Source organism: Sminthopsis crassicaudata, chromosome 4 (assembly GCF_048593235.1).
Source record: "Sminthopsis crassicaudata isolate SCR6 chromosome 4, ASM4859323v1, whole genome shotgun sequence".
NCBI classification, from domain to species: domain Eukaryota; kingdom Metazoa; phylum Chordata; class Mammalia; order Dasyuromorphia; family Dasyuridae; genus Sminthopsis; species Sminthopsis crassicaudata.
Window position 1 is genome coordinate 396,865,421 of NC_133620.1, and position 110,631 is coordinate 396,976,051.

A 110,631-nucleotide genomic window follows, 5' to 3' on the forward strand; every position below is an offset into this window, starting at 1 on the left:
GATGCTTTAAATTGAATAATCTGGTCAGAGCTGTCTATTTCATGTCAGTCCATTTCACTATTAACCTACACACTTTTTCCTATTCCTGTTAATCTACACACCTTTCCATACTCCCCCGTATCCTATTCCCTCCCCTCTTATTTTTTTTATAAATTTAGAAAACTTTATACCTTTCTAAATATATTTGTATTGTACTCTTCAATCTATTCCCAATTTGAATATGGTTCCAGAACTACTACTAGCCCTTCTTCCCCACCTAATTTCTCTTGCACCTTGATTATTCTTTTTTTTATCTTTTGAAACATGATTTTGCTTTTTAGAATCACATCATTCTAAGCTCTACCCCAATCTTTCTTGCAAACTATGAAAATTTTAAACATATGGCTTACATTTCCATGTATAAAACATAAACAGTTTGTCCTTATTGAGTCCCTTGTTATTAGTCTTTGATGTTAATTTTTTTATTTCTCTTGAATTTTTTTATGTCAAATTTTGTACTAAATTCAGATCTTTTTGCAACAGAATTCTGAAATTCTGACAATTCATTGAATATGCATTCTTTTTTATTCAGAATTATGCTTAACTTTACTGGGTATGCTATTTTTAGCCACAACCTCTGTTCTTTTGCTCTTCAATATATAGTGTTTCAAAACCTGTGGTCTTTTACTATAGACCTTGTGCTCTATCATATTTGAGTTGTTTTTTTTTTTTCCTTGTTTGTAATATTTTCTCTTTGATTTGAGGATTTCAGAATTTGGTGATAATGTTTCTTTACATTTTCCTCTTAGAATATCTTTTTTTCTAATTCTGCTTTCCTGTTAGTAATCGTCTCAAGTCCTGGGATATAAGGGGTGGTCCTCTGGTTGCAGGTCTTTCTTCAGTTCTCCCCTCTGCCCTAGAACCCCAAAGCGAGAACTCTATCCTCCTATAAGTGCCCACAGCCAGCACTGTCCCTGTTCTACTGTTTCTGCACTTAGGGTATGTGCTGGTTCCTTCTCAGCCAGGGCCACATTTCAGCAGCACAGATGGGCCGTGTCCTTTGTCAGCAAAGGTACCCTCAATCTTCACCTTCCATACTCCAGATTTCCCACACTATCCAGGAGGTGAAAATTCCTGTGGGTAGGACAAAAACTACCTCCCAACCAAGAAAGCCCCCAGGACTCACAGCTTGCTGTTTCAGGGGAACTAGCCTAGAGGTATTTATAACTTACATCCTCCTTTTTTCTTTGGATCTTCTCTGATTGCCCCAGGAAGACCACTGTTCTGCCCCAACCCTTTTTTGTTTTCACCTTTTTACATTTACTCTGAGGAACAATTTTGTCTCTTTTGTGGGGAAAACCAGAAGAACTTGGAATTTTTTAACTACTCTGCCATCTTTCCAGAATCCTCTCTCTGTCTTTCATTTTTTTGAAGAAGACAAATGACATTAAGTGTGTAAGAAAGCAGCATCCACAAAAACAATTGGAGACTCTCAGAGTAAGAAAAAGAAAAAAAGGGTTTATTACAATCTCATGAGAAAGGGACTCTCGTATCAGACAAGATGTTTCTCAGCAAAGAAGTGCAAAGCATAAACTGCAAAACATAAAATTAAATAGGTCCCAGAATGCAGAAACCCTCATCCCTGCCTCATCTTTTCTCTCCTTATTTGGGGGAGTCCAGGTTTACATTCTAATCTCAAAATCTAACCCAGAAAAAAATACAAATCAATAATAATAATAAGCTCTTAATTTAAATTTTGCTAGAGAACTGCTATGCAAGTAGATATTCCCAGATAAGAGAATTCAAAACCATCATCACCTTTAAAAGAATACTTAAATGTTAATTAAGAGGTAGTGGGAGACTGGAGAGGACAAACACCTACAACTTTTAGCTATAGTTCTATTTGTTATTATAAATTCTCAAGTCACAATTAAAGTATAGTTTAAGGCTATATTCCCATGAGAATGTTTTGACTCAATTAATTCCTCACATTAGGGAATGATATCTTCACTCATCCATGAATTCAATTTAAGTGAAGTAGCATTTCATCAGACTTTCTCCCTCCTTCCTTTCCTTCCTTCTTCCCTCCCTCCTTTTTCTCTCCTTACTTTTATTTGGGGATCCATCAATCACTGTTCAAAGAATCATTCTAAGAGAATAAACATATCTCCATTCTCAAACATATTCCAAATGTGCTTATAAGGAAGAATTATTATCATTTTCTCTCCCTGTCCTTTTCCTCTTAATTAAAAGAAGCAAAGTTCATTGCCTTTAGCTAACCCATGCTTTGCAGACACTCCCTTAAAAATTCTATACTTAACAATAGAAACTAAAGTGACAATTTCTTAACTTTCCCAATTTTGAGTAAAGTTTCTTTCCACCTTCTACAAATATATGACTAGAGGCAAGGATCATCTGACTCCCCAAATTTTCAAGGCCTATAGATTCCATTAATTCAGCTATAGCTGAAATGTAACCCAGGTAAACACTTTGAACCCTGCCTATTCCACCAGCAATCTACATAATTGAGCCCAAGACTGATTAAACTAGAAAATTATTGCTTATTTCTAGATATTCCTATGACCACAAACAATACTGCCTGGATGAATTAAGATTATAAAGCAATTAGCAAAAAACTAAAGACATTAGAGTCCCCAAAACTGACTTCATTGCTATTGCCAATCAGCAAAAGACTTTAGAAAAGTAGATTTGGTAAAAGAATAGCTGATTAAGAAGATGGTAACCAAAAAAATAATTTGGGTTCCTGAACCCCAACTAAAAATAAAGAAATCAAAGACTTCTGGTCAGGATGGAGTGATCTAACAAAAATCTTGCAAATTTAGCTGAAAAGATTTTAAATTGGAAAGGAAGATGGGAGAAAACTATCCATATGTAATCATCAAGTTATACATCACCAATGTTGGCTGCAGTGTAACAACTAGAAGAACAATTGAAATAGCAGCTAATTCACAAGGGAAAAATCCAAGAAGGAAACCATAAACAACACTGAGTGAAATGGGAAACTGAGGACTTCTCAGAATAAGACTCAGCACCAACGATTTAATCATTAATCTCTGAAATGAAGAACAAAGACTTTCCAAGAGAAAACATTTAAGAAATAACTGCTTAGAGAAGAATTTGATTAACTATTTAATGGTCTGGATATATTTGAGAAGTCTACAAACTGGCTAATCTCTATTTGTTGTTTGAGAAAATTCTGAGGTAAAACCAAGTCTCCTTAGAAACCTCTAAATTGATTATTAACCTTAGAAGCAAAACAGACTCTTTCTTTCTTTTGAAACAGGTATTGCTTAACCAAGACTCTAGTGCCATAAAAGCCTACTATATTCCAGAGACAAATAAAGGAATAAAGGTTGAGTTTGCCAATGATTTTAGAAGAATTAATAGAAGATGGTTGGGTGAATAGTTTCTGTAATTTTTTTTTCCCTGATCATTTAAATTATCTCTCAGCCCTTGTAAAACTGACCTCCTCTCTCTGAGATTGCAGTGAATGGACTGTCTGCTTCTCCCGAGATTCTAATAAAGCTTCTATTCTTCACTTTGAGATATCTCTGAGTAGTCATTTTGAATTAGGGTTTGCCATCCCACAAAACACTTATGATCTCAGATATCCAGTCAAGTCCTATTCAACAAATATTTTAAGTGTCTACTTAAAGGTACTATGCTAAATGCTAGGAATAGAAACAAAATAAAAAGCAGTCCCTTATGTTTTATTATTTACACAAAATCTGTAAGCAGGGGAAACAACTCAAGTTGTGGTAGAAAACTAATGCCCCCCAGAGACAAATTTTACTTTATTGCCATTACTAAGACACAGAAGGAAAATCTATGTCTGTAATATGGAATGGAAGGTTATGCTTATTTTAGAAGAAACAGGATAAGTAAAGGGAACATGGAGGAGGTGGAGTGTAGGGAATGATATTATATATTAAGAAGATAGAGTTGGTGTGATATAGCTTCTAGGGGAGACAGCAATAATTTTAAGGTCCCCTGACCTTAGGGTGATTCTGCTCTAACAATCTTTCAATGATTCTAAATCTTCTGGCTTTAGAATCTATGTTTCTGAGGCTCTCTGATGTAAGAATGTTCTGTCAATGATTATAAAAATCCTTTGGTCTAGAATTATAAAAGTCCTTTAGACTTTAGGGAAGAAATATTAGTAATCCTGAGAATATTGTTCTAACAATCTGTCAATGATTTCAAGTCTTCTGGCCTTCGAATAGTCCTACAAACATTACAATCTATTGGTCAATGATAACCAAATTCTTGAAACCACTCCTTGGTTCTACCCCTAGGCTATAAAATTAGCATATTGATAACATGAAGAACTAGATAAATGTGTCTCTTTGCTCCTGTTTCTTTGCTAAATTCCCTTGGAATTTAGACTACTCCAATTGGTATTACAATTACAATAAACTTTGCCCCCTTGACTTTGAAATGGGTTCAAGCCTGCAAATTCTTTTGAGACACCTCATGACACCGGTCTGTGACCCCAACCTTTGGTTGGGTCCCTTCCCAATCTCAACAGTCATATAAAATATTAACAAATATTAATACAAAAGTGCCCTCATGACATACAGGGTTCTCTTTCCAAGAGACAAGAGAACCAGTTCAAACATGGATATTTTGGGTTGGCCTACCATATGTTTGGGGAAAATTATGTTCATGAAGGAAGACAAGAAATCTTTGTATGTTCTTATTATCCCTTTGAAGTAAATATTTCTTTACAAAAGCAAATCGGATGTAAAAATGAAATTGTTAAATGGAAGTGAAGATACTACTCAATGGTTCCTAAAATTAGGATAAATAAAACATTAGGGGTTCTAGATATAACAAAAATAAAAGACATGTCAACTCCAATTCTCTAAGGTCACCAGAGAACATTGGAAAGTTGTACAAATGGAACAGACTTCCTAACCTCCAGAGAGTGGAGCCAAAGCAAACTCACTTTACATTCATATAAGGAAACCCAGGAACAAGAAAGGAAATAAATGAGAATATTTAGGTTCTTTCAAGATAGAATACAAGACAGAAACAGAAACAATATTACCATTAGAACATAGTACAAGGAAAATGATGAAACAAATTGTGTTACATGAGTGTGATAGAATATCATTGTGTATAACAAGATGACTATTGAAAAGCATGGAAAAATTTAAATGAACTAAAGCAAAATGAAGTAAGCTGAACCAAGAAAACAAAATACATAGTGACTATAGCAATGTAAATGGAAAGAACAACCACCACAAAATAATTTTTAAATGAATGTCTTGAAATTATAAAGAACAGACTTTTTAAAAAGAAGAAATGAAAGGACAAGAAATGTCCTTCTATTCCCTTGAAGAACTTGAAGACGATGGATGGAACATGTCTATGAGCATAGAACTTTACATATAATAGATTTTTTTCAGAGTATTAATGTTTTCCTGAATTTCTTTTATTCCTTTTTTCTTTTATTTTTAAATATATTCTTTGTCATGAGGGATGGTTCTATGGAAACTAGAGATGGATATAGAGGGAAATCTAGAAGAAATAAAAACAAAAGATAATAAAAATTAATGTTTTTATTAAAGGAACATACTATAGATTACATGAACAGAAAGAGCAAAGGAACTCAGGAAATAGCTTACAAGCCTGTTACAGAGGCATAATATAGTAATGATGGGAGATCAATTATCCAGACATCTGCTGAAGCTCTCTCTATCTGCCAAAAGCATGGCAACTAAATAATTCCTTGATTTCCTTAAATTATTATTTCATTTTTTTCAAAGGGTAAAGGAACCAAAGGGGGAAATTAGTTTATATTTGACTTTCAACAAGGAGCACCTGGTTGCTATGACCGAAAGACCTGAAACTATGGGAGAAGGTTCAACCAATCCAGCTTAGAATTTATGGAAAAGAGAGGAAAGCCAAGAATAGATTGGCATGTACCCTACATTTTTGGTCAGCAGATTTCAAAGTGTTCATAATAAAAATGGGTAGCATGCAATAAAAATTCAAAGTGAAAATCATCCAGGAAGGAATGAGAAATTCTCAAGAATGAAATTCTGGGGACTCAGAGAGAAAGTATTCTGATCAGAAGAAAAATAAAGAGATACACAGGGTGCTCATTAAGTGATTTTAAAAGCACACATATAGAGAATGGAAATAAGGCTAAGCAACAGCAATGTTTGCAAAAGTCTAGCCTATTTAAAAAAAAAAGGACTCGGAATGCTGAAACTTTTAATGAGCAGATTGTAAGGAAGGATTAATAATTATAAAAAGGGACTGTTTATGAGTCAGTTGGTATGATTTTTCTTTGTTTGTTTTGTTAAAGCATATTGCAGAATAGAGATGAATTAAAAAAGAAGACAGGATTAGTACTTAGGATGGATAGAACCCTAATGATAACAGACAATGGAAAAAAGACACAATATTCTTACCTCATTTTTACTTGTTTTCTCTGTCAATGAGAATAATTCTTGTTCAGGAAAGCAAGATAAGGAAGGAAGGAAGGAAGGAAGGAAGGAAGGAAGGAAGGAAGGAAGGAAGGAAGGAAGGAAGGAAGGAAGGAAGGAAGGAAGGAAGGAAGGAAGGAAGGAAGGAAGGAAGGGAGAGAGGGAGGGAAGGAAGGAAGGAAGGAAGGAAGGAAGGAAGGAAGGAAGGAAGGAAGGAAGGAAGGAAGGAAGGAAGGAAGGAAGGAAGGAAGGAAGGAAGGAAGGAAGGAAGGAAGGGAAGGGAGAGAGGGAGGGAGGGAGAGAGGGAGGGAGGGAGGGAGGGAGGGAGGGAAGGAGGGAGGAGGGAAGGAAGGAAGGAAGGAAGGAAGGAAGGAAGGAAGGAAGGAAGGAAGGAAGGAAGGAAGGAAGGAAGGGAGAGAGGGAGGGAGGGAGGGAGGGAGGAGGGAAGGAAGGAAGGAAGGAAGGAAGGAAGGAAGGAAGGAAGGAAGGAAGGAAGGAAGGAAGGAAGGAAGGAAGGAAGGAAGGAAGGAAGGAAGGAAGGAAGGAAGGAAGGAAGGGAGAGAGGGAGGGAAGGAAGGAAGGAAGGAAGGAAGGAAGGAAGGAAGGAAGGAAGGAAGGAAGGAAGGAGGGAGAGAGGGAGGGAGGGAGGGAAGGAAGGAAGGAAGAAGTGAGGAAAAAGGAAGGAAGGAGGGAGAGAGGAAGGAAGGAAAGAGACAGAAAAAGGGAATAGTTTGTGAAGGACATTCCCTAATAGTTTCATCATTCAGTAGAAGCAGAATATAAATAAAGTTGTGTTAAAGATTTGGGAAAGGATTCTAACTTGAAAGGCAATTATAATCAAAAAAATCAATTCATCTTGAAGTTTCATTCCAACTCTAAATCTGTAATATGCTCTATTTTTCTTTGAATTCCATCACGCAAAAAAATTATTATTTTTTTTTTTTACTAAATCTTGTCATTGCTTATTCTTTTCTGGAAAGATCCTGTTTGATTTTTACTGAGGAATCATTTTTAGAGTTGGATTATTTTCAGAAAAATACTCTAAAATTGCTGAACTTTCTCTGAGCCAACCTCCACTAATTAAGTGGATTCTGTTCTTCCTGGGCTACAATTTAGTTGCTGGCTAGTAACACTGTTTCAGTTTCCTTATCTATAAAAGTAGAATAACAATATATGACATATATTATGGTATAAAGGTATAAAGGCTATAACTGTAGAAATGTGTTGCCATAAAAACATGGACCAACAGATAGAAAGAAGAACCAACAGATAGCCTACTGCCACACTGATATTCACTCAATACTAAGAAAACCCAAGGAGGTGTCCTCCCTACAACTGGGTGTCCCTCCTGTCCCCTGACAGATTTATGAGAACAGTGAATAGGAGAAGCACTGATTAGGAGAGAATATGTCTACTGCTATATGTTTTGCTAAAGACAATGTCCACATCACAGATCCACTCAGTATCGGATTTTTGGAAATCTTCACAGGATGGTTGTGTAATAATTAGTCAGTTGTAATAATTAGTCAGTCAGTCAGTCATCAAGAATTTATTAAGTATTTACTAAGTGCCAGCCAATGTGTTAATCCTGGGAATACAAAGAGGAGCAAAATGAAAGACAACCCCTGCCCTCAAGGAGCTTACATTCTAATGGTGGAAGACTACACACACACACACACACACACACACACACACACATATGCACGCATGCATGCACACATGCACAAAAAGAGCAGAAAGGGGTGAGAGAGAAAATTTACTCTGGACAGAGGGAGGACAGAAAAAGTTTGGAGTGCAACCTGGAAAGGAAAAAGACATAGCTGAGCACCCTTCTTAAATAGAGGTTCTAAGACAAGCCATCCAATAAAGGGAAAGGTCAAGGGGTTGAAGGATATTTCTAATGTATGAATTCCAGAGTTGGAGTGAGCTTCAGGATGAAGAGATAAAAATCATTCCTCAATGATTAACAATTTTTTGCCAGTGATACCTGCCTATCCCAGTGATTCTGAACCCTTGGCTATCATCATTTATATCCTTTTCTCCATTTCCCACTGCTAACTCTCTTATTCCTATCCCACTTAATCCAACTCCCCAGGCCAATATCCTACTCCAAAACTACCTGGTCTTTCCATTGTGCTCTCTGGAATGCCTGTCCCATTACTAACAAACTTGCTTTCACCTTAAATTTTTTTCCCCTAGGAACTCCTTCTATCTTCTCTTCTCACTGAAACCTGAATCCTTCCTTGTGACACAGTCTCCCCAGTTATTCATTCTACATTAACTACACTTTTACTCATTTCTCCCCTCCATCTCATCTTCAGATTACTAGTCAAGGTGGGGAAGTTAAACATTCCCTATTCCCCATTGCTACTTTCAGATTGTCTTTTTACCACCACTACACTATAACCTCGTCTCCTTGGAACTTCACACAATCCATATCTACTACTAAATTTAAATTCTAATAACCAGTATCTACTGTTTCTCTTCTTTTCTCAAAGAATTAAGTTCCTGGTTCACAATCTTTCCTCTCCAATTCCTGCCTTCAAATTAGGGAACTTCAACATATAAATATACATGTGTGTATATATATGTATGTATAGATAGATAGATAAATAGATATTGATATTGATATTCCCTCAGAAAGCCTAAATTCCCAGTTTATCAATTTGTTCATTACTCATGTACCATCCCACCTCAGCTGCATACAGAGATGGTCTTAATCTTGCCATCAACCACAAATGTACCATATCTTCATTCATAAACTCTGAAATTTATTTTTCTAATGACAATCTGTTGATTCTATTCTCTCCCTTTACTTTGCAACCCCAAATTCTTTTATCCTCACTGTGATCTCTATTTTTCCCCTAGTCACCATCTTGCACTGGCTACACTCACATCCCTCTACTATCTTGACCCTTTGGTGAGCCATTTCCATTTTATACTGTTCTCTTCTCTTATGTGACCTAATATCAACTGAGTTCTCACTGCAGCAAGGCAAGCCTTTTATCGTGGCTCATTATCCTACTCACCATAGTGGTTTTTCCAAACCTTTTCAGTTGTTCTCAACCTTCCTAATTCCTCCCTTCCTATTCTCTTATATTTTAGTGAAGAAATTGAAACCATTCTCTCATAGTTCCCTCTTCTCCTCTTCTCCGATCTCACATCATTCATTCATTTTCCCTTACTACCTTCTCCTCTGCCCTGTCCTTGCTGAAGTACAAATGTACCTGTATAAGTGCTTCCATTCCATCCTGTCTTCTCCACATTGCTTCTCTATCATCTCCACACTCTCATTTATCTTCAATCTTTCCCTGTCTTTTAGCTTCTTCCCTACTGCCTATAAACATGGCTATGTCTCTTCCATCCTCAAAAAGCCTCCACTTGAATCCATCTATCCCATATCTCTCCTTCTCTTACTAAATAAACTTGAAAAGGATGCCTACAGACAATGCTTCTACATTTCATTCTTATATCCACTCTTTTCTTAACTCTGTACAAATCTGGCTTCTGACTTCATCATTCAACTAAAGTTGCTCTTTTCAAAATTATTGATGATTTCCCAGTTGTCAAAAATAATAGCATTTTCTCAATTTCCATCCTTCCTGACTTCTCTGTATCCTTGATATTCTCAATTATCTTTTTTTCCTTGTTACTTTCTTTCCTCTAGGTTTTTGATATACTACTCCATCCTGGCTCCTCTACTTGTCTAGTCACTTTTCAGTCTCCTTTGCTGGGTCTTTAACCAGATTATACATGCTTAAAATGGATGTCCCGGAAAAACTCTGTCATGGACCCTCTCCTATCTTGCTTGGTAACCTCATTAGTTCCTATAGATTCAATTATCATTTCTATACTGATGATTCTCAAATCTACTTATCTACCTTTAATCTTCAGACCCTCATTTACAACTGTCTATGAAATTTTTCAAACTGGATGTTCAATTGATATTTTAAATTCAGCATGTCCAATATTAAAATGATCTTTTCCCACAAATATCCCCCTTTTCTAAACTTTCCTATTACTGGGAAGTTTACCAAAATCCATCTTCCCTATCAACTAGGCACATAATAATATTATCTACATTTCTTCTTCCCCCACCCCATTCTATCTTTTCCTGCTCCCCTTCTTTTTTTTTTTTTTTTTTTTTTTTTTTAAATTTATTTTTATTTTATTTTATAATTATAACATTTTTTGACAGTTCCTGCTCCCCTTCTTTTCCCCTCCCTCCACAATTCCCTAGGGCCATTTTTTAAATTGATTTTGCCCTGGAAACATCTCTCGTATATAGCTTCTTCTCTCCACTGACACTGCCAAGGCCCTCATTACCTCACATCTCAGCTATTTCATTAGCTTATTAATTAGTCTCCCTGCCTCACTACTACAGTCTATCCCTCACTCTGTTCTCTCTCTCTCTCTCTCTCTCTCACACACACACACACACACACACACACACACACACACACACACACACACAATGTTTCTCTATTATCTCCAGGATAAATAGAAAAATCCTCTGGACATCATTCAAAAGTCTTTATAACCTGACTCCTTCCTATGTTTCCAGTCTTCTTACACTTTAGTCCCCTCTGCATATTCTGCAATTCTGTGACATTGGCCTTGTTATTATTCAAATAAAAAATTTGATCTCTCAAATACAGCATGCATTTTCACTGGCTATTCTCCTCTTGGAATTCTCTTTCTCCTCATTTCCACATCCTAGCTTCCCTCAAGTCTTGAATAAAATCTCATCTTTTCTAGAAAATCTTTCCTAGTCTTCCTTGATGAGACTACTTTGTTATTTTCATTTTATCCTGTATATATCTTGATCATATGTAGTTGTTTTCATGTTAGGGATATTCAGGAAGGACTAGTACTTCTGTTGTGGGGCTACTGAGCTCTTTTCAGGGCTGCTTTCCCCCTTTGTTGTCCTCCCAATCCACCCAACTCTCATTTATGGCTTCAAAAAGTTGTAATATGCAATCACAGAAGCCCAACCCTGTAAACCCTTTCAGGAGAAGGGCTAAAACAGGCTGAGGGTAACTGAAAGGTCTCACACCTCTCAGTGGGTTGAGAGGGGTGTCTACCCTAAATATAAGAAGTTTTTCCCCCCACCCCCGCAGAATGAGTGGATGAGAACATTCTGTTCCAAAGGCATGAAGGCAGCCGAAGCAGGTGCTGTGAAGTACTTAGAGCTCGGTTACACAACAAAGACACCGAGTCATTCACTGCATTCTTAGCCATCATCATGAACTTTGACGACTCTAAAAGAAAAAAGGAGGCCCATAACTTTGCCCAACTCTGCCTCACTTAAATGCAATTTATGCACTAATAAAAAGATATCACATACCATTTTACCATTTTTATATAGCTCTAAGTTCTATGATGACAAGAAAGTAACAAAGCAATAATAAAAAAAGATACACTGGAATTGGTAATCACAAACCTACATGTGGGCAACTATGGTCATAGGGTCATCTTCCTAAGGGAAACAGCAGTGGAATTTGGCAGCCCCCTGAGGATAGGAGCAGTCTTTGTTAAGGTATTGCTCACTTCCCAGTGTGAGAAAGGGTATAGAAAAAGTGTCCTAAAAATTGTCTGCTTCATCCAACCTGACCTGCATACCTCAGCAGACAGGAAACCCAACTTGCCGTTAATACACACACACACACACACACACACACACACACACACACACACACACACACACACACCACTATATGTATATATATGGAATTGTGTGTAGTGTGTGTGTATATATATACATATATATATAAATATGCTTATATATTTACACAAAACTTTTGCAAAGATGATTCCATTCATCATTGGTATATGAAATGTGTGCACACTTTATGGGCAACATGAAATCCAACAGATGTGAAAGATGAACAGTTCTTCTTGCAAAAGAACTCAGCAGGTATCATATCCAAATATCAGCCCTGAGAGAAACAAAGCAAGCAAATGAAAGCCTGTTCACTGAATGCCCTGGATACATATTTTTCCTGAAGTAGCCACAGTGAAGAGGAGCATCATGACACTGGCTTAGGTTTTGCAATGAAAAGAAACCTAGTCAACAAGCTTGTATGCCTACCAAAAAGAGTAAACAAAAAGTTCCTGTCAATGTGATTACCATTTGTGGGAAAGTATCTGGCAGCCATCATCAATGCATAGGCTCTCATCATGATGAATCCTAACGAAGTCAAAGAAAAATTTTATGAAGGTCTGGAGACTCATCATCATATATCATCAATATACTGAAAGAGAACAAGCTAAGAATTCTGGGTTACTTTCATGCAAAAATTAGCCCAGATTACCAAGAGGTCCTTAAGAGGAATAGAGTTGGAAACAGCAACAATCATTTACTACTGAAAACTTGTATATCTCATGATCTCATCACCAATGCTGCTTTATGTTTACATAAACACAATAAAATTTCATGGGTATCTTCTCACTGAAACATTGGCATTTAATAGATTACATCATTTTCCCCCTTTTTAAAAAAATTATTATAGCTTTTTATCTACAAGACATATGCATGGATAATTTTACAGCACTGACAATTGCCAAGTCTTTTGTTCCAATTTTTCCCCTCCTTCCCCCCCTCTCCCTCCCCCAGATGGCAGGTTGACCAATACATGTTACATATGTTAAAGTATAAATTAAATACTATATATATATATATATATATACATATATATATATATACATATATATATATATATACATGACCAAACATCGGACCAAAGAATCGGACTTTGAAGTAGTGTACACTTAGCCTGTGAAGGAAATAAAAAATTCAGGTGGACAAAAATAGGGGTATTGGGAATTCTATATAGTAGTTCATAGTCATCTCCCAGAGTTCTTTCACTGGGCATAACTGGTTCAGTTCATTACTGCTCTATTGTAATTGATTTGGTTCATCTCACTGTTGAAAATGGCCACATCCATCAGAATTGATCATCATATAGTATTGTTGTTGAAGTATATAATGATCTCTTGGTCCTGCCCATTTCACTCAGCATCAGTTCATGTAAGTCTCTCCAGGCCTTTCTGAAATCATCCTGTTGGTCATTTCTTACCAGAACAATAATATTCCATAATATTCATCTACCACAATTTATTTAACCATTCTCCAATTGATGGGCATTCACTCAGTTTCCAGTTTCTGGCCACTACAAAGAGGGCCACAAACATTCTTGCACATACAGGTCCATATCCCTCCTTTAAGATCTCTTTGGGATATAAGCCCAATAGAAACACTGCTGGATCAAAGGGTATGCACAGTTTGATAACTTTTTGAGTATAGTTCCAAATCGCTTTCCAGAATGGCTGTATGTAGTCACAATTCCACCAACAATGTATCAGTGTCCCAGTTTTCCCACATCCCCTCCAACATTCTGCATTATCTTTCCATCATTCTAGCCATAGATTACATCATTTTAAGGAGAAAATAATGACATGAGAGCGATGAAGGTTATGTGTGGGACCCAGTGCTGGACTGATCATAAACTTATCCTCTCCAAACGAAATATTCACATTCAACAAAAATGGTAGCCCTAAGATAAGATAACTATCAGGAGGCTTAATATCAATAGATAAGAGCAGGAACAGTTCATCGTTAACTTAAAGGAAAAGTTCAACAAACAGTTGGCAACAATAGACAAGAAAAGGAGAGGTCAGTTTTAGCACTATATTTACTCATCTGGGTCAGAACACTTGTGAACATCAAGGTTGATGAAAATGATGGAGAAATTCAGAAGCTGCAAAATGAAAAATGAAAATTCCACAGAGTATACCAGCAGGATATTTCAACCATCTCTAAGAAGGCAGCATTTAACTCCATCAAAATTCAAGTATAAGGGAAGCTTAAAGAGATGCAGGATTCTTGTCTCAGTAAGAAAGCAGATGAAATTCAATTTTATGCTGAAAATAACAATCCAAAGTGCTTTTATGATGCTCTTAAGGCTATTTATAGGCCAAAAACCTATGGTGAATGTCAATTGCTCAGTATTGATGGAACCACATCAGTGAGAACATGATCTTAGATACTTCCATAGTGTCCTCAACAAGCTATAATTACTCAATATTAAAGCCATTGACCATATGCCTCAGGTTGAAATCAATCCCTCTGTAGCTGAATTTCTAACTGAAGAAGCGATTTTATATACCATTAAGGTCCTCTCATGTGTCAAATTACCTGGTGCTGATTCTATTCCAACTGAGATTTACAAGGCAGGGGATCTCATACAACAGTGAGCTGAAATTTTCCAGGTAATATGGCAAAAGGAGATTATCTCCCAATAGTTCAAAAATGTTTTCACTGTCCATCTCTCTAAAGTTAAAGAAAATGCGTGATTGTCCTATAACACTTATGGGATTAAGGAGGATGTCCTCTCTTCTAATTACTACAGGGAAGATTTTTAATAAAATCCTCCTTAATAGGCTATCCTTCACCTGGAAGATGGCATCTACCTGAGAACCAGTGTGCCTTCCAAATGATGAATAGTTGATAGGGTATTTATTGCACAACACCTCTAGGAGAAAGTCTAGAAATAAAGCAGAGGTCTATACACTATGTTTATTGATGTGACCAAAGTCTTTGATAGTATCAGTCATGAATTCTTGTGGAAAATTATGGCAAAGTTTAGAGAACTTTCAGAGAAGTTCATCAGTATTATACACAAATTCCATCATGGCATGCTCACACAAGTTCTGGATAAAGGACAACACACTCACACTTTCTCAGTCACCAGTGGAGCAAGTCTGTGTGCTTCCTCCTATGCTTTTGACCATGTTTTCAGCAAAATTATCAGATGTCTTCAATGAGAATGAAAACATTATGAAAGCCAGCTACTGCACTGATGGTAAATTATTTAACTTGAAAAGGCTACAAGCCAAAACTAAAGTGGAGAGACAATTAGTTGGTAAATGCAGTTTCTGTTGTTGTTCATAAATTATGTGCACTCAATACTGCCTCTGAGGCTAAGATATAACAAAGAATAAATTGAGTTTCTGCTACTTTTGCTAATTTTGGCCTAACAATTAACAGCAAGAAAATAGAGGTTCTTTGCCAGTCAGCACCACACCATCCATCCATACAACCACAAGTTACAATAAAAAGAGAAATTCTGAATGCTGTTGATAAATTCATTGACCTTGACAGTATACTTTCCAGAAATATACACATAATGTATGATGGAGTTGATTTATGTATTGCCAGAGCTAGCTCAGTGCTTGGGAGGCTTTGAAGGAAAGTGTGGGAAAGGAGAGGTATCTGACTACTAAACTGAAGGTCTACAGAGCTGTTGTACTGACTCCATTGTTGTATGCCTGTGAAATCTGGACACTGTAACAGCACAATGTCAGGAAACTGAATTGTTTCCATTTGAGTTGTCTTAAGAAGATTTTGAAGACCATCTGGAAAGATAAATTACCAGACACTGAGATGCTTTTTCAAACTAAACTGCTAAGCATTTAAACTCTAAGCAGAGAACATAATTCTGATAGGCTGGCCATGTTGTTTGAATATGTTTGCCTAAAAGACTATTTTACAAAGAACTCATGCAAAGCAGATGCTCACATGGTAGTCAGAAGTGATATAAGGATACTCTCAAGGTCTCTTTGAAGAACTTTGTAATCATTTGCAGACAACCTAGCATGACATGTTTGTATTAAAGAAAGGACTGTGTTCTATGAATGAAGCAGAATTGCAGTAGCTAAAAAGTGGGGAAAAAAATTTTGATGCACAAATTTAGAGACATCAAAACTCCAGATGTACATATGGACTACTTGTACCCAATCTGTGGTAAGTCTTCTGAGTTTACATTGATCTGATCAGCCACATTTGGACAAACTGTACCTCAATTCCAACATAGTAATGTCATTTTGGTCTTCTTTGAGAACACCCTGTTTTCATGTCATCTCTCCTATTAAACTTAAGAACAGGCAGTATCTTTGCTTTCCTCTGTATCTTCGGTCTGAATACAATGACTGGAACATAGTAGACGCTTAATAAAGAAATGTTTGTTTTCAGAAGAAAAAGAAGGAAGAGGAAGGGGAGGAAGATGAAAAGGAGAGGGAGGAGGAGGAGAACAAGAAGATAAGAAGAGTAGAAGAATAGGATAAAAAGGAGGAGGAGGAGGAGGAGGAGGAGGAGGAGGAGGAGGAGGAGGAGGAGGAGGAGGAAGAGGAGGAAGAGGAGAAGGAGGAGGAGAAAGTAGTAGTAGTGGTGGAGGCAGGAAAAGAGGATGAGAAAAAGGAGAAGCATAGCTAGCACTTTTAAGCTCTTTAAGGCTTACAAATTACTTTATGTAATTACTTTATTTGATCTTTATAACAAACCTCTGAGGCAGAGTATATTATTACTTTCAATTTACCAAAGGAGAAATCGAGGCCCAGAAAGATTATATGGCTTGCCCAAGGTCCACAGCTGATAACTGTTGGAGATATGATTTAAACTCATGTCTTCCTAATTCAAAGTTTGGCAGTCTATTTATTGCACCATTGAATAAATTTACTTATTGCATAAATAATCTAGGTGTTGTCATAGACATGATTAAATTTGAGGCTTGCATAAAAGGCACTGATATGCCTTCTTACATTTCCTCTAAAATCCTCTATTTCAGAAGTTTGTCCCTATTTCTGTACAAGAATTTTGTTTTAAATAGGTTTGTTTTTTTTTTTTTTTTTTTAAATACAACTCTAGGGAGCAGCTAGGTGGCGCAGTGGATAGAGCACCAGCCCTGAATTCAGGAGGACCCGAGTTCAAATGTTATCTCAGATACTTAACACTTCCTAGCTGTGTGACACTGGGCAAGTCACTTAACCCCAGCTTCAGGGGGGTGGGGGGAATAATAAAATAAAATAAAATACAACTCCGATGGCAGGTGTGAGGAGCTTAGTTTCACAGATGATATTGACTCAGAAATCAATGAATTAGATGGAAACAAATGAGATAATAATGCCAGTCTAGAATTTAATAAGAATGCCGCAGTTGACAAAGAGAATGGAAATCATCTTTGTCCCATGAGTACATCTTACATCAATGACACTTTTTTGGAGGTCTCTCACAGTCCACCACTGATAATTTTCTTTAGACTCTAGCAATGTTTTCTGTTGTTTAAAGACACACATTAATTTAAAGTTTTCCCTATTTTCTCTGCAAATTACAGCATTCAGATGAAGTGGCAGCTGCTGTAATTAAGACACAGTTAATTGCCTATCCCCTTAATTGCAATGATAGGATTTTGGCAGTTTGGTAAATAAGAATTGTTTGGTTTTCTCTGGCAAACTAAGCTTCAGTCTGGTCTTCCCTAGTAAATGCTGAGTAACCAGGATTTTATGATAAAGCAGTGATCAGATGGAAAAACCAAAAAACAGGCACCTACAATGATATTACAATTGTTTCAAAGCTCCTATCCCTGTCAATCATGTTTGTATATTTGTACACATACAAACATACATGTGGTATAATACACTTATATGTGCATGCAAGTGTGCACATGCATGTATGTATACATGTGTTCATGTGTGTACAGGTTTAATATGCAAACACATTGTCTATTTGGGTGGTGTATATGCCTGCACATATAAAACATGCATTATATAATGAATATGTATATGTATACAAACATATATTTTCATAGAGAGAGAGAGCTTGTGAATTTCTGCCTGTTTCCTAATAATGTCCTCATTAAGGATGCTTCTCAATGCATGTATGTCTGCCTCATAAAAATTGTATATAGCTGGAAAAGGAGAAATGTGGGTTTGTAGTTCTAGTTATTAATGTCCTTTCTGTTACTTTGCTATGGTACTAATAAAGTTAGAGATGTTTTTCCACATTTTTATATGTTCCTCTCTGTCAGATAATTCAAGAATTCATCCTTGAACACTCTCACAACTGAGTCACCTCGAGAACAGAGATTCTCTTTGTGTACTTGTAATATGACTGCTTTTCCCATTTTTGTTCCCTTTAGTGCTGTTTCAACCTTCCCTATAATCACATCTGTTATGTCCAAATGAGTTGGCTCTACTGTGCCTGACAGTAAGAAATGTTCATTATAAAAATCTCTACAGATATTTCTCACTTTTCTTCTTGTCCTCTTCCCATATTTGTCTTTAATTTGCACAATAGGCTACCTCTTGAACATCACACAATTGAAAGAAAGATGCAAAGAACACTCAGGGATTGTTGCTTATTAATAGAGAATAAAATTAATTTGGTAGAGCAAGCAACACCTTAAGGGGTCCCTTCTAACCAGGGATCACTCATCCATATTTCAAATTTAATTCAAGAAGCCTTGAAATATGTAATAGAAATAATCCTATTCAACACCCCTCTAATTAAAAAAACAAGGAGATAGATGCCCATGTAAGTTGTTCGATGTGATGGAGGAAATCAATCTCAGAATTCAAATTGAAAAGTTTTCCTATGGAAGGTAAGGTTTTCTAGATGCTTCCACTTGCAAATGGAGCTTTGCATTAAGCCCTTGAGTGCTGTAGTCTCCTAGAAGAGATCCATAATCAGTCAAAAGAATTTGGTCTTATCATCCATGCAGTAAAAACCAACTGGATAAAGAATTTCTATTGATCAGATTATTACAGGCAGTTGGATGGATAATCTATAGTTTTTCCATTAGCATGTATATCAGGAATGATACAAATGGACAAGTTGGACTCAGAATTAAACATGAGGAGGAATATAGGCTGGATGGCCTTTAGGAAATTTCAAAACTCCTTTAATAACCCCAAACAATTCCTGGAAATAAAGTCTCATCTTTTTAATACGAGCATTTTTGGTTGTTAGATAATTACAAGACATAATCTTTAAAGAACAGAAAATTGATATCATAAAGAGGTTAAGAGAGGTTAAGGTCATGAGCTCACTGCAATTAAAAAAAATAAGGAATTTTAAAGGAAGAGAAAAGTAAAGACATTATTATAGAAATACATTAAAAGAAAAAAATGACCTGATCACTTGATGAGTGTGACAGATAACTGTGGGTTGACCAAGCACTCCACTGGTATCATGTCCAGAGAAAGCAAGGAAGGCTCCCCCTTGGAGAATTTATTAAGCTTTTCTTGATCCATCTTGCCAGAAATTATATTTCCTTCCTTAGACCTCAACTATCACTTATCATGTTTCATTTTATATTATACTTCTCTGGGCATATGTCTTCTGTCCCATTAATAGATTCTAACTTCCTCAAGGGTAAAAAGTGCATCTTATTTATTTTTGTTTACCCTCTTACTATGGATAGTTGTCTGCCTATAAGTAGGTGCTTAATAAAATGTTCTTGAACTCCCAAAGTAACAAGATTATCAATTCAAACATTTATTCAAAAACTTTTTCCACTGTCCCTCAACAATTCTCCAAGAATATTAAGTTGTAGGGGAATTTCCTATCTCAATCAGTGGAGGTAATTTTCATGCTAGAAATTCCTTAGCCAGAAGATATCACAAGTTCAAACAATAACAATTGACATTTAATAGTAAAGTCTGTTGTATACATTAGTTCATTTGATCCTTACAACCTTGTGAAGTAGGTAATACAAATATGATTGATCCCATCCAACTACTATATATGAAACTATGTGCTAGATCAATAGATCATGAATGAATTGTCCACAATTTTATATTAAATTGGTTTCTCTGGGGTATTTTTGGATAATACATCAAAGGATTAAAGTCATTCATCAAAGATGGACTAAGGTGATCTAAATATTTGTTTCTTGTTTACAGCTTTTAAACATCTAAAAGTCATACAGGTTTCAACATTAACTCTTGTCCCTGCGCCTGAATCTCCTTGGTATAATTCCAACTGAAGCATCTGTTTAGCCTCTGGTTTTAACACAGTCCAGCATGGGACTTCCAGAAGCCTGTCTACTTACTAGTTATATGCACTGTTTCATTAAAAATTGTTAATTAGGAAAAGTAAAATTCAGCAGTGCTGGCAGCTCCTGGCCAGAGTCTGACTTTTAGCAGTCTTCATCCTGAGTCTTCACTTGTCATCCTGGATTATTTAGGTCATGAAATACTCTCTATGTGTCTATTTTCTTATATTGCATGAGAGAATGATTCCTTTTACATCTCAGCTTTTAATAATATGCTTTATTTTAAATCAACGTAGTTCCTTGTGTAGGTAATCCTGTTTTCCTTTCCTTTGCTTATAAATAAATTATGACTATTTAACATGGAGTATCTTCAGTTTTATAGATATACCATGATCAGAATGGGAGGCTAAGGTGGGGGTGATATTCACTGGAGTGAAGGCAAAGCCAGAAAGATCTGGGTTTCATTCTACCTCTGACCTATACTGGCTGTATGACCCTGAGCAAGTCCTTTAAGTCCACTCTCCCACTGACCTTTTCTCCACTGCTCTTAAAGAGAAGACTTTAACTTGCATTAGTAGAGGGATTTTTCTCACTGTTCTCTATACCTATAAAATCACAGGTTCAAGTCTTTCTTCTTTTGTCAGAAAGTCATTGAAAGGTCATGGAACTGCCTGTAAAATGGTAGGGCTGGAAAGGATCTCTGGTATCATCTATTCCAAGTCTCTTGCTCCTGCAAGTAGTCCTGTAATCATCATTTTAACCTATAGAGTGTTTGAAGCAATGGCATTTCAGGAATGAGGGAAAATGTATTTGGATCACAAAGTACAAATCATGATTCCCACTCATTTCAGACACAAATTTCAAGAGAAATTCTATCACTACACTACCCCCATCCTCCTCTGTCAAATTTCTGAGAAAATCCATCCTCGTGTGGGGCCTCCATTCCATAAATGAAAAGTGTTTTATGGTCTCAAGCAGATTTTACAGGGAGGACTAGCAGCTCTGTTTAAATATATATGCATATTACAGTTGTTTCTATTTCTCTATAATTCACCACACTTAATCTGGTGACATTAATATTTTCTGATAGAAGTTTTTAAAGTCTATAAACTAATGTTTATGTATGTGGGTGTAATGGAGAATGATAGGAAATGATTAATGAACCATTTAGTCATTCAAAAGCACTTACAAAGCATTTAATTGTGTGTAGAACACTGAGACAAGGAGAATAACAAAATTGAAATAAGCTACTTTTTCTATCTTCAAGGAGTTAATATTCTATAAGAGATAAAAAAAATCAACTATAATGCATGACATTTTATTAGTGCATTAAAGAGTTGTGACACAGAGTACTCTTTGAGCTCTGAGGGAGAAGATCATTGCTGATCAGAGGGCATCGGGGAAGGCTTCCTTGAGGAATTGAGATCAAAGTTGTCCTTTAAGAAATGAGTAAGAAAGAATTCAAGGTAAAGAGATAGAGGGAGAATACCTTTAGAGAGCAAAGCCACTGAGCTAAAGGCAAGGAAGTCAACAAGATTGGCCAGGATCTGGAGAGCAGGATTTTAGATCTTAATCTGGAAAGGAACTCACAGGTCATCCAGTTCAACCTCCTAATTTAACAGGTGAGGGAACCAAGGCTTAAAGAAGTTAAGTATTTGACTAAGATCACAGAATCCAGATCCTCTGCCTCAAGAATCAGTACGTTTTTTTTCCCCTTTGTACCAGTCTATATAGAGAGAGATGAGAACCATGGACAGAGCACAAGGAAACAAGTCAACCAAGTGTTTACTAAACAGAAAGAGGACCAATAAGCTATAGCTTGGCTGAAACTAAGGGAAGAAGACTTGGTTATTAACATCATTTGCTGTATGGATATAGAGATGAAAAACAAATCTCCCTTTGTTTGACATTTAAATGATATGAAAGAGATACAAAAAGATTTTAAGAAATTGAAGGAATCCAGACCTTTTCTGGTAAAGAAAGGGGAGCATTAATTTTAAATAATTTTTTAGGAAGTTTAGCAATAAAGTGAGAGATGAAATAATAGCTAGTTAGAATTTTAAAAATCAAGAGAAGGGGTTTTTGTATTGTTTTTAAAGATAGTTTTTAAAGCACCTTTGTAAGCATAGGAAGCAAAGAGGAGATAAGAAATTGAATACTAAGAAAGAATAATTGGTTGTTAGTACAAAGTCCTAAAAGAGAAGATGGAATCAGGGATGGAATTAGATAAATCAGTTCCTCATCCCTTATCATTAAAATCTTTTGAAAACCAATTTCCATTGGTACACAAAACATACAGGATTTCATTACTTAATATTTTCAAAAAGAAAATATCACTAAGTATCCAAATTTTCTCGTAAATCTCTTATTTCCATCTCATGACACCTTCTGTAGAAGAAAGTTTGGGAAATATTGCTGTATATTGCTCCATACTACAGCTTCTTAAACTTTTTTCACTTGTGACCCCTTTTCATCCAAGAAATTTTTATATGACCCTTGGTACATAGGTATATAAAATAGATATATAAATCAAACATTTATTGATAATAAGCCATAATTCTGCAAGCCCCACATTCAATTATGAGATCTCATGATCCACAGTTTAAGAAGGTAGACTTTAGAACACTCTTGGTGTGTTTCATTTATGTTTTCTCTTTCACAATAAAATTTCAGTAATGTATAAAAAATTGGTCCTAATAGCTTTTCTGTTTCACATGAAAATGGATTTTTCTAGGGACTAAGATCATGCTGTGCCAAAACTTGCCCTAGTTGGACTAATTTCAATCAATCAATCAACAAGAATTTATTAAGTCATCACAGGGTATATCTATAAAAGTTCTTGCCCTCAAATAGCTATCCAAAGCCCATTATAAAGAAGTACTTCATAATACCTCAATTATGATGTAAATGGTTAAGTCTACTCTCCATAAGGAAAGTTTTGTTTCATTGTCAGATTTCTAAAACTAGGTCTCTAAGATATTACTGTTTACTTGCCATAGGTTGGACTAATTTCAATCAATCAATCAACAAGAATTTATTAATCCATCACTATGTATTAAATACTGTGCTATATGCTGAGGGTATATCTATAAAAGTCCCTGCCCTCAAGTAGCTATCCAAGGCCCATTATAAAGAAGTACTTCATAATACCTCAATTATGATGTAAATGGTTAAGTCTACTCTCCATAAGGAAAGTTTTGTTTCATTGTCAGATTTGTAAAACTAGGGCTGTAAGATACTACTGTTCTTCTAATGCTGTTTTTGTTTTCCTTTCATCATCTAAGAAGGGCAGATTTTCCTCTTGCCATGATACCAGTCTAAGCAGGTAACTCTAATTGTTGTTTACTATAGAAACGTGACCTTCCATAAAAATAAATATTTCTGAAAACTCACCAAATTTTTACAAATTAAATCTTGTCTTAAGTGTTGTAAGGGAAGAACTATTAGGACTTGGTGGATAAAGAGTATAAAGTATGAAAGACCTGGGTTGAAGTCCAACTTAAAGTGATTGTGTCCCTGGGTACACCACTTTTCTGTCTCAGATAGCTCTTTAAAACTACAAAATACAGAGTTATTGCTGAGTTACATTGATGAATGGAGTTTCTTCTCTGGCTTATTCATATAAAACCCACAGGATCACAGGACTGAACCAAAAAAAGAAAATTGGGTATAGAAAACAGAGGATGTGGATTGCTATTTAAAGGAACCCTATAGTAAATAATTTTAGAAGACAAATGACTATTCTCTGAGCTTCAGAAGGCTGGATTCCTGACCTATATGTTGCCTTTTAGATATGTCTATGAACTTAGGATCTGTGAGTAACAGGGGAGGCTGGGTTCTTTATGGGTCTGGGTCTGGGTCTGTATCTGTCAGCCGTTCATAATGTTCCAAAGCCCACTTACAACACACACATAAAAACTCACAACCCCCCAAAAAACAGATGATAAAATTTGTGCTTGGATCAGATAGTTTATCTGAAGGGTACAAGCTAAGCTTATGCTTCCTTCATTTTCTTTCTCTAGAGAAGTAGGGAAAGTGGAAGATCTGGGAGTCAAATTTCATTAATATGCTTCCTACTCAGTACACCACATTATATTGAATCAGGGTTATTTAGCCATATTTTGGAGAGAAAATACTCTGACTTTATTTTAGTAACCAGAAAGGTAATCTATCCCAGATTACTCATAGTGGTTAGAAGCAGCACAAAAGATATTGGCTTGGAATTCAAATCCAGCCTCAGATACTTACTAGTTGTGTGACTTCAGTAAAATCACTTAATTTTTGTCTGTTTCAGCTTTACTGAAAATAGGGATAAAGTATAAAATGAATAATGGAAATAAAGTATGAAAATAAAATATAAATATAAATGAAAACAAAATATGAAAATAAAACAAATAAAATAATCAGTGTATCAGATTATCAAGCTCTTTTCCCTTTCAGTTGAATTCCTGGAAAAAGTTATTTTCACTCCTTGCTTCCACTTCCTCTCCTCTCTATAACTTGCTGGTGCTTTGCAATCTGACTTCTGGCATCATCCTTCAACTGCAAGTGTTCTCATTTGTGTTATTAATGATTTCTTCATTGCCAGAGGAAGTAGGAAGAGAATTAGAACTTTTCTGGACCTTCATCTTTCCTGTATTCTCTGCAGCATTTGACACTATTGATTACCCCTTGGATACTCTCTCCTATCTGAGTTCATATGACCCAACTTTCTTGTTCTCCTCCCACCTGTCTAACCATTTCTCCTTTGCTGATTCATCTTTTATATCATGCTCCCTAAATGTACATATACCCAAGGCTTCTGCCATGGACCCTCTGCTTTCTCAGTTGGTAGCCTCTGTGATTCCATGCATCCTACCCATATTCACGTAATACTAGATAACAGTGTATGGCTCTATGGTGTTCACAATTAGGATAAACACTGAAGAAATTGCTACAGAGTTCTAAATATTCTCTCCAAATGCAGCATGTTGAAAAGCCATATTAAAAAAAAACCTGTTGCTCATTCCAAACCCCTAGGCCAGCAATGTCAAGCTGGAGCCAGCAAAATCCCCCAATGCAGCCTAAACCAAATTAAAATGTAATTGGGATTGCTTAACCAAAATAACTAAAAGTACAATCCAATGCAGTTAATTATTTTTTATTTTCTGAGTTAATATGAAGGGCAGAGTTCTATTTAAGTTTGACACACTACTCTAGCTGGCTAATTTCATGGCAGTGATTAAAAACAAAAAGTAGATTCATTAATAAGTTTTAATTTCAGAGGACAAGGAATACAACTTCCTAACCAATGCAGATATAATTCTCAAATATGGATCAAGCTAAAATTAAATCTTGGGGTTTTATCTCCTCTGAGGCAGGGGGCTTGCTTTGGTTCTGGAAGAATTCGCTGTGTGAAAATATGAAAAAGAATCAATCACTAAAATTACAACCAACGAATAATAATCTATATTTTTAATGAGATGAAAGATGTTGGTGGTGATGGTGAAGAAAACACTTATGTAGTACTGGCTGACAAGAATATGGAAATGATGATAAATATAACAGTGAAACCCAACAGTTAGTGTCATGTGTTAGTTGTCTCATGTAGATTTGGGATGTGATTACATTTTGTAAGACTGATTAAAACATTCACAGCAGCTTATAACCATTTCAATTCAACAACAAACATTTATTAAATACCTAAATAAATTTATTTAATAATAAGTGTCAAGCATTATGCTAATGCTAATGCTTTCTCTCCTTTTTAGGCTTTTTGTACATAGTTATTTACATGTTTTCTCCACCATTAAACTATGAGTTCCATAGTGCCTAGCATATACTAGGTGTATAATAAGTGCTTGATTGTTTACATATTTAAATTATTTATAAATGTCTTATTATAAATTTGTACATTATATTTTATAAATATATGTTACATAAAAATTAATAATTATAAATTTGAAAGATTAAAAGAAGACAAAAAATAGTTTCTGCCCTAAAGGAGTTTACAACCTACTTTTGAATATATATCAGGTATACATAAGTAAATATGAAGTAAATAAAATATAAAATAATTTCAAAAAGTAGGGAGCACTGATGTCTACGTGAGTAAGAAGCCTTATGCAGGAAGTGACATCTGACTTGGACATTAAAGGAAACTAGGGATATGAAGAAGCATATTCCAGACATGGTGGTCAGCCCATGCAAAGAAAACTGGTAATGGAAAATGCAGTGTCATGGAGGAAAGTCTACAACTAGGTGGTCAGTTTGGCCTAATTGGATAACTTGAATGATGAGTCAGTTGGAATAAAAGTGGAAATATTTGCAATTTCCTCTTACAGATTATATTTTTGTGCGAGAAAGAATAGAGAAAACGCAGCCTAGAATAAAGAAAGGAAGAATTGGACTTTATATTTGAGGTTTCAACTTATTAGATCAGCAGTGTGACTATTGACATTTAATTTAATTTTTCTAAACCCTGGTTTCTCTGTACTTTAAATGGGAGATAATAGCACTTCTGGGCAGCTGGATGGTATAAAGTAAGGGAGACCTGAACTCAAATCTGACCTGAAATATACTTACACAGTTGTGTGACTATGGGCAACTCACTTAAACCTGCTTACCCCAGTTTCCTCACTGTAGCTGTAGAAGAAAAATGGCAAACCATTCCAGTATCTCTGCCAAGAAAAGTCCAAATGGGGTCACAAAGAACTGAAACACAACTGAAACAAGAACAACAAACAAGTGCTGACTGCCTCACAAGGTTGCTGTGAGATCTTAAAATACAGCACCAAAAGTTATTGGTCTAGATACTTATTTGACTGTGTCTATGGCTCATAAAGAAGTAGCTGGGTCTGGAGTCAAGATGAGTCAAGTACAAATCCAGTCTCAGATATTTCCCAGTTGTATAACTCTTCATCTCAGATTGCCTGACAAAAAGGATCCACTGGAAAAGGAAACAATGAGGAATAGAGGGAGAGGCAGAAAGATAGGGACAGAGAGAGTCTGAGACTGGGACTGAGAGAGAAATTCCTCTATTTTTTCAGGATAAAATAGATATAGATACAGATAGATATATATGTCTATAATTTTATCTTAAATAAGATGGGTACCACAGATGTCAATAGCAATTAGTATAATTACTATAACTTAAAGATGCTTTATATATACATATATATATACACATATACACACATACACACACACATACATATGTATACAGATGTGTGTGAGAAGGTATATGTGTGTGTGTCCTCCATAATTATTTGATGGCATATATGTGTGTATATATCTACATAAATATCTTTGTATAAGTATATACATATTATACATACACATACATATACATATATACATACATATACATATACATATATATACGTATATATATGTGTGTATATATATATATTATATATATATGTAAATTTTATCCTAAATAGCTATTTGAGGGAAGTACTACAGTCATTGGTAGTGATTAATTAGCACAGTTCTTGACACAATGTGCACAATAAATATTTTTGTTAACTATTTAATTTTACAAATGATAAAAGGTTCATGGAGATTAAATGATTTGTTCATTGTCACATGGTAAATGCCAAAGGTGGAAAATAAATGCATGTTTTCCAGATTCCAAGTTCAATACCCCACCCTGTGCAGCCTCATCTTAATGTGAGTTATTGTTATGAAATAGAGGTCTAATGTTCAGTAGAACTATTGACTGACAATGAACAGAAGAAAGTGCTATGCTAAATAAATAAATAAACAAATAAAAAAATATTACAGTTGATTGGAGACAGAGGACCCACTTTTAAATCTTGGTTTTGCTACTTTCTCTTGTGATCAAGTCATTTCATCTCTAAAGAGGTTAGACTAGAAAACCTCTGAGTTCTCTTTGTTATTGTTGTTTTTCAGTCATGTCTCACTTTTTGTGATCCCATTTGGGGTTTTCTTGGCAAAGATACTGGCATGGTTTGCCATTTTTTTTCCAGCTTATTTTTACTGATGAAGAAACTGAGGCAAATAGGGTTAAGTGACTTGATCAGGGTCACATACCTAAGAAGTCTCTGAGATCAAATCTGCACTCAAAAAGATGAGTCTTCCCTGACTCCAGTTATGGCTTTCTAGACCTAGCTGTCCTTGAGTGCCTTTCTATGTCTAAAACTGATAATTCTGAGTTAGTTGAGGGAGTGACCAGACAGCCTCTCTCAGCCCATTTCTATGGTAAATAAGCCCAGTCAATATATATTAGTTTTTTTTGAAAGTCAAATTATCTGCTATTTCTCCAAGGACTTTGCCCCAACCCTCTGACTTCAGTGACCGTTTGCCACTGATGCTGTTGGTGGAGTGTTGCAAACCAGGACTGCTTCTGATGACTGACAAAACTTGGTAACCAGTGAATGATTTCTTTATTCCAAAGACTGGTGACTCAGAATTTCTAGACACTGGCAAAATATTCCAACCTCAAAGGCAAAGTCAATTCCAACTTTATTAGGAAGACATTATTTCCAGGTACACGGAACTTATTTGCCAATGTCCCCCATCCCTCCACCCATTTCTTTCTTGGGAATGAAAAAATCAACTTTAGGAGACAAGGCAGAATGGAAAGAACATTGGATTTGGAGTTGAAGGACACGGGGTGAATACTAGGCCCTGCTACTTAATTTCTGTATGACACTGGGCAAATTGCTTCATCTGGGAATTAGGTCATATTAAATGAGGGAGGGATTTCTGAGATCTCTTCCAGTTCTATGATCTCTACTAAACAGCCTGCTTTTCAGGTTTAAATCATGAAATTAAGTGATTAAGCAATAGCTTAATCCATTTTGGTACTAGCTTCTCCCTTTTGGAAGACACATGCTAGAGTACTGGGCCTGAAGTCAGGAAGAGACCTGAATTCAAATTCAGCTCTGTGATCCTGAACAAGTCATTTTATCTCTGTCTCATTTTCTTAAATTGTAAAATGGGGCTAATAATAGTACATATATCCCAAGGTGTTTGTAAGGATCGAATGAAGTAATAATTGTAAAAAGTACTCAGTACAGTTGTCTGGAACATCATAGGGGCTATTAAAATACTTTGTCCCTTTTCTCCCTTCCCTATGTGCCTGCGGCTGGTGAGTTTGTACAGCCCATGCTCATTTAAATTCATCTCACTCACATGTCATGGCGTCACTTCCCTGATGTCATGGTTCTCTTAAAAAATGAAGGACACACAAGATTTTGCAAGGATGAGTGTTGAAAACTTATCTTTGTATAGATTTTGAAAACTAAAAATATTGCTAAAAAAAAAGAATAAAGGACAAACAATGTACATATAATAATAATTGACATCTAACGTTTGCAAAGTGTAAACAAGCATTATCTCATGAGATGTCCTCTCAACAATCCTGTGAAATGAGTACTGAAGATAAATGCAGTTGAACTGGGTAACCTTAACAGGGAGGCAGAAAGAGTAGGAGACAGTCAGTGGGGGGGTAGGGAAACATTATAGTAGGGGCAGCTAGGTGACACAGTGGATAAAGCACCAGCCCTAAAGTTAGGAGGACCTGAGTTCAAATCTGGTCTCAGATTTAACCCTTCCTAGCTGTGTGACCCTGGACAAGTCACTTAATCCCAATTGCCTCAGCGAAGAAGAAGAAGAAGAAGAAGAAGAAGAAGAAGAAGAAGAAGAAGAAGAAGAAGAAGAAGAAGAAGAAGAAGAAGAAGAAGAAGAAGAAGAAGAAGAAGAAGAAGAAGAAGAAGAAGAAGAAGAAGAAGAAGAAGGAAGGAAGGAAGGAAGGAAGGAAGAAACATTATAGTAAGAGATTCTCATGATAGAAGATTTTGGAGAGAGGCAGGAACTCACTGAGAGTAAGGGGGTATTGAGGAAGATGTACTTAGTGGATGACCAGGATCCTACCCAGGTCAGATGTTTTCATGAACTATCCCATTTCAACACATTTGTGATGCTTTGTGCAAAACAATTACTATATAAATGTTAGTGTCAGGGAAAAAGTCCTACCCTAACCCCACACATTTCCAATAATATATACTATATAACACAAAGCCTTGATTGCTATCAAAAGGCAAGAAATGTGAGGGTACCCCAGACAACATTTCAAAGTGTAAGCAAGAAGTATATCTATACCTAGTCCTGCTATAAATATTTATTTTGAGCTATTCAATATGAGATGTTCCATGAAATTATGTTTCTTGTCCATGTGTACACAGGATAATACAATAAGCATTTATTAAGTAACTACCATGTGCCAGGCTCTCGAGAACAAAGCAAAAGAACATATACTCCATTGGAGGAAACATAAGCATCTATAAATAAAAACAAAACATATACCCAGTAAACAAAAAATAATTTTTCCTGGGAATCAATGGAAGACTTATCAAGATCTGGGAATTGGGAATAAAGGTCTCTATAGGAGGCAATGCTTTAGAGCTCTAAGACTAAAAGTGGAAGACAGAGTGCATTTGGGATGGAAACATCAGTCTAGCAAAGGCATGGAGGTGAGAGGTAGAATATGCTCAACTGCTGTTTGAACAAATAGACTTCACCAACATTTTTTAATTGTTGTCTTTGGCTTCCCCAGAGAACTTAAGAAGAATCTATTACCTGAAACTTTCTTTTGTGTTCTGGCTTTATTATATATAGCATGAATGTCAAAGTGTTGATACCATTCAGATCCTCCAGCAGTATGATCATTGGATAAGGAGCTCACATTCAGAATACCCACAGCCAAGTTCAAAGTTATACATCTAGAAATGGTGGAATTCTTAGCATTCTCTGCCCTCTTTTCTGGCCTAGTGTCCCTTGGCTGAAGAGCTAGAAGAGGCTAAATAGGATGAAAGACCATCCTGTCTTTTAGTTTGTTTTATGGGTTGTCAAAGAATTTATTGCTAACTTGCTAATGGAAAACCTCTTTTAGTTCCTGAGAGAAATTAGATTTTTCTTTTGAATTGAATACAACTGTGCCTCACTTAACAACACAGGTGTGCTACAGAGAAGATCTATGTGAATTGTATATTTTTTATAAAATGGATCACATTGTACAGGCAGACCCTTGCCTAGCAGAGTTCTTTGCTTCTATGAAAACATGATTTTTAGAGGTGCAGTCCTTAATCTTTTTTGTGGACCCCTCCAGCAGTCTGATGAAGCCAATAGACCCATTTTCAGAAAAAGGTTTTAAATGCATAAAATAAAATGCATAGGCTTTAAAAGGAAACTAGTTATACTTATATGTCATTTACATATACATATGTCTTACATAACTATTAAAAAAGTTTTGTATTATAGTTTTAAATAAGATCCATAAATATCATATATACATGTACCCCATATGATATATACATATGTATATATAAATAAGTTCACAGACCCAAAGATAAGAACTTCTGCCTTAGAGAAAAAAAATTTACAAGGGACAGCCCTGTTTAAAATGGGGGGAAATATTCCTGGAGGGTGAAGAGATGAGGATGGCAAGTTGTGGAAGAATGTCTGAGCAGATGAACTATTACGGTGCTATATGTAGTGATGAATGGCAATATCCTGGAAGGATGGAAAGAACTGAGTGAGACAGCAGGGAACGGTGAGCATGCTGATCAAGGAATCAAGGAAGCTTTGAGGAATAAGGTTGCAGGATAGGGCAATCTGGGCCTGAAGAAACCTGGGAGATGATGACGATGATAATGAGGAGGAGGAGGATGAAAATGGAATTCAAAACTTTAAATGAAAATGTTTTGAAAAAAAATTTAAATATGTCTGTTGAAATGAAAATGTTTCAGGACATCAATTATCAAAAAGAATGCTGGTCTTAGAGTCAAGAGAGAGCTAATTAGCTTCAAATCTAGTCTCCTTAGCTTAATAACTATGAACAACTCAAGTAATGTCTCTGAGTCTCAGTTTCTTTGTAAAATGAGAATAATTTTATACTATCTACCTCAAGGAGTTGTGAAAGTGATTTCCAAACCCTAATATGCTGTACAAATGTGAATTATAATTATTTAGGCAGATGTAATGGGTCTTTATTTTACACACTTAATATGGAGATATCTATATGGAAAATGTCAGAAATCTGCTTCTGGGAGAAGACAGCCTCTGTTCTCTTACCACATAGATAGGAACAGTTTCTTTCTTTTGACTGCAAAGCTAACAGGCTACATCTATACCAGACTGAGAAGTTTCTCTGTCTTTACAGCTGTGTCTAAGAGGAACTCTTCTTCCTCATGTGTAGCACATAGGAGACATTTAAGAAATGCTTATTGACTAACTAATTCTAAAAGTCCTCACAGTCTATGCACTTTAGATTCTCAGAGCTTATCTTGCTGAGCTGTGGACAACACCCAACCTGGAACCATGACTAAACTGTAGCCACGCCTAGAGTGTGAAGTCCATGCCTCAAAGCATGGAATAGAACAGGACAAATGGGACAGAACAAAACCACAAGTCTGTCAGAGCCATAGGATGCAAAAGAAGGGAAGGAAAGGAATTTCTCCCTTTCATCCCTCTGTTTGTAATCCCTATGTTGTAGGAGAATAAGATCTTTATCTCCCTTAGATACATCTGGAAAGAGAGAGATTGTCCCAGTCTGGTAGTTTGGAAGCTGCATCCTATTCTATCTACATGGCTGATGGACTGTTTTCACCTATTTAGTAAACAAATGCAAAATATTTTCTCCTGAAGCAGGTCTCCTACCCTGGGTATGTCTATAAACATACCAAAGTACCTGGATGTTTAATTTTAATTATATGTAAATTCCTTGAAGGTAGAAATTATGGTTATCTTCCATTTTGTAGGGATTAGGGAAGCAGTTCCCCCATGATCCAGAAAATCTGCATCAAATTTTTTGGTTCTCCCTTCAAACAGAGAAGTCTGAACTATCATGGTATTAAAAAATAAAATATGTTGATGTAATACAATAATTATGCACTTCTGAGTTTCTAAATTTTCTGTCATATATTAGATTTTGCATATAATCTGTGGTTTCCACAAAACTCCCCCAAGATTTCCACTTAATTTTTTATGCAGAGCCTTGATATATCGAAACTGCAATGGAGAAAGTTGGAATGTGAAAGGGGTAACTATACTTGGCTTTTGATTTTGTAATCTCAGCACTTAGGACAATGTCCTGTCCATCATAGGTGTTTAATACCTGTTTGTCAAATGAAAGGATGAATATTTCATCAAGTGTAAAATCACTTTTAATTTATACAAAAAAACCAGACTTCTTTAAAAAAAAAAAAACAGACTTTTAAAAAATAGAATAAGTCTTCATACAATGTGTATTTGTGGCTTGGCCTTTGTTTTGCTATTACATACCTTACCATTTGTGTTCTTCCCTAGGTATTTTTGAAGAGGAATATTCTTATTTCCTAGAAGAGGCCAGTCATCCCCTGTGTCCTTTTTCTTCTATGAAGTAACTAGGAAGGGTTAAGGTTGAATTTTAATATCTTTTAATAGAAAAATTTGTTTTTTTTAATTTAAACACAAATATTCACCTATTACATCAATTTTTTTTTTCCCTATCCAAGCCTCTATTCACTATGTCTTATATAAGACTACGAGAATTCAAGGATCGAAAGCCTGTCCAGTATTCCAGGTAAAATACTTCTTGATATATTTGCATCTTCCTAATGCCCTATTTGAAATGAGCAAATGCACATCAGAGAAACTATGCAGATAGTTCCCAACTGATTAGGTGTATTAGTTACTGCTGAAAATGTCAGTAGTGGGGCTTCTTGAAGGGAATTTCATGGAAGCTCAATGCATGGCCAAGCTATTAGTTCTGCTAATTTAATTTCCCAAATCCTTCCATTTTGTATGGCTAATGATCTGAACCCAAAAGTGTCATAGTTGGAAATTTGGAACTCTCCATCCCCATCACCTCTGTCCTTTATTAATCACAAAATAAACAGGTCTCTAATCCATCTATTGCTAAAGAAAAACTCTGAAGAAAGATTAAGGAAGATTTTTGCATTTTTTTCCCAGACAGGCCAGAGTCATAGCATTAATTAACCCTCAAAAATTGGTCAAGTTCATTGAATAGTTATCTTCTGTGAGCTTAAAAGGGATGGGCATCATAGAAGCCCCCATAACATACTCTAGGTATTTCACATGTCATAAAGTAAACCTTCATTTTGTAGTTAAGTTAGAAGGGTCGTAACTGCTGTACTAAGACCTTTAGTGTAGATTCTTATGGATGATGCTTCAGCTCAGATCCTAAATCTCACAATGTTTACTTGGGCTTCCATATCTCCCTATTACTGCTAGAATCAACCACAAATTTCTTAGTGTGACATTCAAAGCTCTTCACATCCTGATTCCAGACTAACTTTCCAGGCTTATGGCATATTATTATTATTATTCTGTATTCTGTGTTCAGCTAAACTGGACTACTTGCTCCTCTCCAAACTTAGCCTTTCTTTTTGAATTTAGTATTACTGGTTTTCAATTAATGGAACAGATGTATCACTAGAGAAAAAATGTACAGATTGTATTTTTTTTTTCAAAAGTCAAATCACATTTTATAGGACCATCCTGCCTAGCTGAGTTAATTGCTTCTATAAGAATGCAGTTTCAGAACATTCCAGACTAGATGGTACAGTGGTTAGAGCACCGGCCCTGGAATCAGGAGGACCTGAGTTCAGATCAGACCTCAGACACTTAACACTTCATAGCGGTGTGATCCCAGGCAAGTCACTTAGCCCCAATTGCATCCTGAAACAAAAATAAGAATATTCTAGCTCCTGACTCCTTGCCTTTGTCCCCTAGGGGACAACACAGATCATTTCCTCATGATGGCTTTTGGCCCGGGTAATTCATTAAGTGTTCTCTAATTCCAATCATAATCTTGGAAAATCCAGTTACTGTTGGCCTTTTATTATTATTATTATTATTATTATTATTATTATCTCCAGACCAGTCATCTTTCTCCTTAGAAGAGAAAATCTCTTTTGCCATTTTTAGTAGCCCTGAGAGCACTCCTATTATTTCTCTTAGATTTCTTTCTCCTAAATACCTACAAAACCTGTGATTTTCTTTAGCTCCCACTCCCCCTCCCCAGACACAGCTCTGAGTTTTAACACTTCTAATACTATTCTTGGAAGATTTTCCATATTCATCCTAATACCTACTTCTCTCTTCTTCATATGACTTATAAGTTCTTTGTCGGGGTAACTTTACAGCATTGAAAACACTGCCCAACTTCTTGATGGCAAAACAATCCACTTTTCTTCTTCATTTCAATATTGGGCCACAAGAGAGAGATAGGAATTCAGGGAGCACATTTCAGAGAGACTCTTCTAAGTCATATAAGTTTAAATCATATGATTAGACTGTATGGGTGGTGGGGAGGGTTGGGGTTGACAAGGGTTACATTTATAGATACTCATTTAATGAGATATTGTCCCAAGAAAGGCACCCTATATTTCTATGGATTATTTCACTCCATAGATTCGTGATTCATTATCAGAGCTGTGCCTAAGTAATGCAGTGCTTGAGTGACATTGTTCCTTGTTCAATCAATAATTGGATTAGCAAGGCATTTAGGAATCACAGATTGGTGAGCATTGATGCCGCAGCAACCACAATCTGCATGTCCTTCAGCCACATCATGGAGCCTAGACTCCCAGTCATCCATGAGAGTTATTTCTAGGAGACTTGCAGCCTGTGGCTAGGCCAGACCATGTTCCTACAGGTAGACTAGCTGCTCCACTACCAGCACTTCTGCTATCAGAAGACCTTGCTCTTCTGTAGTAAGACCCATGGCAACATCCTGCTGCTGGATGGTTTCATCCAGTGCACAGAAAGGGATGCATTTTCATACCAGGAGATGATTGCCAACTTGCCCCTCTAAAGCCATCCCAGTCCATGACAAGGAGCTAATCATGGGTGGTGGGGATGGGCTTTCTTCGAGAAGTGATAAAGTATCCATTCATGAAGTCTATAGTCTAGTCTGACATTGATGAGGATGTGATGTAGGTCTTTAAGAAAAATTTGCCAGAAAAAATTTGCCAGACATGGTTATGGACTCTTCTAGCCCAAAGCTGACCTTGCACATTAGAGACTCCAAGCCTGGTTTTAGAGAGAGCCAATTTCTGAGAGCCAATACAGCAGCTGACTCAGGAGAAAGTAAAGAAAATTAACCCCAAATACAACTTAGACATACACTGGACAGCCTTGGTACTATCCAAGTTTGCTCACAAGACCCTGAGAAATGTATGGGCAGACCAGTATGCCCATCTCAACCTCTTCCAGGGACTTCAAGCAATAAGTATCCATTCTAGAATGCCCCTCTAACTACTCTGAGTATCAACTGGCATTTGGCAGCCCCTTCCAACTGAAGACCTACTCCTCACCAGCCATCCTGTCCATTGACCAAGTGTTACTGATCTCAGGACATGATTGAGGGACTCCCTATTCCATGTTCTGCTAAACAGTTAGGGGGAAGAATACAAGATGTCTCTGCCTAGTCTGGTCAGTTGGCATCTATTTATATTATCTGTGTATAGAATGATCTTCCTCACTTTTGCCAAGCCACCTAATCAAACTGTATTTATAGTTGGAGGAAAACTAAAGAAAACAAAATAGTACATTGAACTAATCAGAAGACATGGCTTTCAATAAAGTTCTTGTTTGCCACACTCTCTTACAAAAAACCATAAAAAACTAGAGGAAAAAACTTTTTTTTTTGTTTTTAAAATATTTTATTATTGTATTTTTTAAAGTTCCTTGCTAATGATCCCTTCCAGTTACCATCAATATTATTGTTCTTGTAGTAAATAACTACAGTCAAATCAATAAATCACCACACTAGTTATACCTAAAAATATATGCTCCATTCCATACTTATAATCCACCACCCTGATTAGATTAGAAATTCAAAGTCATAACTGGTCAATGCAAAGATCAGAATTCTAAAGTTTGTCAATACTGAAAGAATAATTATTTTGAGAAGCATATTTCAATGTGATGTGGATTTTTAAAGAGAATCACATTGAAATTACAACAGAACCTTTGAGTGTTCTTCAGCTACTCAGTCTGCCAAAGTGTTGGCTCAAGGTTTCTACTCTTATTGAGGTTATGATTCACAGAGGCAGTGGTTTGGTTCCAATGGAAGCAATTTCCTCCTTCCTTTTGTAGTTGGAAATGTCATCTATAACATTATTCCACTTCACCTCCCTTCCTATGACTAAACTCTCACTGCTCTTAGTATGTTATCATAAGATTCCAACCACTAGTTAGACTAAGACTTCCTGAGGTTGTTTTGAAAACTAGAACTATTCTGCATTTCTATTTGTACAGACAGATCCTTTTATATACACTGTCTTATATCCACTCTCTACTCTAGTTTGGACATTTTCCAGCCAACATTGTTGCTTATTCCTACTATCTTCCTGCAGGTTTTCTTGCCTGGAATACTTGCTCTTACTCCCTTTGGCTTTTTCATCTCTTAATCATACTGAAACAATAAAAAGAGGACTGAATTTGGAGTCAGATGAATTGAATTTAAATTCCTAGCATGTTATTGGTCAAGTCGCTTCTCTAGTTTCTTCATCTATAAAATGAGATTGGATGAGATGATCTGTTGTATTATCTTATATCACTTATATCACTAAATCTATAATCTTATGATTAATTTCTCAAAGTTGGCTCAAATAACCAGCACTTCCAAGGAGCTTCTCTGACTATACTTTGTTGGTCTCATTCATTTATTCAGTCAACAAATATTCATTAACTGTTAAATAAAGTACTGTATTGGATGAGTTGGAATTTGCCTCTTCTAAACTATTTTTAAAATCTATTTCTTTTTGACAACACCTTCATTTCAGAATATATCCTAAGAATATATATAAAACATACATATGTATAGACCATATACTAAGAAAACTATCCTTTGTAATAAATTTATTTCAAGAGACATTAAAAGTTTTGAGTAAAACTAGGTCTATGACACATATGCAATACACAACACCTATACTCTACCCCCACCCCTCACCGCCTCTGCCAAAAAGGTAGAAAATTACCTTTTCTAAATCCTCCTACTGGGCCAAGTTATTGTAATAACATAGCATTCTCTTTCTTTCCTTTTTCTTTTTTCTTTTTCCTATTCTTTTCATTTGCATCAATTAAAGTACAATGTGTATATTGTTTTAATGGTTCTGCTTGCTTCACTTTGTATCAATTTACATGTTTTGATGCTTCTTTGAATTCTTCATATTCAAATGGTTTGAGATTTCATTAATTCAGGAATTCCATTCAATAATTAAAATCATACTAATTTGTGCCTCTCTAGTCTATAATTTTTGTGCATATTCTCACCAAAGTTCACCAGATAAGGGACACCACCTAACAAGTTAGAGGCCTTCTTGGATTTCTCCCAACATTGTTAGGGTACCAATAGAGCACTCTGGCTATCCCTCATTCTTGTCATGTGACCAGTACATCTTTTCTTCCTATCATACAATTCCTGGATGATACCCTTTATTCTTGTTCTTCAGAGTTCCATATTAATCATTTACTGCAGTCTGCTTATATCCAACACAGACCTCTTCCTTGTTTTCATATGTGATACTCATTCATAGATGAGTTCTTCACAAGTAGTGATGTTCCATGCTGCCACAGGTGTGTGATGGTTAAAAAAAAAAAGTAATATTCAAAAAATGGGTCACTGCTTTCATGGAAAGCTTCATGGGGATGATGAGAGGTGAGTAAAAGAGCTAGGTAATTTTTCAAAATCAATTAGTCTACACCTTTAAAAAAACCCAAAAAACTCTGGGTATAGGTTTATCCATACTGGCTGTCTCAAATTTATATATTTGTCAACAAGTTCTCTAAGGTATCCATCTAAATATGTATTAAAATTCAGGCAATAGGCATTCTTTTCCACTGAATCTTCCTTGTATGAATGGTCAAGCCAAAGTCCTTTTAGTGATAAAAGTTCTCTCCCAAGAGGCTTTGCAATGAATAAGGGTTTTATAAAATCAGCAGTGGCACTACATATATATCTAGAAGGGTATAAGTCTTCTAAATTTATAAAGAAATAAGAAGTGGAGGAAACTGGATAAGGGAATAGTATAGAAATTATACAGATTAACAAAAATGGAATAAAGCAGGAGGAAAAGAATGGAAAGGGAGGATGAGAGAAATCTTTGCAGGATAGCAGTAGTTAAATAATAGTAAGCCAAGGTAGCATGCAGAAATAAAGTAGAAAAGTAAAGAGAGGAAATGAGTTACATACAAATATCATAATAATGATTAATAATAAAATTTATAGAAAAAGCAAGTGTATTAATCTTTGATTTCAAAGTAAAGCTAAAACATTTAATAAAAAAGAAAACAGAGTAATTAGCCATATCAATATGATTTTAGACTACTTAAAATAACCAGATAGAATAGGATTAGAATATTGCTGTGGTCTAAGAAATAAGTTGCTGGAATTAGAAAAAAAATGCAAATACATGCCTTCTAAAGGATGTTGTTATCCACCTTCAGAGAAACAGAATACAAAATAAGCCATGGTACAGCCTTACACAGATGTATATGAATGTATATGTGTATATATCTATATAATTATAGATATCTATATGTATATGTATATATATACATATATATTCACACTTATGTATAGACTTCTTTGGGGAAGGAAAAGAGGGAAAAGTACAACAGAGAACAAAAGAAAATTTACAAGAAAGCAAAGAAAAAATGGACAGCTCTGAACAAAATGTATAGTATTTATTATATAGGCTTTCTTGAAATGGAAATTTATTATCTTATATTTTGAATCATTTTATGTTTTGCTGTGCACATGACAATGTTATTTTTTTTTCTTTTTGTTTTTTCTTTCTCTATTTTGTGTTTAAGTTCTAAGTAATTTTTAAAAAAATAAATGTAGGTTCCCCCCCCAAAAAAAAGAACCATAAGGTGGGATTTTGTTCAATTGAATAAAATGCTTTTTTTATAAACAACAAACAATAAACATTATAAGGGTTTATAATCTCTCCATCTTTCTATTGTTGGATGTTGACATGATCCATTGTTGAATATCTAATAAAAATCTGCTTTCTCCTACTAATTGCCTCATTAAGGAGATAACTTATGATAAGACTCTCATAAAGAGTTTGTATAAATAGGAGACTGGGTAAACAGGTTTGGTAGTGTGACACAATTGTCCCAAGAGTGTGCTGACAAGTATTGCTTCCAATCATAATCAATGATGCTGAGATTGGAAAGAATTGTAGATTTATTTTGGTCAGAGAGTAGGTTGCACTGAAAACTTGCCAATCAGTCAATGAGCTTAGACTGTCAGTTTCAGCAACATTATATAGAATGTGAATACATATACAGAATGAATACAATGGAATTTTTCAAAGAGTACAATGGAAAATAAGAGCTTACAGATCAGAAAACAAACCCGGATATCAGTAAGGTCAAGTAACTGGCTGATAAAACCTGGAGCAGTTATTTGTCTCAAGCTTGACTTTTGCAAACTTCAATAGGAGAAATGACTTGTTTGCTTCAAGCAAATAATGTCAGGAAGCTGAAGTAGATTCGGGGGCAGATTTTTTTCTTAGTACAGTAGCAAAAAGCATGAGCCAGGAATTCACCTATCAGAGTAATTACTGATGTACTTTTGGTCACCTTTTTTTTTTTGAGATATTAATAAAGTCCAAGCTTTCCTCCCCACCTTTGGCATCTTTTCTTCCTTCAGAGTCTTGTATTTTGATCCTTTAATCACTTCACAATTATATTGCCTCCAAAATGGATTTCCTTTACATACACTTGATCTAATCTGGTTTTGTTCTCTTTATTTCCACCTTTTCTATAAATTAGGGACTATGAAAATTGAGTCTAAATATAAAAATTACACTAGCCTTGAGGAAAAAAAAGATTGTCAATATGATTTTTGTGATTTTTTTCCATTTTTTCTAACTTGAAAATATTTGCCAATCAGATGGGAGTAATATGAAACCTCAAAGTTGCTTTCATTTGCATTCCTATCATTAAAGATGCATTTTTTCATATTGTTTTGCTAGATTTTCTTAATTTTATGTACTCAAAATAGTTCATTTTCTTCTGTGATTATCCCTGTCTTGTTTGGTAAGGAGCTCTCTCCATCCCACAATTGTGAAAGGTATCTCCTTTCTGTCCCTTGTGTTTGTTTGTGTTGTGACTTTTTGTATCCAAGTAATTTATTTATTTGGAGCTTATTGTGGTATGTGGTATGAAATATTAGTTTAAACTTGGATTTTGCTAGGTTATTTTCCAATTTTTCCAGCAGTTTCAATCAAATAGTGAGTCTCTTTACCTTAATAAAGTTGGTCTTTTTAGCTTAGTAATTGGTATCTTTGAATTTATCAAATACCAAATAACTACTAGAATGCTTTTGAGTCTTGTGTACCAATCTGTTCTACTCAATGCTTCTATTTTTTAATCAGTATCTAATAGTTTTTTATGATTATTGCTTTGTAATTTTGAGATTTCATACTACTAGGCCAATTACTTGCCCACTTTTTCCCCATTATTTTCTGTGAGATTCTTGACATTTTATTCCTCCAGATGAATTTTTTTCATAGTTTGGTCCTAAAATTGCCAATTATTATGGAATTAATAATTGTAACTAAAGAGTGGATCTACAAGGAGGTCCCTCTTGGTCAAGTATGGGTCAGGTATGCTCAATTTGTTTGTATATTCTCCAGAAAAAAACATAATGATAGCAATTGGGGAATAATGCTTCAATCCCCCTTTAGTAAGGTACAGAAAATACATAAGAGCTTATGATACATTTTTTGCTAATTGATTTGCGAATTGGGCAGTCTGAATAGATTCTGTTAGGAGCTGAAGCTGAAATAACAAGTTGATGTAATAATTACTATAGTTGCTAGAACTCCAGCAATGAGTGATTTAACCATTCTCCTTTTCCTACTTTTGTTTTCTAATTTTCTTTTGATGTTATCTCAAACCTTTTCACCTGCTGACCTGTACTAATAGTGATTAATCTTAGGCATCACATAGGATGAGTGTTCAATAATAAAAACCATAGGTAGCAGATTAGAAGACATTTGGATAAAAGACATTGGGATAAAACACAATTGTAACATTTTACTATATATATTATATACAATATTTCCTCCTAGCACTTTCATGATTTGTATTCCAGTATCATTCCTTAAAACAGTATCTGTAGCTAGAAATATCTTTGGATATTTTTAAACATGCTGTACAGTATATTACTAAGGGGCTTAAAAACATCATAGAATCCTCTATGTGAGATGTGAAAATTTGTGCCATCCTAAGTCCCAAATATATTGTAACAGGAAACCCATCTAGACACTGGGTAATTTGAGATCCATTCACCAATCAGTTCCAGTTCTTCCTCAAACCCCTTTGGGAAAAGGGGGGGTGATCTCATCCTCTGAAACTACTTGTTGCTGAGAATGAGCATAGAGCTGAGTCACCTGCAGGGTCTCCTTTTTTTATGGAGAGGGTGCTAAGCTGGAATTGATTGAAGTACCAATGATTGATTAAGTTCCTTGAAGATGGCCAATGCAGCTGTAACTGACCAAAATATAGAATAAATAACAAATCTGACAAATAGAGATTAGAATAATTTGAGATAGACAAGTCCACAAGGATTGCTATAAGATGTAAAAAGGCCAATATAGATTGGCCAACAACTTTTCATGTAATGAAATATATTTGTAAAGATGTTTCAGCTTTAGTTTCAATAAACAATAAAATAACAGGTCTTATGGACAATCATTTTAATTGTTCTTACATTAATTTGGAAACCTTGAAGGACTTTATTTCATACAGGCACAAAAATCTATTTGTATCTATAACAGCTAGATGATTAGGCCAAATACTCATTCTACATAGTTTCAGATTGAAAAGAAGATATTACATAATTGAATTGTATTGATCATTTTCTCTGATTATAGAAATTTTTATAGGAGGAAAATACAGAGGTATGATTATAATATCATCAGAATTGGTTCTTCTGGCCTCAGTCTGGAAGCATACACATGACAAAATAAAACTTCTTTAGTTCAGTTTAATATCCAATTATTATAATTCTACCTTATCAGATTCAGGAATTATCAGGTGGGAAACAAAGAAACAAAACTGGGAAATAGAGTCAGAAGGATCTCACTCCCAACTCTTGTTTAGACACAGACCTCTGCCTGTTCAGGGTCACATTTCTTTGAGTAGCTTATAATAATTCTCTCAAATGGTGGGTTGCTGACTTAATGATCAGGCAAATAAATTAAAAACTCAAAAAAATATCAGTTACTGTCCCAAGAGATTTTATCTCTAATAGCAAATTCTACTTATCACAGTTAAGGGCTAGATAATTTTTTTTAAGTTTACCAGAACTTAGACACATAGAGATTGTTCAACTTGTTCTGCATGTTAAACTAATCGTGGTACAAAGGATTAATCATTAAATGAACTTATAGATTTTTAGTAGATACTTTCCTAGTTATATATATTACTATATCTCCTAAACAGGCTCATTTCTCAGGGCTGATAATCTTGCTCATCCTAAAGAAAGGTTAAGAAAACTGGCAAGTTTACAATTTGAGGCAAGTTAACAGAGGCCTCAGGGAACAGGCTGAGCTTGTGGCAACAGCCACCCCAACCATTCTTAGTGTTTTTATAGGCTTTGCTGTTTGATATCGCCATACTTGAAGGCAAACTGATAAGATTTTAACTTCCTCCCCATCTTGTTCCATATACAGTAATTATCAGATTTAGATTTAACCTGATGACAAGATACATTTTTTAAATTGAAATAGAATAGATTTAAAAATGCATTTAACTTTAGTTCATTCACACAAATCATTTCTCTTTTATGAGCCAGGAAAGAGTTAAGATGTCAATTTTTTTTTTTTTTTTTGTGATTGAGCCCTGAGAAATTGACTCTAAATAATTCAAAAGCAGACTGTTTTTTGGCAGTTTTTAAGTAGCCATGAAATGCTTTTCTATTTAACTAAATTTAGTGTAAATAGATTAAAATTTATATATTTCTTTAGTGGGCCTTGATTAAAGTTCTTTTAAAAGCCATTTTTACTATCATTATCTCAAATAACAAATCTCAGTGAATTATGTATATTTTCTTTCTCTTCCTCTTATCCCTTCTAATTAGGGAAAGAAGGAAGGAGGAGGAAAGAGAAAGAGATTCTATACACTATCTTCCTAGGCCTAGTGAGGCCTTAATTTAATTGAATTTAATTGAATTTGTTTAATTTAATTTACACACACCCAAAAATTATTTATCTCAATAATGTCATTGTATGTTGGTCACATCCCAAAACACATAAAGTTATCAAATATGAAGCAATATTATTCAATAAAGCAGTTAACATTAATATAGCATTTGTTTTTTGCTAAGTATTTCTGATCTTCACAACAAAAATCTTTATTAGTTATCTTCACAAATCAGAAAATTGGGCAGAGATAAAATAACTGGCCATAAATTACTTAGCTAAACAGAGAATAGTGGGTTGCTTTTTCACTTCACACTGCCATACTGGGTGCTGCCAGGGGCACTCAGATTCTTCTCAAGCAGTTAGTTGCTGGACAGAAACCTGATGAAGGCTGGGATGACTGGTTCCAGGATAGCCCTTTGATGGTAGCTTCAGGTGCTAGGGTTCAGGGAATGCTGACCATGGAACCTGACCCCTACTCTATCCCCATTCCCCAAGCTAGGTTGGAGAGGTGTTTGGGCAAGATTGTGTGGGGCCCCCACAGGCTGCTTCCCCTATTTCTACAGGTGAGGCAGAATCTGAGCTTTAATCTGATCTGAGATGAGAGGAGTTAGCAAATACAGGCTATATCAATCTTATTAGCAATCCTTATAAGGTTACACCCTTAATCCCAAGGGAGTAAACGGAGATGCCAGACAAGATAAAAGTCAAAGAAGGGTTAGCAAAAGTTGCTATTTACCTGTTTGTTTTTTCCTTTTCTTTCAGAGTGGGATAAAATTCCTTGAATTATCCCTAGTGTTGTAAAGACTCATTCCCCAAATGCTCCGATAGGGCATAATTTTGGAGAAAAGACAATAATTAAGCTCAAATATAACAAAATAACTTTCTAAATACGGGCCAAAAATTGCTGCCACTTGCCTATGGTTTTTTGATTTGTTTGTTTTTATTATAGCTTTTTATTTATAAGATATATGCAGGAGTTATTTTTCAGCATTGACAGTTGTAAAACCTTTTGTTCCAATTTGTCCTCTCCTTCCCCCCACTCCCTCCCCCAGATGGCAGGTTGACCAATACATGTTAAATATGTTAAAGTATATGTTAAATACAATATATGTATACATGTCCATATAGTTATATTTGCCTAGGGTTTTGAAGCAACTTGCATGCAATCTAAAAAGAGATTAAAATCTTTATAGCAACAACAAAAAAAAAAAAAAAAAAAAAAAGAATTATCCCTAGTGTTTCGGGAATTTTTCTTGCAATCTTAAAATAAGTAATTGCCAAACTTCTTAATCATTGCTTTCAAAATTTTGAGAATTTGCTAAAATGTTTTGCTCTCAAAACTTTTGAGAATCTGTAAAAATGCTATTTTAATTTTCAGTAGGTAACTTTTTTGTGTAGCCCCTAGCTTGGCCAAAGCTGAAGTCCACAGAAAAAATAAAAATAACTACTCAGTTATTAACATTGTGCAAACATAAATCATTCTCTTAAGCTATAGAAATAATATTAAAAGAATTTCATTTTAACTAGCAGGATGTCCAGAGCTAAGGGTGTTTCATAAAAAGCAAATGTGCTATCTGAAAAAATATTGAGGTTCTTGAACAGTGAATTATTAATTGTATATGTAAATGTAATAATTGCATACAACTCATTTTGCTGTTTATATTCAAATAGGGTGCTAAAAACATATTTAGTAGTAAATGGAATATATATAAAAAGGCTAATTGTTTATTAATTGCATCTGTAAATACCATTTACTACTTGCAGCTGATCCTCAGACTTCTTATCGAATTAGGGTTAGAATCTCTTCTTAAATTTTTGAATATTTTTGTCAATTCATGTGTTTCTAATTTCAAGTTCCTAAAATGAGACCTAGCATACCAAAAGGAAGTGAACCCAAGTGGGTCTCCAGTAGGGAGAGAACATATTCTATATTATCTGCAATTGAGTGTGACACATCAAGGCTGGCACTTCCCGGGATAGCATGCATTAAATCTTGTACTGTCAATAAGTAGGATTTAAAGTATTTTGTTTGCAGGCACAGCTTGAGGGGAAATAAGGGAAAGTACCCATTGTTTAAATACACTAGAGCTAGTTCTGAAATGTTTTCCTGATATAAATTACCTTCCCTATCATTCTGAGTAATATTCAAAAGCCCAGTGTCTACCCTTCCTGCATTTCAGAGAATTTGAAAAAAAATTTTTTAATTCATAAATTTTCCTAATTTAATGCAACAATCATTATTGCAGCTTGAAAAATAAAAGTCCTAATATTTTGAGCCTTTTGAATCATTTCTACTAAAGTAATTTTTTTGTTTTTCCTCCAGTTAATGCTTTTTTACAATTGGCATTAGCATTTTCAAAGGCAAGTTGTTTTAATAAAATTTAAGCTGCCTCCCCATCCTGATTGAACACTGGATTGCCATCATTCAGCAATTGACAAAGTTATTAAAAGTCTCATTTAGGTCATTGCCTGATTTTTGTATATGATGTTCCTCTATCAATTTTTCCTATTATTTTTACCCATGCCACTCTAGGCATACCTCAAAAAAAAAAAAAAATGCTGTCTTCCCTATCAAATAGTCTCCTCTTTCTAAGGTGGTTTTTGCCACTAATCTGAAAGGTGTCAAAGCAGTTTGGAAAAACTTTCAGATAATATTCTCTGTTCCTGCTACCTGACTGATTTTGCTTTATTCCAATTCAATATGTATAACTATATTGATATCTGCTGGTCAAGGATCAATCTTATAAATTTTATCTTATATTTTTATATCTTTCATCTTATATTCTATATCTTATTTTTTATCTGATATTTAATATCTTGTAATTTACATTTTGTCTTATATTTTATTCCTTGTGTCAGTCTGGTGATAAAATTACTTCTAGTGATAAATTAGTTTTGGTGATCACCTCTTCCTTATTTTATCTTATTTCTCATGTAAATTGCTTTCCCCTCTTATCTTAATTGTGAGCTCACCAAGATAACTCTCTTAACAGGACAACCAATGACAGCAACTGATGTGTCTCTCCAATTATCCAAGTTTTTTCTCATTTGAATAAAGAATGTTTTTCAGTTTCCTAAGAGTTATTGTTAAATAGAGAGAATCTTCTTCAAATAATTTGTGTTCTCAGGTTTATCAGTCACTTAATTATGAGAAATTGGTGCTTGCCTTCAAAGAGCTTGCTATGTAATAGACACGTACAGCTAGTAAAGAGTTTGTAATATAGTTTTCTTTGTTATTCATGATTTTCTAATAAAATTGTAAACTCCATGAAGACAGTGGAGATTTTCTAAAAATATGTGGTGGTTGATTTATCAATTTACCTGTGAAGCTAGTCAACTTTAAAACTATCACTTCTGCTGATGAATATATTCAATAGTAATGATAGTAACAATGACTTCTTTGCAAAATTTACTTTAAATAAATGCAAATCCAAGAAACATTTTTTTTTGGGGGGGGGAATGCTTTTAAAAGTGTATTTTTAGCATCAATAAGTAATCCTTCCTAATCCTTCATTTTTTCCAGCTAGCTCTTCAGGTTGATCCTTTCCTCTGACAATGTAGCGTGTGGATAGAATAATACTAGCCTTAGATTCAGGAGTACTTGAATTTATATCTTGCCTATAATTATTTGCTTTGCAGCTCTGGGCAAGTCACTTATTCACTAACAGCCTCAGTTCTCTCATTTATAAAATGGGGATAATAATAATGTTAGAATTCACCTTAATGTTAGGATGAAGATCAAATGATGATAAGTTTTAGATTTAGGGAACTCAAAATGAAATTAGGGTTTCTGGTGGTCAGGGAGTCGAATGATAAGGTCTAGTGGCAGGTTTGGGGTTCAGGGAATCAAATGGAGAGGTCTGGCTCCCCTGTAACCCTTTGGAATTTGGCACAAGAGTAGGGAGTTTTAGGGACTCCTTTCTGGCGGCACAAGATGTTCTCTGTAAAGGAATTTACAGACCCAAAAACCTAGATTGATAAGAGGTTTATTATGGGGATTGGAAGTAAGGTTAAAGTCTGGTTAGGGAATAGAATGGCACTGGAAAGAGTATTCCAGTGGACAGATCTATGGAAAATGTAGTTTTGCACTGAGAATACAGTTCTCAGTGGGCAGAAGATCCTGGCAGTAAAGGGAACTGCCAAGGTCCATCTGCAAAGAGCTTGATTGATGGAAGCTCATTATATTGCTTGTCTTGGTGGGGGTTGGATCATCAGAATGGGGGCTGGGAGAGCCCAAGTTGGCTCAGATGCGATGGGGACTGGGACAAGTCTGGATCTCATTGGAATTCAAAGGGATGCTTTTGACTAGGATTTATGAATTAAAGGCTCTGCCTTCCTGAACTGAAATGCCTCAGCTAGGAGAGGCTGGGAATCCAAAAGTTATCACAAATCAATAGGAAATAGTTTCTTAAAGGGACCACAACCCACTTCAAGATGATGTACATAAAAGTGATATTCAGGATGTTTCAAAAGCATTCTTGCAGGGTTAAGGTTTAATTCCTCACTACAGTGCTAAAATAATAGGCTAAAAGTATTAAAGCTTCAAATTTCACTAGGGCTTCATCTATATAACTGCCAGTTTTTGTTCTTATTCCTTCCCAACAGCACTTTGTGCTAAAAAAAAAAAAAAAAAATGGGATTTATTTCTTAAAATGACATTCCTCAAAATGACTATTTATTGTTTATCTGCTAATTCTATGCTTTCTTCCCTAGATTATGTATTGTTCCTCAAGGAAAGTACATCAATGGATATTATAGCGGGCAATTGGCAAAAGTCCATTATGTTAAGGAACTTCAGAGACCTCTTGGGTGAGACAAATTCCTAATTTATTATTTTAGAGAATTTCATGAAAGAAATACAAGAAACAATTTACTACGTGTTTAAATTGCCAAATTTTATCTTGGACAAATCATTTTCCTTCTCTGGATCTGAATGTCTTTATCTGTTATTGGGGGTTCATTACTTACTACTCTCTGATCTTTCTGATCTAATGATCTATGAAATCAAGAGCAAAGGCTATCTAACATCAAGGTCAATTGACATCATTGACCTTCCTCTCTTCATAAATATTCTTTTGGCCCTTCATTATTCTGATATTACTCTCTCCTCCTCTTATTATGTGACTCAGTCTCCTTTGCATGGACATTATCCATATCCCATGCTTATTCATGGGTATACTCCCAGGGCACTGTCTAGTACTTTTATATTTTCTTAGGGATCTAAATAGCTTTTATGAGTTCAATTATAATTTCTGTAAATGAAACCCAAATTTGCATCCTTAGCTACCTGCATCAGCATCCTCTATATTTAACTTTTAAATTCTTCACATTTTGGATCCAATTTATCTTTCCTGATTAATTTCCTATTTAATATCTCTCATAGCCTCTTTGTTTTAGCCTCCCATACATGATATTTCAGCTCCCATTTCCATGTCTTTGCATGAGATGCTGAGGATGCTTTCTCTCCTCACCTTCATCTCTTAAAGCAACCATCTCTAAACATCCTGACCTATATCTTGCCACTGGACCCAAATGGCTCCAAAGGAGTGAGGTTGGTGATTTTGTATAGCCCTTCCTCCCTTAAATCCAATTTACTTGCAAGTTATAGCATCACCTATCTGATGTCACAGTCCTCTTTGAGAACAAAAGACAAAGCTCTAGCTCCTTTTTAGACTAAAATGAAGCACCAACTCACTTAAAGATGTTTCCTAAGCTCCATAATTTTTACTGATTTCAGCTCTGTCCCCTTACTATTACTACTACTACTACTACTACTACTACTACTACTACTAGTACTCATTATTTTGTGTATGTATATTATATATCATATTTCAGATATGTATGCTTATATATATATCATATGTGTGCCAGAATTGGGCATATGCCTAACATAGATCAACATACACAGGAGTCACATAATCCTTAAAATTGACCTGAATTGAATTAAACTACTAAAAACAATGAATCTTTACAGACTTGACATCTTATTAAAAGAAATAGACAACAATTGCTTCTGTGAAGAATGAAATCTTATCAGAGTAAATCTGTGTGTGTTTAATATTATTTTCTTTTAGGTATCCTGAGGACTTGATATCTTGTTACCAACCGAAAAGTCCCCCAGTTCAATTTGACCAGTTAACCCTTGCCAACTACATTTCTTATCGAAGGATGGATCCACAACCACCCAAGGGGTGGTACAAAGAAACCACTTACCAAAGAGCCTTTTCTTTGCCATTTTACAAGTTCGGTAAGTTAAGTGCTCAGAATTCTTTTGAAATATATCTTAATCTCCCTTTGGCCAAACTGGTCCATTCTTTTCCTTTCTTTCTTTCTTTTTTCTTTGTTTTCCTTCACTTCTTTCCTTTCTTTTTTCTTTTTTTTTTTTGTTTTTGCTTCATTCTAGTATTTTTTCCCTTCTAATTTCAATTACATGTGAAGATAGTTTTCAACTTTCATTCTTTAAAACATTTGAATTCCAAATTTTTTTCTCCTTCCCTTCCTTCCCTTCCCCCTGCTCAAGCTAGCAAGCAATTTGATATAGATTATACATGCATGATCATTTTGAACATATTTACACAGGAGTCATGTTGGGGGGAAAAAAAAAAAAAGGAAAAAACCATAAGAAAAAAAGGTGAAAATAGTCTGTTTCAATCTGAATTCAGTCTCCATAGTTCTTGATCCAGATGTGGAGGGTATTTTCGTCCAAAGTTTATTGGAATTGCTTTGTTTCACTGCATTGCTAAGAGGAGCTAAGTCTCTCAAAGATAATCATCCCACATTGCTATTGCTGTGTACAATGTTTTTCTGGTTCTGCTCACTTCATTTAACATCAGTTCATGTAAGTCTTTCCAGGCTTTTCTGAAATCTACCTGTTCATTATTTCTTACAGAACGATAATATTCTATGACATTCACATACCATAATTTAATCAACCATTCCCCAATAGATGGGCATCCACTCAGTTTCCATTTCTTTGCCACCACAAAAAGAATTGCTACAAATATTTTTGCACATGCGGGTCCTTTTCCCTCTTTTATGATCTCTTTGGGATACAGACCTAGTAGTGGCACTCCTGGATCAAATAGTATGCATAGTTTTATAGTCTTTTAAGAATATAAACTAGTCCTTTCTTGTCTTAAGGACTATCTCACAAATTAGTACCTGCTGATATGTGAAGTACCCAAAGCTGAGGAGGCTGTCTAAAAACGGTCAATGCCCAGATAGGAATTCCTAATCTCTCTCTCCAATGCCTCAAGGAAAAATTTATACAGGTTCCTATAAATGGAAGTTCCTTGTGGAAACAGTTTGGGCAGACTGCTCTGCCCAAAGCTTCATTATCATTGAACTAAAGTAATTATCCTGTCAAGGAAGAGGGACTTCAGAAGAGCATGGCATTTAATAGTTTAATATATATTTTGGACATGCTGAGTTAGAATAATTTTCAAAGAAGTCATTTATCAATTTATGCAGACTCCTGAGTTAGGCTAATGCATTTAATCCAAGGTGAGAACAAAGAAAGGCTTTACACTTTACACAGTGGTTCAAATCACACCTCTGACACTTGTTAGCCATGTAACCATAAGAAAGTAACATATTTTTTGACCTTCAGTGTCCTCATCTGTAGAATATAGACAGAAATATTAATTGTACTTACCTAAAAGAGGTATTAGAAAGATAATTTGAAATAATGTACCTTTAAAAACTTTGCAAATCTTACAAAGAATGTACACTTTCATTCATGTAGGGACTTCTTAATGTGGGAATTGCATTCAGAAATTCAGATTACAACCCAGGGATTAAGTGACCAGTCCAGGATTACTGTGCATGGTATTAATTAGCATTTTGAATGCTTTAATATTTGCAAGGCATTTTACATAGCTATCTTATTTGATCTTCACAACAGCCCTATTTTTGCTATTATTGCTCCCATTTTACAGATGAGAAACTGAGGCTGAAAGCATAATATAAATGTATTTATACAATGCTTTGTAAAGTGATTTACACATTTGTCAGTCAACGTGCATTTATTATAGACCTATTAGAGGCCAAGTGCTAAGCAATTGGAATACACAGACAAAAAAAAAAAAAAATGCATGATCCCTGCTCTCAAGAAGCGTACTTTGTAATGGGTAGACTAAGTGTTTTACAACTATCATTCTACTTGATCCTCACAAAAGTCATGGGAGATGAGTGCTAGTATTATCACTATTCTAAAATTGAGAAAACAGGCATTTAAGCAACTTGCCCAAGGTCACCCAGCTAATAAGTGTCTGAGATTGAATTTGAACTCAGGTCCTCCTCACTCCAGGTTCAGTACTCTATCCACTGTGCCACCTGCTATCCTATACAGAAAGATTGTAATGTTTTAATACCGTTGTTCTTCTATAAATTGCTTTGTTCACTTGACTTTTATGGAAATTTTTTCTATAACTTAATTTAGGTGGGGATATGGGAGAGAACCTAGAACTCAAAAATCTTATAACCAAATGTAAAAAAATTGTTTTCAATGTAACTGGGGGGGGGGGATATTAAATAAATTAATTTAAGAGGAAAAAAGTACTCTGTTCCATTCATTCTGCAACACAAACTTTTAAAAAATATTTTGATAACTGTATTTCAAATAATCCATTTCTTTTATAATCATATATATTTTATTTTCTACATTTAACAACATGATTCTAAAAAGAGATTTCACTTAATTACCCAATGGGTTCATGACACAAAAAGTTTTAAGAACTACCCATCCTAGAAAGAAGGCTGCTTGCTGGGCTTCTTGATTCTAAAGTTATAATAATGAAAATGACTAGCTCTTTTTGTGGTGGCAAAGGATTGGAAATTGAAATGATGTCCAATCAATTTGGGAAATGGTTGAATAAGCTATGGCATATGGATTATGATAAATACTATGGCACAATAAGAAATGAAGAGGGGGGAGAGAGGAGATTTCAAAAAACTCCTGGAAAGACTTATATGACAGATATAAAGTGAAGTGATCAGAACCAGGAAAACACTGTGTACATAGTAACAGCATCACTACTCTGATCAGTGCATGATCCAAAACAATTCTGAATTGCTCACTTCATTCTGTATCAGTTCATGTGAGTCGTCTAGATTTTTCTTAAATCATCCTCATCATTATTTATATCACTCTTCCTTTATCCATAGATCTAGCAGGTATATTTTCCCATGCTCCCCTACTTCATTTATAGTATTATCCTTAGTTTCTTTTTTTTTTTTTTAATTTTAATTATAGCTTTTTATTTACAAGATATATGCATGGGTAATTTTTCAGCATTGACAATTGCAAAACCCTTTGTTCCAATTTTTCCCCTCCTTTCTCCCACCCCTTCCCCCAGATGGCAGGTTGACTAATACATATTAAATATGTTAAAATATAAGTTAAATACAATATATGTATACATGTCCATAATTATTTTGCTGTACAAAAAGAATCAGACTTTGAAATAGTATACAATTAATCTGTGAAGGAAATAAAAAATGCAGGCAGACAAAAATAGAGGGATTGATCACCCTTTATTTCTAAATAATTTACCCATTTGGGGGCTTTCTCTTGATGTGAGAGGTTGATTTAGGACCAGTTTCTGTCAAACTGCTTTCTAGTTTTACCAGCAACTTTTGTCAAATAGCGAGTTCTTGTCTGAAAACTTTTACCTTTTTCTTTGAGATTTATCAAACACTATGTCCTAAAGTCATTTACTACTATTCTTTGTGTACCTAATCTGTGCCACTGAACTACCATTTCTCAGCCAGCATCAGCTTGTTTTGATGATTATCATTTTGTAATGTAGCTTGAAATCTGGAATTGCTAGGGCACCTGGCACCTCCCATAACTATTTTTCATTGATTTTCTTATTATTCTTGACTATTTATTCTTCCAGATAAATTTTGTTACTATTTTTTGTAGCTCAATAAAATAATTGGTAGTTGTGATTGGAATGGCACTGAATAAGTAAATTAACATAGATAGGATTGCCATTTTATTAGTATTGGCTTGTCATACTCATAAGTAATTAATATTTCTTCATGTGTTTAGATCAATCTTTATTTGTGTGAAATGTATTTTGTAATTGTATTCATATAATTTCTGGGTCTTGGCAAGTAGATTCCCAAGTATTGTATGTTGTCTGCAGTTGTTTTAAATGAAGTTTTTCTATCTCTTCTCTATCTCTTTCTGTTCATACTCTATAGAAAAGTTAATGATTTATGTCAGCTTATTTTATATCCTGCAATTTTGCTAAAGTTAATTATTTCAAATAATTTAGGTGATTCTCTTGGGCATTCTTAAAATATACTATCATATCATTTGTGAAGAGTGTGTGACAGCTTTGTTTCTTCATTGATTGTTTTTATTCCTTCAATTTCTTTTTTTTATGCTATTGCTATAGCTAACATTCCTAATAAATTATTAAATAATAATGTTAATGATAGATATCTTTGCTTCGTCTGATCTTATTGGGAAATCCTCAAACATTTTAAGAAATGTTTTTTTTGATTCCTATGCTTTCTAGTACTTCTTAATGTGAATGGCTGTTGTAACTTGACAAAAGCCTTTTTTGCATCTATTGATGCAAATCATGATTGTTATTAATATGACCAATTGTATTGACAGTTTTCCTAATATTGAACCAGTCCTTTATTCCTAGTATAAATCCAAGCCTGGTCATAGTGTATAATCTTCGTGATATATTGCTGTAGTCTCCTTGCTAGCATTTTACTTAAAATGATCTATAGTTTTGTTTTTGCTTTCCCTGGTTTGGTACCAAAATTATATTTGTATCATAAAAGAAATTTGGTTCTAGGATACCTTCTTTACCTATTTTTTTTCAAATAGTTTATATTAGAACTAATTGTTCCTTAATTGTTTGGTAAAATTTACTTATAAATACATCATTTCCTGGGGATTTTTTCTTAGGAAGCTCATTAATGGCTTGTTCATTTTCTTTTTCCAATATAAATTTAAATATCCTATTTCCTCTTTTGTTAATCTGGGCAGTTTGTATTATTGTAAATATTCATCCATTTTACTTACATTGTCAGTCTGACATATAATTGGGCAAAATACTTTCTAAGAATTGATTTAATTTCAGCTTCATTGGTGGTGCATTTGCTCTTTTCATTTCTGATATTAATAATTTGGCTTTCCACTTTTAAAAAAATCAAATTAACCAATGATTTATCTATTGTATTGGCTTTTTCATAAAACTGCCTTCTTAGTTTTATTAGTTCAATGGTTTGAACTAATAAACTTTTGAATTGATGATTTCAATTGATAAGTTCTCCTTTATTTTCAGGGTTTCCATTTTTGTATTAATTTGGGAATTTGTTATTTCTATTTTTTTTTTTGCATTCCCAATCCATTGATCTGTCCTTTCCCTTTTGCTGATGTGCACATATGGAGTTGATAAATTTCCCCCTGCTTTCACTGCATTTCACATATTTTAGAATGTTTATACTCTTAAATGAAAATGATTGCTTCTATGATTTGTTCTGTCACCCACTAATTCTTTAGGATTCGATTAGTTTCCGGTTAACTTTTAATCTATGTTTCAGTAGCCCTTAGTTAAATAATTTAATTTTATTATGGTATGAAAAGGGCACATTTAATATTTCTGCGTTTCTGCATTTGGTTGTGAGGTTTTTAGAACATAATACATGGACAATTTTTGTGAGGACACTATGTGCAGCTAAGAAAAAAAGATACATTATTTTCTATTTCCATGCATTTTTCTCCAGAAGCCTATCATATGTAATTCTATTCATCTACTTGATTTCCTTATTATTTATTTTATGGTTAGATTTAACTGGCTTTGAGAGAGGAAAGTTGAAGTCTCCCACTAATACAGACTTATTGTCTGTTTCCTCCTGTAATGCATTTGACTTTTCCTTTAAGAATCTGGATGCTATACAATTTAATGCATATGTTAGTATTGATATTACTGTATTGTAATTTTTATAATTGTAATAATTTTCTTTTAGGCAAATTTTTTTTTTTGCTTATTCCTTATAATTTACTTGTTTATTTCAAGTGATCTTTCTATTTTGCCATCTGGGTCTGGGATATTGGGCACTTTTCTTTTAAAAAAATTCTTAAAATATGAGGTCTAGGCTTTTTCATTCATTGTGGCTTTCTGGTCATCTAATAGTTCTTAAATGATCTCAATCTATTTTCCATATTTAATTTTTTCCCATTTTTTTGATTTTGTTTCTACATGTTTTGTGGAGTCATTAACTTCCACTTGCCCAATTCTGATTTCTAAGGAATTATTTTCTTCAGTTAGTCTTTGTATCTCTTTCTATCCAGCCAATTCTATTTTTTTAATTAATTTTATAATTATAACTTTTTTTTGACAGTACATATGCATGGGTAATTTTTTACATTATCCCTTGCACTCACTTCTGTTCTGAATTTTCCCCTCTTCTCCACCCCCTTGCCCTACATGGCAGGCAGTCCCATACGTGTTTTTAAGAAAATAGTCTGTTTCAGTCTGTATTCAGACAATATCAGTTCTTTCTCTGGAGATGGACAGTGTGTTTCATTATGAGTCCTTCTGAATTATTGTAAGCATTGCAAATTGATATATACAAAGTTTTTCTGGTTGTGCTCATTTTACTTTGCATCAGTTCACGTAAGTCTTTCCAGGTTTTCCTGAAATAATCTTGCTTGTCTTTTCTTAAATCACAATCATATTCCATAATTTGTTCAATCATTACCCAATTGATGGAAATTCCCTCAATTTCTAATTACTGTGCTAAGCACTTATTATCTCACTTGATCCTCACAGTAAAACTCCCATTTTACAGATGAGGAAACTGAGGCAAATAAGTGTCTGAGGCTAGATTTGACCTCTAGCTTCCTGACCCCACTCCACTGCCTAACTGCCCAAAGAGACTACTTGTAAAATATTTGCTCTGAGTGCTAAAATGAGTTAATGACTTTGTTGATATAAATTGGGTCAAAACAAAATTAGACAGGCACCAGGGCATAGTGAGAGAACTACTTTCAGAGTCAGAAAGACCAGAGTTGAAAGCCGCCTGACAAACTAGTCTGAAGCCCTAAAATTACAATGCATTCCTCTATCAGTGAAATTACAAGTTTTATCTGTCCCCTACGTGTAATCTTGTCCAATTGCTTATCATCTAAATATCCTTTATGTAAGTTTGTCAAATACTTTCTTTGCCTTTGTATTGATATTATAGAAGTCATTTTAATATAATATTTAGCATTGTATTTTAATATACTCACAATTCATAAAATTAAATTCCTTTTTCCTTTTATCATAGAATCGGACCAGATTTTAGCCACACCAGTACTTGATCCGAAGCCACTTACTTCCCTACCAAAGCTCTTCTGATGAGAAGAAAGCTTTCGAAAGAAGTAGATCTGAACTCCAATAATAATTCCCCAGGCAGATAGAGTAATATTTGGTGTTCTCAACTGACATTCTGATAAAAGACAATAATAGCAAAATCATGTCTACAGGTATGAATAAGATTTAATGAATTCTAAAATATAAATTACACAAATTATTATCTTTCACCAGCTAATGAGATGTCATCATCATGCCAATTAAGCTTCGATTAGGGGATTATATCCCAAGGATACCAGCTAATTAACTTTTCTGAAAGTCTCAAAATCAGATCACAGGTACTAATGACAAGCATTCTGCTATTGGTTATGAACGAGTAAGGATGGGTGGGAAGCAATTCAAAAACTTTCTGTGGATGTGGGCTATTGGATCAGTGTGTATCATTTTGGAAAGCAAGACATTCTGAGTAATAGGTGTACTTTACAGATGGATGGTGTTGGAGATAAAGAGACCCTTTGAGCTAACCCTCCCACTAATGTCCTGAAAAAATTGGGAAGGAAACTCAGTGTAGCACTCTGAAATATTCTAATCTGTTTTTCAACTCGATTTTAATAACTATGTGAGCCTAATGCAATTTAATTAAATTACACTTTCTGGTAAGCAACTTCTCCAAAAAAAAAAAATTTTTGAAGCCCCAAAACTGATGCTCACTGACCAGCACTCTTATTCCACCTCCCATGTTACCAACAGCAACTTTGTAGTAACATAAGTTAGTGTGTGGATATGACAGACCCACATCACAATCCATTTCAACACCTCAGAGACCTTGGCTCCAGGTTGCAGAAATTTTCTTGGGCTTCTAGAACTAATGTGACTACAATCCTTCAAAAGCAAAAGCTCGATCAGTCTGAAACCATTACTACAAAATTATGAACTAGTAATAAGGGGAAACAGGCTCTAAAATGCTGGTGATGAATCAAAGAGGTTCATTCTTCTGAGGAACAGAAGGAGTGGGACAAGCCACCAGGATTGGGGCATTCTCATATAAAATCCATCCTCCAAGGAAAGTATAATCAGTGAAGACAAAATCAGAAAGTGATTGATAAGGAAAACAGATGGAGGATCACCAAAGTAACAAAAATTACAGAAAAATTACAGAAAGAAAACTTTTGAACATAACCAGATTTTTAAAAAAGGAAAAACAATATCAACAGAATAAAATGACCTCCAAAACTCCACTCCCCTCACCCCCTGGTGGGGTTAAGTGACTTACCCAGGGTCACATAGCTAGGAAGTGTTTGAGACCAGATTTGAACTCCTGAATTCAGGGCTGGTGCTGTATCCACTGCGCCACCTAGCTGCCCCAATGACCTCCAAACTCAAGAATCTATGAATGAATACTCAAAATAAGAGAAAATACAGTACTTGATGAGTCAAAGGACCTGATTTGAGAACGTGAAACCACATCATATTATTTCTAAGTTGTTTAAAAAAGAAATGAGATTTATGAAAACAGAATTATGTTCTAAACAGTAAAAATCATGAGCAGAATAGAAAAAATCTGTGATGCTAAGTCTCCCCAAAAAACCAAATGAGAGAATAGATTAGAAATGTGAATATACAGAAATGGAAGAGCCTTGAAGAAAAAACCAGAAACATTAAAAAAAAAAAAAAAAAAAAGGCTCACTATGCAGGAGAAAAACATGAATCTTCACACTCTTGACAGCAGAATGAAAGAAATAACAAAAGATAACTGATCAGAATTTCTGAATATAGAAAGTGAAATACCAATAGAAAGAATTCACAAATCTACAGAAAAAAAAAAAAAATCCAAAGCTGCAAACTCCAGATAGTAGTTAAATTTAACAATCCAATTTGAAAACAAGTTCTGCAAATCATAAGGAGAAAGATCTTTAAATACAAAGGAAAAGACATTACACTCTTCTATACTCACTGGAAAAAAAAAAAAGGAATGGAATCATGTGTTTTGAAGAGCAATGAAACTCAGCATGTAGCCCAAGATGGACCCATTCAGCAAATTTGAGCTAACTCTGATAAAGAATTAACTATTCAATCATAAAGAAAAATAGAACTAAAAGATTATTTGCTTCTTGATACTCCAAAAAACAAAAATGTAGGAGGTAACAGACAAGGATAAAGACCAGTGACATTTCAAATTGTATACAAAGGCAAAGGTGGAAATCTGGTAGAGAACAGTGAAGAGATGGGCCAAGAGCATTATGGACAGAACTGGTGACACCTACCTAAAGATGAGCATTTCTTTTGTAGGACTACATTACAACATGGGAGAGTACATTAAAAAGGGGGAGAGAAACGGGAAGAATGAGTCAGTGCCTGAGTCAAATCAAGTGTTAGCAAACAAGGTAAGGCTACTTTTGTGGTCTCAGAAAAAGAAATGACTTTAAGGAAAGCAAGGAAGGGGTCTTACTCTGGAAGAGGAGAGTCCATTGATGAATGCTCCTTCGGGTAAAGGTGAAGTCTTGGGGATTTTGGTGCTTAAAACAAGTTGGAACTTCTTAGGACAACTGGTACCTGAAGTACTGGAGATATTCAAACAAATGTAGATGGATTCAAAAGTTAGAAGAGGGAGAGGTCAACAAAAAAGAACATATATCAATGGCGTGGGAGGGGCCATGCGGCAGTGTTCTCTCTGATATCTGCAATACCTTGTGTTTCACTCCCAGAATCATGCCAATAAAAAATAAATAAATAATTAAAAAAAAGGAATTGTGGGGTTAAGTCCCTCAAGGCAGTGGCAGAAAGCATCTAGATGAAAAATCTAGAGTAGTAGATATCTGCATTAAAAATCCAGAGAATTCTAGGAGTTCTGAATCAGAGATTTAGGGTCTAGAGTAAACAGAAAGAGAAGCTCGATATTGAAGAGATTAAGAGTACTTTTTGGAAAGAGAGCAAAAAAAATTTAATGATTAGGACTAGCCTAAAGGAAGGAGAGGAAGGTGGAATCTACTTGACGAAAAAGAAAAAGAATGAAACCTTAGGAAAGGAGTAACAAATGAGAAGATCAGAGGTGAGAAGAGTCAATGAGAACAGGACCACCTTAAGAAAAAAAAAACTGAAGAAACATAAGGTATTTAAAAGTTTCTACACAGACTAAATTAACAAAAAAATAGTCAAGTCTCACTGGTAAGACAGACTGAAGATCCATTCACACACTTTATGCATCTATGTCTTCAAAATTCTTCATAATGGGTAATCCCAACCTGGTAGGGGCCTCTTCTCAAAGATCAGGAATAAGCAGCACAACAGGCCTTCTATTCATCTTGCACTATTTCCATTGTTGTTCACTCATTTTCAGTCATGTCTCTGACTTTCGTGACCCTGTATATTTTTGCCAAGAAAATCCCCAAAGTGGTAAATTTTACCATTTCCTTTTCCAGCTCATTTTACAGATAAGAATTTCAGAACAAAGTTACTTGTTCAAGGGACAAAAGGTAGTAGCTGAGGCTAGATTTGAGCTCAGGAAGATGCCTTTCCTAACTGCAGCCCCAGCACTCTATCCACTGTGCCACCTAGCTGCTTCAAAGGTCCTCCAGTGCTTTCTTAAATAAAGAACATTTTCATCTGTTTTGCTGTTAAAAAGAACCTAGAATTTTATTTTCACACAATTCTGCACAGCTGACATTTTTGTTGAAGATACCATAGTACTCAAGTACACAATGAATCAAATAAAACTCAGTACTGACGTTTTAACTATCTAATAAAACTGGTACTCTAGTACCAATATATAGTGGGAACTTTGGGGCAGTAATAAAGTCGACCTGGAATCAGACAAAACTATTCAAATCCTTTGTTACTTATTAGCTAGGTGACCATGAGCAAATTAACTTCTAAGTTCCCTTATCTCTAAAAATGGAAATATTCCTACATATAGAATTTAAGTACTACATGGACCTCATGTTGCTTTTCACTCTTGTCCAACTCTTTGTGATCCCATTTGGGGATTTCTTGGCAGAATAATAATAGTTTGTCATTTCCTAATTCATTTCATTTCACAGATGAGGAAACTAAGGTAAAAAGGGTTAAGAGATATGACCAGCTATCAGGAGATAGCTCATAAGCATTGTAGTAAAAGTCAAATAATCTAAAGTACTTAGTAATCTTTAACACTATATAAACATATTATTGTCATTATTTCATTTTTCTTGGCAAGTCAGCTCCTAGATAAAAGAATTTTACAAGTTTATATTAACAGTAACTGATTATTTCTAAGCCACTTTAGGGTTAGTACATTTGTGACAATTATCTTGACCTATAATTTGTGAAAATAAAACATCCTATCTCTTTCCTATTAAACATAGGAGGAAAAAAAGGCTATGTTTAAAAAGAAAAAAGCCTGCCAATCTGTCAAAAGTATACACCTGCCTCCGAACTCGTGTATCACCATTCCAAAAGGGTACCAGATAACAGTACTAGCTAGGTTTCTTACCTTCAAATAAAGGCATTGTATTGTTTTTACACAGAGGAGGCCAAGATACAATGGAAAGAACACTATGGAGAGACCTAAGAGTCTAGTTTTGGCTGTCAATAATTTCTTGTGCACTTAGGCAAATTATTTAGTGTTCTAATAGATTTCCACTACATAAGGAGAGTTGCTAATTCCCCTTCTAAGCCCTGAAGAGCTAGCCTATTAGTGCCCAAACTGAGGGATTCCAAGAGGAAAGCAGCAGAAATAAAAAAAAAAAAATAAAATAAAATAGAAAATAAAATAAAAATAGAAAAAATAGAAATAATAGAATATAATATAGAAATATAGAATATAATATAGAAAAATAGAAATAATAGAAAAAATAGAAAAAATAGAAAATAAAAATAGAAAAAATAGAAAAAATAGAAATAAAAAAAAAAAATAAAATAGAAATAAAAAAAAAAAGATACTTAAAAATCAATTGATTGGAATCAATTGATTGGTTTTTTTCCATCCCAAAGTCATACATTTTTCCCCTTTTATTATACCATATACAATGGTATAATGACCTCCAAGTAATAAGGACCAATAGAGCCTTAAACAGTCTAATCCATTATTTACTTAAAATCTATTTCCAATTTTGCCACCCTTCTTGCCTTTCCTAACCTAACTGAAAAGTTAGTAGGTAACATTTTCAAATCTCTAACATTGTTCTTATTTGAAATTACTTCCTTTAGGTCCAGTTTTTCCTCTCTGGCCTGGGTTTTCAATAACCCATAGGCATTTTAAAGCAACTGGCATAGAGCTTCTGTTCTATTCCAAAGGTTGTTCCAATTTTTATTATGATAAATCTTCAACAAATAAATTCAAGACCAGGAAATGTTTTTTTTTAAAATACACAAACTGAGATATCCCATTACCAAAAGTTAAAACAAATTATACAAGCCTACTTTTTAAACGAGCCACACTTTTACCAGAGAATAATTTGATATGCCAATATTACCAGTAAAAATTGTTGCCTCTCTCCAGAACAAAGACACAATATGCAAAGATATACTAGAAATATTTGGTTATTTTTAATCAGCTATTGATGATATAATAAAATAAAGGAATTCAAATGGCACCTAATTAAAACATTTAAAATATCCCATTTACTGTATCCTTCTAATCTGAAACACAATATAATTTAGGCCTAATCTTCAAAATTGTGCCTTTTATTTCCAGGAGAGCAGAAATATAGTCATCCAAATATAATTTACAATTGGGGAGGCTTATTTGGTGCATTTGGCAACATGTGATTTTATAGGCATAGTGGTAGACACAATGTTGAAGAATAAGCCTACCAGATAGAAGAACAATGCTAAATTACAAAAAGCAAGGTACATGTTTCTGAGTTGTATGAAATCACAAAGAATCAAACCCACCAAATATCAGACTAGTTCTTTAATTATCATAAATGAACTTTTTACAATAAGCAAACTTTCGAGGGTAACTCTTATCTGTTGACCAATTAAATGTTCAAAGTATTAAATAATTCACAGAAATCAAGTTCTCCATGCTGTCTATACAAATTAAAGAACCTGTGCATGCCCCCAAAATTCAATCTGGCAATAGTCTCTGAACAAAAGAAACAGCTCACAATTTAAAAAGAATTTACAGCATTACAAAAGTGACCTGAACCTTCTTTCTTTAATCATTTACTCTAACAGCAAAGATTACAATAACAGAATTTGAATGATCAGAATGTAAAAGTATTTGTGCAAAACTGCATTAATTGTTCTTACCATCTAAGATTTGTGAATAACACCAATGACAGCACAGGGACAATGATGAAAATTAAATACATTTGAAGGAGCTCTCTACATTAGATTTTTTAAAAATGCGGACTATATTATGACTAAACATTAAAAGAAAATGTGGCACCATGAGCAGCAGGAGCAAAAACAATCTGGCAGTTATGCCAGCTAAAGAAAGCTGACAATGGAATATGCCAAAGTTTCTTTCCAAAGCAGCCATTGATCCTAAAATCTGAAAACAACTGTAGGACTTTTCTCCATTCAGTGTCCATATCCTTGGCTTTGCAGATTTAAAATAAAATGTTTGAGAATAAGCAGTCTTTTTTTTTTTTTTCTCTTCCTTTTAGGAGGGAGGAGTGTGCTTCTTCACTGTATCAGCAGTCCTTAAAAGAGCTGAATCATTGATTCTCTGGATTTTCCTACACCAATCCATTTAACTAAAAAAAAAAGAAAATGAAAATAATTTACTTTGATATTCTGCAACTTGAAAAAAAAAAGGCAATCTCTAATAATCAGCACTTTGTATTTTACTACTGCACATCAAAACTACTCAATAAATGTTTGTACTCACTTCTTGCTGCCTTTGACCATTCATTTGATGGTTTGTTCCCATCTCTGAATATATGTGGGGAAATAGCACAAATGTAGTCAAGATCCATTCATGCATTCATGAATTTTACCTAAATTCAATTGTTTTCAGATGTCATTTTTATGAAACACAAAGTACTTGAATCAAGTCTTTGATCATGCTGTCATTTCAGCCCAAGACTCTCTGCAAGAGCAAAGACTGTGCTAAACTTTTGATCTTTACTAGAATGATGCACCTATGCATGTATTTAATAAATATGATGAAATAACTAAAAAATAATGACAATGTGTATCTGTAAACCACACTAAATAAGGAATGCTGGTTAAGAGCTAGAAGAACATGATCATTTAGAATGGACTGATCATGGGCGTACATGGTTGGATACACATGAAAAGTTCTCCTCTTTCAGATTTCTTGAATAGACTAGAAAACTAAGTCTGAAAAAGATCCAGAGGTCCAAAGGCATCTAGTCTATCATTCTTAATGTTTAGAAGAGGAAACTAAGGGCCAGAAGGAATACTTACCAAAGATATGTACCAGACATCATCTTTGACTTTCTCCAAGGTTGGAGATTTCATATACTCCTCTAATAATTATCTAATCCTACAAATGGTTTTTGTAGCTAATTAAAATCTCATTATAAATTCATTTCTCCCTTTTTTCTGTCCAGTCTTCTGCAGATATGAAAAATATCTTCATAAAAATCATTCAGATTTCAATGGATTAATTTAAATAACTTCTTAGCCTTCTTTTACGTGTAGAATATTAATCTCTTTAATTTCACTAGAGGATCCATTTTTTGTTCCTTTAAATAATTTTTCTCTGAAGCCTCAGGTTTTTTAAAATAAAATAACTAAAATAACTAAAATCACTAAATAAAATAACTAAATCACTAAAATAAAGCACAATATTGTAAAAAAAAAAAAAAAAAAAAAAAAAAACAACCACATTCCTTTTAACATCAGTTATCTGGTGGGTTTTTTTTTTTTCCCTAATCAATTGTTCCCCCTTAATCATGCACTAAAGGCTTACAGCTCTGGAGGAGATTCAAAGTTCAGATAAAATTTGGTCTCTTACAGAGTTTATAGTTAGTATAATAGGAGGATAAGACATATATTGATAACCATAATATACTGCCATTCCCTGCTGATCTTAATGCCCATTAAGGCATTGTGTATCATTCATTTGTTGTTGTTTTTTATCTCTTCTAAACTATTCTGGGTCTCATTCTATTTAGAAAGGACCATTTCTCCAATGTGTTAACAGCCATTTCCAATTGCATTTCTATCTAAGCTTTCCTCTAAACTATCAATAATGATAGCAAACATAATAGGCCTACTGAGATAGTAATAATAATGTTTATATAGTTCTTAATAAAATTCCTATATTTGACCAAGTATATATATGCTTTTACAGAGGTCCATTTTAGAAAATGGGGTTACTTTATAGAAAACAAAAAAAACAAAAAAAAAAAACCCCACAGTCCTCCACCCTTCCCAAAATTGAAAGATATATGTGATATACTCTTGTTTTGGTTACCTGGAATTTGAAGCTCATCTTGAATAAATTGAACATAATTCTGTGCATTGACAGGGAGATCTTTAAATGTCCTTGCATTTGATATGTCTGTATTCCATCCTGGGAGAGTTTTATATTGTACTTCAACTTTATTTAAGACTTCCTGGTTTGCTTAAAAAAAAGGACATTTGTTGAGTAAATATCAGTTTGTAATTCATACAATGCAACATGGCCAACATTTATCAATAGTTACAAAGAACCACTGAACATAATTTGTTTGCTTGTTCTTATTTAAAGAGCCTAAAACCATATTCGAAAATTTCTAAAATCTTAAATTTATCTAATTTTCCTTCACTTTGCATAAAAAAAACTGGAAATACACAGTGGAAATGCTTAACACTACCCTACCCCACAAAATATTTTACTCCAGAATTCTTAAAACAAGAAATGAGGGTGGCTATCATCAGAACCAAGTTATTTTATATAGCTTAAAAGTTAACCCCCAAATGTATACCCACAAAATTAAGTAACTTCACTATTTGACATAATTTGCTAATCTGAATTTGAAACCTGCATTTTGTTCTCTAACAACTTGACAGGATTATTGGGGGCATCCTGTTAAGTCATATATGACATGATGAAATTCTCTCAAAAAGTCTAAGTTAGCCCTAAAGCACTTCTGGAATAGGGTGAATTGGCCATTTAGGCTTTGAATTAAGTAGTGACTGAGACACCTTATAGCAAGCCAATTCTTCACTGAACACATAGGCTTTCTAAAAAGGTATCTAGTACCTAGAAATGTTTACTTGCTCAGTTGATAAGTGATCAAAAAATATGATCTATGCTCAAAGGACTATAAAATTATGCATATCCTAACCAACTAGGCATGTATCCCAAAAGATTTAAAAAAAAAAAAGGCCTACCTATATGTAGAAAAATATTTATAGCAGCTCTTTTCTTAGGGATAAGTACTAGAAATTAAGGGGACACCCATCAGGTGGAAAACGGCTCTAACTGAACTGGTATGCAAGTACGATGAAATACTATTATTTTATAAGAAATGATGAGCAGAATGCTCTCAGAAAAATCTGGCTGTCTTCCATGAGCTCATGCAAAGGGAAATATACTATGTATAAAGTAATGGCAATGTTGTGGGATGATCAGCTATGAATGACTTTGCCATTCTCAGCAATACAACAATCCAAGACTACTCTGAAGAACTTATTATGAAAAATGTTACAAATCCCCAGAGAAAAAACTAATTGTGATGAATACAGAATGCAGGATATTTTTTTTAAACTCCCCCCCCCCCACCGAGTTTCTTGGGAGGAGAGGGGGAAGGAAAACCTGGATTTTTTTTTTTTTTTTTTTTTTGCAACATGACTCTGATAGAAAGGTTTTGCATAAGTGCACATGTGCCTTCTCAATGATGGTGAGGTGGAGAGAAAGGAAAAGAGTTTTAAAAAGAAAAGTTTTTTTAAAAAGTTTTAAAAAGAAAAATGTAATAACTGGAAAAAATTATATATATATATATATATATATATATATATATATATATATGTATATATATATATATATATATATATATATATATATATATATATATATATATATATATATAAATAAATAAAAGAAATATCTACTTGCAAAGTTGCTTTTTGGAGAGTAATTGCTTATATTAATCTGTCTGCAAATATAAAAGATTACCTGGAAAATGAGGTATAATTTCACCATCTAATTTGTAGGCAACTCCAACTTTTATTTCTGTAAACACGTCCAAAATATCCAATTTGGTAAGAGCCAACCTAATTTGAAAAAAAAAAAAAAAAAAATCAACAATAGTATTACAGCAAGGTACAAAATTTAGTCTCAAAAACTCATATTGGATTAAAAATAAACTCAACTACCACAGAATGATGAGAAAGAGCTAACAACCTGTCAATCCTTTCTATGTCAATCCTTTCTATGTCCGGCTAAAGTGATTATCCTTCTGTAATAATAATGATAAATAATAGCTTCACCACAGAATTGAGAAAGAGCTAACAACCTGTCAATCCTTTCTATGTCCGGGCTGTGTTTCCCGTGTTGAGCTATTATTATTATATAATATAATATAATTAATATTATATTATTAAATAAATAATAGGACCTACTGTGTCAAGTGCTTTAAAAATATTTTCTCAATTCATTTTCACAATAAGGTTAGGAGGTGTAATTAGTAACCCAATATTATAAATAAGAAAACTTGAAGCAGATGATAAATGACTAGCCTAGTAAGTGTTTAGGGCCGAATTCAAATTCAAGTTTTACTGATTCTGGGCCCAGCACTCCATCATGTAGATCATCTAAGCCGCTCTGATATTATGCCCATATCATGATATGTGAAGGTGTAGGAGTACAACTGTGCTATAAGAAATGATGAAAGATATTCTGAAGTAAGCAGAAATCAGACCAATTAATACAATGACAACATTCTAAGGGAAAAAAGGTTTAAAAGATTCCTATCAACGGAGATGTGACTCACTAAAACTATGGAATAAAATATACATTCCCAGACAATGTCCATAATGTAATTTGATTTTATGTGTATCTATTAGAATGGAACCTGGTGGAATGGGAGGGAAAAGAATTACAACAGAATTTTTTTTTTGGGGGGGGGGGGGAGGAGATAAGAGGGGAAAAGAATTACTGAAGCTTTCCCAAGTGTCCAGGGGCAAGAAACAGTCAAAATAACTGATAATGGCCTTGAATTCAGTGGCTAACTGGCATCTTCAACAACCAACCAAACACTAAGCAATTTCCAGCTCTTGCTTCAGGCCCCTTCAGGGCCAATAAAAAAAATAAGTCTTCATGCTTGGCTAGATATCCCACACAAGTGTGAGGCCTGTGGGTTATCCTCAACCTGGTTGAGCCCATATATCAAGGCATTTACTAGGATGTACATACTGAATATGAATGCTATAGCATGGCACATCATACAAACTTCTCAGGTTTTTCTAAAACCATCTCCATCACCATCTTAGAGCCCTATATTTTTTCATTAATAGTACCATCACAATCAAATGCCACAACTTGTTCAATCATTCCCCAACTCATTTTCCCTCAATTTCCAATTCTTTGCTACCACACAAAGTAGGTCCTTTTCCTTTCTCTTTGATCTCCTTGAGAAGCAGACCAAGTAGTGGTACTGCTAGGTGAATAGGCACGCACAATTTGATAGCTTTGTGGTGAAAAGTTCCCAAATGTAGTCCAGAATGACAAACAATTCACAACTCCATAAACATTGCATTAGAGACTTTTAAATTTTATGTTTAGGGGTTTTAGTAGACTACAAGATCAGTATGAATAAATGAGAAGGGAGATGTATAAGAGCAGAAAAGAAAAGTTGGAAGGCCTTTAAAAACTAAAATTTAAACAGCAATTTGCATTTTACCCTAGAGTCAACAGGAAAGCTCTACAGTTGATTTAATAGTGAAGTAACATAGATCCAACACTTATGGAAAATTCCTTTCCTAGTAGGAAATAGGAGAAACTGGAAGAAGGGAGACTAATGAGGCTGTTACCATGAGGGTCTCCACTTATTAGGGATGAGTTTTATTTAAAAAGGTGCTAGAGATGTTATGAAGAAACGGCAAGCTTGGGCAACTTGATTATACAATGCGGATTTGGACACTGAGGAGTCCAAATAATGCTAAGATTATGAACCCGAGCCACAGAAAGAATGTGGTAGAGGGGAAAAAAAAATTTGGGGGGAGGGGCGGAGGCAATTATAGCTATCCAATAATGAAAACAACCACCTAAAGAATTTGTTTCCCCTCTTACTAGAAAACTTTACTTGTGTAAAAATGCTTGTATCTGGAGTCAAGGAATCCTGAGATTTTTCCAACTCTGATACTGGTTGCCCCAAATTAACACTTCCTTCCCCAAATTTGATGATATAGTACAAGTTTGTACCAAGACACTTCCCTTCACCCAAGCACTGTTGACACATAAGGTTCACCTTTCCTCTTAATGGATTTTTTAAGTTGCATTAAATACTCCATGTTAATACTACATCTGCTGTCAGGTATGGTCAAGTGAGCTTTGTTGAACTGCTTTTTTCTTTCCTTTTAAATGCTTGCTACAATGGATAGCTTTCTCAGTAACTAGAGAACAGAAAAAGACATTCAGAAATATAGATATTCTATGCTGATCAGAAAAGAGGCTAGAAAAAATAATTCTAAATAAAGTTTTAAAAAGTTAAAGTATGTATGTATAAAGCTAACTTCTATAGACCAGTTTTCTAGACGATACTAACTGAAATTTGTTAAACCAAAGAATGCAATTTAAGTCATATTTTACAAAAATTTTTAATGTGTATCATAATAAAATTATGTTACTTACGCAGTAAATCCATTAATCATATGAGCATATTTGAGCAAAACAAGATCCAACCAGCCACACCTTCTTTTTCTTCCAGTGGTCACACCAAATTCTCTACCTCGGGTCTGTAATAACTCCCCAATTTCCTGGGGAACAGAATATAATTAATATATACCACAATGTTCTCATTATTTAGCTAAATCATACAAAGAATCATCATATTTACAGTTTACATTTACAGTGTTTTCCTCAAAGGAACTAAGTGAGAAGTTATCTACCAGAATATAGCCAAATAAAATTTTAGTAGATAGAATAGAATTCTACAAGGTTTTATTTGTTTTTTATCTGTAAGAAGTCATACAATATAAATCTGCTTAGTGTATTTTCTAATTTCTAACCTCTCCCCAAAAACTAACATAGACAAAAAGAAGTCTGTAGAGGAAAAGGTCAAAAATTGTGGTTGATCATCTAAAGAAATGTAATTTAAATATTGAGCTATATCAACACATATCAAGAGGTTTAGAAAATAATAAGAAAACTAAAAGCAACATAGTTTAGTTTCTTGAAAGCCTCAGAAAATTACTGGGCAGAACTATAATTGCAGTTTCACAACTCCCATGTAGGTTAGTAAATAATGTTTGTGAGAAAAAAAATAAATAAATAAATACTGAGTATAGCAAAATGAAAATCAGTTAAATTTAACTTTAATTGCTACTCTCCCTTTCTAACCCTCAGGGATCTGTACCATCACCTCCATTTTTTCAAACTCTAACTAATTCACTAAAGTTCTGTTCTGGGTCAATCTTCCAAATGAATCACAAGTCAAAAAAGACTAAGAACCCATAAGAAAATACAATAACATCCATTATTATTTTCCCATCATTGTGAACCAGATTTACTGAAAAATCAGCTTACATTGTTCTGTTCTGTTGGAAAGGCTCCAATTCCAACTCTAGTTGTATATGCTTTAACAACTCCATATACCTCACCCACGTTCTGAGGAGGCATACCCAAACCTGTGCAAACACCTCCAACAGTACAATTTGAAGAAGTAACAAAAGGATAAGTACCTTGAATAAAAGAAAGCAGAACTTTAGGTTATTAATTTTCAATAAGAGCTCCACACTTCTGCATTAATTTCATTTTCATTTGAATCCTATTAAAGAACTACAATTTTTGATGCAGTCAATTTAAATCTTAGTTCTAACCTTAACTTAACACTCATTCCTTCTCCATGTGTTAACAGAATTAGCATACTGGACTAAATAAGCCATTTAATATTTTACTAATCAGAAGACTTTAAACATATCAGTGATTATTTTCTTCTCAAATCTCACTTTTCATACCTAGTTACCTCTCCCTTCTTGACAGGAAGGGGATGGTGGTTGGAGAACTAGTAGAGTCAAAATATGACTATCGCTCCCTTAATTCTAAATCCAAAGTTCTTTTGATTACGTCATTTTCTGTCAATCCAAAACTATTCTGTACACACAATTGAGGCCATACCTATGAAATAAGGTTTATTTTAGCTCTCACTTCTACAAACTTGCAAACAAAATGAATAACAATGTGGCAATAAGCGTACTGAAACAACCTCTAACCTAGAAAATTACTTTAATTCTGATGGGATATAATACTACAATATTCATCTGACTTTTTAGGGGAGCAAAAGCAATCACAATTTGTAGAACTACAACCCGAAGCTTCTGAATCAATGTGTAAAAACAAAATTTTACAAAACAAAGGCTCATCAGTAAACCAAGTCTTAATAAAATTACTAAAAACTTTTTCAAAACTAAACAGCTAGGTAGCACAGTACATACATGCTGAGGTCATTTTCTGACATGCTGAAATGCCAATACTTAATAATGAAAAGCAAAAAAGCATTTTATAGCTCTATTAAGTTTTCAATAAATGGCAACACTTACCAAAATCAATATCAAGCAGAGCTGCATTTGCACCTTCTACCAAAATTTTCTTTGGAGGGCCATGAAGAGCCTCATAGAGAAAATAAACTCCATCCCTTACCATTGGCTTAATTCTTTCCATATAGCCCTATGAAAGAAAACACTTTTTAAGATGAAGTTTTTTAATTTGATAAGCTACACAAACGCAAATGAACTTTGATTATTGCATACTACATCAAATCTTTTGCCTCCCCGCCAATGGCATTTTTTACATTGTGTCCCCTTACCTTACACATCTCTTCAGGATGCATGTGAAGTGTACACGTTAAATATTACTGTAACAAATACTGTTACCAAATATATGATTTGTGATGAGAAGTGGCTGGATTGTAGAATGTAGGGGAAAAAAAAGGAGTATATAGAAAAGGTATAAAGGACTTTTGCTAAACACAGGAGTGTAAGCTAAATGATGACAGGCTAGCTCAGAGTGGTAACAAATTTCTCTCCTCATTCCTCTTAAGAATTCCATGAAGACTCAATCAAGTGTCACTTTCTTATGAAGCTTTTCTCAAGTGTCCCTACTAGTGATCCTTGCCATTTATTTTGTAGCTCCTAAAGTTTAAAACACATTAGGACTTTTGAGCCATTCTGAATTTTGTACATATTGTCTCCTTAGAAGGGATTATTTTACTTTGCTTTTTGTATCCCTTGGTAGCTACTTTAACAAAAAAGACTGTTGATTGATTTAATCCATCTGCTTTAGCCATGGTACTAGTGGAAAGACTGGATTTTGCCAGAAAACTTGCATTTAAATTCTAGCGCTGCCTCTTATTACTTGGAGATCTTGGGCAAGGTATTTACTCTTTCTGGACCTCAAGTTTCCTTAATGGTAAAATTTTTGAACTAGATGACCTCCAGTCCTTTGTGGGACAACTAGGTGACATAATGTAGGATTTATAATCAGGAAGACCTAAGTTAAAGTGGCTTTAGATACTTTCTAGTTTTGTGACCTAAGCAAGTCACCAAATAACAGCTTCCTCATCTGTAAAATAAGCTGAAGGAAATGGCAAAAGGCCATACACTTTTTGTTCCCCATGAAATGTGCTGGGCACATAGGAGCTTGATAAAAGCCTGATGAAGGAACTAGTAATTTTCTGCTTCTCTACTTTTCATAAACATAGAAAAAATTCATTGACATTTTAATTTTCTAGACATGATTTCAGAATAGTACAAGTGGGGTTTATCATATATTGGATTGCATACCATCTAGGTGAGAGTAATGGGGGTAAAGGGATGGAAATTGAACCACAAGGTTTTTCAAGGATCAAAGTTGAAAAAAATTTATCCTTGCATTGGAAATAGCAACAAGAAAAAGTTACCAAAAAAAAAAAAAGTTTATCATCCTTTTTTTACACAAATGTTACATGGAGGATGATAAATTATGCCATGTTACTTGTACTAAGGATCATAAGAGATAATCCTTTCCAATTCACTCATTTTGCAGATCAGAATACTGAAGCATAAAAGGGTTGAACAATTTGGGGAAGGATACTAAATGCCTTTGGCAAAACCAAGTCTCCTGATTTTAAGGATAATACTTTTTTTCAAATATAAAAGTATAAAACTTTTCAAATATAACATAATCTAGGCCTTTGGACTAGTTGTTCGGAAACACTTCTAACCTAATTCTACAGAAAGGAGTATTTACAGTAAACATTCAAAAATTCTAAAGGTACTTTATTCTCATGGAACAAAATGTATCTTATAAATTGATGAGAATAAGTATTAATCATTATAATAGCCACTGTTGGTCAACTTTTTAAAATGGAACTTTAGAAAATTTGTTATTACTAACTATGCAAAAAAAAATTAGTGAAATTTATACTTCTTAAAATAGATATTTTAAAGAAAAAGTAACAAAATCTGAAAGCCTTGCCCTGTACACATGCAAAAACTACTAAGAAATGTCAGTTTTACCTTGAGTTTTTGTAATTCACCTTCAATATCAATTTCCAAAGTGGGATATATAGATTTATACTGATTAGCTAAAACTTTGAACCTGCAAAACAAATAAATTTCTGTTAGGATTTCTTGTCATTTTATTTTAAATATCAGAGTGAATAAAGTGAGCATATGTGTGTGATCTCAGCATACATGACTTGAGGATGAGGGAGAAAAAAGAAAAAAAAACAAAAAAAAAAACACTAGTTAGCACTTCCTTTTTGGGGATAGAGTAAGGGCAGAAGTTTACAAGGAAACTCCTGAATGGCAATTGTTGAGGAATTGAAAGGCTAAATGACTTGTTCTCAATTACCTATCTCATGTCAAAGGTCGGATTTGAAGCTAGGACTTCCTCATTAGAGGCTGTCCCTTTTATTTTGCTGTCTCATCACATCATTAAATCAATTTGAAATTTAGGATCAGTTAGACCAGTGCTTCTCAAAACTTCTCAATATCCCCTCATGCTATTAAAAATTGAAGATCTTGAGTTTTTATATAGGTTATATTTAAGGATACCTACCATATTAGAAACAAACTAATTTTGCATTTTAAGAACCCCTGAAAGGGTTTCCAGATACCTCCCAGCCCTTTCTGGACTACACTTTGAGAAACAATGAATTAGACAGTAATGGCAATCTACTAATAATATTTAACTAGAATACCATTCCTAAAATCACTAGCCTACTGCCTTAGATTTCTTTAAAAAAAAAAAAAAAGTTATTCTTTTTGTATTTTAAATGAAATGTTACCTCTCAGAGAAGCCATCAAAGTCCGAAACAAGATCACACATCCTGAGTCCACTTCGAGAAGCTTTAGAGGAATAAACTGGGCCAATTCCCTTTTTTGTAGTACCCAAACTTAAAAACAAATAAGAAAACATAACTGACTTTTTCTTGAAATTGACAAAAGTTAATCTTTAGTTCTTATGAACATGCAAGCACAAAAAATACTTATGAGCCTAGTTTCTGCTTTAACTACTAGCTAAATTTGTTTTTGATAAACAAACCTACTGATAACATTCAACAGAAGCACTAAATATTAATACTTTTCCATGAATTTAAAAGTCCACCAAGTATATGGCATGAGACTCTGTGCATGTGTACACATACACATGCATGCTTAAATAAAAAAATAAACAGGGACATAGACTGTATGTGTCTTCACTGCTACAGGGAACAACTGAAGGAGAAAATATTAATTAATATATTAATACAGACTGGCACCTTTGATATTAAATGACTTGTCACACTGCCAGATTGGAACCTACATCTTTCTAGCTCTGAATCTACCACTATCATTAATTACACAATAGCATATACACAGGCATGTTTGAATTAGAAATTTATTTTTGATGAAACAGGACATACTTCTTTCCAGCTTGCTCCTGTCTCTGTTGTTCTTGAATGCCATCTGCTGCTTGATGGAAGTCAAATACTAGGAAAAGAAAACCATAACTATGGATGAAATTGAGACGCAGGTAATTCACGTACAAGGATCTGCTAGAACAATCAAAACCCAAGATGGTCATCTTTTGTGATCTGTGAAAACCCAATTTATAGAGAAGTTATCTCTCCACTTTAAACTCTTATGTATACAGATGTTTCTCAAATAACTGGGCTTACGTCCAGTATATGTATACAAATATACAAACATGGGTAATCTGTAACCTACATCAAAAACAAGAACACCCAACCTACAGGTAAGGGCAGGTCAATGAATTTCCGCACACTTTTATAACTATTTGAATGATATTGTTTATCTGCAGAGTCCCTTCAAAATATTACTACTCCTTTTTCCAAATGAGATCAATCAGAAAAGAACCTAAGAGGAGAATCTGGGGCAGAGGCCACATGGACAAATGAGAGAAGGATAATTTGTTTCTATATGTATTCTCCCCCAACAAATTTGAGATCAAAGATTATATATATAAGTAGAGCTAGTGCAATCAATAAATATTTACACTGCTAATGAAGTATAATCAAAAAATTCTTTAATTTAGAATTAACATGTTAAAGCTGATATAAATAAATATCCTAGCAGGATTGTTGTACGATTTACCTTATTCAACTAGTCAGGACTAGTCTTAGTTCTGTCATTCAACACATTTGAATTTTAGTAAAACATTTATTCATGTAGAAGACCAGAGATATGTGTGTAAAGAGCTGAAAATCTGAGTTGCATTGAATCCAACCAAACACTTGAGGGCTAATTACCAATTGGACAATCCATATACCAATTGGACAATAACATGCTTAGAGGATGACCCTGCCCAATTATTCCGTGCTGGCTCATAGTGGGTGAAGACAAGGTGGGTGTAGACAAAGAAGTGTGACAGAGTTGAGAGGGTGGAGTTAAGACAAGCAGGGACCATCCTTTGGAGGTGGGGAGAGAAAGGAGGTGTGGAGAGAAAGGAGGTGTGGAGATTCCCATACCTAATCCCCTGAGGGCAACCCCAAAAGACCCAAAAGAATAAAGACTTTTGCATATTCTGCCTACAGCTGATATCCAGATATCCAGGGTACTAACTAGGTCATTACATATGTGCATTAGATAGTGAAAGAGTCCTTAGCTAGTTGAATAACCATGATCAATGAAGCAAAGTCAATAAGGAGATGTTATAGTGGTATGCCAAGAGTAACTTAAAACAAATACACACTTATCAAATCTGCAGATTTAATGTTAAGTGACCCAAGAGTAAATCACAAAAGTTAAGTTAAAAAAGCATCTTGGCAAGTTTAACAAAAATTCAGTTCCAAAAGTATATGATGGTTGAAAATGACTTAATAGTTGGAGAAAAAAAATGTGTATTTTTGTTAACTTTCATAATATTAAATTAACCTGAAAGTAAAATATATTTTATTTCATTCCTCCTTCAGGGTTCTTTAATAACCTTAAGGGGGTAATGGTGTCTATACTCTGTCATTGGCCTCATCCCACACTGAAGGTTTTTTTCCCCCAATATAGAGAGTGGTCCCTGTGTCTCAGTTTAATTTAGCTGATGAACTGTATGAATGACAAAAACTCCCCTCCTACACTAATATTGCAATATACAGAACAAAGTAGTTGATAATCATATTATATTTTATATACTGATGAGAACTACTTAAACTTTCATAAAATTTTTTAAATTGCATCTTTACACACATGGGGCAGCTAGTTGGTATAGTAGCACCACCCCTGAAGTCAGGAGGACCCCAGTTTAAATCCAGCGTCAGTCATTTAACACTTCCTGATTGTGTGACCCTGGGCAAGTTACTTAGCCCCAATTGCCTTAGCGCAAAAAAAAAAAAAAAAAAAAGTTTGCTCACACCCCTTAAATACACTGACATTCAATCCCCATACAAAACTGTACATAATATAAAAAAAAAGTACAAAAAGTACATAGTATAAATATTGGCCACATTTTACCAGTCAAGAAACTGAACCCAAGTTTGTAATAATTTGGTAAGAATTTGAGTCCAGAAGCTCCAATCACTGTTATGTCATGTTATGACTTTAAGGGAACACCAAAACAAAGAGATTATCCCCCTTAACTTCCCTTTTCTTAGCTTTTGGGATCTGTCTAGACAGTGTTCCTTCATTATTTCAATATTTAAAAGTAATCAAACTCGGGTTCCTAAATATTTCAGGAAATCTCAAAGAAATTGCTTTTTATCAACTCTCCTCAAACTTCGTTTTTCATCTATTCAGTTAATATTTAACCATTTTTTAAAAGTCTCTGGCCTTTTATGAAGGGAAAAGAGAATATGTACTACACTAATTTAAAATTTAACATAAAACATAAAAGGCATACTGTCTTAATTCTTGCGAAAATGAAGAAATGACATAATGCAGACATTTCAAGCTGGAAAAATCTGACTTATTATTTCGAAAGGAAAACAAGCATATTAACTATTAGTGTGACCTTCAAACCCCCAAAATTATTTAGCTAGCTTTTAATTTCAAATGCAATTTTAAAGCTATAATTGACACTAAAACAATGATAAAAAGTTATCAGGCATTAATGTAAGGTATCAAGTAAAATGACTTTTCTCTAAAGTAATATAGTCCACTGTAATCTATTACCAAAGAAGGCAATCTTTATTCTAGAATATTTTCTACGTACCCACTCTGTAAGTAGGCAACAGATGTATATATAAAGGTAAAGGAAATACAAAAGATACAGTCCCTAATAAGAACAAGCCAATAGTCAAAAATTACTTCAAATTATAGGTTCTAGACAAGAAAATTATCTATCTCTATACCAATTGTAAGCCAGAAGGACCTGTGTTCAGGTCCATCTGACATGCTATGTGACCCAAGCAAGTAGCTTCAGCCCTCAATCAATCAAGAAACGCTATAAAATTAAGAAAGTGCTAACATGTATTTGAAGGGAAGAATTCCTCCCTCAGGTTTCCTTTACAAATGAAATCAAAGCTCTCTCTCCCCAAATCAGTCTTTATTTACTTGCTCCGGTAAAGGAGAGTAGAAAAAAAAAAAATTTAAGAATTTTTAAAGAATTCTTTAATTAAAAATTTTTTAAAAATTTAAAAATTTTTAAAAATTGCCTTAAGAATTCTTAAGGCAAATAAAATCACCTAGTTAAATTCTTGGTTATATCTAATTTATAGACTCTGAGCTCTTTAGAAATGTAATTAATAAATTTATCATTGATGGCTGATATTGCTGTGAAGCAAACAGTATTATATTGGAAATTTCAGTAAATTCTCCCCCAGTATTGTCTTGGGTGAATTGATTTGGCTCAATAATTCACAATGGTAAGCAATTGCTTATTATTATTAAAATTATTAATTAAAATTATTAAAATGTCTTTCAATTCAAATAAAAGTTAATGGGGTTTTAAAAACCCTTCCAATTTTGAAGGAGCTTCAAGTATACCTGTTTTACTAAATTATATTTGACCTCTTTTATACATTAACACCCTGGTTAGAAAAACAATCTTGCTTAGAGTAGCTAATCTATTTCAAAAAGGGTAGATGGGAAGAAAGGGAGGAACCAGAAATAATAACTTAAAACTATAAGCGGTTCTTTATCTAAACAAAATATCAGCATTTGATTATCCAGTTATTTTTTTTTTATTATGTCCATGCTTTAGCTTTTGTTTCAGTTTATCAAGTCTAAATTTGCATCTCTCAGAAACATACTTCCTGCTTTTGCCTTCTGTGATAAAACAGAAGCAATCTAACACATTGCTTCTGGCATGAAAATTATTGAATTTGAAATTTTATTATATTTTTAATATATTATGTATATTACTTTTATGTATTTATATAATTTATATATACATATATAAATTAATATATAGGTAAATACATATTATATAATTTATATATATTAATATATAGGTAAATATATATAATATATATTATATATAATTTATATTTATATTTTATTTATTTATATTACATATTATTTTATATATTCAGCAAAAAAAAAAAAAAAAATTCAGCTGAGATTAATGTGACATAAGTGTCTTTCATGACTTTCTCAAATGATCTTCCACCACTTCAGGAGTAGCAGCAAAATTATTAGATGATAGAGGTTACCCAGAATTGATATTACAGGTGCCAGACAGGATATATCAAGTGTTTCTATGGAGATGATACAAAAGTACCTCTGATAAGCATCAAATTGTGTGGAAGACCCCTAAAATGTTTTGAAAAAGGTTCTCTTAAGCTAATCTAAAGCTGTTACTATAATAACCCCAATAGTCCACAATATTTTAAATTTACTTCAGTTCTTATCAAATGATCAAATTTCACATTAAGATTTCTATTCTTTTAAAAGATGGATTATTAAGCAACATAAACAAAATAAAATGCAATAATGCTCCTCTTACCAATATGAGCTCTGTCAGAAATTATAAGCCTTTTTTCCCAACCTTCAAGACCTAGACAAAAAAGCAAGGAAAAAGGTCAGACTTACATCAAATAATTTTACAATTTTAATTATAATTTATTTATATTTAAAATATAAATATTAAATAGTATATTTGATATATATTTAATAACAAGTATTTATATAATTTAATTAAAATTTTTATAATAATTCTTGAATTCCCAATGAAATATGGAATGATTATGTAATTAATGAATATTAGTGCTCACCTAGATCAGTTTTATTTTATAGATAAGGAAAGTAAGATTTGAAAGTAAGCCCAAATCTCTTCTCTAGCAAGTTGCATCAGAAAATAGACATGAACTATCAAGATAGATAATCTTGTGTATTCTTTTAAAAAATGTCTCTTTTCTCAAAAAGGTCCTTAAAGAAGTTATTCTAAAGGATGGCTGACTTTTAAATATTGCAAATTTATATTTACACAAATTAAATAGTAAAGGTCCTGTTGTCTCTCAATTGTAATCCTTCTCTGGGAGGAGGTTTCTTTTTTCTGTAAATCTTTCTCTGCCCTCTTCTTCCCCTCCAAAAGTATGGGATTGCTGGACTTGAGAATCCATAGGAAATCTTCTCCTTGACCCAATCCAGAACTGCTCCTGCAGGACGCAGTCCCGACTCTGGCCCAGACTTAACTAAGACTCCAGGCTCAATGTTGCTTCTTTTATCCTCCTAGAGAATGGGCGTGGGATAACTCAGGTGCTTGTGGGAAAAATACTTCAACCAATGAACTTGCTCCTTTTAAAGGTTGTGTAAAATCCTTTTCATAGTAAACTCCTCCTCAGAAGTTCAAAGGGGTAAAATCCCCTTAAAGGCCGGAACCAAAAGGTGTGAACTAGAGAATTGTTAAGTACCAATTTAGCACTTAGTAAGCTTCCAATCCAACAGGTATTTAAAGTACTGTGCTAAGTAATAGGGATACAAAAACTACCCTCAAGGAGCCTTATATTCTAAGTAATTGAGAGTTATGGTTGGGGAAGACAGACAACATAATTTTTTAAAAAGAACTACTAAGAAGGGACAATCAGAAAAGGTGTTCTCTATAAGTTAGGGTTTGCTCAGGTCTTAAAACTATATCCAAGGGGCTTATGTGCTATTGGGGAAGACCAACTAGTTAAACAATAACTGTCAAAAGAATACAAATAAAACTCAAAATTCTTAATTTCTTACCTTTTCCCTTTTGCACATTTTTCTCTGCTTCTTCAAATAATCCTGGTAGATGAATTACCACACCATTTCCTGAAATAACAAAAACATCTAAACTACAACTCAATCTCAGATGAATTTTTAAAAAACTGATTAACTATGATAGTGGAATGAGTTATATGTTAGTCAATTCTGGTTATAAATCTACATATACTTCTCATAAATTACCAATTTTCAAACAACTAGAATATACTTAAATACACTTAAAGCTTAAAGATACTTTATCCTAAAAAAGAATTAACTTAATACTTCCCTTTCCACCAAAATCTGGAGGGGGGGGGGGAATGGTGAATTTTCAGGAAGACTGAAGGAGCAAGGTTAAGGCTCAGTAGAATATGGTTTAGGCAAATTAATTTGAGTCTAATGGCCTTGATCTCAGAATGTCATAAAAAGGTAGGAAACAATACCAAGAGGAGAGGTGGGAAGAAAGTTAAAAGAATTCAAAATTAGACCATGGCAAAGGAAAAATAATCTCATGACAGAGTAAAGTTATAACAAGCAAGCAAAAATTAGTTACCTTTACTTCCTAAATTTCAAATTCCATTCAAAGAAGACCCTCTAACAAAAGTTTCTCTTCCACCACTCTTTCTTCACCACCCTCCTCCCTTTCCCCAACCAGAACCTTCAGCACAAATTCTATCTTAAACAGAGGGGGGGGTGGGGGGGGTTGAGGGGGAGAGAAAAAAAAAAAAGATGAAGTAACCTTTGAACAGTCACTTAATTTAAATTGAATCAAAATTTTCTTTTATCTTGGGGGGGAAAAGACCTAATACTTTTGGGTCCCCACATCCTTTTTTATGTCCTAAGGAAGAATATAGGACTATAATTAATTACAAAAAGCATTCTAAAGATACTATTCATGGTCTTTATGAAAATAAAACTAAGGAGCAAAACTAGATCTTGATTTAATGATCAGTACCATGATCAAATTCCACAAGAGATCAAAAAACAAGTATGGAACCATTTTTCTGAACATTAAAATAGATAATTAACTATCCAATTATTAGGATAACACAACATATTTACCAATGAACGCAGTGACATTTGGATTGATGATCCCACTTGGTAGGAGATGAAAATCATATTCCACAGAATCCACAACAACTGTATGGCCAGCATTGTTTCCTCCCTGAAATAGATGTTTTAATAGGAATTATTTTACTGATCCTTTGAAAATCTGTATAATTAAATAAGACATTTCCCAAATACCCAATATCCCACTTCCTACAAAATAGATTAAATCAAAATCCCCTTATAGAGAAATTACAATTGATAACATGCTATTTTCCATTTTTGATGCTTGTTATTAACAGAAAGGATGCAAAAATTAACAATTCAGAATCATTATATCTCCAATGTAGCTAACTTGGTTTTCATATTTTTTTTAGAGTTTTCTTTATGTTTTTGTATATATTGTGTTAAAATTGCTGTCTTTACTCTTTAACACAGTATTTTCTTTGTGTCTCTGAACTTTTCATATTGAATGAATTCAAAACAATATGGGATGAAACAAGGGTACCTATTATCATCATTATCATTCAACATTGTACTATTAATGTTGGCTTTAGCACACACAAAAAAAGAAATTAGAATAGGCAATGAGGAAATAAAACTACTATTCTTTCCAGATGATATCATAATATACTTAGAGAATGCTAGAGAATCATCCAAAAATCAACTGGAAACAATGTACAGCTTTAGCAAAGTTGTAGGATATAAAATAAATCCACACATATCATCAGCATTTCTATATATTACTGACAAAGCCCATTAGCAAGAGAGAAAATTCCACTTGAAATTACTGTAGACAAAATAAAATACTTGCAGATCTGACTGTCTGAAGTACAAACACTTCCAGGTTAACACCCCAGAAACCTTTCAAGCTAGCTAGGTGTAGCTGAAGCCTCAGCAGGAACCACAGAGACTCACTTCTCAAGACTGTGTAGTCTCTGAGTGCAAAAAGACTGAGCAAACTTCAACTGATTGGGAAGGACTGAGCCCAGCTCTGCTGCTGAGATATAGCGCTGGGTCAGAAGAAACCAGTACCTGATGGGTACAGAAGAAGAGTGGCAAGAGCACTGCTGTCTGTGGGCATTTGAAGGAAGGAAGGTGGAGCTCTTGGTTTGGGGTTCCCAGTCAGAGTAGAGAGTAGAGAGAGTAGAGAGCTAAAGGGAGGTTTGAGGTTTCAACCCCCCCACCCCACAATTAGAGGTATTCACATTTAATACATCTTATTAAGGGGGGAAAAAAAGAACCACCATTGAAACATATGGTATGTTTCATCTTTAGGGGAGAACACTTTACAAGGGGGAGGGAGGAGGGGAAGCAGTTTTTACCCGAAGAGAAATGTGAAATTTATAGAAGAAAAAAGACAAAAATTGAAAACCGACCAAGAAAAACAAGCTTATTAAAAAAAGTTAACCAAACTAGAAAGAGGTACAGCATCTCAAAGATGAAAATAATGCTTTGAAATTTAGATTTGGACAAGGGAAGCCAATCAGGCAATGAGAGACCTAGACAGTAAAAAACAGATTATAAAGAATGAGAAAATAGAACATAATGTAAAGTATTTTATATGAAAAACAGATCTGGAGAACAGTTCAAGAAAAAATATAAGACTGCCAGAAACTTCTGACCAAAAAAGAGAACCATGGATATAACATAGGAAACAATCCAAGAAAATCATATTGAAGTGATAGAACATGAGAGAAATGTAGAAAACGGAAATCACCAATCAAAGAGATCCTATGTGGAAAACAAAGGAATATAATTGCCAATCCCCTATTACAAACCCCCAGATCAAAGAAACAAAAAACAATTCAAATATGCTGGAACTACAATTAGAATTGCACAGGACTTAACAGCTATAATAAAAGACCACAAGTCCTGGAGTCATATCTACCAACAAGCATAAGAATCAGATCTTTGGCCAAAAATATCACATCCAGCAAAATTATAATCCTGAATGAGGAAAAAAAAAAAAAAAAATGGACATTCAACAAACCTGCAGATTTTCAAGACTTTTTATCAACCAAACTGAACTTAAAGAAAAATTTAATACACAACAGCAATATGAAAAATCAATTTTAAGACAAACTGTTTAAAAATGGACAATTTGTTTTTATATATAACATATATGTTATATAAACATATATATACACATACATGAGATACACATCAATAACCAGATGGCTCAAAAAATGTTTTCACCTTAACTTTGGCATTTTTTGTTTAAGTTAAGGTGAAAATAACAATCATTTTATACAAATGAGATACAGAGAAAAAATAAACAGAGGCATTAGACAGGGAAGGAGGGCTTGTAATTCTGAAAACCTACTCACATCGGGAATGAATTCAATAGGTAACACTACCTATATACTATCAATATATAGTACCTTCTAAAATCTATAAATAAGGAGGGAGGAATAGGTGGATGGGGAAGCAAAACATGAGGGAAGAAAACAAAGGAGGTTCCTAGGGTGGGGAAAGGTTAAGTAATAGTAAGGCAAGTTATGGAGCAGAATTGAACAGCAAGGACCTAGGGTGGGTGTAGATGTGAGTGTATGAGTCTACATGTATACATAAATATTATCTTTTCTTAAATGTAGCTTGCTTGGTAGTGGTGGGGGAAGGAATAAAGAGAGGTGGGGGGGAGGAGAGAAAGTAAATAAGGTGAGCAGCAGAGAAACAGAACAATTTATTAAAAAATAGAAAAAGGTCATGCATGAATATAATTTCTTCTACTAATTATATAATTACGTATTTTGAATCCTCCCTGATGTTCTGTAGGGCACATGATAATGTTCTTTTTCATTTTGCTTTATTGTTTTATATTTCTTTTGTTTTCCTTTTCTGTTTTTTCAAAGGAAAAAAAAGAAAAATTGGAAAGGAGGAAATAAGGGAAATACTTTATCACTTTTGGGAGCTTTAATCCATTAGGATAGGTGAATTAAATAATATTAAACATGGAGTAACTTCTTGCACACTTCCAAAGGCTTTTCCAAAATAGCTGGACTATAGCTCTACCAATGTCAAATTAATGTGCCTGATCTTGCCAGAGTATTTAACATTACTTTTTTTCCATCTTTGCTCATTTGAGGGGAATAAAGGTATTTTAATGAGCATTTTTTTTCTTAGTGATTTCTATTTTTTTTGGATAGCTATTCATATTCTTTCAACAATTAAAAATTAATGACAGATACTATTAAAATCTTCTGTCCTCTTGGGAGTTAGTTTTTTGAACCACAGCAAAGTTATGAAAGGTATATAATTCATATTTATAAAACCTCCCTCTACCTGTCTTTAAAAAAGAAAAATCCTATTCCCAACTATTTATTAGCATATAGACCTTTCCAGGCTTCTTATTTCCCTACATGTACTCAGCCATCAAATGATACTGGCCTCCTTGTTCCTTCCACACTGCTTCTGAGCCTTTTCACTTGCCTGTCTTCATGCCTGGAATTCTCTTCTTTCTTCTGTCTTCTAGTGAACCTAGCTTCTTTCAAATTTCAAGTAAATTCCCTTCTTTAAGAAGCTTTTCCTAGTCCTATTTAATCCTACAGCAGTTCCTCTGAGATTTTCCTCAATTTATAACATATGATTTACATATAACTCCCTTTGGAGGTTCTCACCCACTATATCTTGAACTCCTTGAAAAGAAGGAATAGTTCTGCATTTCTTTATATCCCTAGCCGTTAATAGAGTTCCATCACATAGAAGGTACCTAATATGAAGTCTCCAAGGATCCAAGGACATGAAATCTTAGATCACCTTGTTCAACATGGAGAACCAAAAAAATCCTACTACAAAATCCAGCAAGTGATCTCTAGCCTGTGCTGAAAATTTTTTTTAAAAGGAATTCCATTATCCCATGAAGGATTCAATTCCATGTATGGATAATTCTAATTGTTAGTTTTTCTTTAACAAAAGCCTAAATTTGCCTTTCTGAAACATCCCCACCGCTCCTAGTTTTGCACTCTTTCGGTAAAAACAATACTCATCTATATAGTGCAATATAGAAGCACTTGTAGAAAGCCCATCTGGTCCCTGAAAGCCTTCTTTTCCCTAACCTAAACATCTCTATTCCTTTATCCAATCCTAATATAGCACAGTTTAGCTTTTGCTCAATACCGATTATTCTCTCCCTATTTGTCTATCTGAAAAATAACATGACCTCACCAGAGTAAAGAAGGAAAGGTATTATTTTGGCTGTTGGGTTAGCTGTAGTGTCTTTTCTTTTCTTTTTTTTTTTTTTTTTGCTGAAGCAATTGGGGTCAAGTGACTTGTCCAGGGTCACAGAGCTAGGAAATATTGTCTGAGATCATATTTGAACTCACTGGAACTCACAGGGGGCAACTATGGGGACCAAATGTGGCTCACCACACAGTATTTTCACCTTTTTTGTTGTTTTATTCTCTCATTTTTTCCCCCTCTGATCTGATTTTTCTTTTGCAGCATAAGTATAAAGGACTTCTGAATGTCCTTTGAATGAATTTTATATTTGCTCCTGAAGACAACTAGAGGCTATCATTTCTTACTATAGTAATATTCTACTGTATTCATATACCACAACTTTTCCATTCCTCCCCCCCAGTTTACTACCCCAAAAAAGGTCTATTATTAATATTCTGGTACACATGAAATCTGTTTTCTGGTATTCTGGGATATCCAGCATATTTTCTGGATCAAAAGAATGCCAAATTACTTTTCAGAATGGCTGGACTAATTCACATATCCACTTCTTTGTGGTATTTCACACTGCTGACCACTTCCTTCCTCATTCTTCTATGGCTCTAAACTCTTTTTCTGAACTCCATCTTTCTCTTATTGTATTTCCCCTAAAACTCTTCAGGATCCTTCTGAAGGAAATTTTTTTTAAGTTTACATATTCAAAAACCACCCAACTTAAAATTTTCAAACTATCTCAATCCTCTAAATCTGTTCCTCCTCAGGACTTTGTGAATAGAGCCACTGATTCTCCTGGTCATCAAGATCCAAAATAATTTACACTTCCATTCTTCTCTACAATTTTCTTCTTCCCTCACTCTTTTTTCCTTCCTTCTTTCTCCCCCTCCTCTCCTTCTGTTCCATTCTCATTGCAATCATCAGTTCCTGGTAAGTTCTTGCTCAGGACTACATTAGGATAGGTAGACAGTGCAGTGGCTAGTGAGTGGCACCATGGGCTTGCAACCAGGAAGTTATGAGTTCAAATCAGCTTCAGACACTAGCTATCCACTCCAGTATCTTTTATCAAAAAAAAAAAATCCTTGCACAAAAAAGTCCCATGATGATGTGGGGTCTGACAACTGAATGACTCAACAAGAAGACTACATTAACAGATTACATATCGGGGCAGCTAGGTGGTGCAGTGGATAGAGCACCAGCCCTGAATTCAGGAGGACCCAAGTTCAAATCACTTACCCCCAGCCTCATGAAAAAAAAAAGAGATTACATGTCTTCTTCAGTCTCCCTCCCCTACAATTTTCTAAATGTACAATTCTTAAATGATAAAAATGATTTAAAAAAAAAAAAATAGATTCTTCATTTTGACCTAAGGAAAATACATAGATCCATAAAGGGGACATCCAAGGCCTCTTTAAAATGGATTAAACCTACTTTTTCTAACTTTTCATATTATTCCATGCTTTGTTAAAAAACTTCCAAGCTTCCCCACTTCTTCAACACATTAACTTCCTTAACAATCCTCCCCCCAAATTCTTTCTTTTTCCCCTGAGGCTGGGATTAAGTGACTTGTCCAGGGTCACACAGCTAGGAAGTGTTAAGTGTCTGAGGTCAAATTTGAACTCGGGTCCTCCTGAATTCAAGGCTGGTGCTCTATCCACTGAGCCCCCCCCTAATTTTTTACTGCTGAAATTCTACTTTCTTCAAAACCAACTGCCAGTGCTTGCTTTTTCTGGTTAAATACAATGGTGCCTTTGCTTGAAAGGGCTTCTCTTCCCCTACTGTGAATTCTCACAGTACTTTGAAATTTGCCAGTAACTCATTTAGCACCTATTTTGTATAAGTTATTTGCTTTTCTAAGATCAAGGAATATTTTACAACATCCTTGTGGGAAGAACTAGTCATATTTATCTTTATATCCTCCACAAGCCTCCTCAAAGGCACTGTTGTCCTGTATCCACTCATGTGGACTTTTCTCTCAAACACCTATTTACCACATTCCAATGTCCTACGCAGGGCATACTGTCAACATGCTAAATAGGGGTCTTCCTTTTATTTCTTCATAATGCCTACTATACATAAGCAAAGCAAAGCACAGCCATTTGCTGCCTTTTTTTTTTAATCTCCAATTTTAGTGTCATACAGGAAATGAGATGATATCATTTGAAATTTTTGAATCACTTATCCTTCAAAGGTCATCTTAAGGACCATGTGTCAGCATAATAAAATCATCTTGATCTATATCTTGCCATTGGACCCAGATGGCTCTGGAGGGGAAAGTAAGGGAGCCCTCCCTTACTGAAATCCAATTCACTTGCATGTCATGGCATCACTTCACTGATGTCGTAGTCCTCTTTCAGGACAACTTACACAACAAACTTTTCTGATCCTTCTCAGTTCTTAGTGCATTCCCTTGTAAAAAATTCCTTGCCTATATTTCTAAATATCTAGGTTGTCCCCTCAGATAGGCTGTAAACTCATAGGGGGCAAGAACTAATTGCCGTTTATCTTTACATTCTTTACATTTATTTACATGTAAAATATTACTCTTTGAACCACCCTAAGCCTTAAGTGGAAAATTTAATAACATAATATATCAAGAAATAAAACTAATTTCAAGTGTATGATCTATGATTCTGAATTAAATTCACTTAACTTGTCTCAAGGCCACTACAATACAGGGTCACTAAATTTAAGTGGACGAGTAACCAAATATTACTAACATTAGACAACATCCTAGTCAAATAATACAAAAACATTTTAAAGCCAATTTTCTGCCCAAGATACTAGTATACAGAAGGGGAAACTAAAGGAAATAGCAACTTTGCTTGAGTCTGTGCAATACAGATCCAAACAACAACAACAAAAAAGAAAAACACCTGAAAATATGAACAAGGGGGGGAAGCACTAAATACAATATTGAATCAAATTTTAAAATGTAAAATATCCCATTATTTTCTTGTTCTGTAAGGGTTTTAATTCATCCAGATAGATTTTTACCTAACTTGCTAAGAGTTGATACAAGTATTAAACACAATCTAGAATCTTAATTACTCTCATGCATAGTAAATACCTCTTATGCTTTCACAAAATGCTATGCACAAGAAAAATCTGACTTTTCCCTTAATTATTAGCCTCTCCACCTTTTCTCAACTGTCTGCTGTCCTGCAAACAATGCAATATATCCAAAATAGTTCTCACAAAGCAGCTCTCTAAACTTCATTTTCTGTTGAGAAGACATGTTCATGTATTCAAGTTCACAAACTTAAAAATCCTCCTTTATCAGTTGTCAAGTTTGGTTGATTCTACTACACTTTCATCTTTACCCTGTTTTCTCCATTCATAGCCACTTATTTGGTTCAGATTCTCAGCTGCCTTCTTACCAAATCCAAGTATAAAAATGTTACTCTCCCCTTGAAGACCTCCAAGGTCTGGAAACACATCACCTCTTGTGAAAGCTCATTTCATGGACAATTATTAGGAAACTTTCCCTAATATCAAACTAAAATTGTTTTAGTCACAATTCCTATTTAACCTTCTAGAATGAAACAGAGAAGCCTATTCTCTCTTCCAAATAACAGCCCTTTAAATACTTGGAGACTTGGATCAATTGTCATTTGTGTCCCCAGCAAAACATGCCCAATTCCTTCAACTGAGTCTCATATGATATGCCTAACCATGCTGGTTGCCTTTCTCTGGATACCCTCCAGCTTATCAAAGTGCTCTGGAATCAAGGAGTGCCAACAAATGAACACAATACCCAGATGAGGTCTGATGAGGGGAAAGTACAACAGGACAATCACCTTCCTTTCTGTTCCCTGAAGCTATACTTCTCTAGAAGCAACTTATTAATTGCCTTCTTAGGTAAATACTTACCACTTTACTTCACATTCTGAGTTACCTGCTACCCACTGAAACTTCCAGGAAACTTCCAGGTCTTTTTCAAATAAACTATCTAATCCCACTCCCCCAACTTCTGTATAAATTGGTTTTGAGTTTTGTACCTGTCAAGACTTTACAAAAATTTCTCTCATTGAATTTCATTTTACTGGATGCAGCTCAATCTCTAGCCTGTGGATTTCTTTTTGAATTCTGACATTCCTCAGAGCTTTGTGTCATATGAAAATTTAATGAGTTATCTATGGCCTTCTGAAAACTCTCAAAAAAAAAAAAATCAATCATCAAGTTCTTATTAACAAATAAATGCTGAGGACAAATACAGAGAACAAAAAGCCTATTTTTAAAAATCTTACAATCTAACATGCAAGGCAAAGAAAAAACACTATATAAATGTGACAATTATATGTAAACACGAAATAGTTCAAGATAATCTGAAAAAGGTGTTAACAAATTGATCAGGAAAAGCTTCACAAAGGTAATTGAATCTTGAATGAATAGAGATACTTGGAGGTAAAGATGAGGAGTGAAGGGCAAATGGAGTGTAAGGACCAAAGAATAACAAAGAGGCCAGATGACATTCACAGTTTGAGGCAAAAGCACTAGAAAGGTAAGAAAGGGCCAGGTTATGGAGGACTTTAAAAGATAAAGAATACCATTGATTGAATGGAAAAGGGGAGGAAATAAGGGGAAATTTGTGCTGAATGGAAGATGAACTGAATTAAAGTGGGGAGAGACTTGAGACAGAGAAACCAACTATCCAGCTACTGCAAATGTCCAGAAGGTCTATATTAGGTTAGTAGCAGTGTCCAGAAAGCAAGGTAAGAGACACCACCACAAGCCACAGTGAGGCAGAGAGGGAGGTGAAAGTGAGTGGCATTTCTACAGCATTTCAAACTACTTTATAAATTTATCTTATAACAATCCTGGGAAATAAATGCCTCATTTTACAGGAAATGAGGAAGCTGAAGCAAGAAGTTAAATCACCTGCCGAGTAATTCAGATAATCAGTGAGGCAGTACTGAATTTAGGACTTCCCAAGAGTCCAAATTCAAAGCCATATCTACCCACTGCCACACCTAGCTGTCAGAAAAATTCAAGCCTGGATGACTGGATGATTAGGAAAAGTGGTGGTAGCCCAATAGTAAGAGAAGGTAACAGTAAGGGTCAGGAAGAAGAGAGGGGTTTGGAGGAAAAGAGTTTTACTTTGGACACATTAAGAGGTGGAAAGAGAAGTTGTAAAGACTTTTAAAATTAAGGAATAGATGTTATATTTTATTCTAGAGGCAACAGAAATTAGAATTTGACTATAAAGAAATGATGCAGTCAGATGCAAACTAATGGAAAACTTATCTAGCAGCTGAATTGTCCATAAAACCAGTTCTGGAAAAGAGTTATTAATTCATATTTCTTTGTCTTCTCCAAAAGTCTTATCAAAAGTTTTACAAAACTTTTAACATATCATCAGTATGTCCCTTATCTACTTGTTAAATAATCCTGTCAAAACAGGAGAGCAAGATTTATTCTTTTTTTTCATATTTACCTGCTGAGATGTTGGTTCTACCACTATCTCTTCAATGCTCTATTCTAGAACTTTTCCAACAACCAAACTCAATGGCAATTTTCAGACTGATATTCCTCTTCCTCTTAAAATTATAGTTGTCCTTTCTTAAATCTTATGGCATTTGTCATTTTCTTCAATCTTTCAAATATATTAAATATTTATTAGGTAATGACATTTTCCAATTTTTTCAGTACTCAAGTTCACCAAGGTAGCAAAGACAACTACAATAGCCTCCTAACAGGTCCAAATTCTAAACTTCCAAAATATCCCCTCCCTAATCCATAGTTCATACAGTTAACAAGTGCTCACCAACACCCCTAACGCAAAATATAAAGTCCTCTGAAAAGCATTTTTAAGTTCTTCATAATATGACTCCTATGCAGGTTTGATTCAAACAAGCATTTAAGTGTTCACCATGTGGCTGGCACCATACTAAAGCAGGATGATACAAAAGAAAGCAAACAAAAAAAAAAGTTCCTATTTTCAAGAAGCTCACATTTTAACAGAAGAGACAAAATTAACTATATACATAAAACATACAATGTTTTACATCATATAAAACAAGGAAGGTATACTGAGGAGAAAGAACTAGCCAGTAGGGATTAACAGAAAAGGGCCTCCAGATGATATGTAGAGTTGAGTCTTAAGGGAAGGGAGGAGGCAGAGCATTCCAATTTTGGAGCACAATAAAGCCTTTTAGACAGAATATAGAAGTGGACTTAACAAAATATCACTTAAGAGAGATGCGTGTAAGAAACTGGAGTGGGGAGACTGAGTCATAAAGACCTATGAAACTTGATAACAGAATGAACATGTAAAGTGAGGTAAAATGAGGTAAATGCAAGCACTGATGGTTAAGGAGATGTTCTCCACAGAAATAGGAAAGTTGGAGAGGGAGATGGTGAATTCTATTTCAAAAATTTGATTTTATGATGCCTATACATCCAACTTGCTTAAAAGGCAGTTAATTCTCCTGGGAATGAAGAGAAAGATTAAGATAGGATATAGAGAATTATCTGCATAGAGAGGATGGTTGAACTGATAGAAAGCATGTATAGAGAAAGAAAGCTCAAAATAGATCCTGGAGGGACACTTAAGGTTATGTACATGATACAAAGATATAGCAAAGGATACTAGTAAGACACTTAAGACAGGTAGGAGAATCAGAGTAATATAACAAAAACTAAGAGGTAGAAGTGTATGGGAAGAAAATGCTTGATAGTGTTAAAAGTTGCAGAGAAGTGATCAAGAAATTTGATGACCGAGGCATTTAAAATTTCCACATTTACTTCTCAAAGTCCATATCCTATTTCCAAAGCCCTATTCCAGGCTATTTGGTGAGCCTGAAATGCCTTCTCCATACTTCTTATTTCTATCTTCTGGAATCCTTAGTTCTTTTCTATGTGGAGTGCCTTCCACAAAGTATTCCAAAAGTTACAATCTAACTTCTCCCAAAACTGTTTTTTATTTACTTACGGTCATAATATGTTTCTTCCCTACTCTATCCTTTAATAGCAGAAACTGATCTTTTCCCAGTATTTTCAATGTCTAATACAGAACCTTACAAATAAGTGTTTATTCCACTAATTTAATTGTCTCTAAAATGAGGAAAATACTGACTTTGGGAAACTTGGAAAATATTCTACATATTAGACTATAATATTTTCCAATACTTTTAATCTTCACTTTTTATGTATAGAGCTTTACCTTCAAAAAGCTATTAGCCTAGCATCACTTTACAATGCTAAGTATAGGGTAGGATTTGTGTGTGTGTATGTGTGTACGCGCGTGTGTGTGTGCGCGCGCGCGTGCAGAGGATTCATTTATATTTTGGTCAGAAAATATATAATGATGTAATTCTATCGACCATCAAAACTGTAAAAAGAAATGCAACTTTACAGAAGAATAAAGTAAAGCACTTAAGGTAGTAGAATTAAGTCAAGATTAATTTGCTATTTCCCTCTACAATAATTTAAATACCAGTGTTTATCTAACTTGGCAGATTCTTGCTTGCCTTGTCTTTAGGTAAACTTTTCCTAGCCTTTGCTGGCCAAGGAGATACTAATATATTCTACTCCTAGAACTGGCAGGGTGTACCATAAAACAATTCAGATAATGTAAACCATTTCACATACCTTAGAAGCAATATACAACTATGAACTATTCACTAGCATTCAGCTTTCATTTGATGGTTCCCACACCTCCTCCACAACCCCTGGCAATGGGGACCCCTCAATGTGATGGCTATGTGGGAGCGCTTCCTCTTCCCTGATCCACCTCCATTTAAAGAGAGCACTCAGAAAATTCTCATCATTTCCTGGACTTCATCAAACTCCTGAAATCAAATCAAGAAATTCATATTTCCTTAGGATTATTTCTTATTCTGGCAGCATGACTTCATGTCCTCCATCAGGGAAACCTCCCTCCCTGCATTTCTGCTTCTTTTTAGTATTTCCCCAATAGGTAATCAACTTTTTAAGGGCAGGACTGAATTACGCCTTTCCTCTTGTCCCAATGCTCTGTACAGTCTTGGCACAAATGAAGCATGTAATGATTTTGACTCTGCTAGTTCCTGTGGTCAGTTTTAGTTTGATAAGAGAATGGTGAGTTTCACCAAAGAGTTGGAGTTACCAGGGAGTCCTAGTTCAGTCCTAGTCCTAGTTCAACAAATGAAAAAACAGGTCCATCAGGAAGTCTAAGCCACATCTTTTGGTTCCAATAAATTTAGCCCTAGTCTTAAAGTTTCTATTAAGGAAAGAATGACAATGAGAGCGCTAGTAAATGCCTATAAATATCTCCTTTTATCCTCACAAAGTCATGCCCATTGAGGAAACTAAGTTAGAAAGAGGCTAAGTCACCAGTCCAGGATTCAACTGCTACTAAGGGCCAAATGGGAACTCAGGCTTTTCTTCCTACTCCAAATCAGCCCTCAGTGCCCAGCTGCCTGATCAGATAGCCAATACTAAATTCCCAGCAAGTGGCTCGGGCAGAGAAAGCATTTATCAAGGCCCTACAAAACGGAAAGTTCATTAGCCTAGGCCAGGGCAATTTGAAGGGGAAATGCAACAACAAAGTCCCCGGGCTACAGAAGCTGCAGCCTTTAAACAGGCCTAGCACGCTCTGCGCACCTTCAAAGCAAAACACGGAAAGGAACCTAAAGACCACGTGTCTCCGAAGGGAAAGTACATGACCTCCACTCGTTTTCCTCAAGGCATGGGTTCTTTCTTTCCCCGGTTTCCAAACAATTCCTATAAACTAGATTTCACCATAGCAACCTTCTTTACTTTGTGCATCAGAATAAAGATCCCTAGGTTTCGCCAGCATGTCCAAGGGAGCACAACACTGCACAAAAGGGGGTCATTAATAGCCAACTCCAAGTCATTCGGAAAGCCAAACGCACCAGAGGAAAATGCCTAAACGCCACATTAAGGTTTTTATTGTTCCAATTCCCAGGCCGGCAGTACAGTGCCCACCTTGTGATTCTAAGGAGGGGGAAGCAAACACCACGAGGGCTTCGCAAAGATTGCCGGCCCCCGGAAGGACCACGGGGCCTAGACTAGTGCAAGTGCACACCACACGGCCGCCGCCCGCCCCTGGCCGCGCCCAGGCCGGCGCCCACTAGAGGCCTCTGCCCCGCCCGCCCTCAGACCGGCGCCACCTCTTCCAACCTGGGCCCCCAGCCGGACGCTCCCGCGCCCTTTCTCCCGCCATTTCTCCCAGCGGGCGGGCGAGGAGGCGCCGGCGCGGTACTCCTGGGGGCCGCTCTGGAGGCCTTCGGGGAAAAACACTTAGAGCCCCCTTCCTTCCTACTGCCCTCCGGGACCGCGGTCTCACCTGGCAGCGGCAAACGATGTCGGCGTCCTGCGCCAGCAGATCCACCACCTTCCCTTTGCCCTCGTCGCCCCACTGCGCGCCCAACACCACCGTCACTCGGTTCCCTCCCGGCCGAGCCGACGGGCTGCCGCACTCTCCGTTGGGCACCGAGGCCACGGCGGGACCGGTCTCGCCGAGCGACATGGTTGTCGCAGAGGGGCACGCAGGGAAGGCGACACTGGGGGAAGGAAATCGGCTCTCAAGCGGACACCGCACATGCGGAGGGGAAATGAAGCCCGAGGATGGTCCCCGCCCCTCGCCCGGGGCGGCCTCCACCCCACGTCCCGGCCCCGCCCCGCTTCCCTCCTCCTCCCCCTCAACGGGGAGCCATGACTGGCCCAAGCCGGACGGCCAGAAGCCCGAGGAGGGGGGAAGGAGGCGGGGGCAACTGCTGCCTCCACTCGGGACACGGCGCCCTGTCCCGCCTCGCCCTCCTATGATTGTGAGATCGAAGAGCGCAGGGGCGGAGCTTGGAACGCGCTTCGAGATCTTAGCTCCTCCCTCCCCTCCTCCTCCACTTCTTCCTCCTTTTCCTCCCCCTCCCTGCGCAGGCGCATCAGGCTGCACCCGGCTTTCCTGGCTGGAGAAGTGCGGAACGGAAACCTCAACCAACAGTCTACTCGAGGCATGCAATGCATACTGGTCGCACGCTCCATCCAATAGTTGTCGAGTCCCTTCGTGAGGCAGTGGATTCTGGGGACTGTAGTGTCTTCTGTTTGCAGGTGTCACTGTAGGAGAAGTAGCCCTACGTCTCCTGGACGTCTCACACTCCGGTTTCCTTGACATTTCAGCTTTGTTCTCTTGAATATAAGAATGAGTTGAAGAGGATTCCGCCTTTTCCTTCTGATATTAGTCTAAAGGAGTAGTAAAGCCAATCTTCTGAAGGAATAAAGAAACATTGTAGCAGAGAATGGGGGAGGGAAGAAGGATATAAACTCAAGACAGTAACTGTTAGAATAACATTTTAAAAGGGGGAGGAGGCCTTTATAAAGATTTCAAACGGTCTCATTTTACAGCTGAGGAAGCAGGCCGTGAGAAGTGAAAAGATACGCCCAAGATCACAGTATCTCACATGAAGCTTTGTACCTTACAAATATAACTTACATAACATTTATAACAAATACATTTGTAACTTACAAATATAAGCTTTGAATAGCTTTTATTATCTCATTTTACTGATGAGGAAAGCAGGGCTTAGAAGGTCAGCCGATTTGCCTGTGATCTTACTACAATACTCCTTCCACAGCTTGCTGCACTTGCGGGCAACAGCCTTTATAAAGTTCGATATCTCTGGACTTGTCCCCTAATGTTGGGATGGAGGTTCTTTTTAGTAGTGTGCTTAATAAATGCTTCAAGTCTTTTTTGAGAGGATGACTTGAACTAGATTAACATAAAGTACCCTCCTGTGATTCTGAGAACATAATGTATTTTTTTAAATCAGTAAGCAATTTTGGTATTTTTGAAAACGACTGGATCAGTTCACAGTTCTACTCTCTGAATGTATAAGCCACTTTTCCCAATCAACAGTTTTTCCAATTTTGGCAATCTTTGCTAAGTAAATACGTGTCACATATCAACAAGAATTTGTCTTTAGTGACTTTAATGACTAAATGCCTCCAAAAGATGCTAAGGGTTGGAAATACCAAAAAAAAAAAAAAAAACAAAAACAAAAACAAAAAAACCCCAACAACAACAAAGACTAGGTTCCACCTACCCAAAAGAAGATCCAATTCAAATGGAAACGGGGAGGGAGAAAACACACAAATGACTGTGGAATACAAAATATATATAGTGTAAATGAAAGGTTGTTGTAATATGAGAGCCACATGCCAGTGGCTGCTGGAGGTCTGACTCAGACCTGTAGAATGGATCTCTTCGCGTGAGAGGAGGATGATGATACAAGTTGCATTCTCTGACCTCTCCCCTGAGTCAGTTGCGTTTGTCTGACCTCCCTCCTCTTCCGTCTTGCATCCAATTTATTTCATTCCCAATCCACAAGGAACATCTGTGAAAGCTGCTTTGCAACTCTTTCAAGTTTATGACTCATAGCTGTGGAGGTTTTGAGAAAATTGACCTGCCCCTTCACCTAAGCAGGGTCCTTAACAAAAGGTAAGTTCAGAGAGAAGACACTAGCAACTGAGTGAAATGGTACTTAAGTTTTAACTTCATTTCCCTAATTATTATTAAGTTTAAGCATATTTGTAGGTGACAATTTACTTTTTTGGAAATTGTTTCTTTCCTTTGATTATAATATTGGGAATGACTTTTACCTTTTTAGGTTTGTGTCAATTATATGTAGCTTTGAGATGTCAAGATTTTATCAAAAATACTTTGTCAGTTAATTTAATTTGCATTTACTTTGAACAGCAGCATTTTTATTCTTATATAATCTAATTAATCTGTTTTCCTTTTATGGTGTTATCTGTTTGGCAGCTAGTTAACAAATATAACAAATTTATCCCCTATCCTCAAACCACAAGAGAAAATCTTCCATCTTCCTTTAACTTTTTAATGGTCAGATTTTTAGTATATCTAGTTTAAGCCTTAGGCATTTGAAATTTGTTGAGCTTTTTGGTATCAATCACTGACCTAAATATTTTTCACCAAAGTGCTACATTATTTTCCCAATACATTTTGTTAACTGAAGAGTTTTTTTTCCCTTGTTTGATATAGCTTTGTATTTATGGAAGCTAGTACTAGAGTGTTTTATCTATTTCCGGCTATAGCTTGTCTAATCTATTCCACTGAACAAACCTTTCTATTTCTTATGAGTACCTAGTCACTAAAGTTACAAAATTGTTCCTAACATTTGGCCCAGTTATAAGAAGATGGGATTTTTACTGAAAGGAGTTTCCTGACAACAACAAAAACTTAACTGTTAACAAAACATTCATAGCAACACTATGATTGCAAAAAAGATGGAAACACTGTGCCCATTGACTCAAGAATAACCAAAAAACTGAAGTTTCAAAAACAAAAATGGAATATTATTGGCCATGTCATTATGAAAAATTCAAGAAAATATGGAAAGATATGAAGTGATAGGAAAAAAGTGGATGGAACAAAACCTCCCCAAAAATAGAACAATTATAATACATATGGAAAGCACTTTCTAGTGTTATTAATGTCTTTTCTCATGTCATTGAAGATATAACCAGGAATAAATCTGCATAATTTAACAAGGTAAAGAATAATGCCTTATTCAAGAATTGGAATATATTTCTTTATAGTAAGTCCCAATTTATTTTTCCTGCCTCAATCCTCTTCCCTACAAAGTGGATCCAAACTGGATTTTTCTTGCTTGCTCACAATATTTCTAGTCTTGTTCTTATGCCTTTATACGAGCTGGCTTCTATCCCAGAAATATACTTTCTCCTCACCTTCGCCTCAGAGTCCTCTATTTAAGATAGAGATCAAGCTTTTCTGTTTTTCTGGTCCCAACTGTTACTCTCTTCCAAACTATTTTTCATTTAACTATTTTGTATTTATTTGTTTAATATTGTGTACACATATATGTGAACTTGTCTTCAGCATTAAGATATAAACTCCTTGAGAGGATGCATTGTTTCATTCTTTGTACTGTATCTCCTGGGCCTAACAATGTCTAGCATATAGAAAGGTCTTAATAAAGTGTTTGGTTTTAATATGTCTTTGTTGTTGTTGTTGTTGTTGTTGTTGTTTCCAGAGTAGGGGATACTTGTTTTCTTGATGTGTTTCATTTTTTATATTACAAATATTTACAAATTATTCTTTGTGAAACATCTCATTACAAAATAAAAGTAAAACTAATATATGAATTCATCTGAAAATAATGCAACAACAGTTCACCTCTGTTGCTCTCCACTATTCTGTTTTAAAAAGTAAAAAGTAAGATTTCCCTGGTTGTGCCCAGATTACCTAATATGGTAGTCCCCTAAGTCCTCTCTAATGTGGATAAGGAAGCTTCCTTTGAATAGTTACATAGTTTAAGTCTTTAAAACTGGCCAGAATGCGATAGTTTCTTTAAGGCCTGTGCTCTTTTCTACATGCTGTGTCCAGAGGGTAAAAATCTCAGTTCAGTATAGATGTCACAAACTGACACCCTTCTTCTGCTCACCCTTCCTTTTACTCTGGCCTAAAGAAAAAGAATTTGGGTTATTTGGCTTGTTCTGTTTCATCTTTCTCAGTTTCATGTATTGCCTTTTGCGCTGTGTCTGGGAGGTTGAATCATGACAACCTTGGGCTCAGTATTATAGACTGACTAATGTAGCTAGCCAGATGTAAAAAGAAGCCCAAGAAAGCTAAGTACCTAACACTAAAGGCAGAATCAGGATTTTGGGCTGTGTGCTCTGCTGGAACCAATTGAAGCTATCCTCTTCTTCTCCATAGAGACAAAGGTGATACATACTAGGATTGAGGGGGAGCAGGGGAAGAAAAAAATCTTTCCCTCAGTTAAGGGAATATGTTTTTATATTTGTTAGTGTAATTTGAGGTAAATATTACTTTGTAACTTTTAATGGAGGCAGCTAGGTGGCGCAGTGGATAGAGCACCAGCCTTGAATTCAGGATGACCCAAGTTCAAATCTGGTCTCAGACACTTAACACTTCCTAGCTGTGTGTCCTTGGGCAAGTCACTTAACCCCAGCCTCAGGGGGGAAATATATATATCGAGATATATATATATAACTTTTAATGACTAAATTAAACTGAGACACAGGGACCACTCTCTATATTGGGGGAAAAAACCTTCAGTGTGGGATGAGGCCAATGACAGAGAGTATAGACACCATTACCCCCTTAAGGTTATTAAAGAACCCTGAAGGAGGAATGAAATAAAATATATTTTACTTTCAGGTTAATTTAATATTATGAAAGTTAACAGAAATACACATTTTTCCTTGCCAGCCCCATCTTCTTGAAAAGGAAATAAAGAAGGGGAAATTATAACAAATATATAGTAAGTTTTAAAACAAATTTCCTTGATGTTCATATAGCATATTTAGACATATAAATAGATATATGTATGTATCTATATAAGCATATATATATTTTAGATGAATACTATATACAATATATAACTATATGTGAAACTTCCATGATAGTGTGTGTATGTGTGTATGTATGTATGTGTGTGTGTGTGTTTAATTCTGTACTCTCAATCTATCACAACCTTATAATGGATAGTATGTTTCATTATTAGTCTTCTGCAATTGTTGTGCCACAAGTCTCTTTTAATGTCCTGACCCAGTTTCCCTAATTATCTTATTCAGTTACTCTGCTTCAGATTATAACCATTCCCTCTTAATATTTGATAGGATAAAGGTCTTAGACCTTAGGCTATACTTATTCCCTCTTAATGCTTGATGGGATAAAGGTCTTTATCCACTTTAGACATCATTAGAATATCAAGACCTCTCCAGTACCTCCCATTATGTCATCCTAGGTGCCTCCCCCCCCATTAGGTCAGCCCCATCCAGGTACCTCCCCCCTTAAGTCATTGTTCTTGTTACCCAGAAGAGAATGCTGTATGTTCAGGGGTCGATTCTTTGAGACTATAGTTTCGTTCAGCCCTGAGACTAACCATGGATCCATTGGTCCCAGTAAATCTCTTCATTTAATAAATTCTGTTTTGAATACTCTCTAATCTCTGTCTTGCTTAGTTTCTCTGGCATTACACAATCATGAATCATCATTGTATTAATTCTAATTCTTATAGCTTATAAATTTCTTAACAATTTATTTGTACATAAATGTTAACAATAATTCTTACAATATAATTCTGTTTTTATAATGTTGCTATTATATAAATTGCTCTGCTCGTTTCATTATCAGTTTTTGAAATTCTTCAAAATAATTAATTTTTAGAATATTGATATATTAAAAATTGCTCTAGTTCTCCTTCATTCTACATCATTTATATAAATCACTATGATGTGGGTGGTGCTCCCTTTAAGAAACTAATCCTTTCAGATTGATTTATTCCTTTCTAATTCCCAGCCCCTCCTAGATGATGCATTATCAATTCAAGAAGCTAGGACCTTTGATTCACAAATCCTGTCAAAAGCCCCCTTTTGAATTCCAATAGGAGATCCAGGCTCTCACAACTCCCACCCAGATCTGAGCCAATTTGGGACACCACCCACAGGCCCCTTTAGCTAAATCTCTCATTATAAAAGAGTCAAACTGGAGTTCTCTCTTTGCAGAGGTTACTAACATGGCATCCTTACCCCTAGTATGCCAAGAATCTCTGTCCACTGGAATCCTATTCTGGTGCCCTTTTGTCTCTACCTTCACCTTTTACTAACTGGACTTTAACTTTACTTCCAAACCCCATAATAATCCTCCTTTATCAATCTAGGTTTTCGGGTCTGTAAAGTCCTTTACAGGGGACTCTTGTACCACCACTAGACCTCATGTAACTCTGTATCCTTGTGCCAAATCCAAAGGGGTTGCAGGGGAGCTTTATTTGACTGGAACCTGCCACTCGACCTCAATTAAACCTAATTTCATTCTAAACCTCATCAACTACTTCTATCTGAAATCATTGATTTCCTTATTTCTTATAGCACAAAAATACTCCATCATATTTGTATATAACATTCCTCAATCATACTGTCCAGGGAGTATTTTCTACAAGAAAAGAAACTGTTTTAAATATTTTTTGTACAAAAGGATCTTTTCCTCTTCTTATTTTTTTGGGAGGTAGGTATAAACCTAGCAATGATATGACTTAGTCAAAGGGCACACACTGCTTTAACTTGAATATAATTCCAGATTGTTTTCCAGAATGATTATTTGCATTCATACATCTACCAACACTACATTAAAGTACTTCTTTTCCTACATCTTTCCAACATTTATCATTTGTCGGTTTTGGTGTTTTTGAAATCTTGATAGATGTGATAAAATCTCAGAATTGCTTTACTTTTGCAAAACTAATCAGGTAGGAAATTTTCTTGCATGGGAAATGTTGAGAAGGTTTTTACCTTAGCCATCCCTATTTTTCTCTCCCTTCTCTTCTCCCTTCCCCTTCAACCGTGGGAACAGATATTCACCATTAGCAATTCATGGATCTCATTCCAATTGTACATAGAAATAGCAGTATTTTATGATAAAAAAAAAAAAAAAAAAACTATTAGTTATTCTCGGTAATACCATGATAGCAGAAAATTCTAAAAGACTCATGATGAAAAATTCTGTCCACATGTCTGTCTCTTTTTTTTTCTTCCTTCCTTCCTCCTTTTTTCTCTCTTCCTCTTTCTCTCTCCTTTCTTTTTTCTTACTTCCTCCCTTCCTTTTTTCTTCCTCTCTTTTTTTTTAGATTTAGAATTTAGATTTTCTTTTTCTTCCACAAAATTACTAATATGAAAATACATTTTACATGATTATACTTATATAATCTAACAGATTGCTTAACACCTCAAAAAGGGAAAAAGGGAGATGAATAAAATTTGGAATTCAAAAAATTTTTTAAAGGATGTTTAAAATTATTTTGATGTGTAATTTTGGGGAAATAAAATATTATTTAAAAGCAAAAGAAAAACACTTTCTAACATTTCAAATGTTTTGATAATTTATTCAAAAATAAAAAAACAAAACAAAATAAAAACAAGAAAAACAGTGGTTAATTACTACAAATTTACCCATCTCCAGATTATAACTTATTTTATAAGACTTAACTTCATGATATAATTTATTTTTCATAATTATATATAAATATATATATATACCATAAGCAAACTTGTAAGTCTTCCTTTCTTTGTCAAGAAGTGTTTGTAATACAAAGAGAGATTCTATTTTCTCTTTACTTCTTCCTCTGTTAATCTGGGCAAGCCATATTTTTGAAGGTATTCTTCTATTTCATTTAAGTTATCAAATTTATTGGCATAAAATTGGGCAAAGTAACTCCTAATTATTGCTTTAATTTCCTCTTCATTAGTAGCTAGTTCTCCCTTTTCGTTTTTAAGACTAAAAATTTGATTTTCCTCTTTCCTTTTTTTTTTAAATTTAATTTTTATTTTATTTTATAATTATAACTTTTTTTTTTGACAGTACATATGCCTGGGTAATTTTTTACAACATTATCCCTTGCACTTACTTCTATTCAGATATTTTCCCTTCCTCCGCGAGCCCCCTCCCCCAGATGGCAGGCAGTCTTATACATGTTAAATATATTACAGTATATTCTAGATACAATATATGTGTGTAGAACCGAATTTCTTGTTGCACAGGAAGAATTGGATAAAGAAGGTAAAGATAACAGTTTACACTCATTTCCCAGTGTTCCTTTTCTGGATGTAGCTGATTCTGTCCATCATTGATCAATTGGAATTGGATTAGCTCTTCTCTATGTTGAAGATATCCACTTCCATCAGCATATATCCTCATACAGTATCATTGTTGAAGTGTATAATGATCTTCTGGTTCTGCTCGTTTCACTTAGCATCAGTTGATGTAAGTCTCTCCAAGCCTCTCTGTATTCCTCCTGTTGGTCATTTCTTACAGAACAAAAATATTCCATAACATTCATATACCATAATTTACCCAACCATTCTCCAATTGATGGACATCCATTCATCTTCCAGCTTCTAGCCACTATGAAAAGGGCTGCCACAAATATTTTGGCACATATAGGTCCCTTTCTGTTCTTTAGTATTTCCTTGGGATATAAGCCCAGTAGTAGTATGGCTGGGTCAAAGGGTATGCACATTTTGATAACTTTTTGGGCATAATTCCACATTGCTCTCCAGAATGGTTGGATTCTTTCACAACTCCACCAACAATGCATCAGTGTCCCAGTTTTCCCACAGCCCCTCCAACATTCATCGTTATTTGTTCCTGTCATCTTAGCCAATCAGACAGGTGTGTAATGATATCTCAGAGTTGCCTTAATTTGCGTTTCTCTGATCAATAGTGATTTGGAACACTCTTTCATATGAGCGAAAATAGTTTTAATTTCATCATCTAAAAATTGTCTGTTCATATCCTTTGACCATTTATCAATTGGAGAATGGCTTGATTTCTTATAAATTAAAGTCAATTCTCTGTATATTTTGGAGATGAGGCCTTTATCAGAACCTTTAACTGTAAAAATGTTTTCCCAATTTGTTACTTCCCTTCTAATCTTGTTTGCATTAGTTTTATTTGTGCAGAAACTTTTTAATTTGGTGTAATCAAAATTTTCTATTTTGTGATCAATAATGGTCTCTAGTTCTCCCTTGGACACTAACTCCTTCCTCCTCCACAAGTCTGAGAGGTAAACCATCCCATGTTCCTCTAATTTATTTATGATTTCGTTTTTTATGCCTAAATCTTGGACCCATTTTGATCTAATCTTAGTATGTGGTGTTAAATGTGGGTCCATGCCTAGTTTCTGCCATACTAATTTCCAGTTTTCCCAGCAGTTTTTGTCAAATAATGAATTCTTATCCCAAAATTTGGGATCTTTGGGTTTGTCAAACACTAGATTGCTATTTTTATTCACTATCTTGCCCTGTTTACATAACCTATGCCACTGATCAACTAGTCTATTTCTTAGCCAATACCAAATGGTTTTGGTGACTGTTGCTTTATAATATAGTTCTAGATCAGGTACAGCTAGACCACCTTCATTTAATTTTTTTTTTCATTACTTCCCTTGAAATTCTCGACCTTTTGTTGTTCCATATAAATTCTGTTGTTATTTTTTTCTAGGTTATATAAATAGTTTCTTGGAAGTCTGATTGGTATAGCACTAAATAAATAAATTAGTTTAGGGAGTATTGTCATCTTGATTATATTCGCTCGGCCTATCCAAGAGCACTGAATGTCTTTCCAATTATTTAAATCTGACTTTATTTTTGTGGCAAGTGTTTTGTAATTTTGCTCATATAATTCCTGACTCTCGTTTGGGAGATATATTCCCAAATATTTTATACTATCCACCGTTATTTTGAATGGAATTTCTCTTTGTATCTCTTGCTGTTGGATTGTGTTGTTAATGCATAAAAATGCTGAGGATTTATGTGGATTTATTTTGTATCCTGCAACTTTGCTAAAGTTCTGAATTATTTCTAATAGCTTTTTAGCAGAGTCTTTGGGGTTCTCTAAGTATACCATCATGTCATCTGTGAAAAGTGAAAATTTGATTTCCTCATTTCCTACTCTAATTCCTTGAATCTCTTTCTCGGCTCTTATTGCCGAGGCTATAGTTTCTAGTACTATATTGAAAAGTAATGGTGATAGTGGGCAACCTTGTTTCACTCCTGATCTTATAGGGAAAGGTTCTAGTTTATCACCATTACATATGATGTTTACTGAAGGTTTTAAGTATATGCTCTTTATTATTTTAAGGAATAGTCCATTTATTCCTATACTATCAAGCGTTTTTAGTAGGAATGGATGTTGGATTTTATCAAATGCTTTTTCTGCATCTATTGAGATGATCATATGGTTTTTATCAATTTGATTATTAATATGGTCAATTGTACTAATAGTTTTCCTAATATTAAACCAGCCCTGCATTCCTGGTATAAATCCCACTTGGTCATAGTGTATTATCCTGGGGATGATTTTCTGAAGTCTATTTGCTAATATCTTATTTAAGATTTTAGCATCAATATTCATTAAGGAAATTGGTCCATAGTTTTCTTTCTCAGTTTTCGATCTACCTGGTTTAGGTATCAGTACCATGTCTGTGTCATAGAAGGAATTTGGTAGGACTCCTTCAATCCCTATTTTTTCAAATAGTTTACATAGCATTGGAGTTAGTTGTTCTTTAAATGTTTGGTAGAATTCACATGTAAATCCATCTGGTCCTGGGGATTTTTTCTTAGGGAGTTGGTTAATAGCTTGGTCTATTTCTTTTTCTGAGATGGGACTATTTAGACTACTTACTTCTTCCTCTGTTAATCTGGGCAAGCTATATTTTTGAAGGTATTCTTCCATTTCATTTAAGTTATCGAATTTATCGGCATAAAGTTGAGCAAAGTAGCTCCTAACTATTGTTCTAATTTCCTCTTCATTAGTGGTGAGTTCACCCTTTTTATTTTCAAGACTAACAATTTGCTTTTTCTCTTTCCTTTTTTTAATCAGGTTTACTAAGGGTTTGTCTATTTTGATGGTTTTTTCATAGAACCAACTCTTAGTTTTATTAATTAATTCAATAGTTTTTTTACTTTCAATTTTATTAATCTCAGCTTTTATTTTTTGAATTTCAAGTTTTGTGTTTGTCTGGGGGTTTTTAATTTGTTCCTTTTCTAGCAATTTTAGTTGTAAGTCCAATTCGTTGGCCCTTTCTTTCTCTGTTTTATGCAAGTAGGCCTGTAGAGATATAAAACTTCCCCTTATTACTGCTTTGGCTATATCCCACACATTTTGGTATGATGTCTCATTATTGTCATTTTCTTGGGTGAAGTTATAAATTATGTCTATGATTTGCTGTTTTACCCAATCATTCTTTAGTATAAGATTATTTAGTTTCCAATTATTTTTTGGTCTATTTTCCCCTGGCTTTTTATTAAATGTAATTTTGATTGCATTATGGTCTGAAAAGGATGCATTTACTATTTCTACCTAACTGCATTTGATTTTGAGGTTTTTATGCCCTAGTATATGATCAATTTTTGTATAGGTTCCATGAACTGCTGAGAAGAAAGTATATTCCTTTCTGTCTCCATTTAGCTTTCGCCAAAGATCTATCATATCAAACTTTTCTAGTATTCTATTTATCTCTTTGACTTCTTTCTTATTTATTTTGTGGTTTGATTTATCTAATTCTGAGAATGCAAGGTTGAGATCTCCCACTATTATAGTTTTGCTATCTATTTCCTCTTGCAGCTCTCTTAATTTCTCTTTTAAGAATTTAGATGCTGCACCAGTTGGTGCCTATATGTTTAATATTGATACTGCTTCATTATTGATGCTGCCCTTTAGCAGGATATAATGCCCTTCCTTATCTCTTTTAATTAGATCAATTTTTGTTTTTTGCTTGATCTGAGATGAGGATGGCTACTCCTGCTTTTTTGGTTTTGCCTGAAGCATAATAGATTCTGCTCCACCCTTTTACTTTTAGTTTGAATGTCTCACCCTGTTTCAGGTGTGTTTCCTGTAAACAACATATTGTAGGATTCTGACTTTTAATCCAGTCTGCTAACTGCTTCCTCTTTATGAGGCAGTTTGCCCCCTTCACATTTATGGTTAGAAGGACTAATTCTATATTGCTTGCCATCCTATTAACCCCTGCTTATGCTTTTCCCCTTTCCTTCCCTCTTACTCCCCTACCCAGTATTAAACTGGTGAACACCACTTGCTTTTCATAGCCCTCCCTTTTTAGGATCCCTCCCCCACCTTAAAGATCCTCCCCTTATTTTACCACTTTTCCTCGGAATTTCTGTATTCCCTTCCCCTTAGCTTACTCCTTCCCTTTCACTTTTCAATGAAGTGGAAGAAGTTTCACCATAAATCGAATATGTCTATTGATACACACTATGTTCATCTCCCTCCTTTCTTTCTCTCAGATATAATAGGTTACTTTTGCCTCTTCATGAGATGTAATACCATCACTTTACACTTTTTTATGATATAATTTCCTTTCCACCTCTAGTTTCTAAGACAAATTATACATATGTTCTTTACATATTTTTTTGGCAGAAGTATAGTTCTCAAGATTTCTTTTTACCTTTTTAGAAATCTCTTGAGTTTTTTATTTGAAGATCAGACCTTTTATGTAAGTCTGGTTTTTTCATCAAAAATAGATGGAATTCATTTATTTCGTTAAATGTCCATCTTCTTTCCTGGAAAATGATGCTCATTCTTGCTGGGTAAGTTATTCTTGGCTGCATACCAAGTTGCTGCATACCAAGTTCCTTAGCCTTTCAGAATATCATGTTCCAGGCCCTTCGTTCTTTTAATGTGGACGCTGCTAGATCCTGGGTTATCCTTATTGTGGATCCTCCATATCTGAATTGATTTTTTCTAGCAGCTTCCAATATCTTTTCCTTTGTCTGATGGTTCTTGAACTTGGCCACTATATTTCTTGGCGTTTTGATTTTAGGGTCCCTTTCAGTAGGTGATCAATGAATTTTTTCAATGTCTATTTTACCCTCTGTTTCCAAAACATCTGGGCAGTTCTCTTTGATAATTTCTTCGAAAATGGTGTCCAAGCTCTTTTTTTCCTCACATTTTTCAGGGAGTCCGATTATTCTCAAATTGTCTCTCCTGGATCTGTTTTCCAGGTCTGTTGTCTTTCTAGTAAGGTACTTGACATTCTTTTCAATTGTTTCATTTCTCTGGTTTTGCTTGACTACCTCTTGGTTTCTCCTTGAGTCATTCATTTCTACTTGTTCCAGTCTAATTTTCAATGATGTATTTTCTTCACTCACTTTTTTTATATCTCTTTGTAATTGTCCAATTGAGTTTTTATCTTCTATGGAATTATTTTCCATTTTATCCATTTTATTTTTTAGAGAGCTGTTTTCTTTTTCCAGCTCACTAATCCTGTTTTCCTTGGAGTTGTTTACCTTTTCCAGCTCACTAATCTTGTTTCTCAATGATTTGGTTTCTTTATCCACTCTGTCTTTGAATGCATGGGATGATTTCTCCAGGCTCTTTTGACAAGCTTCCCTTTCCTTTTCCCATTTCTCTAGCAGCTCTCTTTTGAGAGCCTTTTTGATTTCCTCTATGAGATTCTTTTGTATTGAGGAGCAGCTCATCCCTCTTAGGGGATTCATCTGGGGACAGTCTGTTTTTAGTCTCCTCAGTGTTTGAAGTCTGCTCTCTCTCCATACAAAAGCTGTCAATGGTTAGAGCCCTTTTGAACTTTTTGTTCATTTTGTCAGAGTAGGAATTGAAGAAAACAAACTGACAAGAGAAACAATTGGTCTGTTTTGCGGGGGATGGGGCTAGATGGTATTAATGGGCTTCCTCTACAGACTGGTGGTAGGGCAGCAGAGAGCCACTAAGAGAACAGCAATGACTGTACTGAGTCTGCGCTCTGAGGCTCTGAGAATGCACTGAGTCAGTCCAGGTGGGGGTTGGAGGTGGCTGGGTTCTGAGAGACGCTGGCTTTCTGGGGTTTTAATCTTCACCTCCGGTGTTTACACTCTCTCCGCTGCTCCTGGCTTGCTGCCAAGACAGAGTATCCCCTCTGGGGAAAAAGTCTTTTTGCAGAAACGGCAGAGATCGTACCCCTCCCCTTCCGGTCTGAGCTGTGTGAGCTGCCTGTCTAGCTCTGGCTTGCCTGCCCTCAGTCTGTGCCCAGTCTGATTGACCCTCCCCTGAGCAAACACAGACCTTTTCTGGCGACTTTCAAGGATGTCTTCTCCTGGTGATTATATGTGGATTTCTTTCTGGGTCAAGCATTAAGTCTGAGACTTGTCATGAAGTAAGTTCTGAGAGAAAATGAGGAGCTCAAGCAGCTGTCTGCCTCCACGCCGCTATCTTGGCCGGAAGTCCCCCTCTTTCCTTTTTTTAATCAGATTTACTAAGGGTTTGTCTATTTTGTTGTTGTTTTTTTCATAGAACCAACTCTTAGTTTTATTAATCAATAGTTTTTTTTTTTTTTAACTTTAATTTAATGATCTCTCCTTTTATTTTTAGAATTTCAAGTTTAGTGTTTGACTGGGGGTTTTAATTTGTTCTTTTTCTGGCATTTTTAGTTGCAAG

General features: G+C 34.9%; 2 protein-coding genes across 7 annotated transcripts; one reads left to right on the forward strand and one right to left on the reverse strand.

Moving 5' to 3' along the window:
• Positions 1-23,268: 23,268 nt before the first annotated feature.
• SPMIP3 (sperm microtubule inner protein 3) lies at positions 23,269-58,014 on the forward strand. Of its 2 annotated transcripts, XM_074262541.1 has the most exons (6): positions 23,269-23,594; positions 33,581-33,672; positions 33,769-33,836; positions 49,162-49,257; positions 50,523-50,695; positions 57,751-58,014. In XM_074262541.1, exons 3-6 carry the CDS (start codon positions 33,781-33,783, stop codon positions 57,819-57,821), a joined length of 396 nt encoding a protein of 131 aa, XP_074118642.1. In that variant the 5' UTR covers positions 23,269-23,594; positions 33,581-33,672; positions 33,769-33,780; the 3' UTR covers positions 57,822-58,014. The 2 variants fall into 2 exon arrangements, with proteins under 2 accessions (XP_074118642.1, XP_074118643.1); XM_074262542.1 differs by lacking the exon at positions 33,581-33,672 and having other exon boundaries at positions 57,751-57,928.
• Positions 58,015-63,037: 5,023 nt separating this feature from the next.
• Positions 63,038-97,867, reverse strand: ADSS2 (adenylosuccinate synthase 2). 5 transcript variants are annotated; one of them, XM_074262547.1, is made up of 14 exons: positions 97,724-97,867; positions 82,521-82,623; positions 81,459-81,545; positions 80,236-80,286; positions 75,764-75,830; positions 75,146-75,253; positions 74,373-74,454; positions 72,417-72,543; positions 71,404-71,558; positions 70,510-70,634; positions 67,834-67,931; positions 66,148-66,297; positions 64,591-64,634; positions 63,038-64,456 (listed from the first exon to the last, which is right to left on the reverse strand). In XM_074262547.1, exons 1-14 carry the CDS (start codon positions 97,835-97,837, stop codon positions 64,439-64,441), a joined length of 1,329 nt encoding a protein of 442 aa, XP_074118648.1. In that variant the 5' UTR covers positions 97,838-97,867; the 3' UTR covers positions 63,038-64,438. The 5 variants fall into 5 exon arrangements, with proteins under 5 accessions (XP_074118648.1, XP_074118644.1, XP_074118646.1 ...); XM_074262543.1 differs by lacking the exon at positions 97,724-97,867 and adding an exon at positions 95,971-96,452; XM_074262545.1 differs by lacking the exon at positions 97,724-97,867 and adding an exon at positions 95,971-96,451 and having other exon boundaries at positions 81,459-81,527.
• Between the last annotated feature and the right edge of the window lie 12,764 nt (positions 97,868-110,631).

Excerpts from the sequence above, each read along its gene's own strand:
- SPMIP3 (XM_074262541.1), top strand. The coding sequence starts at position 33,781 with ATGTCTTATATAAGACTACGAGAATTCAAGGATCGAAAGCCTGTCCAG. Across the intron at positions 33,837-49,161 it reads AAGCCTGTCCAGTATTCCAG|ATTATGTATTGTTCCTCAAG; the intron begins GTAAAATACTTC and ends TTTCTTCCCTAG. Across the intron at positions 50,696-57,750 it reads TTTGCCATTTTACAAGTTCG|AATCGGACCAGATTTTAGCC; the intron begins GTAAGTTAAGTG and ends CTTTTATCATAG.
- ADSS2 (XM_074262543.1), bottom strand. The coding sequence starts at position 96,153 with ATGTCGCTCGGCGAGACCGGTCCCGCCGTGGCCTCGGTGCCCAACGGA. Across the intron at positions 71,559-72,416 it reads TCTGCTTGATATTGATTTTG|GTACTTATCCTTTTGTTACT; the intron begins GTAAGTGTTGCC and ends CTTTTATTCAAG. Across the intron at positions 70,635-71,403 it reads TTCCAACAGAACAGAACAAT|GAAATTGGGGAGTTATTACA; the intron begins GTAAGCTGATTT and ends TCTGTTCCCCAG.